The 135,862-nt window shown below is 37.6% G+C and overlaps 4 protein-coding genes across 4 annotated transcripts; all 4 read right to left on the reverse strand.

The window, feature by feature from the left end:
- Positions 1–31,904: 31,904 nt before the first annotated feature.
- On the reverse strand, positions 31,905–60,148 carry LOC111189583 (ephrin-B2a-like). The gene is made up of 5 exons (XM_049470106.1): positions 59,586–60,148; positions 47,771–48,060; positions 37,920–38,012; positions 34,774–34,872; positions 31,905–34,129 (listed from the first exon to the last, which is right to left on the reverse strand). Exons 1-5 carry the CDS (start codon positions 59,693–59,695, stop codon positions 33,735–33,737), a joined length of 987 nt encoding a protein of 328 aa, XP_049326063.1. The 5' UTR covers positions 59,696–60,148; the 3' UTR covers positions 31,905–33,734.
- Positions 60,149–64,753: 4,605 nt separating this feature from the next.
- On the reverse strand, positions 64,754–78,269 carry LOC125785899 (arginine and glutamate-rich protein 1-B). Its single transcript, XM_049470108.1, has 4 exons — positions 77,651–78,269; positions 76,458–76,683; positions 75,364–75,447; positions 64,754–68,764 (listed from the first exon to the last, which is right to left on the reverse strand). Exons 1-4 carry the CDS (start codon positions 77,983–77,985, stop codon positions 68,600–68,602), a joined length of 810 nt encoding a protein of 269 aa, XP_049326065.1. The 5' UTR covers positions 77,986–78,269; the 3' UTR covers positions 64,754–68,599.
- A 1,110-nt stretch (positions 78,270–79,379) lies between these two features.
- LOC111193461 (carboxypeptidase O) lies at positions 79,380–90,067 on the reverse strand. The gene is made up of 9 exons (XM_049470098.1): positions 89,910–90,067; positions 87,776–87,836; positions 86,243–86,344; positions 85,372–85,476; positions 83,499–83,615; positions 83,320–83,413; positions 81,478–81,680; positions 80,271–80,355; positions 79,380–80,078 (listed from the first exon to the last, which is right to left on the reverse strand). Exons 1-9 carry the CDS (start codon positions 89,963–89,965, stop codon positions 79,813–79,815), a joined length of 1,089 nt encoding a protein of 362 aa, XP_049326055.1. The 5' UTR covers positions 89,966–90,067; the 3' UTR covers positions 79,380–79,812.
- A 6,475-nt stretch (positions 90,068–96,542) lies between these two features.
- On the reverse strand, positions 96,543–106,193 carry LOC125785909 (carboxypeptidase O-like). The gene is made up of 9 exons (XM_049470120.1): positions 105,950–106,193; positions 103,406–103,466; positions 103,222–103,323; positions 102,213–102,317; positions 100,911–101,027; positions 100,329–100,422; positions 98,029–98,231; positions 96,998–97,082; positions 96,543–96,897 (listed from the first exon to the last, which is right to left on the reverse strand). The coding sequence occupies exons 1-9, from the start codon at positions 106,006–106,008 to the stop codon at positions 96,632–96,634; spliced, it is 1,092 nt and encodes a 363-aa protein (XP_049326077.1). The 5' UTR covers positions 106,009–106,193; the 3' UTR covers positions 96,543–96,631.
- Between the last annotated feature and the right edge of the window lie 29,669 nt (positions 106,194–135,862).

Consider the following 135,862-nt stretch of genomic DNA (forward strand, 5'->3'; position numbering starts at 1 on the left):
TCTTAGTCTGATTTCAGTCTGTTCTTAGTATAATCCGAGTCTGAATTTAGTTAATCTTAGTCTGATCTCAGTCTTATCTGAGCCTGGTCCAGTTTGATCCCAGTCTGATCTCAGTCTGATCCCAATCTGATCTCAGTCTGATCCCAGTTTGATCTGAAATCTGATCTGAATCTGAACTGAGTATGGTATGAGTCTTTTCTGAGTCTGATCTCAGTCTAATCTAAATCTGTTCTTAGTCTGATTTCAGTCTGATCTAAATCTGATTTTACTCTGAACTTGTTTAATTTGAGTCTTTTCTCAGTCTGATCTCAGTTTTATTCCAGTCTGATCTAAATCTGTTCTTCGTCTGAACTGAGTGTGACCCCAGTCTTATCTGAGTCTGATCTCAGTCTTACCTGAGTCTGATCCCAGTTTTATCTAAATCTGTTCCTAGTCTTATCCCAGTCTGCTCTCAGTCTTATCTAAGTCTGTTCCTAATCTAATCCAAGTCTGATTTTAGTCTTATCTAAGTCTGTTCCTTATCTAATCCAAGTCTGATTTTAGTCTTATCTGAGTCTGTTCCTATTCTGATCCCAGTCTGATCTCAGTCTTATGTGAGTCTGATCTCAGTCCAATCTCAGCCTAATCCCAGCCTGATCCCAGACTGATCTGAGTCTGTTCTTATTCTAATCCCAGTCTGATCTCAGTTTTATGTGAGTCTGATCTCAGTCCGATCCCTGCCTAATCCCAGCCTGATCCCAGACTGATCTGAGTCTGATCTGAGTCTGGTCTGAGTCTTATCTCAGTCCAATCTCAGTCTTATCTGAGTCTGACCTCAGTCTTATCTGAGTCTGATCCCAGTCTTATCTCAGTCTTATCTGAGTCTGATCTGAGTCTGTTCTCAGTCTGATCTCAGTCTTATCTAAATCTGATCTCAGTCAGATCTGTATGTATTGAGAGCATTAGCGGGGTTGTGGTTTACAGCAGTGGGTTAAAGCTCTGTTCTGTAGATCATCACGCCCTGTCGTGTCGTGTCTTGTCGTGTGATGTATTAATGTACAGTATGAATTATAGATATAGTTATATGCTGTAAATATATGATGAGTGCGGCTGAGTGAGATATTAAATATGGAGAAATTCTCTGCAGCAGATTTTAAAGCTCTAAATAGCATTACAGATATTAAACCCTAATAGAGCTTTACTGCACTCCATCCCTCCACATCTCACACAGAATAACACATCTGCAGGATTACTGATGCACCAGCAGAGTGTGTGTGTGTGTGTGTGTGTGTGTGTAATACTGGATTATTTTTTGGAGGCATGTAAAATTTGCACAGATAAAAGGTGAAACATTTATATAAAATAAACAGATCTGATAAAAACATGAATACAATTTTATTAGAATTATGTAATAGAATAGAATAAATGTCAGCATATTCTTATTTTAAAAAATATACATTATAGGGTATATACAAATGTTTTCTATGCCTTTGCATAAATGAAAAGCATATTTGAGAGTTTTATTTTTTTGTCACTAATAAATAAACATGTAAATTTAACACCAAAGCCATAAATTAAATTGTTTTGCAAAATGTATTTATGCCTAAAATGTAGAAATAGTCTTTTTAATTAGTAAATAGTATAAAAAAATAGTATATACATAAAATTACAAATTTTACACACATTTTTACACTTTTTACCATTACTTTTTATGTTTCTCACATTCTGCATTAAAACACTTTTGAATATATATTAAATTTCTTATATTATATTATATTATGTTTAATATTCTTTTTATACTTTTATATTCATGGTCTGGTCTCTAACATACTTTGAGATGCATTTATGTATGAAAACTGCTAAATAATAAAGATTATTATAATTTTTATTATTAGTAAATTTTAGTTGAGCGTCTTTGAGGTGTCTATAACGACCATCCAAGTATGTTTTTTCTTTAAAATGTATCTATTTATTCTCTTTTTCGTATTTATTTGAACTGATAATCCTCTGATAAAGGTAAACGTCAGAGTGAGAGATAATCAGGATCAGTTACGCATTAGTTTGTCTGGGCGTGGTTTACCCATTTATCCAGCACCACCCTGCCCCCCCCATCAGCCGGGCCTGTTACCCTGCAGTATTCATCAGTACTTCAACAGCCCCTCCACACCTTCCACAACCCATCTATACCCTCTACAGCCCCTCTACACCCTCCACAGCCCCACCGTACCCCATCTACAGCATCTCCACACCTTCTACAGCCCCTCCACACCCTCCACAACCCATCTACACCCTCTACATCCCCTCTACACCCTCCACAGCCCCACCATACCCCATCTACACCCTCTACCACCCCTCCATACTCCATCTACAGCCCTTCCACACCCTCCACAACCCTTCTACACCCTCTACAGCCCCTCTACACCCTCCACAGCCCCACCGTACCCTATCTACAGCATCTCCGCACCTTCTACAGCCCCTCCACCCCCTTTACAGCCTCTGTACCTCATCTACACCCTCCACCACCCCTCCATACTCCATCTACAGCCCCTCCACAATCCCTCTGCACCCTCCACAGCCCCATCGTACCCCATCTACAGCATCTCCACTCCCTCCACAACCCATCTACAGCATCTCTGCACCTTCTACAGACCCTCTACACCCTCCACAGCCCCACCGTACCCCATCTACACATTGTACAGCCCCACCATACCCCATCTACAGCATCTCCACACCTTCTACAGCCCCTCTACACTCTCTACACCCTCCACAGCCCACCATACCCCATCTACACATTCTACAGCCCCACCATACCCCATCTACAGCATCTCCGCACCTTCTACATCCCCTCTTCACCCTCCACAGCCCCACCGTACCCCATCTACAGCATCTCCGCACCTTCTACAGCCCCTCTACACCCTCCACAGCCCCACCGTACCCTATCTACACCTTCTACAACTCTTCTGGCACCTTCTACAGCCCCTCCACAGCCCATCTACAGCCCCTCTGACTGTTCCCCATCTACACTCTTTACAGCCCCTCCGCACCTTCTACAGCCCCTCTGTGCCCCATCCACAGCCTCCACAAACCCTCCACACCTTCCGCACACTCCACACCTCTGCAACCCCTTTAAAGCCCCTCCACACCTTTCACACCCTTCATAGCCCAAATACAGTCTACACAACTCCTCCCCACCTTCCGCACACTCCACAACCCATCTACAGCTCATCTACAGCTTTCACAAACCCTCCACACCTTCCACAGCCCACCTATAGCTTATCTACACCCTCCGCAACCCCTTTACAACTTCCCCACACCCTCCGCACACTCCACAACCTACCTACAGCCCAACTACAGCCTCCACAACCCCTCTACACCTTTTGCACCCTGTGCAACCCCTCCACACCTTCCTCAACCTCCACAACCCATCTAAAGCCCTCCGCAAATCCTAAACACCTTCTGCACCCTCCACAACCCATCTACACCCTCCACACCCTCCACAACCCCTCCACACCCCCTCCGCACCCTCAGCACCTCATCTACCTCCTCCATAGCCCATCTACACCCTCCTCACCCCCTCCACACTGATGCCGGCCTGCACTGATGGGCCTGATGTCAAGCAAATGTGGAGCGGATGCACTGACGCTTCCTGGAAGCCCTGACACACACACGACACACACACACACACATATACCAACACACACACACACACACACCCATACGCGAGCGCCATGCTCCACAGAGGGCCTTCATCAGGCTGCAGTGTGCGGCAGATTGGCTGAACTAATTCAGGATTAATTGCATGCTTGTTGCAACAGGGCGCCCATATGGCCTCAAGCTCACTGGAGTGTCACTTTTGTGGTAGATCTCACACGTCCACCCAAGAAGCCGGGGATGGGCGAAAGTGGTGGAAATGTGTGATTTCCTTCTCAAACGTGACCCGCCTTGAAGCTTTCGCCACGTTCTCCTGATCTAGCGGCTTCTGCTGGAGCTTCAAAAGCTGGAGAAGGTGCTGTTTGGTTGTTGTTTGAGGCCTTTTTTTGAGATGTTTGGTTTTTAACTAGGAAATAAATGAGGAAAAAGTTGGGATATTTTGTATTTTGTATTAAAAACAAAAACAACTGAAAGAAAATTATGTTTTAAAATGTTTCTCACAATTACTTTGCATTTTATTACAATTATTATTGTTTTATCATGTTTTATCTGGTCGGATTTTTTTTTTTTTTTTCATTTTTACTTTAGCAAATTTTCCATTCCTTCTTATATCACGTCTTAGCATGGAGGATATATAGATTTCAGTTTAGATGTTTTTTTTTTTTTCAAAACATACACACACAAGTAGATGGAAATAAATACATTAGTAAATATATAAATAAATAAATAAAATAAAATACAACCATAATTCTTGAATTTAAACTCATCTAATACAGACCAAAAAATATATATATATTTAAGCTATAGCTATAGCATTTTGCCTATACTATTTATCTAACTAATATATATTTTTATGTTAGTAACAATCAAAAGCAAATAAAACATCATACTTATTATAGAGTATGATCAATCAATTACATGTTTCAGGTGTTTTTTTGCCCCAATTTTTTCTGCAAACAATTCTCCACATATTCTTCTTCTATTTCTTTTTCTTCTTCCACAGCCATACTTTTTGAGATGTGCACGCAGCATGTGGTTTAGCATTGTCTTGTTGGAAAAAAAAGAATGAACATCCCTAGAAAAGGTGTGTATTTAAAGGTTTTTGGTCTTGTTTTTTGTTGCATTCTTCCTGCAAACAGGTTTCAAAGAACATGCAAAACAGAAACATGCAAAAAAATGCAATGCAAAAATCCACATATTCTCTATTATCTAGTCAGAACTTGACTTTATTTGAGTGCATACAGTGTAAAAGCAGGATATTTCATGATTTATCTTCTGAACTTCTGAACTACTGGATTTCATTTCATTAATATGCATTTATTTATTATCCAATTCAGACCTTAAGAAATGTTGGGAGAGTAAAGCATTTGTTAGTTTGTGAGAAGTAAAGTTACCATTAAAGGACAACTCTGGTGTAAAATGGTAAAACTTTTGTTGTATTAAAACATAATAAAAAGTTCTTATCTTTGATGAACAGCACACCTCCGTTCTCCCACAGCGTTCAGAGATCCAGAAATTTTAACAGTTTGTCCAAACACCCTTCAGACTAGGAGATATGGGGCACAATTTACCCTGATAAATCACTTTTTACACCGTTATTCAGCTCAAAGTAGCTCCACACCTCCTTGCTAGAATCCGGAGAGCCCTGACATTTAAAACGAGGCATTAATAACTTAAAAAGTGCACAACAAGCTTATTAAAAAACACTGTTTACATATAATGCTATACTATAATGCTAGCTTCAGCTCCGAGCGCCGCCACCACTGTACTGATAATGACATAGACATATATATACTGTACATAGATTCCTGACAGCTTGCTGCTACGCTATGCAGAGTATATGTCTATGTATATATATGTCTAAGACATTATCAGTACAGTGATGGCGGCGCTCGGAGCTGAAGCTAGCATTATTATGGGATGTAAACAGTGTTTTTTTTTAAGCTTCTTGCACACTTTTTTTAAGTCATTAATGCCTCGTTTTAAATATCAGGGCTCTCCGGATTTTAGCAAGGAGGTGTGGAGCTACTTTAATACTTTGGATGACGGTAAAAAAAAAAGTGATTTATCAATGTAAATTATGCCCCGTGTCTCCCAGTCTGAAGGGTGTTTGGAGAAACAGTTGAAATTTCTGGATTGCTAAATGCTGTGGGAGAACGGAGGTGTGCTATTCATCAAAGGTAAGAACTTTTTTATCATGTTTTACTACAACAAAAGTCCATTTTACACCAGAGTTCTCCTTTAATGGTAACATTACTTCTCACAAACCTGTGAATGCTTTGATATTGCAACATTTTAAGCTCTAAAATGCAGGAATGGATGTATAAATAATAAATAAATTAATAAATCCAGTTGTTCAGAAGCTCAGAATATCATTTTTCCAAGTCCATTTTACACTGGAGTTCTCCTTTAACGCAGAAAAGCAACCTTTTGTTCATATGTTTCTATTGTTTTGCTGTAATTCTAGTTTCTCATTCTCATTATTTGAGAATGAGATTTATTAGTTTTAGAATGTGTTGCATGTCTGACATGAAGAAAATGATGTTTGTTAATAAATCAAATGAATTCGAGCAGATAAAACATGAACATAAAATATCTTGGGTTCAAATCAATGTAAATTCTGATTCGGGCTTGTAAAATTTAACGAGAGCAGAAGGACGACAGATAAAAAAGAGGGATAACTTCAGCTTCCCTTAACTTTTTCCGAGAACAGCGAAGCAAAGTCACCGCAGGTCGGCATCGTTAATCAGGCCATTACTAAATCAAGCTCACTGGAGGGCTGATGATGATTGAGGAAAGCATGAGAGAGAGAGAGAGAGAGAGAGGGAAGGAGAAGAAGATGAGACGAGTCTGACGGAGAGGAACCCATCCATCTCGCTGTGTTTCGCTCTGACTGTGAGGGACTGTCACGCAGATGTTGGGGATAGGCCGGACGCATTGGAATCAAAGGGTCCCTGTACGCTAGTTAACCCGGGTCCAGCGCTGCGACCTGTCTGCATGTCTGGGAAAAATGTGATTAGGATCTGGAGCTCACCCAGGAGACCACTTTACTCGTTATTGAGCCCGGCGATAATCAGCGATAGCCTACAGCAAGACGCAGAGGGTTAATTTAGCTATCAACCTTCTGGACTCCTGAAGCGTAAGTTAATCCCGCACTAGATCAGATCATGGCATGGGTACGCCTGAGCCCCGGAGTTACAGTTCCTCTCAGAGCCCAAAATTTCCTTTTTCCGCTCTTTAACTCGTGAAACGTCAACTTAAGTTATAGTACAAGCACAGTAGTGACCTCTGTACACATCTACACTAATCAATCATAACATTACCACCACTTCCTGGTTTCTACACCCATTATATACTATATATAGGACACGTTGTAGTTCTGTAATTACAGACTTGTAGTCCTGTATCTGTTTCTACGCATTCATTCGACTGGATCAGATACAGCAGCAGTGCTGCTGGAGTTTTTAAACGCTGTGTTTGTTACAGGGAGCTGCCCAAACGTTGCTGCCCACTGGCGCTACCCACTTTCTACAGGATGCTGCCCACAGAATGCCTCTCACAGGACACTGCTTAAAGAATGGCACCCAAAGGATGCTGCTTTCAGGTTACTACCCACTGGAGACTTCCTAAAAGATGCTGCCCACAGGATGCTGCCCACAAGACTCTGCTCAAAGGACGCTGCACACGGGACACTACCCACAGGATGTTGCCCACAGAATTCTTCCTACAGGATGCTGCCCATAGGATACTTTCTACAGGATTCTACCCACTGAAAGCAGCTCACAGGATGTTGCCCACAGAATGCTACACACAAGTCACTGCCCACAGGACACTTCCTTCAGAATTCTGCCCACAAGACTCTGCCCACAGGGAACTTCCTACAAGATGCTGCCTACAAAATGCTCACCACAGTGCACTGCCCACAGGATGTTGCCCATAGGATACTTTTTACAGGATGCTACCCACTGAACGCATCTTACAGGGTGTTGCCCACAGAATGCTACACACAAGTCACTGCCCACAGGACACTGCCCACAGGACACTGCCCACAGGATGCTGCCCACAGAATGCTACCCACAGGATGCTACCCACAGGGTGTTGCTTACAGCACACTATCTATTGGACACTGCTTAAAAAACTCCGCTCACAAGACACTGCCCACAGGACACCCCTCGCAGGATGCTGCCCACAGAATGCTACTGAGAAGGCACTGCCCACAGGACGCCCCTCACATGATGCTGCTCATAGGATGCTGCCCACAGGACTATGCTTACAGGACACTGCTCACAAGACACTTCCTAAAGAATGCAGTTATTGGAGTGCTGAGAATCCCAGACCCACCACCCAAGTAATATATACATTAAATCTGTTCTGTGGTGTTTTTTGAAGAAAGAAAGTTATTAATAAAGTATACAGAGAAACAGATTCCAGAACTACAGATCCTGTATTCTGTATAGTCCATTTATTATAGAACTGCAGTACAAAGTGTCCTGTATGATCAGTGGAGCTGAAAACAATGGGTAATGTTTTTTTTTTATAATAATGGATGGATATATGCAAGACTCTATACAGTACAAGAACATACTGAATGTCCTGAACGTCCTGAACGTATAGACCTCTGTTCATCAGTTCCAATGCCGCCTCCAGCAAACGACTCCATTCCCTCCCAACTACCTGTCACAACAGAGCAACGTCAACTCGCCCCGATCCGTATATGAAGTGGCAAAAAAAGAAACACTTCACTGGAGAAAATGGAAAAATCTACAGCGATTATTTGCAACAGATGTCTGCATGGCTGATTCCGGCTCTCCTCCGACACCCTTCACCCAGACTTTAACAACTTGAGGCAGAACCCCGCATTACTCTCCAGCCCCAGCCCTAATTTAATTAACAAGCTCCGGTAAACAAAAGGTCCGCGGCGTTCGGGAGAGTAAATGTTTGAGGTTGTCAGCCTCTCCGCTCGTTCCCACATCACCAATTAGTGCAGCGTTTCTCAGGGTGTGAAACCTGCCGCCGAGAGAGAGCGATTTACAGTGCGAGTGACAGCAGACGACCCAGTTGGCTCAGGGGGAGGGAGGGGAGGTGGAGGAGGAAGGGAAGAATGGAGAGCTTTGAGGATGAGGGGGGGGAGGGGGTGAGCCTCAGGGCTCTCTGCTGGGTCCTCACCTGTTTCACTTCAAAACCCTGAACCACAGTCCCAGACGTCCTGCTCGTACCTTCAACCTTCGTTTCTCGGTTAAAATGATAAAACGTCAAAACGTCAAAGCCTGGCTTATCAAAAATGAACATCTGCTTCTTCTTAAGATGTTTTTTTATACTTATAGCCTTTTTTTCTGGTCTGAATCATCAGTTAATTAACAATTAATAATAAAAAATAAATAGTTAATATAACAAAATATTGTTATATTGCTCACTATATGTAGAATTTGTAAAAAAAAAAAAACTATAAGACACTGTAAAAGTCAAAACTATCATTAGTTAGTAATTAAAAGCAAAACTAAAGAGAAATAAATTGTGTCCATCTGATGAATAAATTTTATTTGTATTTAGTTTTGTTTTTGATTGTATCTAACTAAAATGGAGATTTAAGATATTTTTTAGCAGCATTAGTTTATAGATGTAACAATAACGTGGGTAATAAATCAGGTTAAACTGCACCTGAATAGCTTTTTAGGTCAAACGTGAGGAGTATATTTGATAGTTAGGTTGGATCAAGGTCCAATTATGGATGTTTTCACCACAAACTAACTGAGAGTTGGTTTTGGACTAGACGTCCTGCTTGTATCTTCAACCTTTAAAAGGTGTATGATCGACATAAGAAAATGAATCACGATACATAAAAAAAAATATTGTTATATTGCTCACCTCTACTTGTTATATTCTCACCTCTACACTGTAAACCTAAACCTTTTTTATAGTTTTCTTTTATACGAGCTGCTTTGCACAATAATTCAAAATCAGAATTTTAAGTTTTTTTTAAGTAATCAAAAAGAATACTTAAGAGAAATAATTAGTTTGTCCTTGATTGTATCTAACTAAAATGCAGATTTAATATACATTGAATTTATACTCAGAATTATCAGCATTAGTTCATAGCTGTAACGATCATATTGGTAATAAATCAGATTACACTGCACCTGAACAGCGTTTCAGCTCAAACATGAAGAGTACATTTGATTTGATTATGGATGTTTTTTTTACCAAAAACTACCGTGACTGAGACCCTTTAACCGAACTTAAAAGTACAGGTGTGAAAAATCCCTTAGGCAAACAACAACAAATGCCTCAACAAAACCGAACAAAACGACTCCTTATGTAAATTTAGAGCGTATTAAACGTGAATGAATATGCTATTAAGTACCCTCGCTTTTATACTTGCTTGCCCTTTGCTATTCTCTAGGTTTTTTCTTTTTGTTTTTTTCATCCATGTCCTTTCTCCTTCTGTGGAAATTAATCTCCTTCACTCCGGTCACTCCCGACAGAAAGCAATCAGCTGGTTGCTAATCCCGGTTTTGTTACAGGGCCCTGAAGGTTAGAGGGGTCAGGGTTCAGCCCCATGAAGCTTCGTGGGGCCGAACCCCTAATTGTTTGTCCAGAACGAGGAATAGACCCTCTTAAAAGACTGCTTTCAAACCCTCACGTTTTCAGCTCTTTTTGTGGGACACCAATGCTATGAAGGCTGCACAAAAGATTGAATTACGGAGCTGCAGATACTTTCAGCACGTGAAAAGAGGCTTCCAGACTGAGATGTCACATCATTTCAGCTTAGCAGAAGGGAAAGTCCATAGCCTGGAGCAGAAGGCTTCCCGTGCCAGGCAGACTGCAGACAACAACACATCTGGTGGGTGAAATATGCACACTTTCTAACAAAGAGCGCAGCGTGGGGTGCTGTACGCTTCCTAAAAACGATCCTTCCCTCTGACATATGGAAACATACGGGTTTGGATTTGGTCCAGATCTCAGACCTTCATTGCTTGGTTCAACCCAAAATACCAAGTGTGAAAGATACCAAGAATCATGGTTCCAAACCAAACAACCAAAATTTGGTCCAACCTAAAGAGGTGTTGACCTTTAGATAATTTGCATCCCAACCTTTTGCAACTTGTGACCCATTTAACACACCACAAATTTAATAAACCATTTAAAATCGATCTTTAGATCATTTCATTGGGAAAGATTGTGGGTAAAATATGCTATATAGAAACATATAGAAATATACAGGTCTGGAAAAAAAATAAAATTGGCACTTTGTTATATCTAGACCTTTAGACTTATTCATTGTTTGGTTCAACCCAAAATAACAAGTGTGAAAGGTGCCAAGAATCATGGTTCCTAAGCAAACAAGCAAAATTTGGTCCAACCTAAAGAGGTGTTGATCTTTACGTCATTGGTTCCCAATCTTTTGCACCCCGTGACCCACTTAACCCTCTACAAACTTAATCATCTATTTAAAATCAATCTTTAATTTTTTTTTTTTTATTGGGAAATACTTTAGGTAGTATATGCTATATAGAAACATATAGAAACATACAGGCCTGGGAAAACCTTAAAAGTTGTGACCCACTTAACCCACCACAAATATAATCAACCTTTTAAAATCAATCTTTAGATCTTTCTGTTGAGAAAGACTCTTATTGAAATATGCTCAAATTCCTTTATAATGTCAAAATGGTTCTTCTCATCAACATATAGGAACATACTGGTCTGTGAAAACCTTGAAAGTGGTACTTTGTTTGGTCCGGACCTTCAGACCTCTTCATTGTTTGGTTCAACCCAAAATAACAAGTGTGAAAGGTGAAAAGAATCATAGTTTCTGAACAAAAGCACCAACAGTTGGTTCAACCTAAAGAGATGTTGATCTTTAAATCACTGGTTCCCAACCTTTTGTAACTCATAACCCACTTAACCCGCCATAAATTTAATCAACCATTTTAAATAAAAATTCTTTTATCATTCCATTGGAAAATATTCTGGGTGATTTTGTTCACTTTCCTTTATGATTACTAAAATAGTTCTTCTCTTTAACATATAGAAACATACAGGTCTGTGAAAACCTTAAAAGTGGTTCTTTGTTAGGTCCAGACCTTCACAGTTTTTCATTGCTTGGTTCAACTCAATATAACAAGTGTGAAAGATGCCAAGAATCATGGTTTCAAACCAAACAACCAAAATTTGGTCCAACCTAAAAAGATGGTCTCTGTATGTTTGATCTTTAGATAATTGGTTCTCAACCTAAGGTTACTTGTTCCCCCTTTAACCCACCACAAATTTAATCTACCATTTAAAATGTATCTTTTGATCTTTCCATTGGGAAAGACTCCAGACCTTTAGACCTTTTCCGTTCGGTTTAAACCAGAACAGCAAGTTTTAAAGGTGCCACAATTGTCGTTCTGAACCAAAGGACCAACATTTGGTCCAAACAAAAGAGGTGGTCTTAGTTAAGATTACCTGAAGTATAGATCTTCCCTTCAACATATGGAAACATATGGGTCTGGGAAAACCTTGAAAGTGGTGCCTTCTTTGGTCCAGAACTCGTGCATCAACTGACCAATGGTCCAGTTTGTTTGTAGTGTGGAAACAATTTAAATTAGTTAGTTCCTAACCTTTTGCAACTCATGACCCACTTAACCCACCTTACGTTTAATCAACCATTTCAAATCGATCTTTTAAACTTTTAATTGTGAAAGACTCTTGGTGAAATATGCCCCTAAATGGTTCTTCTCTTCAACATATGGAAACGTGCAATGTAAAACCAGTCAAAACAAATTGAATCAAATGTATACAGTGTAACAAACATAAAACATTTTTACAAAAATGTGTCCCCCAGAACCCACCATTGGATCTTCAGGTTCTTCCCGGTTCTTCAGAAGCAGAAACTCTTATTGTAGTCTCTATGTATGTGTGAGTGTAAGAGTGTGTGTAGTGAGAGGAAACGAGCTGCATGGCACTCCTGACAGCATCAGGAAGTTCTGCTGTTTGGACTCTGCTTTCCTGAACACTCTGGCTATGGAGCTCCACCGACTCTGAAAGCCAACACTAAGAGCATAGCAACACCACAGCAACCACCTAGCCAATGACTGACAACCAACAAGCAACCACTGAGCAACACTCCAGCAATCACTTTGCCAACAGTAAACAACACTGTAGTATTCACCTAACAACCACTTAAGATCACCTTAGACACCACAGCAACCGTCTAGCCAACACTGTGCAACCACCCTGCAAAACCATAGAAATCACCATAGCAACACCTAACCACTACCTAGCAACCAACTAGCAAACAGCATTGCAACCAACAAGCAACCACCTAGCAAAACCATAGCATCCTCCAGGAGACCATAGGAAGTAATCACCCACCAACACCAATCAACCTCTTAGCCACAATTTAGCAACACTACAACAACCACCTAGCAAAACCACAGCATCCACCTGGGATACCATAGCAATCACTTAGCAACACCATAAAAAAACAAATAGCCTCCATCAAGCAACCACATTGTCAACACTTAGCAACCAACGTGCAAACAGCACTGCATCCACCTAACCCTCACTTAGCAACACCTTAGCAACCACATAACAATCACTTAGCAACATCATAACAAATATCTTGCCAACATTTTGCAACCACCTAGTAACATCAAAGTATCCACCATAGCAACTAGCACTGCAACTACCTTACCAACACTTAGCAACACCACAGAAAACACTTTACCACCATTTAGCAACACCATAGCAACCATCTAGTCAACATTTTCCAACCACCTACTAACACCATAGTATCCACCTGGTAACACCATAGCTACTTACAACCCCTTAGCGACAGCATATGAACCATCTAGCCTCTAACAATCTAACACTCTGGAACCAACAAGCAACCACCTAGCAACATCACAGCATTTGCCTTGGATAGCATATAGCAATCTGTTAGCAACATCATAGCAACCACCAAAAGGAACCACCTGAAGACTACAGGCACCACCATGCAACAACTTAACAACATCATAGCAACCAGTTAGAAACAAAAACGAGTCCATTTGGAAAACTACTGTATATCAGCCTCGAATCAACAGCTGAGCAAATTCTAGTTACTTTCCTGGAAGTTTAGCTTTATTTTTTTTGTGTCCAAAACCCACAAAACACAAAAGTCTTTAATAACCCTTACTAAACTTCAGTGAGAAACTGGACCCAAATGTAAATAATGTAACATGTAACACATGAACCTTGATTTAGACTTTTCTCGACTATTGGATCTTATGGTTCTTCTTGGTTCCTCCGGAGCAGAAACTCTTTTTGTAATCTCTGTAACCACCTAGTGACACCATAATATCCGCTTGGTATACCGTAGCAACACCATAGCAACCACCAAGCTACTTTAGCTTTGACATTTTTTGTGGCCAACACCCACAAAACACAAAAAGACTTTAACAACCCTTTATTAACCCCTTACTAAACTACAGTGTGAAACTGGACCAAATGTACATAATGCAACATGTAACACATGAACCTTGTTTTAGACTTTGGTCTAAACCTTCCACCATTGGATCTTCTGGTTGTTCTCGGTTTCTCTGGAGCAGAAACTCTTATTGTAGTCTCTCTGTATGTGTGAGTGTGAGAGTGTGGGTGGTGTGAGGAAACGAGCGGCATGGCACTCCTGACAGCATCAGGAAGTTCTGCTGTTTGGACTCTGCTTTCCTGAAGCCTCCGGCTCTGGAGCTCCGCCGGCTCTGAAAGCCGACACTATAAGCGAGCGGCGCTGCACCCATACGTCTGGAGGTGCGGCGCATAAATATGACAGCGGGGATTTAATGGAGCTTTTAACCCTGGGGCTGTGTGAGTTCACCGCGGCTGAGATCTTCTGTTTTAGATGAAGAAGCCAGAGCCATATCACTCGTGGTGTTCCCCGACACGGAGCGCTGCGCCAAGAAATAAGCCAGGCTCGTAACGACAGCGGTTCAGACGCGGAGAAAAAAGTACACAGTAAAATCTATAGTGTTAAAATCACAGTGTAAATATTTTTTTCCCTGCATACTAAGTATACTTAGTATATTCACTTGTCTGTACCTGACTTCACAGACTGCTTTGTTGTGCTGTTCACATTCTCCTCCATCCAGTTATAAAAATCATATTTATTTAGCTGCCATTCGTGATCTAATGTAGGCTGCTTTTACAAAGAACTGACTAGCTAACCTAATGCTAGCTAAGTTAGCTTAGCTTTAAGGCTTTCCATGCTCTCTGTACAATATATAGTAGGCCTGGGTGAAAGTAGCCACAGTGTTTGGTGTGTGTGTGTGTGTGTGTGTGTGTGCCCAAAAGCTTTTTCTGTGCACATCTAATAAGAGCTAGCTGGCTATCGTTAGCTAAAACATTCCCCACTGAAATAAAGTAGTTAACATTAGCTAACCTAGCTAACATTAGTTAAAAGATTCCCCACTGAAATAAAGTAGTTAACATTAGCTAACCTAGCTAACATTAGTTAAAAGATTCCCCACTGAAATAAAGTAGTTAACGTTAGCTAACCTAGGTAACGTTAGCTAAAACATTTCACACTGAAATATAGATAACATTAGCTAACCTAGTTAGTTAATCACAACATTATGCCATTTTAAACTATAGCTTGCTAGCTATCATTATCTAGTGCTTACCACTTAGTAAGTGGTGCTCACCACTTACTATCTGGTGCTCACCACTTAGTAAGTAGTGCTCACCACTTAGTAAGTATTTCTACTCCTCCCAGTGTGTTCTGTCTCACAAGCCCCGCCTCCAAATTTTGCTACACTCAAAGTTCGTCAGCTGCCATTTTCTTCATGATTCAGCAATAGCAGCAGGTTTGTCTTTTTTCCCCTCAAACTCTCGAATTTTAGTAGTGACGTTAAATATTTTGTGTATTGTTTGCCGTGTATTAAGTGTGTGTTTTTTTTTATTATGAATATTGTTTAAATGCTTTTTCATTAATCCTGTGGAATTCTTTTTGGGCTCCTTTAGTTAGTTAGTTAGCTAGCTAGCTAACTCAACTAATGCTAGCTTAGGTGAAACTGGAAATTAATCACAATAAACTGGCTAGCCGAGCTAGCTGAGGAGAAGAATTCACCTACGTCGTCTTAAACAACTAAACTTGCTCAGCTAGCTGATGTGAAATAGGTGCTTCTTAAAAGAAACAGCTAACTTAAACTAGCTGGTTAGCTAGCTGACGTGAGGCGGAAGACTTCTCACAAGTTAAACCAAAAGTGTAGCATTAGCTAGCTTTAACTTAACCTCTTGCCGGAAAAGGCTAGGTTAGCTAACCTAGCTAGCTGGCTAGCCTTAGCTCATGTGAAACGGGTAACTTATTGCAAGAAACAACCTAAAGTTAACTAGCTAACTAGCTAGCTAGCTAGTTTGCTAGCTGAGGTGAAATTGAAAAGTTCTTTCAAGAAACCAACGCTAGCTATCTAGCTAAATGGCACAGTCATTAAATTCTGCCGTTTAAAGTCCCAGCATGTAGGCTAGATAGATAACTTTTGTAGCTTCCATTTAAAGTGGATTTTTTTTCTGGTCCACCTTAAACTACACAATAGGTAAGTTTTGTGCTGTGTTTGAAATTACTCCTGTTGTACCCTACTGCAACTTAATTCATATCTATAAATGTGTTTAAATGTGATGCATTTTAAATAATAATACCAAGAACCTGAACAATAAAAAAGGATATGTTTTCGTTTTTATTTTATTTCATTTTCACTATTCAATTTCATCAATACTAAGTTTAACACTTTAATACTGTAATATTTACTTTTTGTTGTGTGGGGCCATATATTCTCCAAACCGTGTAAAAATGAACTCTTAAGATCAGTGGTGCCAAATGTTTTTTGGGGGGGCCAGAAGGAGAAATATATGCACAGTCACGGGCCACGGACTAATAAATAAAACTAATAATGAAATATACCATTTATAATAATACATTTTCTTGATCATTTACACACCATTTACTTGAGTTACTATTTTTATCTCTCTTTGACAGTATTGTGTAAACTAAGATTTTTCAAATTAATTTTCGTTTCATAATGTCTCTTAATATTATTATACTCCTTCATTACGGCAACTGATTTCTGACAAATTAAACATACACACTTCCCTCTGAACTCAGTTAAAAAATAGTCATTTTTCCAACAAGCCTGAAATTTTCTGCATTTGCTGTACATTTTTTGTTTCTTTGGAGTTGTTAGACTCTTTAGCCTGCTTTTCGCACTACAACTGAACACTCGCCACTCTTTGGTCCGTTTTCTGCACTACAACTGCGCACTCTTGCCGCTGTTAGGCTCTTTAGTCTGTTTACTGCGTTATAATTGAGCAATCCCGCTGCTTTTAGACTCTTTGGCCCATTTATCTGCGCTACAACTGAACATTCTTGCCGTTTTAAACTCTTTAGCCTGTTTACTGAGTTATAATTTAGCACTCTTGCTGCTTTTAGACTCTTTGGCCCATTTTTCTGCGCTACAACTGAACATTCTTGCCGTTTTAAACTCTTTAGCCTGTTTACTGAGTTATAATTTAGCACTCTTGCGGCTTTTAGACTCTTTGGCCCATTTTTCTGCGCTACAACTGAACATTCTTGCCATTTTAAACTCTTTAGCCTGTTTACTGCGTTATAATTGAGCAATCCCGCTGCTTTTAGACTCTTTGGCCCATTTTTCTGCGCTACAACTGAACATTCTCGCCGATTTTAGACTCTTTTGCCTATTTTCTGTGCTACAACTGACAACTCTCGCCGCTTTTAGACTCTTTGGCCCGTTTACTGCGTTATAATTGAACACTCTCACCGCTTTTAGACTCTTTGGCCCATTTTTGGCACTACAACTAAACATTCTCCACGATTTAAGACTCTTTGACCCATTTTCTGTGCTACAACTGAACACTCTCGCTGCATATAGACTCTTTGGCCGGTTTTCTGACACCTAGTGTTCAAACTTTGAATCTAACATTATAAAAAAACAGCTTAATAGCAGGCCCACTTTCATTCTATTTCTAAAATACCTCGCGCGACCGTAGTTTGGACTCCCCTGCTTTAGGTGTTGCTATAACACTAATGAAAAACACTAGCATGAGTAAAACGGTGCACTGCACAGTGTCATATTAACACTGAACATTTAACACTGCTGTCAGTGTAATTTTTACACTCTATATGATATATGATCCATAGTATAGTATAAAATTACCACTTTAGGTGTTGATCCAGCACTGCTAATTTTACTGTGTAGGGACGGTGGAAGGTGAAGACGCTGCTCCGAGGGCCATAAGTCATTTGCGTGGGAGCAGTTTGTGGGGGGAGAACTTGGAAGTCGGGGGAGTCGCTGGAGATGGAGGGTGGTGGTGGTGGTGGAGGTTGAGGTGGGGGTGGTGGAGATGGAGGAGGTGGGGTGGTGGAGATGGAGGTGGCCGGGGGGCGTTCCCCCCTTTTCCTCTTCCATTACTTTAATTGTTTCCAAACCGTTTGGCCTTGATGGTGCCGGAGCCCATACTCCACACACATGCTTAAACCACACTTAACATTCCTGGGTGCGCAAGCCCTTAATCTTTCCTCCACTTTCGCTGTCACTTCAGCGTGATCAGGGTGATATACAGCGCTGAGAGACATGCCGAACACAGCGAGACAGAAAAGAAGAGAAGAAAAAAAGAAAAGAAACGAAGGGGGGGAAGGAAGGAGGTAACTTTGAAGATCTCAGCCAAAGTCGGCTTGTGTGAACGAGTCGGAGTCGGAGAGCGTTTTTGTCTTTTGTCTTTTTTAGTTTTTTTTTTTTCCCCGTGCAAGTCATTACAGCGTCCCGTAATAAGTTCAGGATATTGCGTCTCGCGCCGCACTGTGTATATCAAACTCTCAAATATTGGATATGCCATGACGTAACCACCGAAAAAAAAAAAACTCTTGTAAAAGTGTGTTTATCTAGGCGATGACAGTCTTTTTTATACAGGACTCGGTTATTTAAATATAAGTAGGAAAGAACTATGTCATAGGCTTTTTTAACTTACAGGCTTACAGGAACTGTACCAACAACATTTTGACCAACCTGACCCAGTGCAACCAAGCTTGTTGAGCAGCATGACCGGCAAACACCTAGCCAACTACTAACCACTCGGCAACTAAAAAGCAACCAACTAACTAGCGAACAGCACTGCAACCAACAGGCAACCACCATAGCAAAGCCATAGCATCCCCCAGGATACCATAGGAAGTAATCACTAATCAACCACTTGGCAACAATTTAGCAAAACTACTTCTGTATTCATACTCGATTGGCCAAATAGGTATTTCTTATTTATCCCAAGACAACTGTTAATACATGTTGGTCTGGGACCAACTTTCCTTTGAGACTAAAACAACGACCATAATCCAACATGGAATCCAACTTTACTTCCAAACCAGATTTGTCTAATATTTTTTGTAGAATCCTACTAACCTTTAACAAAGCATCAGAACATTAATTTTAAAATTTAATTGGGAATTAAAGCATGGAAGAGACATGTAACATGTATCACACTGTATTTTTAGATGGTAATATGACATATGTGTAGTTCTACCAAAACTTACAGTTTTAGAACATTTAAAAAAACTTCTGTAGGACTTTTTATATCATTATAATTCCTTATTTATCTAAACAAAACAGCTAATGAATCTTGCTCTTGGAACAACTTACCTTTGAGACCAAAACAACCACCATAATCCAACACGGAAACTGTGTCTAACTTTTCAGTATGTTAGAAATACTTCCTAGATTTTTGTAGAGACCTAATAACTTTTAACAAAGTGATATTTTATGTTGGTATTTTAGATATTTATATGAAGTATGTGTAATTCTACCAAATTTCACAGGTTTAGAACATTTTGAAACCCTTCTGTAGGACTTTTTGTGTCATATTAGATTGGTAAATAGCATCACATCAGTTAATGAATGTTGGTCTGGGACCAGCTTTCCTTTGAAACTAAAACAACCAACTTTATTTGGTTTGTATTAGCTTTTTGTAGAAGCCTACTAACTTTTAAATTGGGAATAAATGTTTGAAAGTGATTTGTAAAAGGTTTTACTCTTTTTTAGAAGACTATCGGTTTAGAACATTTTAAACCCCTTCTGTAGGACTTTTTTTTATCATACTCAATTGGCCAAATAGGTATTTCTTATTTATCCCAAGACAACAGCTAATGAATGTTGGTCTGGGACCAGCTTTCCTTTGAAACTAAAACAACCAACTTTATTTGGTTTGTATTAGCTTTTTGTAGAAGCCTACTAACTTTTAAATTGGGAATAAATGTTTGAAAGTGATTTGTAAAAGGTTTTACTCTTTTTTAGAAGACTATCGGTTTAGAACATTTTAAACCCCTTCTGTAGGACTTTTTTTTATCATACTCAATTGGCCAAATAGGTATTTCTTATTTATCCCAAGACAACAGCTAATGGATGTTGGTCTGGGACCAACTTTCCTTTGAGACTAAAATGGCCACCATAATCCAACATGGAATCCGAGTCCAGGTTTTCCTCTGTAGGAGATTTGTCTAAGCTGTTTTTTGGAGGCCCCGTTTAGAAATGCTTGTAAAAGCTAATCCTCTGGGCTGGTCAGGAGGCAGCGCTGATCTTGGTCTTCCTCAGGTTGAGTTATGGTGGGCCTTTAAAGGAATCCTCGGCTTGGTCCTCTAGTATATTTTAACAGAGTCGTCTGTGACAGGTCTGAGATGATGTATGGCTCTCCCTCAGAATAAAAACACTTTCCAATCTCTTCCTCCCTCTGCTTTCTCCACCCTGGTTTGATAGATGGCCGAGCCCTTCCCCCCGCTGCCCCGAGAACCACCCCCCCCTCCCGTTTTCTCCCCCGATGGTCCTTTATATCAGTCCGCGAGCCAGAGCCGAGAGGAAACGTGCCTGCCACATGACGGTGATGTCTTGATTTTCACAAACGTTTCCCATTTCCTGTGAGCTCTGACTCACTCCGGCCTACAGAAGGTCCTGCTAAAGCGGCGGGTCCGGTATTAGGTTCCCCCCGCGCCGGACCCTGATTCATAACCTATAGTAAATCTGTAAGCAAGAGCCGTCTCCAGCGTAAAAGAGAAAAATGCTCCCTTGATACAATTTTCCACCCCGGTTCCTCGCATTTTACGGCTCATAAATGCATCTTTATGGCCGTGTATGTAATTGTCAGCTCTTCAGACTCAGTTTGAGTTTACAGCTCTAGAAAAACAGCAGGCCCTGATCCTCTAGGTGCCCCCGAAGATGTTTAGGCTAAGTTTACGCGGCGCTAGCAGCTAGCGGCCAGCCGTACCTGACAGTGATAAATTCAAAAATGATCAGAATTGCATGTAAACACATTTGTTTGTGTTTCTAGCTGGGCTCTCGCTTTATTTAGACAGGACACTTCAGCCCACCCGTAGATTATCTACAGATGTTCACATTGTTACCCAACCATCTGGTCAAACATCTGGAGGGTATAGAGAGGTGTAGGTGTTGAGTGGACGTTAAGGTTCGGGTAAAGTTAGAAGTTTTGAGTTAAAGGAAATTAAAAGTGAATCTAACAGATGTGCAGTTTGATGCAAAAGCCAAAATAGAAAATGTATATAAACTGTATTCATTCATTTTAATGCAATTGGGGATGTATCAGTACAAATATATGATGTATGTAATGCAGCTTTAATTCATAAAAACAGTACATTGGGATCTGAGAGCAACATACAGTGCTGCGTTCAAGTTTGAGTTGAGACCAATTAAAGTAGAAAAGGCAGATGGAACTTTTTGAGTTTTTACTTTTTTTTTTATTGGATCCCAGATGGCATAAACCCAAGACATTTCATGTTTTATCTACTGAACCTTATTTTATGTATTAATATACATCCATTCCTGCATTACAAGCAAAGTTGGGCTGTTGCCATTAATGCAGAAAAGTACATTGAGGTCTGAGAGAAACATTAATTTTCCAACAAGACAATGCAAATCCACAGGCTGCACAAACTGCAAATGCTAAAAGTAGCTGTTTAGATGTTGAATAGATAATTTAAGGTTAGGGTAAATGTAAGAGCTGAAGGAAAATAAAGAGAGTTTAACAGATGAGTAATTCAGCGTATAACCCAAAATCCAACATGTTTGTAGGGACATCTGTGCATTATTGAACAAGACAATCCAAATCCACATGCTGCACACACTGTAAAGGCTAAAAGTATCTTGTTTAATGATGTAGAGGGACTAATTAGCAAATTCCTTCCGCTCTTTGTTTGAGGAACATTGTATTTAAACATTTTAATAATTTTCTCACACCTTAATACCTAATATTTATTTCTAATTACTATCACACTTTCTCCCCAATTTACAAGGCCAATTACAAAACCCACTCATTAGGACTCCACCTATCACTAGTGATGCCCCAACACCAGGAGGGTAAAGAAGACTAGCACACGCCTCCTCTGATACATGTGAAGTCAGACTCAGTCAACTTTTTTTTGAGCTGCTGCTCAAGCTGTAGCATTGCCGAGTAGCATCACAGCGGTAACGCTTGGAAGAAAGCGCAGCGACTCGGTTCTGATACATCAGCTCACAAATGCAGCCTTGTGCTGATCCACATCACCATCTACTGTACCCACCCAGAGAGAGCAAGGACAACTGTGCTCTCTCAGGGCTCCGGCAGCTGATGGCAAGCTTCCATGACCGGGATTTGAACTGTTTTATAAAAGTTTAATCAAGTTTTAAGCAGATATGTAAAAGTTACGTAAAAGTTTCAACGTGTAAAATGTCTTTAAAACCCTCTGATGACCAGATGGTTCCTGAATAATTAAACCCCATTCTGAGGTCTTTGCGTTTGACCCGTTGGAACGAGCCGAACATGCCCAGTTTGAGAGGTCTCGCTAGCCGGTTTTCTCTTGGGTACTAGCCCACTTTCCCAGTCCAGCGAAAAAAAAATATCCCCCTCATCTCAGTGACAGCTTCCCTTCCATGAGCAATGAGGCCGACTTCAATGCGGACTCTATCAAAGGCCGTGGAAAACACAGAGGCAGTTCTGAGGGGTCTTTCAGAGTCGGACCCCGTAATCAGGACGATATCGTGAACGCTGGTGAGAAGCAGCTCGTACGGGATGTAACCTGATTCGCTGGGGCTCTGAGGGAGTTAATTCATTCCATTGTGGGGCTTCAGTGACGGGGCTGTTCCTCCGCACCATCCAGAATCAACACGACCGAGCTTCGGCCCATTCCAACCACATTCCAGCTCAGGATCAGACTGGAGGAGATGGAGAGAGGCACGGACTGCAGAATAAAGAATAAACACCAGCTGGAATTTTAACCCTTTAGACCCTTTAAACTCTCTAAACTCTTCAAACTTGTAGGGTTAGGGTTTGTTTCTTGGACAGCTCTGACTTTTAACAAACCAATTAATTAATAGAAATAGAACATTAAAATTAATTTGGTAATTATTGTATGAAAGCAGTGATTTAAAAGGTCACACTGGGTTTTTTAGATAATCATGTGGGATATGTGTAATTCTACCAAATTTCACAGTTTTAGAACAATCTGTACAAATTCTGTAGGACTTTTTGTATCACATAATTGTGGTAAATTGGAATGTATTCTATTCTATTTATTCCAACACTTTCCTTTGAGACTAAAATGAGGGAAACTGTGTCCAACTGTTCATTTAATAGAAGATTTGTCTTTGCTTTTTGTAGAGGCCTAATCACTTTTTAAGAATTTATAGAACATAAAAATTCATTTGGGAATTACTGTATGAAAGCAGTGATGTAAATAGTCCCACAGGGTATTTTCAGATGGCCATATGAAATATGTGTAATTGTACCAAATTACACAGTTTTATAACAATCTGAACAAATTCTGTAGGACTTTTTATATCATATTATTTTGTTAAATTGGAGTTTTCTATTCATCCCAACACTTGCCTTTGAGAATAAATCTGTGGAAACTGTGTCCAACTTTTCATTTTGTAGGAGATTGTAGGAGAAATGTCTTTGCCTTTTGTAGAGGCCTACTATCTATTCAAGCATTGATAGAACATAAAATTAAATTGAGAATATATGTATAAAACTAATGAGTAAAAAGTACCACAGTGTATTTTCAGATGGTCATATGAAATTGTAGCAAATTTCACAGATAATGGATGTTGGTGTGGGACCAACTTGCCTTTGAGACCACCATAATCCAACATGGATCTGTGTCCAACCTTTAATTTTGTAGAAGATACGTCTGTTCTTTTACTGTCTTCAGTAAAATTTAACTGGGAATAATTGTATAAAAAGTAATGAGTAAAAGTATCACAATGTATTTTTAAATGTTTAAATAATGTATGTGTAATTCTACCAAATGTCATAGTTTTACAACAATCTGACTAAATTCTGTAGGACATTTTATATCATGTTATTTTGGTTAAATTGGAATTTTCAAATTATCAAAACAAAACAGATATTAATGTTTGTCTGGGACCAATTTTCCTTTGAAACTAAAATGATGGAAACTGTGTCCAACAGTTTGTAGGTAATATATACCTACTAACTTTTGAAGCATTGATAGAACATTGAAATTAAATTGGGAATTGGGAAGTCCAACTTTTCTTCTGCAGGAGATTTTGGTGCTTTTTAGCTGTTTTTTGGAGGCCCAGTTTAGAAATGCTTGTAAAAGTGAACCCCCTGGGATGGTCTAGAAGCAGGGCTGAATTATGGTTGACATTTAAAGGAATGTTTATTTCTATGATAAATTGGTCAAATCTACTTACTACTGGCTTTAACAAAGCAATATAACATATACAATGCAAGAAAGTGACATTTACATTACCATCTGGGGTACACATACATTTACAGAATTTAGTAGTTTAGTATCTAAAACAAGCTCTCTAGGTCTTTCTGTGTTGTAAGAAATGGGATAACTAGGAATTTCCATTACTGATACAATACAGCTCTAAAAAAAATGAAGAGAGCACTTCAGTTTCTGAATCAGTTTCTCTGATTTTGCTATTTATAGGTGTATGTTTGAGTAAAATGAACACTGTTGTTTTATTCTATAAACTACAGACATCTCTCCCAAATTCCAAATAGAAATATTATAATTTAGAGCATTTATTTGCAGAAAATGAGAAATGGCTGAAGTAACAAAAAAGATACAGGAGCTTTTAGACCTCAAATAATGCAAAGAAAAAAACTCCTCCACCAGTCTTACACTCTGCTTTTGGATAACTTTATGCTGCTTTACTCCTGGTGCAAACAATCAAGCAGTTCAGCTTGGTTTGATGGCTTGTGATTATCCATCTTCCTCTTGATTATATTTTAGTTTTATTTAGTATATATTTAAGTTTTTATTACGTTTTTCAATTTGGTAAAAATCAAAGAAACTCTTTATTTGTAAGTGCTCTCTTTTTTTCCAGAGCTGTATAAAGGACAGTAAATGTTTAATTTCAAGTTCTAGTGTGTTAATAAGTACATTTACACTTCCATAATTCAATTACAGTAGTTATCTGATTATTTATGTAGTCATGTGAATGGCATACTCCCAATTTCGTAGATTTTTAGAGTAAAATGTAAAAATCTGCATTTGATTGGATTACTGCCATCACATTAACACTAATTTTAAAATGAATGATGAATATTTTCTTTTGTTCTCATCCTTTGTAAAGGTGGTAAAAAAAAGTATCTCTATTCATTCCTCTGTAGGTAGAATAGAGTATAGGAAAAAGTATCAATTCAAGCTTTTTACTCTTTAAGTAAAAGTGTTTAAAAAAAAGTACTGGTTTTAAAACTATTTAAAGTATAAAAGTAAAAGTAATGTAAGGAGAAAAAATAAAGCCATTAAGAACAAAAGAAAAGCTTAGGCCACGCCCACAAAGTCCTATAGTGCACTACACCCCCACCCCTCCCAAAACACATTTTTTTAAAAGCCATAATGACTCTATAATGTTAAAATATTAAAATGTTAATGTTGATAATATAATTTGGGATTTTGCACTAGGCTCCTCCCTAGTGTTTCAGCTGCATATATGCTTATTAAAAATAAATGTATTTTACATACAAAACTATATAAATAAATATATAAATATATAGTAAATATATTAAAGAAGTTTAGTTGGACTGGAGTTTGTCTGGAGTTCTCTTGAGTCTCTGCACGGATCATCTTCATACTAGACTATATATTTCTGCTATGTTCTTGCTGGAGTGGGTGGGGGGGGGGGGGCGTGTGCAGGTGTGATGGATGACAGTATAAACCAATAGGGTGTCGGAATGGTATATGTTTATACTTCTCTACATCCAATCACAATCAGAGTCACTCTATCTGGATGGAGAGATTTATCTGGATAGCGGTTTTATTGAACGATGAGAAGCCGGAATGAAAACCAGCTGAAATTAAATAGGAGTAACGAGGCTGTTTTTAAAATGTAAGGAGTAAAAAATGGAATAGATAGATAATCTACATTTCTACTTAAGTAAGTAGTTTTGTTCTTGGTTAATATGTTTTTAACTATTGGAATGCAGCATAGGAAGTGGAAAATGACGTCAGGTAAGGACACATATTAAGAAATCACTCTTCCTAGCCTATGCATTAACCCAGTTCAGACCCACCACGTACGTCACGGCAGTTTCAGCGGAGTGATCACTCTTAAGATGAATAACTCAATAATAGTGGCGGAGTGCAGGGGTTAAGGTAAACACTGGACAGGACATTGCTGGTGGTGCGGTGTCCACGGGCTCTGCAGGGACAGAAATGTTTCTCTTGGCTGCTGGGGACGGGCAGCTGGCTGGGTCTGAACATTTACCACTCCATTGTTCTGCCCTCCGTAACATAAACACTGCCTTTCCTGTCCGGAGCTGCCCACGCTCACCGCTGGCCAAGGAGCCGCATTCCCCAACAGCACCACCGCTCTACACTGACCAGCACTCCGCACGCGCTCACAAACTGTTTCCAATAATGTGGCCATATACGGTAGGTGTTTCTAATCATGTGGCCAATCAGTGAAAGTACTGTAGGGTAAGTATTTTTAATAAAGTGGCCACAAAAAGTAGAAATACAGGGTCAGTGTATTGTGAATTATCTATGTAAATGTTTATAATCGTGGCGAATGACTGTACATATTTTGGCGGTGTTTCTAATAAAGTGGCCACAGTGAGTAAAAGCACATTATAGTGGTTTAATAAAGTGGCCAGTAGAAGTACTTGGTAGGTGTTTCTAATAAAGTGGCCAGTGAGTGTAAGTAGAAGGAAGGGGGTCCTAATGAATTGGCCAATGAGTATAAAATTTGGTGTTTCTAATAAAGTGGCCAGTAGACGTACTTGGTAGGTGTTTCTAATAAAGTGGCCAGTGAGTGTATGTAGAAGGAAGCGGTCCTAATGAATTGGCCAATGAGTATAAATTGTGGTGTTTCTAATAAAGTGGCCAGTAGAAGTACTTGGTAGGTGTTTCTAATAAAGTGGCCAGTGAGTTTAAGTAGAAGGAAGGGGGTCCTAATAAATTGGCCAATGAGTATTAAATTTGGTGTTTCTAATAAAGTGGCCAGTGAGTGTAAGTAGAAGGAAGCGGTCCTAATGAATTGGCCAATGAGTATAAATTGTGGTGTTTCTAATAAAGTGGCCAGTAGAAGTACTTGGTAGGTGTTTCTAATAAAGTGGCCAGTGAGTGTAAGTAGAAGGAAGGGGGTCCTAATGAATTGGCCAATGAGCATAAAATTTGGTGTTTCTAATAAAGTGGCCAGTAGAAATACATGGAAGGTGTGGCCAGTAAAGGTCATGGTAGGTGTTTCTAATAAAGTGGCTAGTTAATGTAAGTCCAAGATAGGTGTTTCTAATAAAGTGGCCACAGTGAGTTGATGCGCATGATAGGTAGATGTTACATAAATGCTATTTCTAATAAAGTGGCCAGTAAAAAGTACATGAAAGGTGTTTCTATTAAAGTGGCCAGTAGCAGTAATTGGCAGGTGTTTCTAATAAGTGGCCAGCAAATGTAAGTTCAAAGTAAGTAGGTGTTTGTTATAAAGTGGCCAGTAGTAGTAATTGGCAGGTGTTTCTAATATAGTGGCCACTGAGTGGAAGAATTAGGTAAGTAGGTGTTTCTAATAAAGTGGCAAATTACATATTTGGGAGATGTTTCTAATAAAGTGGCCACTGAGAGTAAGTAGAAGAAAGGGGGTCCTAATGAATTGGACAATAAGAATAAAATTAGGTGTTTAATAAAGTGGCCAGCAGGCGTACAAGATAAGTAGGTGTTTCTAATAAAGCGGCCAGTAGAAGTACATGGAAGGTGTTTCTAATAAAGTGTCCAGTAAATATAAGTCCAGGGTAAGTAGGTGTTTATAATAAAATGGCCGCAGTGGGTAGAAGTGTATGATATGTAGGTGTTTCTAATAAAGTGGCCACAGTGGGTAGAAGTGCATGATAGGTAGGTGTTTCTAATAAAGTGGCCACAGTGGGTAGAAGTGCATGATAGGTAGGTGTTTCTAATAAAGTGGCCACAGTGGGAAGAAGTGCATGATAGGTAGGTGTTTCTAATAAAGTGGCCACAGTGGGTAGAAGTGCATGATAGGTAGGGTTGTTTCTAATAAAGTGGCCACAGTGGGAAGAAGTGCATGATAGGTAGGTGTTTCTAATAAAGTGGCCACAGTGGGTAGAAGTGCATGATAGGTAGGTGTTTCTAATAAAGTGGCCACAGTGGGTAGAAGTGCATGATAGGTAGGTGTTTCTAATAAAGTGGCCACAGTGGGAAGAAGTACAGGTTAGGTAGGTGTTTCTAATAAAGTGGCCACAGTGGGTAGAAGTGCATGATAGGTAGGTGTTTCTAATAAAGTGGCCAGAGTGTGTAGAAGTGCATGATAGGTAGGTGTTTCTAATAAAGTGGCCACAGTGGGTAGAAGTGCATGATAGGTAGATGTTTCTAATTAAGGGGCCACTATGAGTTCAAGCACACGATAGGTAGGTGTTTCTAATAAAGTGACCAGTAAATGAAAGTCCAAGGCAAGTGAGTGTTTATAATTAAGTGGCCAACAAATAGAAGCAAAATGTAATTGGGTGTTTCTAATAAAGTGGCCAGTAAAGGAACATGGTAGGTGTTTCTTATAAAGTTGCCAGGGTGGGTAGAAGTGCATGATAGGTGGATGTTTCTAATAAAGTGGCCGCAGTGAACAGAAGCACAGTGTGGCATGTAAATCTGTACATTATTAACACACCAGATTAACCTTTTCCAGCCTAGTCTTTAATAATTTACCCGAACCATAAACCAACCATAACTTCAGGCTGTGGAGGCTAATGGAGGCTAACTGTGTGTGTGTATTAATGTGTGTGTGTGAGCAGCGTTATCTGAACAGTGAGGACAGCGGTGAGTGTGTGGTGTATCTGTGTGTGTAAGTGTGTGTGGTGTATCAGTTGGTGAGTGTGAGGGACGGTGGAGCGTGGTGGAGGTCAGGAGGTGTGAGGGCTTTGTTCACGACACCTTGTTTTCCTGCTCTCACCCACTGCAGGACGAGGTGTTTGTAGGTCAAGACTGGAATTCCTACTCACACGTCTCGCCGTCACCTTCACCAAGTGCGGCTCTGAACCGCCAGACCAAATGGTGCCGCCTGAGATTAGTGCAAACTCTGCAATTCACTATTTATTCTAATGTTTACTGATCAACTGTTGATATAATCTACTGTATATAGTGTACACAGCACAGATTCAAGAGTTAAATTAATCCCATAGACCACTGAAGTCGTGTCATCATTTCGTAGTCGGCGCCATGTTGTATATGTTGTCCCTGGTTAGTATTGTCCCTGGTTAGCACTGTCCCTGGTTAGTATTGTATCTGGTTATCTTTGTCCCTGATTAGCACTTTCCATGATTAGCTTTGTCCCAGGTTAGCATTGTCTTTGGTTAGCACTGTCTCTGGTTAATACTGCCCCTAATTAGCATTGTCCTAAGTTAGCACTGTCCCTGTTTAGCACTGTCAATAATCCATAAAATGAGTCTTTTCTAGAATAGTTTTTTAGACGTATAGGCTAGGCAGTAACACAAAATCACAGCTTTAATTATTATTGTTTTCAGAAAAAAAGTATGTAGTGAGTATGTGGTGATTTGGAAAAGACTTCTTAAGATAATTATGCAGAATTTGTATTGATAAACGATATATATTTCTGATATTAAAGCTCTGTTTATCGTACAGTGGCTCGTGCAGTGTAGGTTTAGTGTTGAGGATCTGAGAGAAGCTACAGAGCAGAACAGAGCCGAGTGAATTTCCTGAAGGGCAGAAGGGTAAGAATGAGAAGCAGAACCAGTAGAACCTGCAGCCAAATGAAACCCAGCCAGCAGCCCACGGTGCCGAGTGCAGCAACCAGGCCAGAAACCCTCTACACTCCTACACTACAGTCTGAACTATTATATTTTACAGACTATAAGACGCAAAGGTTTTTTAAGGTGCATTTTAAGCGACAATAGTAAGGAACATGGGTGTCACCATGTTTCCCTTCTAATTCAGCAACAAAAAAAACTGTTTGTTTTATTTTTATTATAAAACTGGGTGTAATGTGTGGAGGTGTGATAGACTGGTTCACCCCTTGGCCCTAACATTTATGCTTTTGAAAATAAACTTTAAAAAAATTATAATTTATTGTATAATTTATTATAATTTTAATTTAGCATATATAACATGTTCTGACAAATATTTTTTTAAAAACCTATACCTAATAACTAGAAACTTTTACATTATTAAATAATAATAAAAAAAATCGTTCCATGCTTCTCTATAGTGAATTTTGTGCAAAAAGTTTTACACAAAAATAAATCAATCAAAATGTTAAGAATCAAAAGCAAAAATTGTGTGTTGCAAATTCAAAAGAAAAATAATATAAAATAATAGCAAATATATATTTTTGAATATACTTAGTTAATTTATTATCCTTTGCAGTTATTTGAAAATGATTTCATTTGATTTTGATTTTGCCAGTCTTTGCTTTTTGATTTTTGTGTTTTTGTGAATTTTCTTTTATTTTTTGGGATTTGGCACAGTTTTCACGGGTGGGTGGGGCTTAGAAGAAGGCGTTCCCCTCCACAGAAAATTCACAAAAACACAAAAATGAAAAGCAAAGACTGGCAAAATCCAAATTAAAATAATTTTCAAACAACTGCAAAGGATAATAAATTAACCAAGTATATTTAAAAACATATGTTTTCTATTTATTTTTTCTCTTTTGAATTTGCAACATACAATTTTTGCTTCTGATTCTTAACATTTTGATTGCGGTTTTAATTTTTTAAACTATATTTATGGGTATTTGAGTTTATTTAATAACCACAGAGTATCTAGTTTTTTTATAATTTACTGTTCCATAATTCACTATACATAGTGTGAAACTACTAAAAGAACTCATTTGTTTTAGGGTCTAGGCCTTCATCAAAAGCACCAAATAAGATTGTTTTATATTTTACCTCTAGATCAACATTTACCCCTACCCCCAGTTCTTGTTAGGCTGGAGGGGTAGATTAGGAAAATGGATAGTATGAAAATATGGTAAGTAAAAGTATGAAAATCATTGGTAAGATGGCACTGGTGGCACAAAGTAACCAAAGAAACCCACGAATGTAAAAAAAAGTATTTTCCTTGTTAAATGTGACGATTAGCACTATATTAACTATATTACCTTATTTTAATGTGTAGTTTTAATGTTTTATGTCCAAACTCATAACAAGCGTAAAAAAGATCGCTAGTAGTTTCTAGTCTCAGTAGCTAGCTAGCTTATCTAACTTTCCAGTTCCACCTTAAATGGTGCAAACATACGGCAGGGGCTGCAGAATTCAAGGCGGAATAGAAAAATGAAATAAAATAAAAGCTAATTCAAGGTTTTTAACATTTCCGCTCCCTATCACAGAGGAATTAAGTAATGGACAATAATTATTGATTTCTGCAATTTAAATAATCTCCCTCCTTTCTAAAGACATATGATAAAATACACCCTAAAATTAACTATTTAACCAGCTGCAGCAGCTAGATTACTGAAATGTTTTGCTCCTGATGACGTATCGGGTGTTTTTGAAGGGTTTCCCAATTCTTAGGGGGAGGATTTCACCCCTTACACTCAAAAAGAAGGGGTAGGGGTAAGTGGTAAAGTATTTTCTACATTGTTACTTGACACCTCTGAAGCAAATAAAAACATGAGACGCAGAGAAAACCTGCGTAAAACTTTATAAAACTGTATAAATGTAATGAAGATGAGTCAGACTCGAGTCAATCTGAATTATAAGTGTTATTATTTCAGTATAATTTCGTATTGATAAGAGAGATCAAGCCGTCTAGTAAAAATCACACAGGCCGATGCTGATTTAGTTGTAAACCAATATGCCGCCAGCTTTATTCAAACCGTACAAAACCTTACAAACGTCTGCATTTACCAAACAACACTCTCTAACGCGCAGTGCGAGCTGCCATTACGAGCCCATTCAGCCCCGAACAATCATAATCCATTCAGCGCCCACCAGCTGGAACAGCACATTCTCTGGGTGTACAATCAAACGAATCAACACTTGGACAGATCAGGCTGAGATTTGTTATTTGTTCAATCGCTGCTGCTGCTCGCGGCGTACGTGAGTAATACAAATCCGCGGCATTAGCGTCTTTTTTAGCGTTTTTTCTTTTTTTTTAATCCTCCTTTCTGGCTTGGTTCGTCTTCATCTCCAGACTTCTTGTTAACACGAGAGTATTCCAAAATGAATCCATACAAAACATAACTTAAGACATAATTTAGAAAAAAAAAAACGTAAAAATACAAACAAAGAAGTTTTAGGTAGTATTTACAGAAGTAAACAAAAAAAAAGGGGTGGGCGGGAGTGTTGGGGAAGGATAGGGTTTGTGTCGAGCCTGGCTTTTCTTTCACGACGAAGCGTTTGACAAGCCGCCAAAGCGAGCGCGAGAACCGCATGCGGCCTAAAGAAGCTGCAAAATCTCGCACCCCGACGCGGGAGCGGCATATGGAGGAGAATCAGCGGGAGTTTGGTATGTGTTGTGCATCCTTTAGACCAGCTTGGAGATGCAGGAACAGTCTTTACGTCCTTTTGTAACCTTTGTGACGCTTTGTGACACTTCCTGGCGCTTTGTAACACTTCGTAACACTTTGTGACACTTCCTGAAGCTTTGTGACACTTCGTAACACTTTGTGACACTTTGTACGGTACATACATACAAAGGTCTAGAAGCGTCCAGCTCTGAGATGCATCGAAAGTGTATTGAATATCCCAAATATGACATGAAAGTCCTAACGTCTGAAGGTTCTAGTTGTGGAAATCTCTTCGGCATCAGCAGCCAGAGCAAGAGAAAGCAAGCGCAGTTGGCGCCATTCTCTCTCCGGGTTAAAAGCATCCATCTCAGATTTGCTTCTGAGAAAAGAAAAGTTTAACCAAACTGATTGAGTCTGAGATTGAGATGCGTCAAACTGAATCGCAACTAGTCGCAAGTTTAAGGGTCATCATGCTCATTTGGCATCAGCAGCCAGAGCTCGAGAGAGTAATCAGGATTGGCACCATGCTCTCTCTCAATGGATGGTTAGGTTCTGCTCTCTCTCTCTCTCTCTCTCTCTCTCTCTCTTTCTCTCATTTTCCTCAAGAGTCCCAGGCATCCATTGGCTGGAGTATCAGAGCTGGGGATCTGGCACTTTCTCCAAAGGGTTCAATGGCTCAGCTAAATTGGGTAGAAAAATTAAATAAAAAGATTCTACACAGTCTGTGAAAAACCTGGGCGATTGTCTCCCCCCCCAGCATTGTGGTCTCACACAATCTTCGCCCTGATTAGATCTTCTTAAGTCTTTCTCATACCTAGAGAACATTGCAATGTTCTCCCCTGAGCACACAAAAAAAAACAAGTTAGCACCTCAGCCTGCCTTCTAAAGGGCAGTTCTAAAGCACTGATTTGATTTGAGAAGAGATACGTGCACCTCCACCTCCACAACGCTCTCGGTAAGTTCCCAGAGTGGAAACCTTGAAAGACCAGGTTCGCAAGACCAGGTAAAAACGTTCCTTTGAACCAGGACTCTGGAGAACCAAGCAACTGGTGCAGAAGAACAGGCTTCTCCCTCCAACAGCATCCGTTACAACGAGATGTCCATGATTTCAGGAGGCAAGTGTTTGAACCCTACAGTTCCTGAGACAACTGGTTCCTGTCAAACTTTGTAGTAGATGTTGGCAGGACTCTGTGGCGGCATCTCCTGGACGATGTAGACGGGATGTCCGTAGTCCCCGCTGACCTTCTCGTAGTGCGGGCAGTACATGCTGTCGGAGGAGCGCAGGGGGAAGATGATGTCGCTGGGCTCTGAGCCGTTGTTGTTGGCGCCGCCGCTGCCTCGTTTGGGAAGGGTATGAAGGGGAAGTGGGCCGGAGCACTGGGCGGCGTGTTTACGGTGTCGCCGCTGCCGAATCAGAACCACCAGTCCGACCACGAGCAGGAGGACGAGCACCACGACTCCAGAGGCCACGCCGGCGAACAGAACCATCTCTGAGCTGGATGGACCCGTGGACTCGCCGCTCTTTCCATCGGCGCCGCTCTCTGGAACTGGGTCTGTTTAAAAACGAAGAAAACAAGAAGTTATAAATGAAAAAGGATCAAGCTGCTTAAAGCAAATGGCGATGTTTATTGCTATCTTACACCCTGTGAACAGCCTATTTTCATGCTTTCAACCTGTCTCGTTTAAATAGCAACAGTGTTTCTGAATATGTCTAACTCAAGAATTTCCCCCCGGGGATCAATAAAGTATCTATCTATCTATCTATCTATCTATCTATCTATCTATCTATCTATCTATCTATCTATCTATCTATCTATCTGTCTACTCTAATGGGCGTGGTGGTCTGGAAATGACGAATGAATGTGTTCAGGTAAACAAACAAAAAAACACAGGTGCACCACTGACTGAATACAACCTAGACAGACCTAGTCAACAGTCAGACGTTCACTGCTATCTTAGTAACACAGAACACAGGTATGATCGAGCTGCTCAGTTTTCAAGCGTTGGACGCGTCCAGGTACCTGTGCCGTTTAAGTGTTTTGAGCTGTGCAATATGTACTTTCCCTGTCGTTACGAGAGCAAAGACACACTGACACACGCCCCCTAAATCAAGCTGCACAGTGCACATGGTTGATGGCTTGCCTATATATAGTTATTATAGTATATTATATGTACTAATTAATATTATTATACATACCAGCTTTACTGATGACTTCATCCTCCTTGCTGAAGGTGCTCTGGTTGTCGGTATCCGAGTGTTTGGGGGAATGATCTTTCGTAGGAACTGATTCAGGACCTGCAGAAAAACACATAAAAACACATTAAAAACACGTATGTTACAAACAGCTATGAGACACTTATAAACTGCAGCAGAAATGCGATGATATAAATTAAAGCAACAGTTTGTGAGTTTTAAGATTTGGGGTTTGGGAGACCTCTCTGGTGAGGATGTGTAACTGCACAATTTTAAAGTATGTGAAAGAGTACTTTTAATGTATGTTAATGTACATAATGTACATGAACATTCTGTGTTTTTGAGTATGTTGTTTATTTTTTTGATTTTGAAACACTGTCCAAGTTCAGTAAGCAATTATCATACAATCCAACAAACCTACCAGAGCACTCTGCTCATGTTTTTTTTTTTTTTTAGAATAAATATATTAGACTTTACAGGGATGGATGTACCAGGACAATGACACTTGATACTAAACTGATAATTTCAATATTTTATATATCAACTCAGAAATACTAATGATTTCAACACAACACAAAACAAAAAATGTAGGCACTGCTACTTTATTGTCAAATAAAGTACAAATAAAGTTTTATGCATTTTTAACACTGTTTTGTATATTTGTAGTTTATGCGCTACATTTGTCAGTATGTTTAATAAGTAATAATAGTCTATAAAAGTCTATACGCGTCCAGCTCTGAGATGTATCAGATGTATATCGGACAATTCAAATATGATCTGAAAGTCATAATAAAGGTTGTAATTAGGGATCTAGACACTTGGCCTGAAGGCTGCAAGTTTGAGTGTTAGTTCAATCCTAAGCCATGCTCCTTTGGCATCAGCAGCCGGAGCCCGAGAGAGAGCGAGCACAATTGGTGCCATTCTCTCTCTGGATGGTGTGAATCAAAGGTATAAAAGAGATGATTGATGACAAATATGACGTAAAACTTGGATAAATAGTTTAGATAACAGGTTTTAGTTAGAGGAGACTTGACTCTAGCCCGAAAATTGCAACTTCTACTGACTCAGGGATATTAATGCTTTCAATATAACAAAAAACTAAGAATTTAAGGACTGCTGTTTAATGTCAAATAAATATTTTTTTTAACACATTTTTGTATTGAGTAATTTCTATGCTAAATTTGTCTGTATGAAAAATTTTAAATTTAATAGAACATCAAAGGTCTAAAAGTGTCCAGCTCTGAGATGCATCAGAAGGGTATCGGACAAGCCAAGGTTCTCCTTCAGCATCAGCAGCCGGAGCCCGAGATAGAGTAAGCACAATTGGTGCCATTCTCTCTCCTGATGATCAAAGCTTTGAAAAGCATTTAGCTCTGATTTGCTTCTGTCAAATATGACGTGAAGCTTGAATAAATAGTCTTGATAACAGGTTTTAGTTTAGGAAGCTAGACTCTAGACGCTAATGCTTTTGCCTGAGGATCTTCTAGGAAGTTCTAATGCTTTCAATATAACAGAAAAAACATAGGGACTGTTGCTTTAATGTCAAATAAATGTATTATATTAAGGAATCTCTACACTAAATAATGCTAATAATACGTTTAGTACGTCCAGTCTGTAACAAATAACTAACATATGGAAAAGCGTATATATATCTTGTGTTCCTGGAAGCTCCGGAGCTAAAGTGGGACCACCTCGTGGAGCTTCCTGCCTCGCGTTTATTCTGCTCCAGGATTAGCGAGAGAAATTAATGAATTGGCGTAAAGTAGGCATTCTCTGGGCGGCGGGGGAAGAGGGGGACAGCTGGCGGAGCCGTGGGAGGCGACTGCACATGACATTTCAATTACACGCTGAGACGCCGCTAACGCGCCGCCGCTCGCCGTACAGAAGGAGACGGGCTGGAGAAGGAGTCGCTAATGACCGGGCGTGGCCCGCTAGCGCACTGATGCAGCGCTCTGTAACGACGTGGGGACGTGACTTAATTCTGGACTTTTAACTTTGACTTTTAACAGTGAACGAAGCTCCAGTGTTCACTATTGACACTTTACCTGAGGCTGATATTTGTTACACCAATGCTAATGCTAACTACAAAGCGCTAGGCTGGCTAAATTACAGTTAACATACAGTTAAACCATCACTGCATTTGATAAATATCCTTTAAAAGTAATTAAACTAAATATTAATCTAAAAATCAAAGCAGCTGTAGTATTAATAATACTTTTTTTGATACAAAAAGTCCTTCCCACTTTCTATAATGCTGCCGACTATAATATTTCCGATATTGGAAATATTATGTTTATGAGATCAATGTTTGTATTGAGTAATCTCTACACTAAATTTTTCAATGCTTAAACTTTTAATAACTTTAAAAACTTAAGCTCTAAGATGCATTAGAAATGTATCGATTTTGAGAAGTTCGGGTTTGGGATTGAATCCCAGATCATGCTCCTGCGGCATCAGCAGCCAGAGCCTGAGGTAGAGCGAGCGCAATTGATGCCATTCTCTCTCCAGATGATGTACATCAGAGGTTTGAAATGGCAGCATTACAGGGTATCAAGAGAAAGATTTGGTGGGAAACATTTTTTATGACATTGTAGCTCATAAATATGCAGTAAAAATAAAGAATGAGCAATATATTAATGTAGTGTAAATATTTAAAGAATGCACAAGTAAGATTTTTTGCATCAAAGACCGGCAAAAATCATATTGCGATATTTCAGGTTATATATATATATATATATATATATATATATATATATATGTTTTGACATGTGACTTATCCTGTACAACAGAGTAAACTCTCACTCTTCCTTTCTTTCCAGGGGCGGTCCTGATGAGTGCCAGTTTCATCATCATAATGTTTTTTGATGGTCTTTTTTGCGACTGCATTTAAGGATACTTTCAAAGCTCTTCTTTTCAGATTCTGATTTTTTTAAATATTAAAGAAATAAAGAAAAACAAACTCCAGACTAAACACACACTGTCAGAGAGAGTGACTAACTGACGTCTGGGGAAATGAATGAGAAATAATGTAAATTATTTAAATATAGTTTAACAGTTGGAACAGATAAGCAGATAAAAATAAACAGACGATGCAAATCAGCAGAAGAGCATCCGCTCAGACAGACGCCTACAAAAACACAATAACTCACTCTGTCCGACCCGCAGCACCATCTTCATAGACTTGGTCCTGCAGACTCCGCCCTCGTGGTTGTCCAGGCCTTCAAAAGTGCTGTTTGACGTAGCTGAAGAGAAAACATAAAAGAAAAAATTGTTTTAGTTCAGTTTTGCAGTTTTGTTTCTTTTCATGAGTCTCACCCATAAAAGATTCACCCATAATCCTCCAGTATTACACCAGAACCAGAGTTCTAATCCCAAACCCAAACCCATTACCGGCCGCAGCCTCCAGAGTCCATAAAAGAAGCTTTACTGCGCTTATTATAATTAACTGAACTGAGGTCTGGGTTATAATGACTTACAACTTCATTATAAATACAGACACAATTATTATACTGTAATCAAAGCCGTATCAGAACATAACTGCTGAATTTATTAGGGTAGGTGGCAAATCTTTGTTCCACAGTTCCACACTGATATATAAAAATTGTGAGCAAAATCTAATATACAATAAACAAAATGTGATACTGATTCTAAAAAAAATAAAATAAATATTAATTGTATATCAGCTAGAAATATTGGAAAGATCTAAAGATTTAGTAATTGCTGGTGTTTTTTTTATTTATTCTCATTTTGCTTTAAACCTGCTTTAAAAAAGTCAAAGCCTATATCCGTAATTTTATAAAATTGAATTATTTGAAATTTGTCATTAGCAGATATAGAAAATGTATATATAAATATATATATTGAGAGAGAGAAAATACTGGATATCAGCCATTATTACAGAATTTGTTTCTGTCTCTTTTTATAAAATATCACTGGAATTAGCAAATATTACAAATTAAACATAGAAGTGATAGAAGTGAACTGATGCCAATGGGAAAAATCATAAATATACATTTTCGAAGATATTATTAATTATTACATTTTATTCATAATTTTAATGGAATCACCCTAGTATTTTTTAACTGATTTTTCACATTTTTATATTAAATTGGATATTTTTTTAAAGATCAGGAAAATCTTGAATGAACCCTACACTAATGATGGTTTAAAGCCTGTAATTTCTATCCTGAGTTTTGGAATAAATAAATATAAATAAAAATATTTTATTGGAAATTATTATTTCCAGTATTTTCCATGTGTATCATTTTATAAAATTTAGGTTACATGTTAGGACTACAATTATTTAAATGGAAATTAAGACTGAAATTGTAGTGCTATATTTAATTGGTATCGGCATTTAAAAATAGATTATATTTATTCTATTTGTGTTTTTTAAATGCTACTCGACGTGGAAATGTGGAAATTTTCTTAAAACTGACATTTTTAGTCGTTTTTAGGGCAACTTTTGAGGGGGAAAAGGGATTTCCAAGAATTTGCGCAAATATTCGTAAATTTCAAGAAATTTCCGCAAATGTCTGGAAATTGTGTGATACTGACGGTACTGTACTTGTAATAGATCCGTTATAAGGACTTTGATAATAAATAAAAGTGTATTGTATTGTAGTCTAAAATATTAGTATATATATATTTTTATTTACTCCAGCTCTGGTTCTGTAGAGGCTGGGCTGGCCGAGCTCCAGCTTTAGGGATGAATGTTGAATGGTTGGCGAACCTTTTCAGCCCAGGCGCTCTAATGGAACACGACACGATGACGCTAATGGAATATGAGCGCTAATGGACGCGGCGGCTATAAGCTAATCCCAGGCGAGCGGTTTGTTCTGCCGCAGTGGCGTCCCAGTGGGCATCGCTTTCAGCTCCACTTCCACTCAGAGTTCAGTTCTGACCCGAGCGCCGCTGACGGACCCCGGTCTCACCAGTAAACCAGTACAGCTCCAGTCCATCCCAATAAAACCTCATAAAAACTCACAGTCCCACTAAAAACTTAAAAGTGGTCCAATACAAAATTATACAGAATTACACTGCAATATTAGCAAAAAAATGGATGTCTGGATGGCCAGTATTAATCTACAATGGAAAATATTGGAATTTGATACAAAATTTGCTGTACAATTCTGATTTCATACAGTATCAGTCGTATCAATATTGCAATCAGATTAGATTTGATCATTTCTGAATTTCTGAGCAAGTGCCTTCAGTCCCTTTAAAAATTAAAACAGTATTACAAGATTCTAAAAGCTTCTTAAAAGCCAATATTTGTTTTTTTTTTTTTTTTGGGTTATGTGCTTGTAAACTGCCATGTAAAATCTAAGAGGTTTTTTACTGACCTTATACTGGAATTCTACTAGTATTCGCAGAAAACTCCTTTAAAAAATGACTATAAAAACATTGGACTGATTCTTTTTTGTTTAACTGAACCCAATGTTTGTTGGGTTATGGGCTTGTAAAGTGCCTTCTAAAGTCTATGAGGGTCTTTACTAACTTGTACAGTTTATAAAAGTACTTTTTTTAATGAATGCTGGCAGATACGTAAATGAAAAACACTGGAATTTGTAAAAAAAAAAAAAAAAAGAAATACAAAAAAATAAAACAGAAAAAAACAGTATTACAAGGCTCTAAAACTTTTTAAAAGGCCAATGTTCATTGGGTTTCTTTGCTTATAAAATTCTTTGTAAATCTAAAATGTTATTTATTGACCTGTAAAAGTATATATATATATTTTCTTTCTATCGATATTGGCAGATATATAAAGGAAAATATTGAAGTTTGATTGTTGAAATAATAAAACAGAAAATAAAACAGTATGGCAAGCCTTTAAAAGCCTATTAAAGCCAAAGTTTGTTGCTTGCAAGGTGCCATGTAAAGTCTATGAGGTTCTTTACTAACCTGTAAAGTTTATAAAATGAATACTTTGTATTGTATTTGCAGATTAACATGGAAATTTGATTAACAAAATAAAACATAAGATAAAACAGTATTGCAAGACTCTATTAGATTATTTAAAGCCAATGTTGGGTTGTGTGTTTGTAAAGTTCCTTGTAAAGTCTAAGAGGTTCTTTAATGACCTGTAAAGTTTATAGTATTTGTTTTTTTTATATCAGTATTGTCAGATATGTAGATGGAATATATTGAAATTTGATTAAAAAAAACTGCATGACAAGGCTGTAAAAGCTTCTTAAAAAACAATGTTTGTTGGGTTTTTTTGCTTGTAAAGTTCCTTGTAAAGTTTAAGATGTTCTTTCCTGACCTGTAAAGTTTATAAAATTATTTATTTCTATCAATTATCGGCAGATATGTAGATGGAAAAACAAAATAAAACACTAAAAGGCTCTAAAAGCTTCTTAAAAGCCAATATTTGTTAAATTTGTTGGGTTTGTTTGCTTATTAAACCCCATAAAAACCAATGTATTGTATTAGTATATGGACGTAGCACCGCTAAATGCTAAAGCGCTAAAAGTCTGCTCCGGTCAAAAACCTCCAGAACCGCTGTAACCCCTATCCTCCTAATGAAAGCTGCCGTTTTTTTAGGTTCCGCTTGTCAGGGCTCAGGCCAAGCGTAGCGGCTTAGAGCACATTTTTCCAGGCTATTGTGCCGGAGCATTCATCCCGCCGCGGCGCTGCTAACCCCGCGCCCAAACATCCACTGGGAGTAATCTGCCGTCCGAGGCCGGGATTTAGCAGCAAATCAGCCGGCCCACCACAGAGAGAGAGAGAGAGAGAGAGAGAGAGAGACGTGGAGAGAGAGATGATGTGAGAGAGGGAGGGAGAGAGAGAGATGAAAACAACAAAGAGAGAGAGAGAGAGAGAGAGAGAGAGAGAGAGAGAGAGAGAGAGAGACGCTAAGCAGGAGACTAGCGGTAGGCTGGTTAGCTTAGCGGTTTGGGGATAAACTGCCTTATAAACCTCAGAGGAAATTATACTGTTTTTTAAATGATTATAATTCCAGTGGGAACTCTGAGAAAAAATAATTGCATTTGATTAACTTTAAATTTTAACTTTAAAAAGAGGTAAAAGGGTAAATACTGTCTCACAAAATACTATAGAAATTAGCTTGTTTGTTTGCTAGCTAATTTGCAAACTTGAGGAAAGCCAGAGTTTATTATCAATACTACCTATTAGTGTCCAATTAAATCTATCTATCTATCTATCTATCTATCTATCTATCTATCTATCTATCTATCTATCTATCTATCTATCTATCGGTCTGTCTGTCTGTCTGTCTGTCTGTCTGGCTGGCTGGCTGGCTGGCTGTCTGGCTGGCTGCAATAATATTAATAATGCCATCCCACAGAGACAGAGAAGAAGCGACAGATAGAGAGAGATAGAGAGACAGAGAGATACGCGGCTAAAGAAAGAGAGATAGACAGAATGTGAGAGAGAGAAATAGAGATAGAGAGATAGACAGAAAGAGAGAGATAGACAGACATAGACAGATAGCTAGAGAGATATATAAAGATAGTAAGATAAAGATAGACAGAGAGAGAGACAGATAGATAGAGAGAAATATACAGATAGAGAGACAGATAGAAAGAGAGAGAGAGACAGATAGAAAAGAAGCGTTTTTACCCAACATGCCCCATTTCGCTACAAGCCATCTCACATTTGTGAGCATGTGAGCTCACCCTTCAGCCTGAGTGAAGGCACTCAATCTCCACAATACACACACACACTATACACTCACACACACACTATATACACACAGAGCCTCAGGCTACGCAGCCGGCCACACACACATTTACACAAACACTGCACACACACTCACACACATATACACTCATACACACATATACGCACTATACTCACACTCAGTGCTGTATGCAGAAGCCGGGCCATGTTTAATTACATATACATTTATATATAAGATCTATTTTATGTCAGATCGTATATAAATATATATAAATGTTGAGGTTTTTTTTTGTTAACAACACAATAACATCCTTTTGGGGACAATGTATCATTCAAACAAAAACATTCCAATAAATATTATTATAATAAATTACAGTATCATTATAATAAATACTCTATATGTACTGTACTTTAACAGTTGCTATTGGCTATACTGTTAATACATATTATCTATACATATTATATATATATATACATATATATATATATATATATATATATATATATATATATATATATAAACTTGTCAAATGTTTGGACACATCTTATTCAATGTTTTACTTTATTTCTTTATTTAATTTACTTTCTAAAAACACAAAAATTAAAGCAACTATTTTTCAGCACCTCCAGGAACTCAAGGAACTTCACAATGCTGAGAAAACTATTCCTGAGATTAAAATGTATCTGTCCTCAAAGAGAAATCTGATACTTAGAAGAATCTAAACTATAAAACATATTCTGGTTTATTATTTACAAAAAATATTCTGCATGTGTTCCTATATAGCTTTAATACAGTCTTTAATATTACATTTACAATGTAAAAAACATACAACGAAAGAAACACATTAAATGAGTAGAGGAGTTTTCAAACTTTTGACTGGTACAGTATTTTTATGCTTCATATATTCTGAATAAAAAGCCACAGGGGTATCAAATAAAGCCTCTCGCCATGGGATAATATGTTTGATATGTGTCTGTTTTGTATTTTATCATGCTTGTATTTTATCATTCTCTCACATGTAAAAACACGTAAACTCGGTACAGAAGGTTCTGGCTGGAGGCTGCATGCGCCGTCGCAAAACATGTAATTAGCCACACACGTTCCTGCGGAGAAGCGCATTTAGACTAAACATATGCGCCCATAATTGCAGCCGCAAAACTGCAGCGCAAGAATTGCAGCGGCGGCAGCCGACTTCCTTTATACTGCGCAAACAAGCCGGGGAACACAATACGCTCCCAGACTGGCCCTCCCCCTCCCCCATAATACTACTGCTCCTACTACAGGACCCACCGACCTCGTCCCATTCACCACCACCATGACCATACACACACACATACACCTATATAACACACACACACACACACACTAAAATGCATTAGAAATAACAAAAAAAAATAATTTTAAAAAATCTTTTCCTAGTAAAAGCTAAAATTTGGCGTAAAATTAGGGCTGGACGATATGATCCATAACTTTACAATATCACAATATATTTCTTATTTTTTCTTATTTTGGCATTGTCCCATTTACCACAACCCCTCTTGTACATACAGAGCAATATAACATACACACACAGTATTCTATAGGCTATATAAAGCATTATAAATACAGAATTCATAGTAAGTGTTACCAAAAAATATATATTATCATTAATGATAGGAATAAAAGAAGGGTTAAAAAGGGCTGGAGGACATGGACCAATTTATTCTAGCAATATACACAATATATTTTTTATTTTCTGAATTGAATATGATGAAATTGCAAAATTAATGTACAATAAAAGAACAAAGTAACAGCAAAATTTACAAACATCTAAAAAAATTAATAATAATAATTCTCCAATTAATTCCCCCTACTCTATCAACCGGCCGCGTCCCGTTTACCACCATCCCTATCGTACACACATACAAACCCAAATAACACACACACACACACACACATTAACACACACAACCGGCCTTGTCCCAATTACCACCACCCCGTCATACACAAACAGGGTATTATATAGGCCGTATAGTGCATTATAAATATAAAGAAAAAATTATAACAATATATTTCTTATTTTCAAAATTAAATAAGAGAGAATACTGAAAGATTATACAATTTTAAAAAACAGAAAACATTTTTTTTTTTTTTTTTTTCAAAATTTCAAAATAGTTTTTCTGTTTCTATTTTGAAATTCTGGCTTGAAATTAGTGCTGGACCATAACTGGCCCACAACTTTGATCACAATATATTTCTTAATTTAAATACAAGAAAATTACAAAATAAATATACAAAAAGGCCCTTCCCCTCCCTCGAACTACACCATCCGGCCTTGTCCCATTTGCCCAAAAAAACAAAAATTCTGAAAAAAAGTTAAAAAGTATAAAATTCTAGAATGAAATTTAGACTGGTCGATACGATTTTTTTTAAATCACAATATATTTCTCATTTCCTAAATTAAATATGTCAGAATACCAAAGAAAGGTACACAATTTTAAAAATGCCACAGAAAACATTAATATTCCAATTAATGTAATACGCTCTGTATCCGACCAACCCTCCCCCCCCCCCCTCCCCCCTCCCCCTACTCATTTACCACCATCCGCCTCTCACATACACACAAAGCCAAATTACACACTGTCAAATAACTCAACAACCCGTGTGTGTTGACATCGTTTCTGGACAAACTTCCTTTCAGCGTGCCCACTCACACTCACACACACACACACTCACACACATTCACACTGGCCCACACACACCCCTCTTCGGGACCATTTAGGTCAGATATCTCCAGCCCCGCGGCTCCGGGCCAAGCTGCCTAACAGAATCCCGTCAGAGCGATCTGTCTCACGCTGGCGACGCAGCAGCAGCAGTGCAGGGATTTGGAGCGTGCAAATCTTAAACTCACTCGCTCGACCCGCTCAGGAATGTGCCAGCTGAGAAAAGGCCAGGGTGCACACGCACGAGCCCCCGAACGCCCGCTACCCACGACCCACATCAGATCACCATCACTGACCTCACCCGGATTACCACTGCTGCACTCAACCCACTGAGTTCAGAACCAAAACTAACATTTACACACATTCAGAGTTGGGATTGGTGTAAACGCTCCATTCTACACACTTCTAGGTGCTTTCTGGGCATGTGGCAAAAGTCACGGGACATGATACTAGATCCTGGAATCAGTTTATTAACCATCAGGCCTGTCACAGTTACTGTTTTTGTCTGGACAACATACAGCTCTGAAAAAAATAAGAGAGCACCTAAAAATGATGAGTTTCTTTGATTTTACCAAATTAAAAACCTCTGAAAGCTGAACTGCTTGAATTTTGCACCAGGAGTGCAGGCATAAAGTTATAAAGTTATCTAAAAGCAGTGTGTAAGACTGGTGGAGGAGAACATGATGCCAAGATGCATGAAAAAAACAGTGATTCGATGCTGTGCTACACCAATAAACGTTGCTCTGGATAAGAGCATCAGATTAATGCCATGAAACATTCATATATGAAGTCACCTTGCCATGAGCACACTGGCCAGTGCTTGACCTCACTCACACTAGATATCACCTTGCAACTTATACAGGTGTGGCCATTCCTACATGCAAGCTGGTAACAAATTACATAAATAACGTCCCATGCTGTCCCCTGAACATTTTGCATGTAAGTTTATCTTAAGTAAGAGTATCTTAATGCTAATAATGCTAACCCCACTAACAGTCTTTCTGGCCTTATAAAAGCAGCAGTTGGATAATAAAGTGGATTAATCTGGACTGTTCTGGTTGTCAGATCTGAAGCAGAACTGATTTAAAGTTAGCGTGCACTTCAGAGAGTGTTCTCCTGCAGGCCAAGCCCTTCCTGATTGCTCTGCAGAGCCAGAAACTTAAGGTGAAGTCGTCCTCAGAGAACTTCTGAAGACCCTGGCCTGGAACCAGGTTTTTATTTTGGCTCAGAGAGACTAGCGCAAAGGGCTAGGCCGGAGAACGCTAATCCCAAATTAGCATGGGAGGGGAGGTGTGTTTGGCTCGGAAACTGCAGATGATGTGATTGTGTTTTCCTTTGAGGAACTCAAGGCCTCACAGTTTGAGGGGAAGCACTGGATATCTTAGGTGTTTCCAATAAAAAAGCGTCCAGTGATTACTAGGTGGTTACTACGGTATGTAGCTGCAAATATGTAGCTCTTCCAAAAACTTTTAACAACATTGCATAGCAACAACCATCTGGGATATCATAGCAACCACAAAGCATATTTTTTTGGTGTTACTAATGAAGCGGCCAGTAATTGATTCGGTTACTGTAGTAATAGGTGGTTGCTGTGGTGTCCCAGGTGCTCTTTATGGTGTGGCTTGGCTTTTAGATACACTATTTTAGGCGGTTAATATGGCATCGCAGCTGCAATACTCTACCAACCATTTAGCAACCACATAGCAACCACCTGGGATATCATAGCAACCACCTGTAATATATGAGCAACCACTAAGCATCTTTATTAGGTGTTACTTATAAAGTGGCCAGTAATTGCTGAGGTTGCTGTAGTACTAGGTGGTTGTTGTGGTATCCCAGGTGGGATATCCCACTTGGGATATCATAGCAACCACCAAGCATCATTATTTGGTGTTACTAATAAAGTGGGCACTGAGTGGAAGCAGGGGGCAGCTAGGAGTTTCCAAAAAAGTGGCCAGTAATTGCTGAGGTTGCTGTACTATTAGGTGGTTTCGGTGGTATCCCAGTTGCTTCTTATGGTGTGATTTGGCTTTTAGATACACTATTTTATCACTATTTTTCACTATTAATCTCATAGCAACCACTTGGGATTTAATAGCAACCACTAAGCATCATTATTTGGTGTTACTAATAAAGTGGGCAGTGAGTGGAAGCACAGGGTTCGAGAGGAGTTTCCAACAAAGTGACCAGTAATTGCTGAGGTTGCTGTACTAGGTAGAATTAGGTGGTTGTTGTGGTATTCCATGTGCTTTTCATGGCGGTTAATTAGAGATGGCATTACAGATGCAATACTGTACCAACCACATGATATAATATAGCAACCACCTGGGATATCATACCAATTTTTTAGGTGTTTCCACAAGGCTGATAGGTGTTTCCAACGAAGTTGGCAGTTATTTGCTGCTGTTACAATGGTATTAGGTGGTTGCTGTGGTATCCCAGGTGGATTTATGGTGTCGCTGCAATACTCTACCAACTGCCTTGAATATTACAGAAACCATTTAGTCACACAATAACGACCACTTTGCAACCACATATTGACACCATGGCAAACTCCTTGGATACAAGAACAACCATATTCCAACACCATAGCAACTATACACAGGTGTTTCTAATACAGTGGCCAGTGAGAGGAAGTACAGGGGGTACTTACAGATAATGTGGTAGTCCTTTCCCTTGAGGAACTCCAGACCCCACAGGTTGGGACTAAACTCCTGGAACTTGAAGGTGAACTTGACGTCCTGGTCGGGTTTGTCGCAGTTCAGCAGCGCCATGTTGTCCTTCTCCACGCGGCACGTCTCCAGCTGCTCCTTGGTGACCAGGTAGACGCGGAAGTACTCGATGTTGGTGCGCTCGCTGGACCCCGGCCTCAGGCGAGGACACACGATGTCCATCTTGTCTCCGATCTGAGGGTACAGGACCAGGCCTCGCCCGGGTACGAACCTACGGGAGGACAATACGGAAGGTCAGAGTCTGTCAGAGCAAAGTTACGGAATGGTTTCTGACGTTCAGCTCTCCGACGCCTCGAGTGCTGGAGCAGAGCAGCATCTGTTCGGGGAATCTGCTGCTCTAACAGACCTGATTCAGCTCAGAACTCACATCAAAACCATGTTCTAAATAAAACAGATGCTGCTAAAGTGGGACACAAAGTATAACGGCCTGAAATCTGGACAGAAACAGGTTCTGGAGTAGGTGAGGTCGGTCATGTTCTTGGGGCAGTGTTGGGACAGAAGTCTCCCCAGGCTAAACCCATTGTTTGATTGTTTTTGTACCATAAAGGTATCTAAGGATGTGTCCCAATTGTTAAGTAGTTTGAGTATGTAGTATATCACAATATTATGTTCTGCAATACTGTATCGACTCTCAAAAACACAGTATTAATAATTAATAATTAGCCTACAATTTGGTTTTAAAAATCAAGTATCACAATATATCATAGTGTACTTAATCGGAACTATGTATTTTATTATGTACTGTGATGCTAACATTATGCTAACACTGTAGTAGTGATGTAGGACAAAGCCCATAGTCAGTGTGCTAAAACTGTAGTAGTGATGTGGGATGAGGCTCATAGCCAGCATGCTAACACTGTAGTAGTGATGTGGGATGAGGCTCATAGCCAGCATGCTAACACTGTAGTAGTGATGTGGGATGATACCCATAACCAGCATTGTAATACTATGGTATTTACGTGGGACAAGGCCCATAGCCAGCTTGTTAACACTATGGTAGTGATGTTAAACGAGGCCCATAGCCAGCATGCTAACACTGTAGTAGTGATGTGGGATGAGGTCTATAGCCAGCATGCTAACACTGTAGCAGTGAAGCCTGTAGTCAGTGTGCTTACACTGCAGTAGTGATGTAGGATGTGTCTTATAGCGAGAATGCTAACATTGTAGTAGTGATGTGGGATGAGGCCAATAGCCAGCATGCTAACACTGTAGTAGGCAAGTTTGTTTGGCAGGTTAGCATGATAAATTACTAACTCTGTGAATCAGGGTGGGAATGTGAGATCAGACTCATTCAACCACAGCAACTGATGCACAAATTATATTAATTCAGAATAATGCTTTAAATTTATTAATTTATGTATTATTAGAAGCTGATTTAGCAACATAGCAAATGTTAAATTAATCTGAATCCAGTTTAAAGTGTCCTAAACTCTCTATAACCTCATTTTCATTCAGAAATGTCACTTTTTGGACATTTTTATAGACCTATAAGATTAGATTAGAAACTGTACTAATACATCATGATTCACAAAGCAGTAAGTAGTAAGTAGTTCTGTAGAAACGAGGTTTTGTTAATGAGGGTAATCAGCAGCAACAGCAGCATTTCTAAAGCAACACTGAAGTTCACAAACAACCAGCATCAATCAGCAGCTCACTCCAGGAGGTCAAGAGTCAGATTACCTCCGGCAGAGGAATGCGGCCTCCCATGAGCTGGAGTCTTAAACGGACCAAATCAGAACATACACACACTAAAACACTAAAACTAGAACTTTAAAATAGAGAATAAAGCACTTCAGAGTGTTTGCTGAGCAATACCTTACATAAGCAATTGTGTAAAGTACTTTTTTCTATTAAATTTATATGAATTTTGTTCTCACTGGAACTTATATACTTTATTTTTGCCATTTAAAGTCTTCAGATCCAGTCAATAAGTTAAAGAACATACAATATACGGTATATATTCAACATTATTGTATATACATATAGTTAAAAGTTTAGACGCACCTTAAATTCAGTGTTTTTCCATTATTAAAAAAGAGCTGTATGAGCTCATTAATTTTTAACATTTTTTATTAATTTAAAGAAGAATTAATTTTAGCAGAAACCAAAAATAAATTCATAGATTTTTAGATTTAGATTTTATTCTTAAACAATAGCTCACCAAAAACCTGATTTTGTATAAATAATACTGTAACTAAATATAAAACAAAACAAAATAAAGTAATACATTAATGAGCATAGTGTATACAAACAATATACACTTCCGGTTCGAAAATTTTAGAACACCCCCCATTTTTTCCTTTATATTTTTTCCATTTAAGCTTTTCAGGTTTAGACAATATTAATATAATCCTAATCCTAAACTTTTGGAAACCGGAGAAAACTGCTATAGTACGAGTCACGTCTGGCTGACCCACATGGAAACAACAGCTTTAGCCTTTAGCCTTTAGACTAACATGATTGGATACAAGTCTCAGTTTCAGCAAAGAAAAGAAGAATTCTAAATTAACCTCCATTTATAGTTAATAATGCGTTAATAAACAGTGTAAACAGTGTAAATAGCATAAATTCTTCAGTGTTGTCTTTTCACGCCCCGTTAATACACACAATTAACAAGTTAGCATTCCAGGCTATACAGCAGAGGTCAAGCATCAGCAGCCTGTAGACTGCAGAGCTTCACTGAGGTCCTGCTTCTTTTCCCAATCAGATCAATTAATCAGGAATGTAAACAGGCAGAAGTTAGGAGAGCTTCCTAAGCAGGAGGCCCCTGCAGGCTCCGGGCTCCTCCGGGCTCCTCGGGCTCCGCGCTGATTAAAATACTTGACCTATAGCCTTTCTGAGGCGCTGACCCTCGAGTCCGCTACAAGCTAACGGTTTTAAACAATGCCCAGAGCTTTTGTTTTACGTCGGAGGGGAAGCCCAGCGGACCCCTCCTCCGGGCCGGACCCCTCCTCACGCTGTAAACCAGACCCAGCAATTTCCCTCCGCCAACTCCCAGCCCTTTGTCTCGGTCCAAATTAGAAAGTGACCATATAACAATTACACTGGATCCTTTACAAAACCCTCCATCTGCACTGCTGTTAGCTGCTGTTAGCTCCTGTTAGCTGCTGTTAGCTCTTTATTTCACCCTTTCTTTGTAATACTGCATATACTCTCAAAAACACAGCATTAATAATTAATAATTAGTCTACAATTTGGTTTTAAAAATCAAGTATCACAATATATCATAGTGCACTGGATAGCAACTCTGAATTGTGTTTTGTGTGTTGTGTATTGTGATGCTAACACTATGGTTATGATGTGGGATGAGGTATAAGCCAGCATGCTAACACTGTAGTAGTAATGGGGGGTGAGGTCTGTAGCCAGAATGCTAACACTGTAGTAGTGATGTGGGATGAGTGACATAGCCAGCATGCTAACACTTTGGTAGCGATGTGGGATGAGGCCCATTGCCAGAAGGCTAACACTGTGGTAGGCAAGTTTGTTAGTATACTCCCTTTCATATGTTAGCATGCTAACAGCAACTGTTGTTTTTAATTATTAGAATTAGAAAGTGGCCATGTAACAATTACACTGGATCTATTACAAAACCCTCATCTGCACTGCTGCTGTTAGCTGCTTTTAGCTCCTGTTAGCTGCTGTTAGCTCCTGTTAGCCGCTGTTAGCTCCTGTTAGCTGCTGTTAGCTCCTGTTAGCTTCTGTTAGCTCCTATTAGCTGCTGTTAGCCCTTTATTTCCCCCCTTTCTTACCCCCTCAAGTCATTTTATGAAAAAATATGCAAACCATTAACATTCCTCTGCTGCTGGATTAGTGTTTTATATGCCATCCATCACACCGACCCGCTCCACGTGTGTGTATTACAGCAAGGACTCTGAGAGAGGGGTCGTAAATTCTCTTTTTATGTAAAAAAAAAGGTTTACTTGCAATATTATGCTTTTATCATCAACATCAGTGCAATAACAAAGCATTAAGACTTTAAATTAAACCAACTATATTACTTCCTCACTATATATAAATATATATATATATACAGTATATGTAATAGTAAGGGTGTGCCATATCGTATTATATGCAAAAAAAACATTTAGATTATACCCGTCCAGTATCATTTATTTTACTTTAATCCTGGATATATGGAGATATTTGGAGTGCATTATTAGTATTATTAGTATCATGACATTCTGGATCATTGACTTCTGTTACAAATCTGATAAAACTGTAAAATTCTTGTATGCCATATCTTATCATATCATATCGTATGCAATAGCAAAATTTAATTTTCATTTTTTTGCAGTAGTGTATTCTAGAAATGTTTTTTTTTTGCCCACCCCTATAATATATAATACTATAGATACTGTACCATTTAAAAGTTTGGATGCACCTTTAATTCAGTGTTTGTTTGTTTTGTTTTTTTATAAAAATCTACATTTTCTGTATTGTCAATAAGGGGTGAGTGGTTTGGCCCTAAAATAATGATACAATATTGCAGGGCTGTTTTGCAATAATAACGTTGCATTTTTACAATTAATTTTAAATAAAAGTAATTTTACCAAAAACAAAACAATTTAAATCAATAAATTTGTTTGTCTATTTTTTAAAACAATCACAACAACAATTGTATTTGATTTTTTATAAATTAATAGCGGAACTAAATAGAAAATAAAACACAAAATAAATAAATGTAACAAAAAATCTACTTTAAGAAAAAAAAATTACTTTAGGATAAAATACAGGTCAGAATTGAGTAATGATAAAACTGGCACTCATCAGGACTGCACCAGGAAAGGAAGAACAGGAGTTCCCTCTGTTGCAGAGGATAAGTTAATCAGTTATAAAGAGTTCCCAGCCTCAGAAACCGCAAGTTAACATTATTGTATATTTTGGTTTGTTTAACACTTTTTTTAAGTTACTACAGGATTTCTTATATGTTCCTTCATAGTCTGATCGCTTAGATCACTTCACTATTCATTTATAATGCAGGTAAAAATAATAAAACTCTTGTCTTTTTTGCTGAAATCTAAATCTGCCAGTTGTTCTTTATGTTGAGTAGAAATCTCATGATGAATGGGCCAATAGAAATGCGTTTTATGAAAAAGTATGCAACCCATTAACATTCCTCTGCTGCTGGATTGGTGTTTTACGCCCCATCCATCACTCCTCTCTCTCTCTGCAGGTGTGTATTACAGCGAGTCCCGGGTGGGCTGGGTGGTAGGTTCTGAAGTGGGGTATTGATACAGCGGGCTGGAGTTCAGATCTGTGTTTTTGATAGCTCTATTATAAACACTGGTAATGGTTCAGGCTGCGTCCAGCGCTGGAACTAAGCCTCCCATGAGCCGACAGCATTATCAGCATTATCCCGACTCTTTAAACAAGCCTCCTAAACGCTTCTCGGGTTTAGAACCTGTACAGAAGCTACAGAGACATAAAGCAGCTCGATAAAGACTGTAGATATTCTTATAAATGCACTTTTCACTCAATACCTTCCATTAACTCAACATATAGCCGTTTATTTCTAAACCGCTATGAACAAAAGAACAAAAGGAACATAGAGTTCAATAGAGCTTCACAGTTTTCCACTAAAATCCTCTTTTACTCCTCCAAGACCTTCTGTTTGAGGATGCCCCACAGATGCTCAAATAATAGATACTGTATTATTTAATTTTTTATATTATATAGATGTATTACACACAGAGTTTTCTATTTTTTTAGTACAGCCAATGAAAACCCAAAATCAGTATCTCAGAAAATCAGAAAATTTGAATATTACATAAGATCAATTGGTACTTTTGGCAGTGTGGCCAGTGTGCCGAGTCCTGCTGAAAAATGAAATCTCCATCACCATAAAAGTTGCCTTCCACTCCTCCAGAACCCTCTGTTTGAGAATACCCAAATACCCAGACGCTCAAATAGACAAGATACTGTGTAATCCATCAATGCATAAAATCAATGGTGCCTCACTTATATGAAATACATGTAAACAATGTTAAATAGGCACCAATTATTGATGTAAAAGAATTTAAAACATTTAAAATACCCATAACATCAGGTAAAATAGCCAGTTGCAGAATGTACAATTCAATAAATAAATACAACAGTTTAAAAAGGTGATATTTGCTCCCAATGCGTACATTATTGTACGCAACTTAAATAAAACTGCTAAAAAAAAATGGAAAATCAAAAGACAAGTCCGATATAAAAAAATAAAAAATACCACATCCTCCTGAGGCCGTTTATCATAAATTAACCGTTGAAAAAAACTGCAAATTCATTTAAAATAACTGTATTACAGAAGATAAAAAACTGTCCAACTTTGTTCAAGTAAAATAGCCTGTATTGTGACGATAAAGAAGTGTCTAAATGTATTTGAAATAGAACTAATTTTAGCAGAAACAAAAAAAACTTCCTAAAAAGTTTTAAATCTATTTTAAGTGTTTATTTTATTGTGGATGATTAAGGCTTACAGCACTTCCTGCTTCTCTCTGAGAATAAATATTTTCTGAGACCCTGATTTTTGGGGTTTTCATTGGCTAATAAAAGTAATAAACACTTATAAAATAGATCACTCTGTGTGTAATACATCAATATAATATATTAGTTTCACATTTTGAACTGAATTATTAAAATAAAGTTACTTTTCAATGATATTCTAATTTTTTTTTTTGAGATGCACCTGTATGTTTCATTATCAGCTAATCATACAATACAAATAAATATATGGCCTCAATCATGTTTGCTGACCTCAGTACTGACAGAATGAATGCATAAATTAATGCAGTCTTATGTTTTATAACTACTTTTATTAGCGCTTTTATTAGGGCTTTTGTTTATTGTTTAGACGATCCAATAAACTAATAAATAAACGATTTCTTTGGACTCCTGTTGGGCCTCATAAACTCATCAGGACCAGCGTTAAGGGGGGGTATATTACTCAGAGCAGGGTTTTCCTGGGGGTCTATGAGAAGACAGGAAGCGTTTCCACCCCTCCGCTGCCCCCCTGGAGCTCCCGGACTGGCTCGAACCCTGCTAACTAAAGGGGGGCGGGGCGGATGGGGGGTGGAGTGGCAGAGTGGGGGGGTAGAGGGATTGATCTCTCAACCTGCCGAGCCTTTTGTGTTTAATCCCCGTGACAAAGATTACCCACGGAGTTACTGGAGCTCATGAAAACTGAATACAGGCCTGCAGAGGGGGGGTCTGGAAGGGTTAGGGGTGGTTTAGAGGGGTTTAGGGGGGTTCGGGGGTGGTTGACGGGGAGTTGTAATAACACAAACTTTAGCCCTGTCCAGTCTGAGCCCCTCTCTTATAAACTTATAGGTTTTATTTGACAGACTAATCACCAATAACCCCCACGCCACCATTGTGAATGAGTCTCTGAGTGATTCAGTGAGTCAGTAAATGATTCAGTGAGTCAGTGAGTGATTCAGTGAATCAGTAAATGAAGTGTGAATAATATAAGTGTGAGTTAGGCCTGTCACAATAATTACATTATCGACTTATTGTAAATAACTGAACATAACCTCAATCATTTTAATAATCGTCCATTAAGTTTCCACTTACAAAAGGCACTTACATATACTGTGACATATATTGTGGAAAAATGGGAAAATCAACACCCAAAACAAACTTAAAGAAACATAGTCACTTAACTTAAGTGTCTCTTAGCTTAGTGTTGCCTTTATGCTGGTCCAACGTGGGCCAGCTGGGACAGACCGGGGTTGCACGTCATGGTGTGGGACGGACCCACGGTTCCCCTGCCTCCGCACTTATATTATATGTTATATATGTATATATTATTTATGACTATAACCTACTTTGGTTCAAGCTGGGATTTTTTCGGGTTCCAATATTACGTCCATGGACAGAAATGGAAAAAGTTTATTGTCTTTAAAAGAGTGCAATTCCTTTGTTATGATATTATGCCCTGTCCTGCTGGAAAATGAAATCCGCAAAAGTTGAACAGTTTAGATTTTGTATGAAATAATAACAGTGTAACAAAATAAAAGTCAAATAAAACAAAACTAATGTACTGTTACAACAGATATTTAACACAAACTAAAGTGCAAACTAAATTACGACACACCCCTAGATTGCTAAGCACTTAATTACATTGTGCTTTGGGCAATGACTGTCTATCTATCTAAATAATGTATTTTTTCTTTAATATCACATTATATATCGTAGAACAATAAACCATGATTAGTTCTTAGACCATGTTCGGTTTTTCCAATAAGTTATTATTTTTTTAAATGTTGGCTTTAGTTTAGTCTAGATTTGATACTTTTTTAAAGATATTGTTTTTTTTATGATATTCCTTCTTAGATTTTTTTGAGATGCATCTGTATGTTTCATTATCAGCTAATCATACAATGTAGGTATATGGCCTCAATATTGTCAATGTTTGCTGACCTCAGTACTGGCAGAATGAATGCATAAATGAATGCAGTCTTATTATTTATGACTATAACCTTCTTTGATTCCAGTTGGGATTTTTTTGGGTTCCAAAATTAGACTCGTGGACAAGTTTATTGTCTTTAAAAGGGTGCAATTCCTCTGTTTTGATATTATGTTATCATTATATTAGTGCTTTAATGGTCTTAAAATGCCAAAAAATATAGTTTATTGCAAAAATTTCTGAGAAAACATATCGTTTGCAAAAAAATTGTATGGTGACAGGCCTAATGTAAGTGTGTATAAGCACTAGCATTGTCTTGGTGAACAGGAACGCTTGGTGTTACAGATTTAACCCAGTAAACTGCTCACTATAATCCCCGAACATTCATTTTCACTGACGTCTGAATACGGCGTGGCTTTAGCCGACCAAATGGCACGGGCCCACCGCCGCCTCCATTAGGAGGTATTTACAGTCGGGACGAGTGCTGCCAACGGGACGGGAAGGAAAGTGGGGGCGAGGGGGTAAACGAGGCGGCCCACTGAAGCCTTTATTTGGGCTCATAATGAGCCTCGTAAAACTCACACTGCTCACGGTTTGTGTTCCTGCCTGCACTTTTACTCCAGTCCAGTAAAGCAGCAGATGTTCAGCTCTCAACCAATACTTCCTAAAAACATACGGCCTAAAAACAACCCTTAAAACGCTCCTTTTACACCAGAATAAAGTGTTTTGCGTTTGGCCGCCTTCCTACAAACTAGTATAATGTACTAAAACCTCTTTAGGATCCTTTAAAACTGTAGATTAGAGCTGCATGATATTGGAAAAGCCAAGCACTGCATGATTTGTTATTCGGCGATATGTATTGCGATATATATATTTTTTTAAATACAGTCATTTTTGCAAGATTAGACTAGAAGCCAACATGTTGTAACGTTAATAGTGAACTCTGTGTATAAATAAATAAAAAGACAGACAGACAGATAGATAGATATCTATCACTCTGTTATTATTTTCACACAAAATCTTGGTAAGGGACTTTTCACGACTAAATACATGTTTATGTTCATACTGCATGTGTAAAACATATATTTGTAATAAATAATTATTTTTATTTGTTTTGTTTCTTTTTTTCTTTCTTTACTCTCGTCTCTCTCTGTCTTGTTTTACCTCTTATCCTTGTCTGTTTTTGGTGTACCCTTCTCTCAGTTAGTTCTGCTATTGCCAGGCTGTTATTGTAAGTAATAATTTGTTCTTAATGACTTGCCTGGTTAAATTAAAGGTTAAATAAAAAAAAAATCTCGTAAAAAGTTCATTTTAACATTCTTTTCAACGATCTTCAAATCACAGAGAATTTTTAGTATTGCAAAAATATTCTGAAATATTGGAATATTATTTTAGGGTCATATTGCCCATCCATACAGGTATCTTAATGGTGTTCTGACATTATAATAGACAGAAATAAAAATATATAGAAACTATAGAATAAAGATATATAGAATATGTATAGTAGCTTTATGAAATACAAATAGAAATAAAAAATACTAACCTAAAATATAGTACTGATGTATTGCACATAATATAGTAGTAGTTTTAGAATTACTGTAATAAATAGATAACATATAGATAAATATTAATGTATATACATATCATGTACATTATATAGCAGCCATTATTATTAAACAGATACAGGGCTGCTAATGTTACTAAATCACTTATGGAAAGTTCATACTTAACCATTTTTGAGAAAATATGAACTACATACAATTACGGTTCTCCAGAGGTTCTTTAGTAAAATCACTGGTTATACTATAACCATAACACCATAACAACTGTAGTTAATGAGAAAAAGAACCCTCACAGTTTAGTGTGCGATGCAACTATGAGAATATGGTGCATATGGTTCTATATATCACTGAAAAATGGGTGGGTCTCAATATATCACTTGTTTTATTGTGTTTTATTTGCTTCAGAAATCATTACATATGCTACCATATAGTACTGTAGTTAAGGGTTCCACCACTGGTAGTTACAATGGTTCTGCAGTAGCTGTAACAATCAATATTATATACGATTCTATACAGCTAGTACTGATCAATTCTGACATTTTTTAGTACCAGTGTAAAAGGATGGCTCTCCAATGGTTCTGCAAAAAAATTATTTATAGTGTACATAGCCATAACAATCAATATTATAATGTATACGGTTCTATATATATATATATATATATATAGTACTAATATAAGTGTGCAACTACTAGTCTAGACTAGAAAAGTCATAGAACCAAAATTAATGTAAAAAGAGGGTTCTCCAAAGGTTCTTGAGTAAAGGCACTAGTTGTACAAGAACTGTAAACATTGTTTTTATGTACTAAGCAGAAAGTATATAGCACTGTAATAAGGGTTCTAATAGGGACTGCTACAAGACTGAGAACATTTGTGCACGCTTTTTAGTACTACGCCTTTGTCTGAAACAGTTCTACCATAGAGTAAATGATTTTACAATTTGTTTTAACCAAAATGTAGGTACTATATAGTGCACTTTTGAGCACTTTTTACCATTTTATCACTACATAAACCCTTTAAAAAGGTATAGGATTTGTAAAAGTAGGGGTTTTTAACATAACAAGAAAATGTATGTACAATGTGGAACATATATAGCACTAATTAGGCTTCCAGTACTGATAATTGTGCCAATATCCAAGATTTAACAATCAATATTTTATACGGTTCTATATAGATAGTACTAATAAGTGTGCAACTACTAGTCAAGACTAGAAAAGTCATAGAAAGATTGTGCCACTTTTTAGGACATTACCCTTTTCCAAAGTTTAGGTAAAAAGAGGGTTCTCCAAAGGTTCTTGAGTAAAGGCGCTAGTCATACAAAGTTTTATGTATCAATCAGAAAGTATATAACACTAGTACGGGTTCTAGTAGTGATTCTAGTAATTAGAAACAGTTCTGCTATAAAGGTACTGGTTTTACAATTAGTTTTAACAAAAATGTAGGTAATACACAGTGCACTTATGAGTCTGAGAACGTTTTTGGGCACTTTTTTACCATTCTTATCACTACATGCACGATTGAAAATGGAATAGGATTGGGAAAAGTAGGGTTTTTCAAAGGTTTTTCAGTGAAGTCCTACAAAATGTTGTGTACTATTGGTACCAAAGGGTACTTATCCACAGAACCTACAACCAGCCTGACTGAAACTAATATGCAACAGCTTGAGCAGCTGGGTGGTCTGGTCCTCCAGCCCTGAGGAACTCTTGAGTAGGTAGTAAGTAGGTGGTTTGGTTGGTGGGGTGGTGGTAGTGGTGAGGTGGTTGGTAGGTGGTGGGGGTTCAAACTTACTTTGTGTTGGATGTATTCCAGTATATGGAGTCTAGGATGGTAGATCTGGAGAGCTTCAGACGACATCCAATGACCAGAAGTCCAAGCAAACATCTCCACAGTGGATCCATGGCACGGTGGAGAAACCCAACCTACACGTAGAGGTGACGGCTGGCCGGACGTGTAGCCGCGAGCTCTACAAGTGGAGCGGATGGACGGGGAGATACGAGGCCGGGTAGAGGAGACCCTCTCTTGGTCTGGAGGTTCTCGCTTGGTCTGGAGAACCTTGGAGAACCTTCAGAGACTCGTACGTGTAGAGCGACGTGTGGCGCACAGCTGGCCTCGCCCTGTAAATGCGCTAAAACCGTGTAAACCGCCGAGTAAATCCGGACTACACGGTAATCCTCCTGCAGAATAAGCGATAATCCAGTTCAACCAGAACCGCGGAACCGTCTCGCAACCCCTCCGGACCAGAACCGGTACCGCGCGTGACGGGAAGCCTTTTAAGTTGCCGACAACTTCTAAGCAACGTCTTCTTCACGCGAACGTCTTTTCGCCTTCTCGCGGATTGCGCTGGAGATGCGCTGGGAACCTACAGTGTTCACACAAGCCCCGCCCACCGTCTTCGCCTAATCCCGCCCACCACATTCATTCTCGCGTACTGGCGCGTGGAAGCCGCGCCCACATACTAGCGCAAACCCCGCCCCCCGCGTTCCTTCAGGCGCTTCTCTCTCTCTGTTCATTGTGCTCGCTTTCAAACAAACCACGCCCATTTTCCCGCACAAGCCCCGCCCACTCCTTCTTCAAACTAGATGAAGAGTCATTCACAACGTGTCCAAAAGTTTTTAGACACTTCAGTTTCTGAATCAGTTTCTCTGATTTTGCTTTTTATAGGTTTATGTTTTGCGTAAAATGAACATTGTTGTTTTATTCTATAAATTACGGACAACATTTTGTCCATATTCCAAATAAAAATATTGTCATTTAGAGCATTTATTTGAAGAAATTACAAAAAAGATTCGAAAAAAAAGTGTTCAGAAATCAATATTTGGTGGAATCACCTGGTTTTTAAATCACAGTTTTTTAATGCATCTTGGCATCATGTTCTCCTCCACCGGTCTTACACTTTTCACTCACTGCTTTTGGATAACTTTATGCTGCTTTACTCCTGGTGCAAAAAATCAAGCAGGTCAGTTTGGTTTAATGGCTTGTGATCATCCATCTTCCTCTTGATTTTATTCCAGAGGTTTCTAATTTGGAAGAATTGAAAATAACTATTTATGAATATGAACTTGTTTTCTTTGCATTTTTTGAGGTCTGAAAGCTTTGCATCCTTTTTTCCATTTCAGCCATTTCTCATTTTCTGCAAATAAATCCTCTAAATCACAATATTTTTATTTGTAATTTGGGAGAAATGTTGTCTGTAGTTTATAGAATAAAACAACAATGTTAATTTTGCTCAAACATAAACTTATAAATAGCAAAATCAGAGAAACTGATTCAAAAACTGAAGTGATCTATTATTTTTTCCCAGAGCTGTATAGTCATTATTATCAGCTACAAATATAATTTAGGACACTTTGTTGAGACACTTTGAGAAGAACCAAACTGGTATGTTCCAGAACATCAGGCAGGTCAGGTTGGGTGTTCCTGGTATACAGTGGTCAACAGGTGAACCAGCAACAGGGTGATGGGTGCCCAAGGCTTATTGACACTCATGGAGGTCCTACCACACCTCACAACAACTACAAGATCTGGTTTGAGCTGTTTTTCAAAGGTCAAGGTGGTTGAAATGCTGCTCATCCAGGCAAAAACATACAAAAAAAACCCTACACTGATTAACTAGCTTTTAACCAACATAGTGTATGGGTCATTATTAAAATAATATGCCTTTAACCCTCTCAGAACTTCACAGAAATCATATTTTTACAGCTTAATCACATTATATTTTCACTTTTATATTTCCTGTCATGCGTGCATGCATCCACCCTGTTAGATAGATAGATAGATAGATAGATAGATAGATAGATAGATAGATAGATAGATAGATAGATAGATAGATAGATAGATAGATAGATAGATAGATTGCGATATTCCTAGCGTAGCCTATTTTGTATTTGTTTGTTTTTTTGCTGCTTATATGCATGTATTAAACATGGTGCACTTTAGTTTTTTGGTTAATTTTAGTTGTTGCGCTATTTTTGTTACACTTTGTTACTTTTATTGTGTAATTATTTTATACAAAATCTTGGTAAGAGTCTCTTTAGGACTTTATTAATCCCAGGGGGAAAGTCTTTACAGGCATTATTAGCAGCACACTTACAATAAGAGCAAGGAATAATAATCAAAAAGCAAAAAAAACTAAAGAGACATAGACTATATAACAGTATAATGATATAAGATAAATAATAAACATAAAAAATAATAGCATTTTTTTTTTAGTTTTTGATTTTTTTAATTATTATTATTTAAATTAACACAACAGGGTGTACCACAACTTAAGCTGCACTTTTACCTCTTGATGCCTTGAGATGCCAATGATGATCCAATTGTTACTTTCTTAAAGGGGCGGGGTTATCTTAACCAAGGATACAGGCTGGATATGTTTAAATAGCTTGATAAAATGTTTTTTACCCAATAAAAATAATTGTTAACTTATAAACAGGGTGCGCTGTGGATATACAGGCAGAAAACTCACAACTACATTAAAGAAAACTGTATTAAAACTCAGAATAAATCTATTGAAACACACATTATATTGAGATTAACCCATAAAGGTGGTCTTAATGTTTTGGCTGATCGCCTTTTCCTCTTCCTGAAGAAACACAAATCCACATTTCTGAGACAGACACCACACCACCAAATGTTCTGTAGGGGTGTGTTGGTGGCGGTGCTGTTGGGCAGCTGTTTGTATACTGTGTTTATTGGGTGTATTTGGTGTATTGGGGGTGTTGATGGTGTTGACGGTGGATGCTGTGGTCTTCAAAGCGACACTCTGACAGGTAAGAGATAATTGGAAGACAAGCAGCGCAGAGGTGAGAGCATCTTCACACCTCCATCCAGCCTCGACCTTCAGAGCAACACCTATACCCCCCAACACACACACACCCGGCATCAATCAACACCCCCGACCGTCACCTGCGCGTGTGTATTTAGCGGAGGCGCGTGTCTGATCGCACCGCGCTGTAAAGCAAATGATTCATTAGGAGCAGAAAAGGAAGCTCTTCATTATCTCCCAGACCTTCAAAGCCCCCACAGACCCACCAGACCCAAACGCTCCCCAAACCCAATTCCACCAGACACACCAGATCTTCCAAATTCAGAACTCAGACCCTCCAAACCCTTAAAACCCCTCAAATTCAGAATCTAGAGTCTAGATTCTGAATTTGGGGGGTTTTAAGGGTTTGGATGGTCTAGATTGTAGACCATCCAAACCCTTAAAACCCCCCAAATTCAGAATCCACACCTTCCAAACTCCCCAAATGTAGAACCCAGAACCTCCATACCTCCCAAATTTAGAACCCAGATCATCCAAGCCAACCAAACAATCCAAATTCAGAACCCAGACCTTTCAAACTCCACAAATTCAGAACCCAAACCCTCCATACTCACCAAATTTAGAACCCAGACCCTCCAAACCTCCCAAAACCTCCAAATTCAAAATCCAAACCCTCCAAATTTAGAAACCAGATCATCTAAAACCCCAAAATGTAGAACCCAGACCCTTCAAACGCCACAAATTTACAACTCAGACCCCCCAAACCCAGTGTATTCCACAGGGGTGGTCCTGGGTGGACAATACTCTGAGCTGCTAAACGATGAATTTACCGATGAATGCTGCCCACTGCAGGACACACGAGGTACACTACAACCTGCTTAAAACAATCCAGCTCTAAATTTAAAATTCTGCTGGTAAATGATTTTAGATGGCAGTAAAAACTGTTTTATTGCTTTTAGCAGCACTGTCTCAATTTATGGCCAGCATAAGGGTAAATATAATTTGTAAACATTAAACTGGCTCTTGCACTGTAACTCATACTGTAACTTCACCTTCTAGAAACTTAAACCAAAAACATACAGTAAAGGTTTGTACATTTGTACATTTATTGTTAGAAATTTCTTAGTTGTAAGTAATTTTAGACCGCCTAGCTCTCTAGACCACATGGATGAACCAAAACCCACAACAGTGTGACTAGTCCAGTTTAATTAGACAAATTGCTGTATATTTAAAATAGAAATCAATATACTGAGTATGGAAGAGTATTGTAACAGTGAGGCCAGTCTATTTATTTCTGCTGTAGACTGAACATATTTAAACTTGACATTAAAAGATAGATAGAAAGTATTGGTAACATGTAACATGTGACTCTCAGATCTGTTTTGTTGGCACAATGTGCCCTGGTAGATTAATTAATCAAATAATAAATACATTACCAATGAATATCTACATTCAGATTTAGAATTAGGTTTTGCCTGTACAGAGTCAGACTGAGCATTTATAGTTATAAGAGAGAAGATTGAAAATCAATCAGAGCCATTGCTCAAGCATTAGCCATAAGACTGTATGGAACGTTCTGAAGAAGAAAGTCATCACTGGTGTAATAAGTAAGAGATGTTGAACAGCTAGACCGTGAAAACATATTTCATATTCTGATATTTTGCCGGCTGCAGAAATGACAAACCTGGCTGTCTGGCTACTTTCAGTAACTAGTGTGAGGCGCCCCCTTGAGGGGAATTCTGATAACACTGTTTTATCTTCCTTCATTGATATCCAAATAATTTAAAGGGAAGCTCACCCAGTTTGTCGTTGCATTAATTTCATTACTGGTTGTCGTCTGGGGGGTCTCAGGTCAGCTTTGTTGCAGCAGGCCTGCTTTTTGTATTAAAACATTTCATGACCTTTACTTTACCTAAGCTTTAGGGACTATAGGAGAATTAACAGGCAAAGTAAGTAGAGAATAAATCTATTGTGTAAAATGTGACCTGGTGATGTCAAACCAACACAAGGTCACATTTTGCAAAGATGCAGGAGTGCTGCGGGATTCTGACTTCTTCTCGGTCGAGTATAGTCATATAAATGTGAAATATAGCAAAATCCTGTTCTGTACAGCACTTCATAAGGAATATTTTAATAAAATGAACAAAACAATATGCTCAAAACACAGATTTTCACATGTAAATTTATTTACATTGACCTGCATTAGAAAATAAAAACATTTCACCCTTAATAAAAAAAATCACTGATTCATTGATGTGTGTTTTTTCTGTAGACAGTGTTATCTGCACTTAAATAGTAAAATAAAACCTAAACAAAGTTCTTATACTGACAAAAACAAACCACAGTATCTCTATAAATCTCCTCCATCTGCTGAAGAACTTTCCTTCACCAGGTTCTGACTGATCCCATCAGATTCAACCATCCATCCATCTTCTTTATGTTCTGGGTCGGGGAGCTGATTCACCTGCCACCTTAAACAGATTCATCCAATCTAAAGGGTGTGGAAGCCCATTTACGCCACTTAGAAAAAGTAACAGTCCTCCAGTAAGTCATAATTATAAGATAGCAAATCATTACTGAGGTACTAACTCATTATTATGAGATAAGTCAATTATGAGATACTTGGCCAGTCATAATTAAGAGACAGCAAGTCATAATTATGAGATACTAAGTCATTAATATGACATCAAGTCATTAAGATAGCAAATCATTATATGATATATTAAATCACAATTATACATAATTTAGAAAAGCCACTGTGAGAAACTAAGTCAAAATTAGGAGATACCAAGTCATAATTATGAAATAATAAGTCATCAGTATGAGATACTAACATATAAGTATGTCATTATAATGAGATAATTGGCCATTATTGTGAGATACCAGGTCAAAATTGTGTGATTTTAAGCCATTGAGATAGTAAGTCATTATCTGATCAATTAAATGACACATATGAGATACTAAGTCATTATGAGAGTAAATCATAATTATAAGAGAGATCAAAATTATGATAGTTATTGAGATACCAAGACATAATTATGAAATACATTAGTCATTAGTTTGTGATACTATATATACTATAAGTTATAAGTCATAATTATTAATTGAGCCAAAAGAGACATAATAAGGACATACTAAGTCTTTATTATGAGATACAAAATCATAATTTTGAGATTCATTATTATGAGATCTTAAGTCATTAAGATATCAGGTCATCATCATCTGATATATGAATATATAAGTCATTATGAGATAGTAAGCCATTATTATGAGATACAAAATCATAATTATGAGTCATTATTGAGAGAGTCAATATTATGAAATAGCAAGTCATAATTGTGAAATACTAAGTCATTAGTATGAGATGTCATAATTATGATACACCAAGTCTTTCTTCAAAATTGTGAGAGTCATTATTATGTGCTACTAAGTCACAATTATGAGATATTAAGCCATTATTATGAGATACAAAATCATAATTATGAGACAGTCATCTTTATGCGATAGTAAGTCATAACTTAGTATCGCATTATTACTGGAGGACCCTTATTTTATTTTTTGCTGGTGGAAGTGAGCTTTCATAGAAAGGGGACTGATCCACAATGCACATTTTAAAAGTACTCTTCTGCATGCTCTGTGCAATTACACATTCCCACTAGAGAGGCAAGTATATACCAAAATCCTCTGCTTTAATTTAAATATCGCTTTAAAAGAGGCACACATGCGTTATGGTATGCTGTGCTGCAAAAAAAAAAAAAAAAAAAAAAAAAGACATTTATTCACAGATTTACCAAAAAAACCCCTGTGGGTTTTTTACCCAGCTGGAGCACAGTATTGCCACTGCTCCCTGATAGCTTTTGTGATGTATGGGCATAAATGAAACAAAATAAAGCATTCAGCATCACTTAGCACACTTAATATCAGTTTACTACTGCCTCTACCTCTTCATAAACTAGGTTAGCTATGATGCTAAAACTGACAGCAGCCAAGCTCCGCAGGTTTTGAGGAGCACAGCTGGAAGATACGAGCTGTACAGGACTAGGATAGTAATATTAGCAGAGATATCTTTTTCTCTGTGTATATTCCATTCGCTTCTGTGATTTACTGTGGCTTTGTGTCTTTATATACAGCTCTGGAAAAAAAATAAGAGAGCACGTAAAAATGATGAGTTTCTTTGATTTTACCAAATTGAAAACTTCTGGAATGTAATCAAGAGGAAGATGGATGATCACAAACCATCAAACCAAACTGAACTGCTAGAATTTTTGCACCAGGAGTAAAGCAGCATAAAGGTATCCAAAATCAGTGTGTAAGACTGGTGGAGGAGAACATGATGCCAAGATGCATGAAAAAAAAAAAGTGATTAAAACCAGGGTTATTCCACCAAATATTTGCGGTTTCTGAACTCTTAAAACTTCATGAATATAAACTTGTTTTTTTTTTTGCATTATTTGAGGTCTGAAAGCTCTGCATCTTTTTTGTTATTTCAGCCGTTTCTCATTGTCTGCAAATAAATGCTCTAAATGACAATATTTTTATTTGGGATTTGGGAGAAATGTTGTCTGTAGTTTATAGAATAAAACAACAATGTTTATTTTACTCAAACATAAACCTATAAATAGCAAAATCAGAGAAATTGATGTCTTATTTTTTTCCAGAGCTGTATATTAAACATTAATTTAATGCAATTTCTAAGACTTTTCATAAAATTTTAAAGCAGAATACACAGTACAGGCCAAAAGTTTGGACACACCTTCTCTTTTTCAATGCGTGTTCTTTATTTTCATGACTATTTACATTGTAGATTCTCACTGAAGCATCAAAACTATAAATGAACACATGTGGAGTTTTATATACACTTAACAAAAAATGATCTGTCCTCCACAGTCACTGGTTTGGGGTGAGCTGGAGCACAGAGTGAAGAAGGCAAAGGGGCAACAAGTGCTCAATAAACATCTCTGGGAACTCCTTCCTTCCTTCAAGACTGTTGAAATAAAACCATTTCAGGTGGCCACCTCTTGAAGCTCATTGAGAGAATGATGCCAAGAGTGTGCAAAGCAGTAATCAGAGCAAAGGGGGGCTATTTGGAAGAAACTAGAATATAAAACATGTTTTCAGTTATTTCAACTTTATTTGTTAAATACATAAAACTCCCCATGTGTTCATTCATAGTTTTGATGCTTCAGTGAGAATCTACAATGTAAATAGTCATGAAAATAAAGAAAACGCATTGAAAAAGAGAAGGTGTGTCCAAACCTTTGGCCTGTACTGTACATAATAAAAACTTGGGTAAAATTAACCACAACTTCACTCCAAACCCCGACTCTGAATGGCTCTCTACATCCCAATCGCTGAATTAAGCAGAAATTAAAAACGAGACTTTAAAACCACACAGTATTTTGAGATCTAAAACGCATTAATAAAATCCTGGATGTCACTGTATTTCTTCTCACTGGAGTGTAGAACTGGTGGAGGATCATCCTGAAGAACCCGAGAGCTGAAGGTCAAGCACCGAACTCGTCCTGGTTTGTTTAATCCATGAATAAATTACAAAATAAAACAATAAAACAACAAAACAATAAAATAACACGCCGCTATCATTCGCCCCACAGTAGCTTGGAGCTCCCAGTTCAGCGCCGCTTTCTTCTTCTCCTCCATATTGTTCATATTTTATTATCCCGTGCGTTTGAGTTTCTCTCCCCACACCTCTGAGACAGGGAGACAGGGAGACGTGAGACAGGGAGACGAGAGGGAGGTAGGCGACAGATTCCTACGCAACAGTCAGTAATACAAAAACCGAGGCTGTAAAACAGGGAGGAGCTTCAACTCCACTCGCTAAAAACAAGAGATACAACCATAAAAACGTTTTATACGCGTCTCACGCTGGATCTGTGCTGAATGGCTGGTGCCTGTGGAGAGAGAGAGCCCAGGAGAGAGGGAATAAAAGAGAGAGAGAAAAAGAGAGATAAAGGGAGCGAGAGAAAGAGAGATGGACGGGCTCCAGAGTCCGTAGAGGCGGTAGACTGCCCCCTGTTGGTCATTCCGTAGCTTTCAATGAGAAGGACAGTTTGGGTCGGGACTTGCCCTTCCCCAGGATGATCCTCTGCTCCTCCTTCTGCTGCCTCTGTCTCTCCTGCTCCAGCTTCATTCTCTCCTCGTGGATCTTACGCTGCTCCTCCACGATCCGGAGCTGCTCCTCCGCCTGAGAAACACACAACACAAAACAAACAGCATCGTCAATACAAGCTAAAGGGTTAGCAGGGGTGCGAAAATCTCAGTGTCTGGCAATTTAATTCGATTCAGAAAGGATTTTCGATTCTGGAAAAATATTTTGAATCGAATAGTCTATAAATTTTGTTTAAAGGGCACACTAGGTAGGATTTCCTTGATTTTTGATCTTTTTAAAGAAGTGAAATTACAGCTTCAAACTCCCTCCAGCGCTGCATTGAGGTGTAATAGGAGGAATAGCGGTGCTCTCGTGTCTGTGCCGGAGCTCCTCTGAACTCAAACCAGACTCTGTAAGTTTTCCTAAGCGGCTGCGACCAACGCTCGCGAGAACTGCGACCTGCTTTCCAGCACTAAGACCTGCTTTCAAACCTGTATGTAGTTTTAACAGTTCTACAAGGACTAAAAAAACTGCTATTTGGAGTTGGTTAATTCTTTACAGAAGCTAACTAGTAGTGATGGGCACAGCAGCACTTTTAGATGAAATGAATCATTAGAATCCGTTCACTAAAAAGATTCGTTCAAAAGATTCGTTCATTCGAACCAATCTATTGTGTTGTTCGTCTGTGCTGTATTATTGTGAGCAGAAGCTCCGGTGAGTTCAGATAGTACCAGATAAAGACAGATTATAAGTAAATCAGTGGGTATTTCTGTTTTGTAAGGAGCTTAAAATGTTAATAAGAGAGTTAAAAGGTTATTAAAAGAACCAGAGTGTAAATATGTGAGGTATAAGTTGAGATAAAGTGTTTGTTTTAACTGCTAAAGCTGTAGGCTAGCAGACGGAAGCTAGCAGCGATTAGCATTCGCGATTAGCATTCGCGATCGGGTTAAATGTGTAAATATATCATGTTAAGTGTAAAATATGGCTGTTTGTAAGCTTAGCTTGCAGTAAATTGCCCCAAACTGAAACATACATTTTAGTCTGGGCTTGTAAAAGCTGATTTTACCGTTATTGTGTTTTAGTTTTAATATTATTTCATGCTGTGCTTGTTTGGTGGTGAGGGCTAACAGTGCTACTCTGTAAACACGCTGTTTTATCAGTTCTAGACACAGAAGAAATGTCTTGTTTCAGTCGTGATTACAATAAAGTAAACATTTCCTGCTAAAAGAGACAAATTGATGATGGTTGTAATTATTTTAATGTGCTTTTTACTTTCTGATGGAAAAAGCAGCTTACATATGCAGGTGGATTTTCCACTATTTATGTAGTACATAACAGTCTACTGTATACATGTAAAACATATAATCCACAATGTTATGTTGGTATTGTAGATTAAAAAGTGCCAGGAGACGGAGGGAAGGGTTACGACAGTGCTGTATACATTTATTACACTCTGCAACTGTAGGGGGAGCCCACGAGCACAAAATCTCAATCCTACCTAGTGGAGCTTTAAATTATGTGATGAGGAAGAATAGAACATTTATTTAAAACAATAATTTTAGGTTCCTTACCGTATCCTCAAATCTTTTTTTTCATGTATTGTACATCTTTAAAAAGTATCCTTAAATTAGGGGTGGGCAATATCCATATCGTGATAATAGAGATGTTCTGTCTTAAAAGTAGTCTATTATTTACTGTGAAGCTTTAAGTGTATTTATTGTATAATTGTTTTAGTTTGCAGTTTATATGCATGCACTAAATATTCTGAAATATTTTTTGCTGAATTATATTATTTTATGTGATATTATTTATTTTGCCACATTATGATTATTCTGTTATACTATTATACTATATTCCTGAAATTAAATATTTTTTTTTTGTTTTCCTATATCGCCAAGTATATTGATATCGCAAAAATACCCTGAAATATCGTGATATTATTTTAGAGCCATATCGCCCATCCCTAACTTAAACATTAAACATACAGAACCTTAAATAGTCCAGTGTCCAGCGTATTAACCATAAACATAAACTTCTTTGCTGCAGAGTTTGCTTGTCTGCTGCTGCTTTTGGCCGCTTTTCAGCTTCTTTTAGCTGAGGGTGATCAGGGTCGGGTAATCACTGCGGTGCTGAGAATATCCACCCACCACCCAGATAATAATAATAATAATAATAATAATAATAATAATAATAATAATAATAATAATAGCTGTTCTGTGGTGGTTTACTATCCTGTGGGTTCTGAGTACTGAAGAACAGGGTAAATCAGATAGATCTGGGATAAAAGGAAACAGTGTAAATTAAAGTTTAATATATAAAGATAAAGGCTATATAACAAGATAAAACCTGTATCTAAAGACACATCTATGAAAAGCTATATGAGCTCATTGATTTTATTTTATATCTTTTCAGCAGAAACGGCTTATAAAATAACCAGTTATTGCAGGTTAGTGACCCGTCATGAACCCCCATCTTCTGGTTTATTAAAAGGTCTTATCAGATGCACATTAAAGGGATTAGGGGTGTCACGATCTCGATATTTTATCGAAATCGAATCGAAATGAGGTCATGGTCTCGAGTATCGAAGTCAAAAAGAGGATCGACGATCCCTCCCGCGCGTGCTACGCAAATAGCGCAGCGCGCTACGCAAATGGCGCGGCACCAACACAGCGCATCCTATTCATTTAAATAGAGAGCCGCTGCATGAGCGCAGCCCCGCCCTCAGTTCTGCTGTGTGAGAGACAGCTGCCTTTCAACCACGGAGGAGAAACTGAAAACGGATTTATAGAAATATAGACAGGGCTCTCAAGTTTTGAGTGTCGGCGGGAGTGTGATCACTGTTTTTTATCTGTCCAACGGGGGAGGGGGGGCGGGTGTTGGGCGCGCAGGTTTTGTATCTGTATCTAACGGAGGGGTGGGTGCGCGCAGGTGAGAGCGTGTGAACTCGCTGAAATGCGTGTGTCAGTGTGACTTGAGAACACTGACTATAGATCACAGTGAGGTGGATTAAAAATCTTAAACTTATAATTGACTACACCTGTTGCTTTCCATTGAATTAAAAAAACATCTTTCTCTCAGATAAAGTAAACACAAGCGTGTTTCTGACTAAAATAAAAGCTTTTCAGGAGAGATATAAGTTATGTGTAAATATTTATAAGACAATACCTGACAAAATCTGTTTTAAAGACGTTAATAAACATCACTTATCTAACCAGCCTGTACTGATTTCTGCCCCCCAATAATGCTTTCAATAACCTCTAATAGCCTTTAATAGTCTTCAGTAGCCTTTAAAAGACTTACCTGGCGGCCGTGGTGTGTCCACTAAACTCCGTAGTTATAAACATCCTGAGGTTAGCAGCGCGCTAACTGACCTGTTTATAATGTAATCCGAGCAGTGACTCCGTGTCGGCTGTTCTAACCTGCTGCTGTTAGCTGCTTGGGCTGAAAGATGAACTGTAGTGAGCTGTATAATCCGGTTAGTGGGGTTAAAACCTTTATTTGTTTACAGAAACAGTAAAAACGGACTGGCTGAGCTCTGTAGCCCGTGGCTGGGCTGTACTGAAGTAGTGACTGAGTGAAGAGAGCGGGGCTTGTGCTGCTGCTGCTAGTGGTTGGATGAAGAACTGCAGCTTCATGTAATGAGCAGTTTCACCAGCCATCCACACACAGCTCTGATAAACTGCTTGTTTTAATAGTGCACACTGTTGCTACCAAAAAAAGTCACTAGATGGCATTACCATATATATCTTAATAAATAATAATAATATTTATAATATTTATAATAATAATAATAAATATATTATTTAAATGTTATGAGGCATAAAATAATAACAAGAAAAAAAAACAAGAAAATCGAGAATCGAATCGAATCGTGACCCTCAAATCGAAAATGAAATAGAATCGAGGATTTAGAGAATCGTGACACCCCTAAAAGGGATGGTCATCTTTTTGTTTTCTATTGGTGCCAGACAGCAGGATCACGGTTACATAGGTATAGAGATTTAAATACAGCTTATGAAATAAGTGCAGATATATAAAATCAAAAATGTTCTAAGATCTATTATAAGTCGTATTTATAAGTGTTTCCTCTTATGTTAGGATTTTTTAAAGGGAAAGCTGAAATACTGCAAGTTTTTATTTATTTATTTCTATTTCATTCCTATTTTATTCCTGCAGTGACTTGGTTCTGATACATCAGCTCACAGATGCAGCCTTGTGCTGATCCACATCACCCTGTACCCACCCAGAGAGAGCAAGACCAACTGTGCTCTCTCAGGACTCCGGCAGCTGATGACAAGCTGCATGATTGGGATTCGAACTAGCAATCTTCTACTCACAGTGGCAGCCATTATGTGCACCACTCAGAGCCCATAAAAACTGCATGTTTAAGTACATTTTTACATTTTCCTCTGATTAAGTAAATTATATAAGGCATTCAGCATCACACTCTCGATATCACGATCAAGATATTGACTACCTCTTTAAAAATTGTTTGTTTTTCAGGTGAAAGAAACAAACGACATAGGGTTAGGATAGAAACAATAGCAAAGAAGTAAAATAAATATTTTAGTACTTGTTTTTGGTTTGTTAACCAAAAGACTTTCTTTGTGTAATTTTCACTCAAATATGATTTATATAGCACTACTGAGATACATTTATGACTAAAATTGCACTGCTGAGACCTGCAAATGCACACATACAGCTTGTCTAGTTCCTGTAGAAGAGAAGTACTGCCAATAGAATACACAATCAAATCCTCACAGCAATGCTTCAAAACCAGGAAGAAGTAAAGAATGAGCATACCGTACAATCCTATTCAATACATGCAACCCCCTCAGACTGCTCAAAATGCCTTAAAAAAACCCAAACACAGCCAGAGAAAATAACTTATTAAAAGCCAAACAAGCCAGCATGACTAATAAAAACACTAATTTAACCAATTATTGAGTTTCTGGCTGATTAAATTTAAAATTGCTGTTGTTTTGCTGAATGTAAAACAGTGGCTTTAATATTTATCATCATGCCATTAAGGCTACACTGACATTAGCAGCATAATTGCTTAAAATCACAAACCTGGTACGAGGAATACGTTGGGATTTTAATTTAATGCCATTATAAAAGCAGCATTCATTTAAATTCCAGATAAACAGTTTTGACCTGCTGAGAGAACGTAACTTTGACTTTGTGTGTTTTTTTTAGAATTATCACCTTAATTATCCAAATTGCTTAATGCTTAAAGTGTTCCAACTTCCGGTCCTGTGTTTTACTGTTTTTCTTGCTCCCTGCGCATGTTAAAATATACAGATTCATCTGGAGGGGAAATTAAAACTGGTGTGCATTTTTTTTTACCAAAGAAGCAGATACAGCTCGCTAAACATAACAAGCCCCATTCACTGGATTAAAAGTAGCTCAGCTCTGTGGAGCCAAAAATCGCTCATCTTACTCTGTCCTGCCTGAAGAAACATGAGAACAGCATTTTATCTGAGGAGCTCCTGCTGCTGTTCCTCACTGTAGAAGCGTTTTTATCCAGGTAAAATAGAAAACACCAGCAAACAGCCATTCTTCACTCGAAAGAAGAGACAAATGGAAAAGGTTCCTCCTGTCTCTAAATGCAAAATCATTTGGACAAATGATAAAACTCTCTTAAACTCTGGATTCAAGGTGCACAAAAACTGCAAGGGCAGAAATTATAGCCCTGTTTAAATATATTAATACTGTAGCTTGAAGTATCATTTTAATGCACACTGAACTGAATTTATTTTTTAACTGTAGAAAGGAGGTAATAGTTGTAGATTTTAATACTGTAATGGCTTCAATAATAACAGCTTTAATATTAACATATTGTAACATATTATTGTAATATGTTTAGAAACTTTACTAAAGCCTGTTTAACTAAGATTGCTTTAGCTTTAGAATGTGTGCTTCATTTAATCAGATTTAGAAAGCCTCAATCACGAAGTCTGCTTAACTAAGTTTTGTTAACAAAGACTGCTCCACTAAGCATGTTTTACTAAACCTTTAAATCTGCTTTATTTTAACCAGCTTCGGAAAGCCTGCTTTAAAAAGCCTGATTTGAAATAGTCTGCTTTATTAATCCAGCTTTAGAAACCATGAATCACTAAGTCTGTTTTTCTATGCCTGCTTTAGAAACCCCACTTTACCAAGTCTGTTTGAGAAAGTCTGCTTCAATTAACCTGATTCAAAATCTGCTTCATTAAGCCAGCTTTAAAAATCTTTAATCACTAAGGTGTGCTTTAGAAACACCTTATTACGTTCATTACGTTTTGTTTACAAAGCTTGCTTTACTAAGCGTGTTTTAAAAAAATTGCTTTACAAAGTCTGTTTAGGAATTTATGCTTTGTTAATGCAGCTTTAAAAAGCCTAAATCATTAACTCTGATTCACTAAATCTGAATGAATTCAGAATGTGCTTTACAAAGTGCTTTTTGTGCCCTCGTGTTCTAAATCAAGCTGCGTGATGCACAATTCACTGACGTGCTACAGATTGCTAAAACAGAGCCCTGTTTGAAGGAGCCTTCATCACTAAAGCTGATTGTCTGGTTGAGGAAGTTTTTTTCACTAAGCTTTATTCAGAAAGTCTGTATCACCAAGCCTGCATTACTTAAACTGCTTCACAAAGTCCAAACAAGCCTGTTTCAGAAAAGTAAAGACTTGTGTAAAGACAAGAAAACGCACCAGTTTAGCCTGAGCGTCTGCGATCTTGCGGTTGTTCTCCACCAGAATCTTCTCCAGCTCCTCCCGCTTCGATTTCTCCTCCTCCTGCGAAAGACGAAGGTTTCAGTTAAAGCACAAAAACAGACATTTAACAGACAACTTCAGGGATATTTCAGTCAGATTGTGGGTTCATATAAGAATCCTTCAGCAAAATTTTACTTTTACCTCATTTTATTCCATTTTCTTCTCAATTTTTTAAAAAAAGTTTTAACCCCACCCACACTTTACAACTCCTCATCACTACCCACGTCCTCAACTCTGATACATGTGAAGTCAGACAGGAAATATGGCCCCTCCTTGTCGTGGTGGGGTTTGTAAACTTTTGCCCATTCCCTGACCCACATTTGTGGAAAAAGGTGTCTGTATATGTGCAGTGCAGTTTTTATCCTGGTAACTCCAATAAATGTATACATAACTTTACATACTATACATATCTAACTTTGTCTTTCTTTCCTGAGGTGGTCCTGATCTGTGCCAGTTCCATCATCACAAAGTTTTGAATGGTCTTTGCAGTGACTGCACTTAAGGATACTTTCAAAGTTCTTAAATTTCTTCTTTTTTTTCGGATTGACCGACCTTCATCTTTTCTTTAAGTCATTTTTTTTATTCTGTATTTAGTTAAGTAGTTGTTGCTTCTCATAATCTGGATTATAACGTTACTCAAATATTCACTATTCACTGTATACCTGTAACTCTACCTCTTCACTACTTTACTTTAACTGATGCTCTCAAACTTTACATTAAGAGACAAGAAATTCAAGTAATAACTCTTGATGAGTTCAGCACAGCTGTTAACTGAAAGCCTGAATTCCAGGTGACTCTACCTCATAAAACTGACTGAAAAAAAATCCAGCAGAGATGTTCAAAACTGATCATCTAAACAAGAGGAGCTACTTTGAAGAACAAAAAACATAAATCATATTCTGGTTTGTTTAACACTTTTTTAATGTTTGTTTTTCTTAATTTGTTTGGATGACTTTAGTACTAATCTTCAATGCAGAACATTTTTAATATAAAATCGTTTAACTGGTACTGTATGTATGTGCACGGTTTACCTCGCGGGCTTTCTGGGTCTCCAGCTCGGCCTGTCTCTGCCTTTCGAGCTCCTCCAGAAGCTGCTTCTCCATGATGCGCTTGGCCTCCTCCACCCTCCTCAGCACCTCCCGCTCGATCTCATCCTTCCTCTTCTCCAGCTCCTCCTCCACCCGCTTAGCCACCAGCTCCTCCACCCGCCGCGCCGTCTCCTCCTCAATCAGACGCTCCTCGATTTCCTGCTGCCGGCTGACAAGACAAAAACGAGAAGATCAAAAACACATTCTTTTACTAATACTGAGTCTGCTTCACAAAACATGCTTCATAGACCCTCATTCCCTGTCCTAACACTTCTGGTGCTGTAACTCCTAATCCCTGTCCTAACACTTCTAGTGATGGACCCCCAATCCCTCATTCCCTGTCCTAACACTTCTGGTGCTGGACCCCACCTCCCCCATAGCCTATCCTAACACTTCTGGTGCTGGACCCACATTTCCTGACCTAATACTTTTGGTGCTGGACCCCCGTTCCATGCCCTAACACTTCTGATGCTGGATCCTCATTCCCTGTCCTAACACTTCTAGTGCTGGACACCCATTCCTTGTCCTAACACTTCTGGTGCTGGATCCTCATTCCCTGTCCTAACACTTCTGTTGCTGGAACCCCCTTGCCTCCGTTCTCTGTCCTAACACTTCTGGCTCTGGACCCCCATTCCCTGTCCTAACACTTCTGGTGCTGGACTCTAATTCTATGTCCTAACACTTCTAGTGCTGGACCACCATTCCTTGTCCTAACACTTCTGATGCTGGATCCTCATTCCCTGTCCTAACACTTCTGATGCTGGCCCCCCATGCCTCCGTTCCCTGTCCTAATACTTCTCGTGGTGGGCCCTCATGGCCTGTCCTAACACTTCTGTCGCTGGACACCAATTCCCTGTCCTAACACTTCTGGCGCTGGACACCAATTCCCTGTCCTAACACTTCTGGTACTAGACCCCCATGCCCTGTCCTAACACTTCTGATGCTGGCCCCCCATGCCTCCGTTCCCTGTCCTAATACTTCTCGTGGTGGGCCCTCATGGCCTGTCCTAACACTTCTGTCGCTGGACACCAATTCCCTGTCCTAACACTTCTGGCGCTGGACACCAATTCCCTGTCCTAACACTTCTGGTACTAGACCCCCATGCCCTGTCCTAACACTTCTGGCGCTGGACTCACATGCTCCTCTGCCGCTCCAGCTCGGCCCGCTTCTCCTCCTCCTCCTTCTTCTGCTTCTCGTCCACGGCGCTCCTCTTGCTCAGGGTCCGCCCGAAGATGTCGATCCTGTCCGGGGGCGAGGCGGCCCTCTCCCGCTCCCTCTCCCGGCGGGATGGCGCGGTCTCTGAGCGAGATCGGGAGCGCGACTCCCGGCGGCGGTTCCTCTTGGACTCGCGGCTCTTGGAGCGGCGCTTCTTCTCTCTGGAGCGGGAGCGGCTGCGCTTCTTGCCGTGCTTCCCCCCGCCGCTCTTAGAGCGCTTAGAGTGGGAGGAGCTGCGGCTCCGGGACCGGCCCATCGCGGCTGCTGCGGCGGCGGGTCCGCGCCGTTAGCCCCGCTAGCTACTTCCCCTGCTAGCCGCGCTGTTTCGCAGCAGCACCGCTGCACGGACCGGGTGCTGGCCGGGCTGCCCGCGCTGCTACTCGGCTCCGAGCAGACCCGCGTCCCGCTGGAGCGATAAATCCGTCGCGGCTCGCTGGAGCTCCGGGAAGCGGTAAATACGCCGCGGCTCGCCGGGTTTAGAGACTTTAGTTCGGGGCTGAATTCACAATCACCACCGACCCGCTGCCCTGATCACCGACTACTCCACTGCGCATGTGCACAGGGGTACGTCACGCTTTCTTTACAAAATAAAAGTTTCTGCCTGTAACTTTTATTTTATTTTCTAATTTTATGTACTATTTTATTTATTTTATGGTTTAATTTATCGTATTATTATTTTTTTTACTTTCTGCTTGTCTACGATGTATGTCATTTAATTTACATAATGATTTAAAGGGAGTTTTCAAAAATATTTTGTGTTTTTTAGTACAAATGATAATATAATACTAACTACAAAAAATAATAATAATTACAACAACAATAACAATGTTTATTGTGTAATAATAATAATAATAATAATAATTATTATTATTATTATTATTATTGTTGTTGTTGTTGTTGTTGTTGTTGTTTGTTGTGAAGACTATTACTACTACTACTACAACTACTACCAATAATAATTATATAATAATATAATACTTATATTTAGTACAGCTATTTTAGTGTAATTACATTTTATTTTTCTTTTAAAAAAGATAACCATAAAATTACATTATTAAAATACTATTTTCATTTTTTTACATCATACTATGTCTCGTATATATCTCGTATCTCTAAAGTAAGTATTGAAAAATTAACTATAAACATATTATACTATTGTTATATATTGCATTATTAATAAATATATTTATAAATTAATACATTTTTACGTTTTATCTAAATATTTTATTAACTTTTACAGTAAATGTTCTCTGATACAAGCAAAATCAACTAGACGATCAGAGAAAGTTTCTCCTGCATTGTTGTAAATGTCCAGTAGAGGTCAGACACACACCGTGAAAGTGTGTGTGTGCGCGTGTGTGTTTAGTCCTTTACATCCGGGTCTTCATTAAACATCAAAGCACTTCTGATACATTCATCACTCTCTTCTTACACTGTAGTTTATACACATTCAAAACCACACACTCCTTACCTATTACTGTGTACTGGTATACAGTGTTGGTTGCTAAAGTGTTTCTGGGTGGTTGCTGAGGTGTTGCTATGATGTTGGTATATTGATTCGATATATTGAAGACTGTAGGGAGAGGGCAGTTCTATTTAAACAGGTGAATTAAAGCAGTAAATAATATGATTTAAGAACAACAATGCAAATGTAGGTAAAAGCAGATTTATTTTTAGTAATTTGAGCAAAAAACATTCAAATACTTTTGTTTACAAAGTCATCAGTGTCAGTCATACACTGAATTAAATTAAATAAACGAATGAAGGCCTGATCTGAGATCAAATTTGTACATTGCTTTCTTTACACCATGAATATGGAGTGTTTAACCCTTTAGCTTCAATGGAACGACTGGGTTTTAATAAATATTCATAAAACATTATTTAAAAAAAATAATAAAAAAGCTCATAATTAGCTGAGATCTTTAAGACAGGTTCATATTACACAATTTTAGAACTTTTTGTTTTTTACTTTTGTCTTTCAAATCGCAGACAAACTCCATTTTGATCGTTAGGTCAGTTCTCTCTCATATGTATTTGTGATAAAACGTGTGTCCCTCCTGGCGAAAGACCCACTGTCTACAGCTCACACCCAGGTGGCGGTAGAGAGGCAGGCGGCGGTCATCGTGGTCCACAGTGTGGCTGTTATGGTGAACGCGGCGCTGGTGAAGGTCTTGTCGTGGACGGTGGTGATGATGGACAGCGCCCCCTGGTACGCCTCCTCACAGGTGGGCTGGATCTGATCTTCAGGCAGTTTGAAGCCGAACTCGCCCTTGTCTCTGAGCTCGAAGGTGAAGGAGAACGGGATCCCGATCAGACGAGCGAAATCCCGCGAAGAACCCGAATTCGCATCTAGAAAAAAAGTTCAGAATAATATTGAGCTATAAAGATAAAAAAAAAAAGCTATAAATATAGTAACAATAGAATTATTAAAAATGTACAACTATATATAATGTACAACGATATACACAATTTTTATACATCAACAGTTAAAAACACAAGCAGCATATACAGTATTTATTTATTTAATCTATTTGTACTCACACAGCACGTCAGGCGAGGTCCCCACTACGTATTCCTTCCCATGAACGGCTTTAATGGCCTTCGCTGCAGCCAGACCCACCTCCATCTACCAACATCCAAGAAACATAAACAATGTTAATTATATTTTTATCTTCTTATTTGCATTTTAAACTGACATTGAATTTTGATGTAAATTTGAATAATATTTAAAAGTAGGCTTTAAATGTTGAATTCGCATCTTTGGGTCGATACATTTGTATTTAACTCTTTGAATTTTGAATTTGAAACACAACTGAAATTGAATTTTATTTTGAACTAAACTTGACATTTTTTTAACTGAAATGTACTTTTTTACATAAAAAATTAAATAACAATCTGAAAGTGATTTTATTCTGAAATTGATTTCTGAACTAAAACTAATTTTGATCTGAAACTGTGGTTGAACTTCATACTGAAAGTGAATTTTAGACCGAAAGAGACTTTTGAACTGAAATAGAATTTTGAACTGAAATAGAATTTTGAACTGAAATAGAATTTTGAACTGAAATAGAATTTTCGATCGAAATTTAATTTAACACTGAAATAGAATTTTGAACTGAAATAAAATTTTGTACTGGAATTAAATTTTGAACTGAAATTCAATTTTGGACTATTAATAGAATTTTGAACTACAAAATAAATATTTTTAGGTACAGCTGAAATTTCTAAAGATTGGCTTTTAAAACAGTATCTAGGTAAAAGCAAAAGCCCTCTAAAACATTTTGTATATTTTATATAGTTTATTTATGTAATGTACACCCAGTTATAACAGATAAACTGTTTGTATACTTCAGATCTGGAATCGTTAGTTATTTTCTATTAACAGTAGACTAATTGTGTTAGTGCTAATAATATATTAAGTGCTTTTAAAGCGATTTGGAATCTACACATGCTGCCAAAGAAAAAAATCCTTTTTCCTATACAAATTATAAAAATTAAAATTCAGCTAAAATGTTATTTTATTTGGTAAGGATACAAACTCACAGTTATATTTTGCAGTGTGGCAGTTGATATTCCCTTTAAGAACCAGGTAATCTCTGACTTTGGCACGTTGGTATCTTAACAGAGCAACACTTTTGTGCGTCTAAGTAGAGGGTGTGTATTGTGTGCATTAAGGATGTGTATTGTGTGTATTAAGGTTGTGTATTGTGTGTATTAAGGTTGTGTATTGTGTTTATTGAGGTCTCACCAGTTCGCTGTAGTTGGGCGCTGAGATGTTGGGGTGTCCGTAGGGGACGAGGATCAGCTGACCGTAGGAGTGGATGGTGAGGAAACAGAGCAGCTGGTCTCGGTTGGAGCTCAGGAAGTCGGTGACGGCTCTGGCCTCAGACTCGGAGAGAGCGGACTGACCGTTATACACCTCCGAACAGCAGTTACGAGAAATTCCCACCACTGAGAGCACAGAGCAGCAGCAATACGGGGTTAATATTTAGCTAATATATAATTCTGTAATTCATCTAAACCTGTCAGTGGTTCTTTACATTGTGCCAGAATTTAATGATGAATGGACTAAAATAAATTAACTTTCAGTGGAGGTCAATGTAAAGAGTTTTATTCCACTGATTCATTCACCATGAAATTCTGATGAATTGGCCATTGGATAAATTTTGTATCAGAATTTCTCAATGAATGGACCAATAGAAAGCCTGTCAGAGGCTTTTATTCCAAGCCATTTTGGAGCATTTATATGGGTCAGTTCATTGGGAAAATCAAAATTCAACCAATAGAAATTCTGTCAGAATTTCATGTTGAATGGACCAATAGAAACTTTCTAAAATGATGTTAAACGAGCCAATGGACCAACAGAAATGGATCAAGCCACAATATGATCGTCCATCTGCTAGAAGATGAAGATTATTTAAATCCTTCAGTCCTCACGTGGGTGCTGTCCCAGCTATAAATATTAATTATTAAAAAATAATTAATGTAAATAAAATAAAATAATAAAATAAAATAATGTACCAGGAACATTCAGAAAACTGAGATATAGTAATAGTTTGGCATCACACAATATTAGACCGTTTCTCACATAACATTCCCAGCTAGATGAATATTAACATTATGGAAATGTTAAAAGTAACATTCCCAAAAAGTAACAATTTTAAACGATTAAAACATTACATATAAACTTTCTTAGAACATCCAAAAAACTTGACAGATTCAACGTTCTAAGAATGTTAACTGAAACATTCAGAAAACATTGAACGCAGCTCATCAATCCAGGCGCACTGGATTATAAGGTGCTCTATCAATAAAAGTGCCAGCACTTAGCATGTTTAGTAGTAATGCTAATGCAGCTCCAGCAGTGCTAGCCAGGGTTAGCAGCAGGCTACAGGCCGATAACACTCACCTCCATCTACCAGCACACAGATACATTAGAACTTAAACTAAAGGATTTTTAACTCAAACTTGTCTGCATATTTTTTATCTTCCTATTTGTATTTTAAACTGAAACTGAATTTTGATGTCAAATTTTGATGTGAATAATATTAGATAGTAGGATTTTAATGTTGAATTTGTATCTTTGGGTCTATACATTTGTATCTAACTATTTGAATTTCAAAATGAACCCAAAACTGAATTTTAAAAATGAACTGAAATTGAATTATTTTAAAATTAAATTGAATTATTTTAAAATAAAATTGAATTTTAAGCTTAAATTGAACTTTGAACTAAACTTGAAATATTTTAAACTGAAATTGAATTTTGAACTGAAATTGAATTATTATGAACTGAAACTGAATTTTGAACTAAAATTAAATTTTAAACTGAAATTAAATAACAACCTGAAAGTGAATTTTGATTCTGAACTAAAAAACAGTTTTGAGCTGAAACTCTTCTTTTTTTTTTTAACTAAAATAGAATTTTGGACTGAAATTGAATTTTAATCTAAAATTTGATTTTAAATGTAATAAAATTTGAATGTGCAATGATGCATAAGATGTATTTAGGTCATTTAGCCACTGGCCAATCAGAAGCTTCTATTAAAAATTGGTTTTGAGTTAATATTAACAGTAAAATAAGGACTTACTTCCCCAGTTAGCGTAGAAGTTCCGGTTCAGATCAGTGCCGTAGCAGCTGCAGCCGTCAGAACCCGGAGACCGGGACTTCCTCCACAGACGAGTCTACAGGTTTACAACACACACATCCATCACTGATCATCCTGTAACCATAGCAACTTGTACCTGTAGCCCAATCCCAGGTTCTCACCGTGTTGTCCACCCAGGAGTAGATGTATCCGTCCATGTTGAGAACAGGAGTGATGTAGAAGTCCAGGTTCTTAAACATTTCATTCATCTTCGTGTCTGTTTTGTAGGAGGCCAGGATCTGATTCAGCAGAGAAGAGCTTTATTTACAGAGTGTGCTGCTTTTTAATGCAAATTCACACTGGGAGGATAAAGGCTAGCAGGACTAGCAAGCTAATGCTACATTACTTAAAGCATTACTGTGGCTCAACATGCTTGGAGGAGAACACTAATGTCTAATTCTTCTACATGAGCTACGTCAGAACTGTTAGCTAGGATTAGCCTAAATAAAAGCAACTAGAAAATGTTAGCCTGAATTAAAACATTTAGATACAGTTTACCTGAATTTAGCTCATGTTAGCCTGAAATAATCCTGTTAATCAGGGTTACCCTGAATTAAACCTGTTCGTTAGCGTTAGCCTAAATTGAAAATATTAGCGTAAGCTACCTAAATTAAACCTGTTAGCTTGAATTTTCTCAAATGAAAGCAGCTGTAGGCTAATTCGTTATTTTTAGCTTTAATAAGTCTGAGCAAAACCTGTTAATTTGAGTTAGCCTCAATTTAAGTGAGTCTGAATAAAACCTGTTATTTTCAGTTAAACCTGTTATTTTAACTTAGTCTAAATAAAAACTGTTAGTTTGAGTTAGTCTGAATATAACCTGTTAGTTTGAGTTAGCATGAATATAACCCGTTAAGTAAGTAAGTAAGTAAGTAAGTAAGTAAGCTTTATTTATAAAGCACTCTTTACACAGCTTCCACTGCCCAACGTGCTGTACACAAAATGTCTAATAACTACACATACATACAACCAAAAATTAGGTAAAAGAAATCACTTAAATAACATATTAAAATAAGAAACCCAACATAAAACAGAAATAAAATAAACAAAATAAAAATGCTAAAAATACACATAGACTAAAATGCACAACAACAATATATAAAGGATAAATCGACCTCTCAATTACCACAGTAACTCACTAATCAAAAGCAAGTTTGTATAAGTAAGTCTTTAAACCTGATTTAAAAACCGAGACAGAAGTAGCTTGGCGAATAGTTAGTGGCAGACTGTTCCGAAGTCTTGGGGCATACACTGAAAATGCACGATCACCTTTGAGTTTCAAACGAACCCTAGGAATGACCAACAAATTCTGTGCTGATGATCTCAGAGAGCGCTGTGAGACTGAGGAGGTAAGCAAATCTGCAATATAAGAGGGTGCCAGACCATTTAATGCTTTATGTTAATTTGATGTAGTCTGAATAAAATGTGTTGATTTGAGTAAGACCTGTTATTTTAAATAAAATCTGCTATTTTAAATTAGTCTTAATAAAAGCTGTTAGTTTAATTTAGTCTGAATGTAATTTGAGTTAGTCTGAATAAAAACTTTTAGTTTTTTAATAAAACCTGTTATTTAAATTAGTCTGAATAAAACCTGTTAATTTGAGTTAATCTGAATATAACCTGTTAATTAGAGTAAGTCTAAATATAGCCTAACCTGTTCATTTGTAAAACCTGTTATTTTTTTTAATAAAACCCATTATTTTAATAAAATGCGTTGATTTGAGTAAAATCTGTTATTTTGATTAACATTTGCTATTTTAAATTAGTCTTAACAAAACCTGTTAGTTTAAATTAGTCAGAATATAACCTGTTTATTTAAGTCAGTCTAAATTTAACATGTTAATTTGGGTTAGTCTAAATAAAACCATTTTTTAAGAAAGTAGAATAAAACCTGTTATGTTAAAGTAGTTAGAGTTATGCTATGTTATCCTGAGTTAAAGATGTTAGCGTTAGAAGTTAGTTAGTATCAATAGGTGGTTTATTAGCATTAGCGCTCACCTCCTTTACGAAATACTGGCAGAAAGCTGGAGCAATCCATTCTCTGGCGTGGATCCCACAGTCCATCCATATCGCCTTCTTTGGACTGGTGCTGTTCAGACCGATCTAAAACACACCGTTTTAAAAACACTGGGATTAATTGGGATTAACTGTTAACAGTGACTGGATGATAATAAACTCCCACATAATAATATAAACTATCAGTAAAATGTTTGGGATCACTTGCATATTTCCCTCTTTTCCAACGAAAAAAACATTTTAATGCACTTCATAAACAAGTTTGTCCATGACAAAGTTCATTTAAATGCACCAGATAATTGTTAAAGCCCAACATTTTCGGTTGGTTAAGTTTCTGAAGCATCAGCATCAACTTTCTTCAGATATCTATTGCTATTGCTATCTTGTCTATTGCTGTGTTAATCAAAAGGAAGGCTACTCAATGCAAGATCTTGCAAAGAAACTTAAAAAATCTTACTATGCTGTTAACTACACTCTACAGACTACAGAGAAGAGCACAAACTGGCTCTAACAAGGACAGAAAAAGGAGTGGGAGGCCCTGATGCACAACTGTGCAGGAGGATAAATATTTTAGAGTGTACTGACAGTTGCACTAATTGGAATTCATCAACTTTGAAAAAACAACTTCGTCCATATTTTACACAGGCCAACAAGAAAAGACATTGCACACTAGATGATTGAAAGGAGAAGAACATTTCTGAGGTGCAGGAACAGTGAAAAAGATGCAAGACCAATGGTAAATGCCATATGTGAAGCATGGTGGAGGCAGAATGATGGTCTGGAGTACATTTGACAGTGATCCCAAACTTTTAATTGTTAATGTATATAGTAATATTTTAAAATATCTGAATACCTTCAGCAGGCTGATGCTCCTGTTCTCGTATGTTGTTCCATATATCATACTGGACACCACCTCAGGGTGATCCGTCTCCATCTGCACCATCCAGGCTGAGATCTGCAGGAGGAGATAATCAGAGGAGTGAAGAAGATTATAGAAAACAGAGGAGATTAAAAGATTAATTCAGATCAAACACCTGCTTTGGACTAAATTAAATTAAATAACCGTATTAATATTGTTGCTAGAGTTTGGTTGCTATGGTGTTGTTATGTGATTTCTAAGGTATCTGTTTTGGTTGTCATGGTGTTCCTAAGAGGTTGCTAGATGTGCGATGTAGTGTTGCAATGTGGTTTTATTATTGTATGATAAGTGATTACAATGGTGTTGCAAGGTGGTTGCTGTGGTGTTGCAATCCCTGTTTTGGTTATGCTGTTTCCAAGTAATTAGTAGATTGGTGTTGTAGTGTCTCTATTTGATTGTTATGGTTTTTCAGGTGGTTTCTATGGTATCTCAGGTGCTGACAAAAGTTCAGAACCATGTGTGTTTGCTTATTCCAAAGTGATTAGCAAATGTAGATGGTGTTGCAGTGTGGGTACAGTGGTGTTGAGCATGGTTGCCATGGTGTCGCTAGATGCTATCTCTTTAGATTATGGTGTTGTCCATTGGGTGGTACATGTAGATGATGTTAATGTTTCTAGGTGGTTGTTATTGTATCCTAGGTGGTTACTTTGGTATTGCTAGGTGGCTTCTGTGGTATCCTTTTTGGGGTTTGGTCTTTCCCAGTGGTTACTAGATTGGTGTTGCTAGAGCGGTTTCAGTGATGTTTCTAGGTGGCTGCTATGGCATTGCTAGGTGATTTCTAAGGTATCACTTTTGCTTCTTGGTGGTTGCTGTGGTGTTGCTAGTTAATGTTTATATTATGGTGTTCCCAAATGGTTAGTGGATGTAGATCCTGTTATGGTAGTGGTTGTTATGGTGGTTACAGTGGTGTTGCGAAGTGGTTGCCATGGTATTGCCAGATTATTTCTGCGGTTTTCCTTTTGGTGCTGTAGTGTTTGGTGTTGTAGTGTTGCTAGGTGGATGTCATTTCTAAGGTATCCCTTTTGGTTGCTATGGCGTTCCTAAGATGGTGTTGCAAGGTGATTCCGATTTCTGTTGTACCCATTTTGGTTATGGTGTCCCCAGGTGCTTAGTAAATGAAGACGGTGAAAAAGTGTCCCTAAGTGGTTGTTATGGTATTCTAGGTGGTTACAGTGATGTTGCTGTGTGGTTGCTATGGTATCCCTTTTGACTATGCTGTTTTCAAGAGGCTAATAAATTGGTGCTGTAATGTTGCTAGGTGGTTACATCCAGTTAATATGGTATCCCAGATGGTTACTATGGTGTTACAGATGGTAAATGGTTGGAACCCCATAGATATTTTGAAGGTTGGGTACCCTTTATGACCAGTACTTGGTAACAACCCCTCTATTTTAGTATACTAATGCACTAAAAATACACTAAAAATACATATATTGAAAATCTAAGAAACATCAATCAGTAAATAACCTCGTCCATGGTGTGGTACTTGGTGTAGTCATAAGCTCGTAGATCCAGGCCTTCCACTGCCCTGTAATAAAGAACATTCAGTATTTAATTCATGATAACTGAATTACTGTAAAACAGAAGGATCATAAAGAACATCAGAGGAACCTGCGGTTTAATATTAACTAATACAATAACGTTTGTATACTTTGCAAAATTTGACACTTGAATTTTAAATTGAAAATTTTGAAAGTTTAAAATTTTTTAAATCTGAAAGTTTGAATTCTTTGAAGTTTAAAATGTTTGAAGTTTGAAATGTGGTCAGTCAGGGTACAATTTAAAATAGTATAATGTATTGATATAATTCTAAACTGTAATACATGCTATTTTAAAAACTTTTTTATGTTTTTGTAGCAGTATTTTTAAAACTGTTTCTATCCATGAATTTACAGTTTACATTCAATTGCATCATTATTGCATTTACACGATTTAACTTATTACATTTTGGCAATACAAATATGATATATTTTTTAAGTCAAAAAACTCAAGAATAAAGTTAAAACAATTTGAGTTGCATTGATTTCAGTTGACTTTAGATCAATTTGATTCTTGCATTAGTTCAAATAGTAAATTTCTGCATTTTTGATATATTACCATTTTATTAGTTAATTTGAGTTAAAATGTACCTGTTGTGGGTTTGCAGGATCCGTAGCAGCAGTATTATTTGAGTTGTGTTAGTTAATTTTAGTTAATTTTAGTTAAATTGAGTTAAATGAGTTAATTAACAGGAATGTTGTAGAGTGAGTGGTTCCTGTTGTGGTTTTGCAGGGTAAGTAGCAGCAGTACTATTTGAGTTGTGTTAGTTAATTTGAGTTAAATTGAGTTAAATGAGTTAATTAGCAGAAATATTGTAGTGTAAATGGTACCTGTTGTGGATTTGCAGGGTCAGTAGCAGCAGTATTTTTTGAGTTAGGTTACTTAAATTGAGTTAAACTGAGTTAAATGAGTTAATTAGCAGAAATATTGTAGTGTAAATGGTACCTGTTATGCGTTTGCAGGGTCAGTAGCAGCAGTATTATTTGAGTTGGGTTACTTAAATTGAGTTAAACTGAGTTAAATTAGTTAATTAGCAGAAATGTTGTAGTGTAAATGGTACCTGCTGTGGGTTTGCAGGGTCAGTAGCAGCAGTATTATTTGAGTTGGGTTACTTAAATTGAGTTAAACTGAGTTAAATGAGTTAATTAGCAGAAATGTTGTAGTGTAAATGTTACCTGTTGTGGGTTTGCAGGGTCAGTAGCAGCAGTATTATTTGAGTAAGGTTACTTAAATTGAGTTAAACTTAGTTAAATGAGTTAAATGAGTTAATTAGCAGGAATGCTCTAGTGTATACGGTACCTGATGTGGTTTTGCAGGGTCAGTAGCAGCAGTATTATTTGAGTTGCGTTAGTTAAATTGAGTTAAATTAAGTTAAATGAGTTAGTTAGCACAAATTATGCAGTGTAAATGGTACCTGTTGTGGGTTTGCAGGGTCAGTAGTGGCAGTATTATTTGAGTTGCGTTAGTTAATTTGAGTTAAATTAAGTTAAATGAGTTAAATGAGTTAAATGAGTTAGTTAGCACAAATATTGCAGTGTAAATGGTACCTGTTGTGGGTTTGCAGGGTCAGTAGTGGCAGTATTATTTGAGTTGCGTTAGTTAATTTGAGTTAAATTAAGTTAAATGAGTTAAATGAGTTAGTTAGCACAAATATTGCAGTGTAAATGGTACCTGTTGTGGGTTTGCAGGGTCAGTAGTGGCAGTATTATTTGAGTTGCGTTAGTTAATTTGAGTTAAATTAAGTTAAATGAGTTAAATGAGTTAAATGAGTTAGTTAGCACAAATATTGCAGTGTAAATGGTACCTGTTGTGGGTTTGCAGGGTCAGTAGTGGCAGTATTATTTGAGTTGCGTTAGTTAATTTGAGTTAAATTAAGTTAAATGAGTTAAATGAGTTAGTTAGCACAAATATTGCAGTGTAAATGGTACCTGTTGTGGGTTTGCAGGGTCAGTAGTGGCAGTATTATTTGAGTTGCGTTAGTTAATTTGAGTTAAATTGAGTTAAACTGAGTTAAATGAGTTAAATTAGTTAGTTAGCAGGAATATTGCAGTGTATACGGTACCTGTTGTGGGTTTGCAGGGTCAGTAGCAGCAGTGCGGGTAAGACTGATCTCAGCATGGTCGGTGGTTTAGATGTTCCTGTTCTGAGAGAAGCTCCTGAGAGAAGTTCCTGAGTGTCGGCTTTTATAATCAGGGTTTTTACTGCAGCCGCTGAATGATCCTCACACTGCAGGTTAATGACTGATCCTGAAGGCCATAACGCACCAAACCCACTGATTACGAAACACTGCATACATTATAATCATCAATAAAACACAATCACAAATCACCCAATCAGCTTTCAGAGGTTTAGCCCCACCCACACAGCCACCGCCCAATCCCCCGGGGCTGAGATAAGCACTATATATAAATAGAACGTATTACTATTTTTATAAATTGGCGTTTCAGTGCACTGTAATTTCAGTGTAATGTATTTCCAATGTAATTTCAGTATAATGTAACAACCTTTCAGTATAATGTAATGGCATTTTACTGTAACTGAATACAATTTAAGTGTTACTAAATGTCATTACAACATAATTTAATACCAATTCAATGTACTTTAATGACATCTTAATGTAATGTAATGTAATGTAATGTAAGTGTTGCATGTCAGTATAATGTAATAATGTTTTGCTGTAATTTAATACACTTTCATTGTAATTGAAAGCCACCATAGTGTTACTAAATGTCATTACAGTATAATGTAATACAAATTTAATGTATGTTAATGATCCATTTTGTATAGAATGTAATTTAACTGTGTTTCATTATAACATTATGGGATTAGTAATGACATTTAAGTAGAAATTGATACAATTTCAGTTTAATGTGTAACAATTTCAGAGCATTTTATTAGCATTTTAGCGTATTTTCTTTCCATTTTAATATATATCATTGATATTTTGGTGTCATTTAATGGCACTGCATCATAATGCATGGCATTTAATTTTAAAGTAATGGCATTACAGTATAATGTAATTGAATTCTACTGTAATTGAATAGTATTTTAGTGTAATGTGATAACATGTCAGTATAATGAAATATCTATTTATTGTAATGTAATAGATTTTCAGTAGACCATAATAGCATTTTAGTATAGGTATAAAATACCATCTGTATGCATTGTCATACAATACCATAGCGTGTGATGTATTGGCATTTCACTGTAATTTAATTGCATTTATAAGTAGTTTTTATTCATTATGCAATTTAGTTGTTTTTCATTGTAATTAAAGTGATTCATTTTCAGTAAATTTAATGGCATTTTAGCATAATGTAATACAATTTAAATGGAATTTAATGGCATTTTGGTATAATTTATGCTAAATAACAAAGTAATTGTACTTTAATGTAATTTAATGACATTTCTATGTAATGAAATGGTACTTAATATTATGTAAAACCAAAACCAATGTAATATATGTGTCATTTCAGTGTAATGTAATGGTATTTTCTTGTAACTGAATGGAATTGTAGTGTAATGTTATGACATTTCTATGTAACCTATGGGGGCAACACTCATTTTCAGTGTAGCTGAGCATTTATAAAAACAGGGATTGACATGAAAAGAAAATAATAACTACATTTTATCATTTTAAAATAACAGTCAATAATTAACAAAAATAGCTGAAAAAAATAGGATTGTATACAAACAATAATAATTATTATACTAAAATTTGGTTTAATTGATAAAAAAAGTGATCAAAAGAGATAAGAGGAGATAAAAAAAACAGTTAAAATTAAGCTAAAACTAACTTTTACATAATACAATAAAAATACAAATGAATAAATCAATTAAAACAAAATAAATAAAATTAAACTAAAAAAATAAACATAATAATAATAAGAAGAAAAATAATTAATAATAATAGTAATAATAAAAGGAAATCTTAATAAGTCAAAAAGCAATAGTACAAAACTATATTAAATAAATAAAAATAAAATAAAATAAGGAAATAAAGAACTAAGAGAAGTTAAGAATAAATAAGATTAAGTAAAACAGGTAGAGGCTGTCTGAAGGTGGTTAGATATGGTAGACATTAAAAGTTTAAAATTATTTAGTGACAGCAGTGAGTTTTAGAGTGCCCTGTATTGAATTCCATGCAAATTAATGAGAATTTAGTGTATTAAATTAGCATTTCAGTCTATTTTCAGTATAATACAATGCCATTAAACAGCAATATATATGACAATTTTTTGTAATTTAATGACGTTTAGTATAACTTTAGCTTATTTGTGTGTAATTGTTCTTCAGAGAATGTAACCGGGGTGGAGTTTCAGTGAGAGGAGGATAAAGGATAAAGGGTGCGGATGGTAAATATATTTAGTTTATGATGCGTCGTCACTGGTTATGATGATAAGCGCAGTGCTGTTATGCTGTTATCAGACTGTCTGATTCAGTTCAGCTTCAGGAGTGAACTCTGCACATTTATCAGGGCTGGTTATTAATATTAATATCTGCTCATTATTTTCCTCACACGGCTGTTCCTGAGGATTTATGGGTGTGAGCTGATGATAACGTACGTCCTGTTCACACTGCTCACTTTCCATGATGAGTTTTTATTAATCACCCGTCTGATAATAAAGGTCAGGGCGGCCCTTTCATCATCAACACTGAGTTTTTGTTCCAGCAGTTTATTATTATAATCAACAGAAAAACAAGAATTAAATTGTTTTAAATTGAAGTTGAACTAATTTTAGCTTTATGTTTCAAGTTATTAAAGCCTAGAATGAAGTTAAAGCATAGTAAATTTCAGTTGAGTTGTGTTGAATGGAATCCCCTTCCCTTTTATTTATTATTAATAAGTAAACAGTTATCTTATTATTTTGAGAAAGTAAGTCATCGTTTTGAGATACTTAGCCTGGTGAAGAAAATATATACTTAATTGTACTTAAAACATAAATATACTGTAAAACATAACAGCATATTTAATAAAAAATATAAAACAGATTTATATATTAAAAGTACATTAATATTATACTTTCATCAAATGTTTGAAAGTAAACTTTGATCATACTTTTTAAAATGTACAATATTGTGTATTATAAAAAAATCACCACTTTTAGTTTAATGTTATTCAATATACTTCTAAAATACATTTTCCCAAATATACTTCTGTACATTTTTAGCATTTTAGTGTGTTAAAAACAACTCTTTGTCACGGATGACCCAGGCAGGGAGACGAGGAAAGCGGACACAAGTGCAGGTAAGAACAAAAGGAAATATTTAATAAATAAATAACAAAGATAAACAAAGAAACAAGTAAACACGTAACAAAGATAATAAACCAAAATAAACGAGGGAGACTAGAGAACATAAACAAACTAGAGATAATAATAATGATAAACAAACAGGGAATATATATAAGGAGCAAAACTAGAAAATAAACACAAAGCAGGGTATATACAAGAGAATAACAAGGGAAACTAGAAATAAACAGGACTAGGAAGACTAAACTGAGCAGGGCAATAAACAGGGAAAATAACAAGGAACAGAGGCTATGAAAAACGGAGAAACTACGAAACACGGAGAGACAAAACAACAGGGGTTAGTGCAAAGACCGACGGAGACAAAGTGGTAGACGAGGGCTATTTAAAGAAACAGGAAACACTATAATTAGAAACACCTGGGGAAGGGGCGGAGCTACAAATGAGACACAGGTGGAAAAGTACTGAGACAGGAGACACAGGGGAGCACAGGTCACGTGGGGAAGACACACACGAGACCAGGATGTGACACTCTTACAGTAGTTCACTTAAAGTGCAATGTATTATGCAACTTTTAGAAAGTAAATTAAAATTACTATGTGTATAAAATTGAAAGTAAATAAATTTGCTTAAAAATTGTAGTACAGTATATTAAAATATATGTGTATGTCCATCTAAGTTATATTAGATGCTTGCTACCTACAAAAGACGGGAACAAGAAGCATATCTTTACTCTAATGTAAATATAGATCATTTAACATCAATTCTTAGTACATTTCTAATATATATTTATAACTGGTGTATAATATAATAGTGATACAGTTGTAAAACTTAAATTAAATATATTATAATTTAAATACTGTAAGCATATTTACACAAATAGGTGGTTACATACATGAAGTAGTATGTTTAAATGTTGCTTAAGTATTTTTAAAATAGTTCCATTTTAGTACAGTTAAGTACACTTAGCACAATTGAATTGTACTATTTTTATACTGTAATTAAAGTATAATAAGTACAAAAAAAAGTTGTTTCATTTTATCACTCTTTAAATATACTGATTAATAATGTGGCTACAAGAACACTTTAGTGCACTATAGCATAATAATGATTAGTATACTTTAATTTCTTTTTTTCGCTAGGGATCAGTCTTAATATCTCACAATAATGACTTAGTATCTCAAGATAATGACTTAGGATCTCTTAGTGTGTAAACAGCATGAAGCAGCAGAGAGAGTGTTTGTTTATATACATTATCTGGCTAATATATCATATTAAACTGCGACTTATCAGCAATTTAGCTCAATTAAAAAAAATCCCGGGGTGGATTTTTACTTTTAACTAGTGTACTATTAACAATTGTACTTGGCTGGTGGTGTTTTTCCTCCATAGACTAATTCTAACCATTTGTTCCTTAGCTCTGAATTACTGGGTAAAGTATATTTTTTTCAGTATTATATGTTTTAGTAATTTTCTTTGGTTCTGTGAAGAATTTCGTTTTTATTTTTTGTAATTCGTTAGATTATATTTTTGTCAACATTTTGGGTTTATTATCGTTTGTTATTTTTCTAATAATAATAGTAAATACATAATTAATTTCCTTTTTTTTTGACGGGCGAATAATAAAAGTAACGCGATAGTTACTTTTACTGGTAACTAGTTACTTTTATAGTGGAGTAACTCCGTTAGTAACTCAGTTACTTTTTTGGAGAAGTAATGAGTAACTATAACAAATTACTTTTTCAAGGTAACGTGCCCAACACTGCTGATTATAGAAAATGTGTGGGATGCTATTGGATGCTCTTACTTAATAAAGCATTAGAATCCCAAACTTCATTTCATTAAAAACTAGAATTAAAACCACGAAATTATATATAATATCACAATATACATGAATAGAAAAATGAATAGGGAGTTCTGACCGTATGTTCCTTATAGCCCCGGCTGATGATGATGATGATGATGATGATGATGATGATAATGATAATAATAATGATGTTAGCAGTATATGAGCAAAATGTCCTCAGTTGGCATTAAAGCTTCAGTTACTGAACAATGTGGGTCTGTAATTCCCCCACTTTATAAATGAAGCTCAACATCCTGAATCCATCACTACAGGAAACTACCACAGGAACAGAGCCGCCGAGGAAACCTGATGGAAATCCTCAATCCTCAAAATGTAAAGAATGTCCAGATAAAACCAGCAACATGTAAAAAACACCCTAAAGATGCCCTACTTAAAAAAGTAAATTAATGTATACTAAGCATTATTATGCTATATTTCACTAAAGTGTTCTTGTAGCCACTTTATTATTAATCAGTATATTTAACTTTTTTAACTTTAATTGTATAAAAATAATACAAAAGTCTTACTTAAATTGTGCTAAGTTGTGCTAACATAAGTTGTGCTAACATTTCAACTACTTCATGTATGTAATACCATATTTTAAATATGTTTACAGTAAAATTATAATACATTATGTAAAACTTTCATTAGCCTGCTGAATCCTAAATTCAGTGCCTAAAGTGATTGCTGTGAATACACTTGGCAATTGCTTATCAACAACTATAAACAGCCAATTAAAATCCTTGGACAGTTCACAGCAGGATTAGCCAGCAGACTTTGTCTGAGGGAGGAATCTGTATGTTTTGTTCTTCTCAGTTAACTAGCTTAGAACTAGCTTAGTTAGCAAGTTTGTGTTTTGCCATTTAGCACAAGTTAACTAAAATTAAAATTAGCATGTGATAAACACTCAGCAGAAACAGGGGGTGTGGCCAGCAACAGCTTATTTGCATAAAAAAAGAATACTGTAGAGCTGGCGAGATCTCTTTATCTTTATGTGAGAGTGATTTTGTAATGTAATGTAATGTAAAATAAAATAATAATTGTATGTATGTAAATGTAAAAAATATATTAGTTCAATTAGTATTAGTATCTTTCTGAGCTACGTTTTAAATACCGATTGAACTTCCAAAAATCAAACAATATTAATGCAAAATATGAAAAATTAAACAAATTATTCTACATAAGATTCAGATAGTTGGATGTTATTGTCTCTGTATTAATTGATTCAGCCGAAGGGGAGAGTGGCGTAAGACATAGTGAGAGTTAGTTGTGAGATTTAATCCATATTTTAATATAAATTAAAAGTAATCTACCTTCTGAAATTATTAGGAAGAGATCAAGTTAGCCTGCTCAAAAATGCAACAGAACGTGGGCAATTGCTTATTAACTACATTAGCTATTTAAAAGCCCTGTACAGTGCACAGCAGGATTAGCCAGTAGACTTTGTTTGAGGGAAGAATCTGTATGTTTTGTGCTTCTCACTTAAGCATGAACTAGCTTAGTTAGACATCAATTTAGCCTGCTAAAAACGCTAAAACATGCTACAACAATCACACCAGGATCTGTAACAAGACTTAATAAGTTGGGGCCAACCATAAAATTCAAGCAAAATTATTTATTTTACAAACAGAAAAAAAGAAAGCAAAGGAACACTGTAAATTTACAGCGCAACAGTCATTTCCCATGCAATTACACCCAGGTGGCGGTAGAGAGGCAGGCGGCGGTCAGCGTGGTCCACAGTGTGGCTGTTATGGTGAACGCGGCGCTGGTGAAGGTCTTGTCGTGGACGGTGGTGATGATGGACAGCGCCCCCTGGTAAGCCTCCTCACAGGTGGGCTGGATCTGATCTTCAGGCAGTTTGAAGCCGAACTCGCCCTTGTCTCTGAGCTCGAAGGTGAAGACGAACGGGATCCCGATCAGACGAGCGAAATCCCGCGAAGAACCCGACGTCTGATCTGGAGAAGAAGAAGATGGTGGATTCCAGTGAAACAGTCAGAATTTCACCAGACATAAAAATGCATAATAATCTCAATATATATATATAAAAGCACTCACACATCACATCCGATGCTGCGCCCACAGTGTAGTCCATTCCGTGAACGGATTTGATGGCCTTTGCTGCAGCCTGACCCACCTCCATCTACCAACAACACAATCAGATCTGTCAGAACCATCAGAAACGATCTGCAAAAACTGCGTTCTACAGATCATTAAACTAAACCCATTCCTCAATCTACCATTGAAATGTTGGCAAAGCAATTTTAAAATGGTGCAAAGCATGATCCCTCCACCCCCATGCTTAACAGTTTCCTCCAGAAACGTATTACTCGTATTACTTAATTGCCGGAGGTGGCAAATAACAAAGCAAAATCTGGTGTTATTGTACTAATGCAGGCTTTAAAGTGTCCTTTAAAGCCCCTCCTCTTTAAAGCCCCTTACTCATGAGACAGAACCAATCAGTTTGGACAAATCTGTATATCATTCGTTCATTTGATATTCAATTGAGAAAAAAAATCTGAAATTTAATAAAACAATAAATATTGTTGTTTTTCAATATAATACCAAAAAAAAACAAATAAAGGCTAGTATTTTCAGTTTTTTTATTTCATAATCCAAACAAAAATGGGAACTTGAATTTCTATATCACTCTAAATGCTTACTTCAGTAATAAACAGACAGTCATCCCTCATCAGTAAAAGGTTAACTTCCTTTATTCATGACTGGAATTGACTGTATTTATGTTCTTTTGATCACAAAAAAAAACAAACAAACTAATATGCAGCGGAAACTGACAGTGATCATAGCACCCCTGTAACAGATTTGTGCTGGTGCACCTAGGAAAAAAGTTAGGAGCGCCAGTGCAACCAGTGGAAAAAGTTAGTTAGAGCCCTGTTGTTAAGCGTTTTTAAGCATTTTATTTTGGTTTGAGGCTAAAGCAGCGCCCTCATTTGGCTGTGTATTGTACTTTTGACAAAATATTGGATTCAACTTTGCCATATGTGAACATAAACATATTTGAATTTGGGCCACTTTTATCTGCTGTTTGAACGTAGCGTTAGATTTGATTTGGATCTAAAACCACTCACCAGTTCTTCATAGTTGGGGACTGAAACACTGGAGTGTCCGTAGGGAAGTAGAATCAGCTGACCGAAAGAGTGGACGGTCAGAAATAACAGAATTCTGTTCCGATTAGACTCCAGAAATTCAGTGACGGCTCTGGACTCCAGCTCTGAGAGGACGGACGGACCGCAATACATCCCAATGCAGCACAGTTTAGACACTCCCACGGCTGTATAAACAGAATAGAGTTAGAGTGCTCAATATAAACACACTAAATCGATAAGGCTTTATAAAACAGTCTGAGTTTTAGAGGGTAGGTTTCCTTTACTTATGGTCTAACTTCTCTGGATGAAGCAGTACATTCAAAATACTTACCTACAGTCCTACAGGTACTTTAACTGTAGGCATAAATAAAGTACAACCAGGAACAAGAGCGTAACAACTAGGTAACTTTCTAAAACTTACCCTGTACTAAGGTTGAGCGATATGGACCTAAAATAATATCACGATATTTCATTGTATTTGTGCGATAATGATACTCTTGACGATATGACAAAACATTGATTTCTTTTTTTAAAGATAGATAGATAGATAGATAGATAGATAGATAGATAGATAGATAGATAGATAGATAGATAGATAGATAGATAGATAGATAGATAGATGATGGATGGATGGATGGATGGATGGATGGATGGATGGATGGATAGATGGATAGATAGATGATGGATAGATGGATGGATGGATGGATGGATGGATGGATGGATAGATAGATAGATAGATATGTAGATAGGTAGATAGGTAGATAGATAGATGATGGATGGATGGATGGATGGATAGATAGATGATAGATAGATGGATGGATGGATGGATAGATGGATAGATAGATGATGGATAGATGGATGGATAGATAGATAGATAGATAGATAGATAGATAGATAGATAGATAGATAGATAGATAGATAGATAGATAGATAGATAGATAGATTTCTTTTGCTAAAAACAGCAAAAAACTCGTACCCTGATGTGATAATTAGAGGTGAGTAACATTGCACGATATATCGGGGTTTAATATAGTTCACGATATTTAAAAATGTTGGCGATATTATCGGGTACCCAACATTTATGGTGTATCTGTTCTCTATAAATCAGAAAATACAAAATACTTATGGGGTCCTACTCATACTGAAATGTAGGTACAAATAAAGCACAGGAGATCCTGCAATTTCCCTAAACCTGTGGTGCTATTTTCATATAAAATAATAAAATAGAATAGAATAGAATTGAATTTTTCCTTTTGTTCATGGCAGTTATGACTGCTTCATTCCAGTCACACTCCAGGGAATTATTTTATTATTCTAATAATTTAATGAGTTTAAAAAGTAGATGAAAATTTGATTTATGCTTTTAAAAGTGTCGAGGGTGGAGCAGCTATAAACAGTTAGGGTGGAGTAGAGTAGAAAGAAAACATAGTTGGTAATGTCAAGACTAAAATACAGTAATATTTATCTGTTTATAATAACAGATTTTAGAGAAAATTGATTCATTAATACACAGAAACCACAAGGTTTTATATAAATGGTTAATAAACCCACACCTCCCTGATTTTTACTGTTCTTACTCTATGAGTACACAGTATTTACTCAGTAATTACTCAGAAATGTGACGCGAGCCGAGTTAAAAGTACAGACAGGTTTATTAGCAGGAAGGCTAACAGATACTGCTAACAGAATAGCCAGGCAAACAAAGATCTCACCGATACCAGAAGACGTAGTCAAAAATACAGTCCGAGTTCGAAACCGAGAAACAGTCCAACCATACAACAAATCCAGAAAGGGCAAAACAAAAGACATAAACCGATAATCCGAAAACAGGGTCGTAACGAGAAGGCAAAAACAGTACACAGGAAAATAACGCTTAGTATGCAACATGAGTCGACAATACCTCACGGTGTTTGTTTACAAACGGCCGCCTTAAATACAGGAAGCTAGAGGGGAATGAACCGGAACCAACTCAGAACACAAGCGAGTCAGAGCGTTGGAGCGTACCGTGATTGGGTGAAGGTGAGCGGGTGTTGTTGATGTCATTGTTCACGGGATTTTGGGAAATGGAATCCGGTAGTGTGGAAGGAGAACACGGCGGCGTGACAAGAAACAACAGGAAGTGTCAGGCTGTATTATGTAGTATAAAGTATTTTACTGTTCTTACTCTATAAGTACACAGTACTTACCGTTTAAAACGCGGGCTGTATTATAAAGCGTTACCACCAAATACACTATTATCTGATTTAGGAGTAAATTTTTAAGTCGTACGTTCTCACACTTACTTCCCCAGTTGACGTTAAAGTTGCGGTTGATGTCGGTGCCGTAGCATGTGCAGTTGCCGGTACCTGGGGACCTGTTCTTCCTCCACTGACGAGTCTAAAATAAGGAGAATTATTAGCTTTAGTGACATGGTCTAGCTCCTCTGCTGGCTGGTTGCAGTATGACATGTAACACACCTTCTTTTGTAACATTATTTTCATTTTTGTATCCCATTTTTTCCCAAATGTACAAGAGCAATTGCCCAAACCACTCATTAGGACTCCCCCTATCACTAGTGATGCCCCAACACCAGGAGGGTGAAGCTGATGTAGCATTGCCAAGTAGCATCACAGCGCTAACACTCAGCGACTCGGTTCTGATACATCAGCTCACAGATGCAGCCTTTTGCTGATCCACATCACCCTAAGAGTGATGAGGGGAAAGAGAGAGCGCCATCTACTCTACTGTTCCCACCCAGAGAGAGCAAGGCCTATAACTGTGCTCTCTCAGGGCTCCGGCAGCTGATGCTAAGCTGCATGATCGGAATTTGAACCAGCAATCTCCCAATCATAGTGGTAACATTTCTGATGTAGGATTAAACTCACCGTGTTATCTTTCCAGGAGTATGTGTACCCGTCCCTGTTCAAAACTGGAGTGATGTAGAAATCCAGGTTCTTAAATATCTCACCCATTTTTGGGTCAGTTTTGTAAGAGCTCAGGATCTGTAGGTTCAATTTTAGATATACAATAGTTAGTAATGAATGAAAATGTGTGTAAAACAAATTCAGTGCTTTTTTTCATCATTTTAAATGTTCTGCACTGTAGATTAATATTAAAGTCATCTAAACTATAAGGAAAAACACACAATTATATGGTAAATAAAAAACAAGAATATGTTTTATATTTTAGATTCTCTGCTGGATTTTCTCAGTCAGTTTTATGAGGTAGAGTCACCTGGAATTCAGGCTTTCAGTTAACAGCTCTGCTGAACTCATCAAGAGTTAATTACTTGAATTTCTTTTATCTTAATGAAGTGTTTGAGAGAATCAGTCAATTTCAACATAACTTTAAAAGTATCCTTAAGGGCAGTCACTGCAAGGATCGTCAAAAATGTTATAATGATGAAACTGGCACTCATCAGTACCATTATTTCTGTTGCACAGGAAGTTCCTGTTACAGGCCTTAGAAATTTCAAGCGAACCAGTTAGCAAGCCCACCAGATAAAAGCACCTAAATGCTTCACAGAGTATTTTAGTTTGTTTAACACTTTTAAATTTAAAGCATTGCATTTAAAGGTGTTTCCAAACTTTTAAATGGTACTTTTTAGTATGGGAACATATGTTTAAAATGATGCAGTTATATCTTTACCAATGAAACTTGACTATAACGTGTGTAATATGTTTTTAGTAGTATACAGTATTTATATACAGCTCTGGAAATAAAAATAAGAGAGCACTTAAAAATGATGAGTTTCTTTGATTTTACCAAATTGAAAACCTCTGGAATATAATCAAGAGGAAGATAATTGATCACAAGCCATCAAACCAAACTGAACTGCTTGAATTTTTTTTTGCACCAGGAGTAAAGCAGCATAAAGTTATCCAAAAGCAGTGTGTAAGACTGGTGGAGGAGAACATGATGCCAAGATGCATGAAAAAACTGTGATTAAAAACCACCAGGGTTATTCCACCAAATATTGATCTCTGAACTATTAAAACTTGAAAATGAATATGAACTGGTTTTCTTTGCATTATATACCTCAAATAATGCAAAGAAAACAAGTTCATATTCATTTTCAAGTTTTAATAGTTCAGAGATCAATATTTGGTGGAATAACCCTGGTATATATATATATATATACACACACATATAGTATGGGTTAAATCAGTAGTAAGGATTAGACTGACCTGTTTTATGAAATACTGACAGAAAGCAGGAGAAATCCATTCATTACCATGAATCCCACAATCCATCCAGATCCCCTTCTTCAGCTCTGTGCTGTTTAACCCGATCTGCAGCTCAGAACCACAAACATTATACACCAATTACACACAACCCAACCAATCACAACCACATCCTTTAATCTGTCATGTTTTCTTAATGTTTCTCAGAACGTTTCTAAAAATGTCGCTGAAACGTCACTTTGTGTCAATATTTTAATATTAAGTTTTGGGAATGTTACCTTTAATATTCCTGTAACATTAGTATTTGTCCAGCTGGGTAAACTATGTGAGAAATCCCGAAATGATATTTTATTATTTCTTTAATGTTACTAAAAATGTTACAAAAAATATTTGTTGGCTTTGTAAAAACATCAATTGTTAAGTTTTTTTTAAACTAAACTAAGTCGAAGCTAAATAATGACTTAGTAAATTTGAATAGGTTGAATAACAAGTTTTTTTATTTAAGTGCAACACCTGTGAAAAGTAAAAAAAAAAAAAAAATCCTTTTATTTTTATTATTTAAGCTCTTCAGGTCCAGTCAAAAAAATCGGAAATCCAGTCTGTAAAATTTTGCAGTAAACTGCCTGAACTTAAAAAAAAAAAAAAAAAAAGAGCTAAAAACTGTAAAAAAAAAAAAAAAATACAATACATTGTAAAAAAAAAAACTGAAATAATAATTTATTGATAAGTGATCTATCCCTGATCTATCAGCACTCCTATACCCCTACCCCACAATCTGCAGGAACTGTGTGCAGAGAATATTGGAGTTATTAGGGGATAGATTATCACAGAAGGAGCATAAGAAACCTTTACAACTCTACATACTGACACGTAGAGTTTATGTTGCACATGCATTACACACTACTTCTGTAGTATCTGTAGCTTCTAGTAACTTTTATCTTCCTTGTGAAGATAAATTACAATCCCACTCTTTATTTGCTGATGTTGTGTAAATGTGGGGTAACTGCTGCACCTTCAGCAGGGTGATGTTCCTCTTCTCGTACGTGGTTCCGTATATCACACTAGATACAACCTCAGGATAATCTTTCTCCATCTGCTGCATCCAGCCTGAGATCTGCAGCAGGAGATAATCAGAGGAGTGAAGGAGACTGGAGACAGATCAGATATTAAATAATTATAATAATAATATAAATAACCTCGTCCATGGTGTGGTACTTGGTGTAGTCATAAGCTCGTAGAGCCAGGCCTTCCACTGCCCTGCAATAAAGAACATTCAGTATTTAATTCCAAAAAATATCTTACTTAATTATTTTTCTGCTCATACGGTAAAGAAATATATTAAAAATGAATTTATAAATACATTATATATAAAATCATAAGTATCTATGTATCTATCTATCTTTCTGTCTGTCTGTCTGTCTGTCTATTTATCTATTTGTCTGTCTGTCTGTCCATCTAGATGCCATCTAGCAGTATATAGCACAAAATCAAAAAAGCAAATTTTAGGTAGTTGATTGACTTTATTTAAAAGGGGGGTAAAAAGTGTAAATTAAATTGATAAAAAAATTAGTCAGGTATTCCAATCTTTTGGGTTTTTTTTTTACTTTTATTCAAAAATACCCCAAAACATTACTATTGGAATAAACTAAAATTTAAACAAATGTAATATATATATATATATATATATATATATATATATATATATATATATATATATATATATATATATATATATATGTATAAATGTAAAAAAGTAAATAATTGTATTATTCTGTTAGAAAAGAATAACAGTCATAATAGGCCTTATATGCTTTGAGTTTACACTGTCAAAAACAAAAAACAAAAAAATAAATCAAAAATATATAATAATAAAAAAAATACAAACAAAAATTTCAAGATGGTTTTAAAAATAGTTGTTAAAATGTATTTTGCTACGTCATCTAAAAGGTTGACATATTGTAAAGGAAAACTGTGTTTTCCAAATGAACAAATAAAATGATAGTTTTGTTTTGGCTTTGTTCCAAGAGCAGCACTACACTATACACACACACTCTGTAATCTAAAGTGTCTACAGACTTTGGAGTGTGTATGTTGTTCTCCAGTGAGGCTGTTACGTAATTATTAGGTAAACCAGGTATGTTTCACACTATTAGAAATATATTACACCAAAAATAATATTGCAATGTCAAAAATGACAGATATTGAACTTTCAGCCAATACAGAAAAGAAATATAAAGGTGTGCATATCTTTATTCGTGACATACATTTCAAATATATTGTTTCTTATTTCGAAATGTATTTTAAATGTATTTTGCAGTGAATTAGAAATTTTCTTTTTTGGCCAATTTCATACCTTTTTTTAAATATATATTTCATAAACACATTTTACATATATTTCTTTTGTTCTGTATTTAAGTGATTGAGTTGAGTTTGGTGATTTGTCACCAATTTGTCAAGAGATTAACCAGAAATTTGTAAGAAATAAACTACTATAATCTACTGTAGAATTGAATGATTTTAAGATTTTATAATTGCAAATATTATATGTTATATGGTTTCCCATGTATAAATTTATAAAACATTACAAAAATTTCAATTGCTTAAAAGATCATTTGAGTAATGTATTTTAGCTGCTTTTTTCATATTTATTATGTATTTAATGTATACACACTAAAACATACACATATATTATTAACATTACATTTATGCACAATTTATAATACTCAAAAAGAGCCAAAAGTAACATAATATACTGTGTAGATACTGGCAAAAACAAACAACAATGATATAGGCTTATCTAAATTCAGATACATGTGAATGTCTATACATTAAATACATAATAAACATAAAAAACAGCTAAAATACATTACCCAAATGATCTTTTAAGCAATTGATTTTTTTTGTAATGTTTTATAGATTTATAAACATTGCAATGTTTTAATGTAAAACATACACATATATTATTAACATTATATTTTTGCACAATTTATAATACTTAAAAAGAGCCAAAAGTAACATAATATACTGAGTCGATACTGGCAAAAATGATATAGGCTTATCTATAGGCCTCTATATTAATATTATAACTTTATAATTTCTTAATATTCTAAAAACAAAACTATATAAGAAAAATTAATTTATTTATGGGAAAATCATATATCATACAATATTTGCAATTATAAGATCATAAAATCATTAAATTTAACAGTAGATTATAGTAGTTTATTTATTACAAATTTCTGTTTAATCTCTTGACAAAATTGGTGACAAATCACCAAACTCAACTCAATCACTCAAATACAGAAAAGAAATAAATATATGTAAAATGTGTTTATAAAATATATTTAAAAAAAAGTATGAAATTGGCCAAAAATGTATTTTTCTCTTTTCTCTCACTGCAGTTGCCTAAAATACATTTAGAAATATTAAACAATGTATTTAAAATGTATCTAACGAATTTAATGTATACACATTCACATGTATTCATATGCTTTATATGGTGTATTGAAGTTGTTTACTGACTTTTTTATGAATTTATGTTTCCTATATAGTTTTGTTTTTAGAATATTAACAATTATAAAGTTATAATACTAATATAGAGGCTTATATAGGCCTATATCATTGTTGTTCGTTTTTGCCTGTATCTGCACTGTATTATATGTTACTTTTGGCTCTTTTTGAGTATTATAAATTGTGCAAAAATATAATAATAATATATAAAAGTGATATATCTCTCTTACCTGATCTGAGGTTGCAGGTTCAGAAGTATTAATAAAGCCAATACTGAGCTAAACATCATTCTGTCTTTAATCTTCTCCTCTCAGAAGCACAAAAGCTCAGAAGTACTGGAGTTCAGGAGTTCTGAAGATCCCCACTGTGTCTCAGTGCTCTGTTGGTCTGCTGTAACCCTGACGCTACAGAGAGATGATAAAAAAGAGATAAAGATTAATATTTATGGTGTTTCAGGAGTAAACCTGCTGATCGAGGGTCAGTTTAAGGACTGATTTTAGATCCTCGCTGTTGATTGTTGCTCTTGGGCCCTCAAATCTTTGTTTCTGTATCTGAGAACTTTTACAGAGAAACTTGTGATTAAGACAATAGTTGTCTTCATCACCAGTGTAGATACTTACCTGTATTACTTACTTTTTATACCTATTGATACTTACCTGTATTACTTACCTGCTATACCTATTTGTAACACCTGTTATACTTACCTTTTTATACCTTTTTTTGTCTCTGGGGCAAGCTGAAGGGCCCTCGGCTACCTCAGGGAGGGGTAAGGGGTAGAGTAATTCCTTAAAGGTTATATATCAAAAAGTAATGTTAGCCTTGGTATATGTTTACGTCGACATTTGTAAGATCGTTCTTTTTAAGGCCTTATGTAAATAGTTATAATTTCATGTCTGTTATGTTTGGAACCTCTGAAGCCTAGCCATTTTCCCCTGCAGATTTAGAAATGGTGTGATCCATTAAATTAGGGGCGGGGCTAATTGATTAAGAGGGACTGGGTAAGCTTTGGTTGGAGAGGCTGGCTCAGTTATGACTGACCTGATGCTGAGAGGGGGCACAGGTGCGGGTCGAGCTGGGTATCGAGTTTTGAACCTATGGCCTTGCGGCCTTGGTTTATTTACCTGTACTGAAACTAGCGTTTATTTTCCGTTTTTGCACAGTTTTTGTTTTCTCACACTCACTGTAAATAATAGCTCCCCATTTGAACTACTGGATTCACTGCATTTTTTCCCCTTGGTCACTACCTACCCGCTGACTTCGTGTCCCTGAGCTCGGGGTTCGGTGAGGCAGCGTCACAAAACTACAATTTTTATTCATTCTTTCGATCAGTCTTTACATGAACAATGAACCCAACACAACAACAATGCCTTAAATTCTGTGTTTTTTATTTAATTTAAAAATGTTCTGCATTGTAGACGTGATGGGCAGTGCTCTATATAGACCTCAGTCAAACCAGGCCTCTCTGTCGCACCTTTGTAGAGGGGTGACCGGTAACAGTGGGTATAAGAAAAGAAAAGTAAAGAAAAGGTCTCAAAAGAAAGCAAGAAAAGAGAAAACTAAGCTGTGCTCAGCCTGCTTTGAGTTTGGCTGTGTTTTAGTTTGGTTTATTTGAAGCTGGGGACTGTCTTTTGTTGGTACATGCCATTTTGTGGCATTTCCTTTCCTTTTTTTTTCTCCAGTTTCTTTCATGGAGAAACAGTTGCTAAACACATTTCTTACTACACAATTATTTCAAAACTATTAATATAACTGGCTAATAAATAATACCTATATCCATATAAGTAAATAATTTATTTAAATAATATATAAACATACAGCTCTGGAAAAAAATAAGAGCCACATAAGACGACTTAAAAATTATGATTTTTTTTTTTATTTTACCAAATGTAAAACCTCTGGAATATAATCAAGAGGAAGATGCATGATCACAATCCATTAAACCAAACTGTACTGCTTGAATTTTTGTACCAGGAATAAAGCAGCATAAAGTTATCCAAAAGCAGTGTGTAAGACTGGTGGAGGAGAACCTGATGCCAAGAAAAAACAGGGTTATTCCACCAAATATTGATTTCTGAACTTTAAAAAATTATGAATATGATCCCTTATGTGTTCCTTCATAGTCTGATAGATCACTTCAGCGCATATGTCCAGACTTGTCCAGACCAAAACTGTAGATCAGTTGAACTGGAAACAAAAATAGAAAATAGGTGTAGAAACAAGGAGGTGGTCATAATGTATTGATTGATTGGTGTAGATTCATGTTATTTGCGGTTGTGAATCTTCCATTGGGCAGCAGGTGGAGCCATCTACCAGCTCCATGTAGAGGAGTGACCTGAGGACCTGAGGAGAATCAAAGGCTGGAGAATAGAAAATATTGGACTATTTATAAATATTGGATCTTTTGCAACATTCGAGTGGACACCTGGTCATAAACTGGGTTTAGAACTATTAAAAACATAAAAAAAAAAGTTTAATAATTAGTTATATGTCTTCTAGACAAACACTGCCCTGTAAACACAAACTGAGGTTTACTTATGGTCTACTACACTAAATCCTCACAGCAATGCTCCAATATCTAGTTTAAAGTCTTTCCTTAACAGTAAGAGGTAGTTACAACAACAAAAGCAGGATAACCTATTTTAATACCCCTAATTTCTGAAGAAACAATTCATGAGCAGGTGTCCCAATACTTTTTTCTATATAGCTTATTCCAGTTTGTTTTTGAGAAAAAGTGAATGATGACGTGAACAATGGAGAGAGGAGCCTTCCTTTGGTTATTGTGTTAATCAGCTGGTTGCTAGGGTATTGATAGCTGTTGCTAAGGTGTTGCCGGTAGGTTCCTAAAGGCTGGTTAGGTGGTTGCCACAGTGTTTCTATAGTAATAATTGCTATGGCAAAGCTAGGAGGTTGCTAAGCTGTTGCCATACTGTAGCTGTTGGTTACTCAGCTATTGCAAAATGGTTAATAAGATGTTGGTTGATATGGTGTTGCCAGGTAGTTGTGAAAAATTTTGCTATGATACTGGTGTTGGTTGCTAATGTTTTACTAGGTGGCTCCTAAAGACTAGCTAGGTGAATGCCAGGGTGTTTCTATAGTATTAGTTTTAGTTAGTGTTAATATTAATTGCTAAGGTGCTGCAAGGTGGCTGCTAAGGTGTTGCTTTACTTTAGCTGTTGGTTGCCCAGGTCTTGCAAAGTTAATAGGATGATGCTATAGTATTGATATTGGTTGCTATGGTGTGGCTAGGTGGTTTCTAAGATGTTTCTGTACTGTAGTTGTTGGTTGTTTAGGTATTGCAAAGTCTAGCTGTTGGTGCTGTAACTGTTGATTAATACGATGTTGCTGTAGCTGCTGCTGGCTGCGATGGTATTGCTGCTATGATATTGGTGTTGGTTGCTGAGGTGTTGCTAGTGTACTGATGCTGGTTGATATGGTGTTGCTGCTTTGATATTGGTGTTTGTTGCTAAGGTGTTGCCAGGTGGTTGGTAATTGTTGGTATGTTGCTTTAACTTTGGCTTCAGTGAGAGTGAAAGTATCAGATCTTCTTCTCTTATATTAATAAAGTCTTCTGTCTTTCTTTTCTTTCTGAAGCTGAAAGGTGATAAATAAAGCGTATTATTGCAACCTGTTCTTTACGCTCTGTTTATCTTTATTTCCTAGAAAGACTGAGGAGCAGATGTGAGTTTTTTTTTTTTTGAGGGACTGAGTTTTTCCACTGTGTGGAGAACACAGCAGATACACTGCACTGGTTTATGAAGTGAGAGAGTCTGAGAGAGAGGAGTACAGTAGGTCATGCTGTTTCTCCATCAGCAGCCGGAGTCCGAGAGAGAGAGAGAGAAAGAGAGAGAGAGAAAGAATACAGTAGGTCATGCTGTTTCTCCATCAGCAGCCGGAGTCTGAGAGAGAGTACAGTAGGTCATGCTGTTTCTCCATCAGCAGCCGGAGTCTGAGAGAGAGTACAGTAGGTCATGCTGCTTCTCCATCAGCAGCCGGAGTCCGAGAGAGAGAGAGAGTACAGTAGGTCGTGCTGCTTCTCCATCAGCAGCTGGAGTCCGAGAGAGTACAGTAGGTCATGCTCTATCCTCTCATCAATCCCATTGTGATGTTGGCCAGCACAGGCGTCTGTTAGCTGATGTATCAGAGCTGGGGATTCAACGCTTTCCTCAGAGAACATTGTAATGCTGCCTATTAATGCTGTATTGATTAGTGGAAGTTAGAAAAGAGGCGGAGTCTATCTTCACATGTATCGGAGCTTGCGTTTCTTAGCTTGCTGGTAATTTGGTTAAAAGCGATGCTATAAAGGCATGCCGACACAAGCCGACAAAAACAGCCGATCTCTGCGTGATAAAAGCTTTACGATGCCGCTCACGTTCTGCCCCACGTGCTGAGAGATAATTCAGCTCTGAGTCAGCAGTGTTTACAGCGTTCCTTCATAATCACTACTGTGAGTGTGAACCAGCTTCACACTGTGTTACTAATAATCAGATTTACCACAGCGAGAAACTCATTAATCCTATTTATAAAACTATACACTATTAATTCAATTTTGCGCTTCTCATTTCCGATGATACTGCATTTACTATGACAATGTGTGAAACCTCACACTGATTGTGTTTATTTAAAGGAACAATACAATGAGTAATAAAATAACAGCAAGCCTGTAAATGTTTGATCTGGCAACATATAATTACATTTACACAGCTCTGGAAAAAATGAAGAGAGCACTTCAGTTTCTGAATCAGTTTCTCTGATTTTGAGTAAAATGAACATTGTTGTTTTATTCTATAAACTACAATTTAAACTACATTTCTCCCAAATAAAAATAAAAATTTAGAGCATTTATTTGCGAAAAATGAAAAAAGTTCATATTCATAAAGTTTTAAGAGTTCAGAAATCAATATTTGGTGGAATAAATCTGTTTTTTAATCACAGTTTTTTTCATGCATCTTGGCATCATGTTCTCCTCCACCAGTCTTACACACTGCTTTTGGATAACTTTTTGCTGCTTTACTTCTGGTGCAAATACCTATGTAAGCAGTTCAGTTTGGTGGTTTGATGGCTTGTGATCATCCATCTTCCTCTTGATTATATTCCAGAGGTTTTTAATTTGGTAAAATCAAAGAAACTCATCATTTTTAAGTGGTTTCTCTACAAAGTATTTGGCTCTGATGCTCTCGTTTTTTGCCCCTTGTAGAAATAAATACAGGAGATGGAAAGACAGTTTTTACAAGCTGTTCTGTCAGTTAAATATATATATATATATATATATATATATATATATATATATATATATACGGAAAATGGGCGGAGCTACACATCAAACAGCATGTATTATATCTGATCTCAATTCCCCTGCTTCCGTTAATACTGTACCCACTGCACACAGGCTGCACGGCTTCAAATAGCAGCATTGTGCGCTCTGTACTGAGTCTGAGATTTTATCAGCCTATAAATGAATATAAACGGCTCTACAAACTCTACAGCAGTATAAACAGAATTCCAGCAGAGTAAACAATGGTTCCTGAACAGGTCAGGGTGAAGTGACCTTACAAAAATGCTGCTGGATCAACAGAAGGGCTTTAATTCTTTAATTCTGCTTTAATAAAGCTTAGACTGTACAAACCATCTGAGAGGATCATCTGGAGTGAAGCCAGTGACATTCCAGCTGGAAATGAATGTAATACACATACAGTTGCAAGAAAAAGTATGTGAACTCTTTGGGATTATACTTGGATTTCTGCAAAAATTAGTCATTAAATGTGTTCTGATCTTTATCTACGTCACAACAATAGACAAACACAGTCTGCTTAAACTAAAACCACACAAAAAATGTTTGGATGGTTTTACTAAACACAACATGTTAACATTCACAGTGAGGGTGGAAAAAGTATGTGAAGCTTTGGATTTAATAACGGGTTGATCTTCCTTTGGCAGCAAAAACCTCAACCAATAGTTGGAGATCCAACCAATCAACCAATGTAGTTGCAGATCAGACCTGCAGAACAGTCAGGAGGAATTTTGGATCTTTCCTTTTTACTAAACTGTTTCAGTTCAGCTATAATATTCTTGGGATATCTGGTGTGAATTGATCGCTCTCTTGAGGTCATGATGCCACAACAGCATCTCAATTGGGTTCAGGAGGTCAGGACTCTCCAAAAGGCCCAGTATTTTCTTCAGTTGAAGCCGTTCGGTTGTTGATTTACTTCTATGTTTTGGGTCGTTGTCCTGTTGCATCATCGTCCTCTGTTGAGCTTCAGTTGGCGGACAGATGGTCTTAAGTTTCATGCAAAATGTCTTGGTAAACTTGGTAATTCATGTCTAGCAGTAAACGATCTCTCACCAAGGTCTTTTCATAGGGCAGCAGGTTCATAGGGCAGCACTATTTTATACCCTCTTGTAAGTTCAGTGCCAAACTAATTGAAAAGAGTCAAACATGAAGAAAGATATACGAAAGTTTAAGGAAGTTGCAAAAACACGTGACGATCAGCAGTGGAAGAACCATCTTTAACTCATCTGTCAGCGGTATGGGTGGTACCGCCGCAGGGCACGGGTCTGGCACCAGTTCCCCCGGGTTTGGCAGAACCGCAGAGAAGAGTCTGAGGTTTGGTGTGGTTGAAGGCTATTATAGAGATAAGAAGTTACATATGAGCAAAGACATATGAGAGAGAGAGAGAAATAGAGGTAGAGAGGGGGAGGGATAGAGGTAGAAAGAGAGAAAAAGAGAGAGACAGAAGTAGAAAAAGGGAGTAAGACAGAGAGAGAAACAGAAGTAGAAAAGGGAGGGATAGATAAAGGTAGAAAGAAAGATAGACAGAGAGAGAGGGTAGACAGATAAAGAGAGAGACAGAGAGAGAGTTAGAAGTAGAGAGGGGGAGGTAAAAAGAGTTTGAGGTAAAAAGATGGAGAGATAGAGGTAGAGAGAGGTAGAGACAGAGAGAGGGGGATTGAGATAGAGGGGGAGAGAGATAAAGGTAGAGATAGGGGTAGAGAGAGAAAAAGTTAGAGAGGGAGAGACATACAGATAGAGGTAAAGAGAAAAAGGTAAAAAAAGAGAGAGAGAGAGCTAGAGGTAGAGAGAAACAGGTAGAGGGAGAAAGAGAGGGAGATAAAGGTAGAGAGAAAGAGAGGTAGAGAGAGAAATAGATAGATAGAGGCAGAGAGACAGATAGAAGTAGAAAAGTAGAAAGAAAGAGAGGGGGGAGATAGCGGTAGACAGAAACAGAGGGAGAGAGACATAGAGAGAGAGATAGAGGTAGAGAAAGGAGGGATTGAGGTAGAGAGAAAGAAAGAGAAGAATAGAGAGATAGATGGAGAGAAAAAGACAGCGGTAGAAAGAGAGTTAGAAGTAGAGAGAAAAAGAAGAGAGAGAGATAAAGGTAGATAAAAAGAAGTAGAGAGAGACAGATAGAAGTAGAGAGGTAGAAAGAAAGAAAGAAAGAAAGAAAGAAAGAGTGAGAGTTAGAGGTAGAGAGAGAGAGAGAGGGAGAGAATGTAAGGACAGAACATGAGGTCTTCAGTAACCCGAGGCTGTTTGGGTGAAGTACTCTCTTTGGGATTTAATTCCGAAACGTCCGGAAACCTATTATCAGCAAACAGCAGGGAATTCTGGGTAATGTGGATACACTTAGCTCAGCTGGGATCTTCCACAAACACCCTGATTTGCACTTCCGTCACTTACTTTAGTTATTCTTCTTATATAACAAGCGTTTACAAGCCCTGGAAAACAGATCCTGCAGTGTTACACAGTGAGAGACATCAGATTTTACTGGATTCATCAACTGCTAAATGTTCTAAAAGACACCCAGGTTGTAATCAAAGGTTATAATGATGTTGGGGGACCATCTGTTTAACGAATATAACTAGCACAACCATCCTGGATGACTAGCATGATTAAGCTTCAAAAATAGCATTACCAGTATTGCTTATTTTGGTTGATTGGCTGTATTACTAACCTAGCATTAACAGCAGGGCTAAGCTAGTTGACTAGCATGATCAGCATCACAAGAAGTTGACTAGCATACATACATTGGCCATACTAGTCATGAAACTTAAATATCTTGGTCATGTTGGTCATGCTACTCAACCATCTTAATAATGTTGGTCATGCTACTCAACCATCTTAATAATGTTAGTCATGGTATTGAACCAGCTTTTGTAATTTTGGTTATTGTAGTCCACCAGCTTGGTTATGTTAGCCATGCTAGCCATTATAGTTGACCAGCTTTGCTATGTTTGTCAAGCTAGTCATGCTAGATGGTCATTTTAGTCATGTTGGTCATGGTTGTTGACCAGCTTAGCCATTACCAAGCTGTAGCCTAGCATAACTAGCATGTCCAGCTACACCAAAATGGTAGATTACCATCACTAACATAGCCAATCTGCTCTACTATAAAAACTAGCCCGACCAAAAAGACCAAGTTGGATGACTAGCATATTCAAGTTTCTTGACAATTTAGCCTGATCATTTTAATTTGGCTTATTGAACAGATTATCCAGTTGGCCACCACAGATATTTTATCCATGACCCTTCCAGACCAACCATGATGTCCACCCACCCTCCAACAACCCTTAAACCAGGACTTAAACCATTTGGTCATTTTGGCCAATTGTCCAAGTGTCTTCCAGCTAAACCCCATGCCTTGATCCCAGACAGGCTAATTAACATATTTGTCTGGACGGCTGTGTTTAAACATTAATGGCAGATATTTGGAAAGAGGTATTTGCTGAGGAATGTAGGCGTAGCATCTGGAACTGGACACTTCCATTACCACTCAGCGAGACTATGTGGGTGTGAGGAACTCTCTGACGCTTTCCGGACGATAATTCTACTCTTGTTCGTTAAAGAAGTTGTAGGTGGTACGAGAAAAATGCGTAAGAAACAGCATTTGCTTAAAGCAACCCTGCCAAGAAGTGTTTCTCCAGCAGGCAGCTGAGAACTTCACGGATTGTTCTCTGGATTAGAATGGTACAGTTTATCTCTTTGGGGTCAATTACGCAAAACTGCACATCTGTACCATCTCTAACAGTTGTGTTCACTCTGATGTGATCAGGCCAGGGCTTTATCTTGTCTTAGTCTCGAGTGGTCTTTCAATTTCTTGGTTACAGGCACTTAAACATGATGTAAAATCAACATACTGTAATTTACTGTGTAATGTAGGGTAATTAAAGGAGAACTCCGGTGTAAAATGAACTTTTGTTGTAGTAAAACATGATAAAAATTACTTACCTTTGATGAATAGCCACCTCCACTCTCCTACAGCTTTCTGAGATTCAGTAATTTTGTGATTTTTGCCTAGCACTCTGTACACTGAAAAAAGGCTGAGTAAAATGTACTTAAAAAAAGTTTCGCAACTTTCTGCATTTGCTTTTTTAAGTAAATTTAATTTCAGATACATTTAAGTAACTTCAACTCGGTTTCAACACTTAAATGTTACACAGAGTAAATTAGTGAACTGAACTTCAGTCAATCCTTTCTTTTATTAAACTTTACTTCATTTATTTTTACTGAATCAATCCCAAAAGCACACCTCAGTGCAAAAGCACACCTCAGGCGACTCTGTTTGTGGCGTGCTTGCAGAAATGGCTTCTTTCGCATCACTCTCCCATACAGCTTCTCCTTGTGTAAAGTGCGCTGTATTGTTGACCGATGCACAGTGACACCATCTGCAGCAAGATGATGCTGCAGCTCTTTGGAGGTGGTCTGTGGATTGTCCTTGACTGTTCTCACCATTCTTCTTCTCTGCCTTTCTGATATTTTTCTTGGCCTGCCACTTCTGGGCTTAACAAGAACTGTCCCTGTGCTCTTCCATTTCCTTACTATGTTCCTCACAGTGGAAACTGACAGGTTAAATCTCTGAGACAACTTTTTGTATCCTTCCCCTGAACAACTATGTTGAACAATCTTTGTTTTTAGATCATTTGAGAGTTGTTTTGATGAGCCCATGATGCCACTCTTCAGAGGAGATTCAAATAGGAGAACAACTTGCAATTGGCCACCTTAAATACCTTTTTTTGTGCTTCAGTATGTCAGTAAAAAGTAGTTAGGAGTATTCAAATCAATAAAATGATAAGGGTGCCCATACTTTTGCACCGGTCAAATTTTGGTTTAATGCATATTGCACATTTTCTGTTAGTACAATAAACCTCATTTCAATCCTGAAATATTACTGTGTCCATCAGTTATTAGATATATCAAACTGAAATGGCTGTTGCAAACACCCAAATATTTACAACTAAAATGATTAAGATTAATAGGGGTGCCCAAACTTTTTCATATGACTGTATGTAAAAAAAATAATTTCAGGAATTATAATATATTATGTTTTATAAATTATTTAAGTAATATTGTAAAAATTAGAAGTATCCTCAAGTGCAGAAACATAATGATTATGAAACATCTACAGTAAGTACAGTTGCTCACAGCTTTTATACAGATTTAGCAGGGTTTGTGAGAAATCTCATTGTATAATTATCAGTCTGGATCAGTTAGAGTATGGCGTGGGAGTATCTTTATTCAGTATACTGTACGTTTACAGTCTATAAACAGTCTATTCTTCTTCATCTCCTCAGAACACCAAAACAAAAACAGTCTGTCTCTGAAAGCAGACGCAGCCTGGAGCTGATCTGAGGTGATGAATGAAGCAGCCGCCAGACGCTCGTCTGCACTGATCTCGTTCCAGACGCTGACCTGATGTCAGAGACCACATCAGATACGGTACGAACAAGCATAACATTATGACCATCTCATAACATTACGACCATCTTCACAGCAGTACTGCTGAAATTCTAAACACCTAAGTGTCACTGCTGCACTGAGAATAGTCCTGTAGGCAGTGTCCTGTGCAGCATACTTTAAGCAGCATATTGTGGGCAGTGTTCTGTGGGCAGCCTCCTGTGGGTGGCATCCTGTGGGCAGTGTCCTGCAGAACAGTATCCTGTGGGTTGCATTCCATGGGCGGCATCCTGTGGGCAATTCCTCTCTTCTTGAGAGTGGCAACCTGTGGGCAGCAGTGTCCTGTTGGCAGCAGTGACCTGTGAACAGCATCCTGTGGAAAGTGTCCTGCAGACCAGCGTCCTGTGGGATATGTCCTGCAGACAGGCGTCCTGTGGGCAATGTCCTGCAGAGCAGTGTTCTGCAGTGGAGCGTCCTGTGGGTAGCATCCAGTGGGCAGTGCCCTGTGGGCAATGTCCTGCACAGAGGTGTCCTGCTGGTGGAAACTTGTGTGAAGCCTTTTGTGGGCAGTGACCTGCAGCTCAGGGTCCTGTGGGCAGCCTCCTGTGGGTGGAATCCTGTGGGCAATGTCCAGCAGAGAAGTGTCCTGCAGAGCAGCGTCCTGCGGGTTGTTTCCTGTGGGCAGTGTCCTGCAGAGTGGGCAGCATCCCATGGGCAGCGTCCTGTGGGCAGCATCCAGTGGGCAGGGTCCTGTGGGCAGCAGTGTCCGGTGGGCAATGTCCTGCACAGTGGTGTCCTGGAGGGCAGCGTCTTGCGGATGGCATCTTGTTGGTAGCATTCTGTGGGAAGTGTTCCGCGGACAACGATGTGTGGACAACAGTGTCTTGTGTGCGGCATCCTGTCGGCAATGTTCTGTGGGCAGCAGTGTCCTGCAGAAAAGTATCCTGTGGGCAGATACATTTCTGGCGTATTGCTATCTTGGCAGTGGAAAACACAGGTGCTTCAGCAATCTGCCAAAGTCCGAGCGCACCTGGCTCTTGAAGGGAATAGTAATGTGATACGGTAAATGGTCTCCATGATTAATTAAGAGAATTCGTTTTGAGTGTTTAGAGCCGTGTACTTTTCCCGTCGTTATGATAGCAAAGACACACAACGTCACTGTTTCTGGAAACGTACTGAAGGTTCTGGCCTGTGGGTTTTGGGCCTACAGCCGGACGGGGAGGCGACCCACGCTGCTGCCTGTTCCCACAGTAACACAGTGGGCGTGGCCTTCTGCTCCAGGCCTGACAGCTAACAGCTAATATTATTACAGCCTGAGGCCTGACCCCAGCACACACACACACACCATACACACACACACACACACTATACACACAGAATACACACACACGCACTACTGCCAAGATACAGGACGGTGAACATACGGAAAGAATTCATACTGGTGGGGCTGAAGCTCCACATCCAGAGGGCGTGTCTGAACCCAGTCCATTCATTACCTTACATAAGAGAAAACAGCAGAATTAAACACTCAAACCCAAACAGCACTTTTATTACTTACAAAGTGATTTTATAGTATTAAACATGTTATAATGCATACTGGATCATTTACTATGGTTAATAAACGGTTCATAGTAGATACAGGATCACTCATAGTAGTTAGATAGTATACAGATACTGCATTATTTATTGCATTTCCTGCACTGCAGTGATATAAATAGATAATGAAAAATTCATAGCATATACTAAGTAATTCATAGTGGATACTAAATCATTAGTGTTACAGACTGCATTATTGTTGATTATAGATATAGATTATAATTAACTCATAGTGGATACTTCATACTAAACATTAAATCATTAATAGAACATACTGCATTGTTGATGCTAGATTATAAGTAATTCATAGTGGATAGTGAATCCTAAGTAGTATCTACTGCCCAATTAATGGTAGATAATGAATAATTCATAATGGATACTGAATAATATATGTGACAAGCATTACTGTGGTAGATAATGACTAATTCATAACACATACTGATTAATTCATAGTGCATACTGGATCAGTTACAGTGGATAGTGCATTATTGGTTTACACATTATATAATTCATAGCGCACACTAAATGCTTTACACTAAATACTGATTCATTCATAGTTCATATACTATACTATCATTCATAATATGTGAAGAATAGAAGAGGGGGTTCTGATGAAGTGGCCACAATTAGTGAAAGCACAAGGTACATTAGGTGTTTCTAATAAAGTGGCCAAATGAGTGGAAGTACAATTTTGGCCACATTATAGTAGGTGTTTCTAATAAAGTGGTCAAAATTAGTGAAAACACAAAGTGCAATTAGGGTGTTTCTAATAAAGTGGCCAAATTATTGGAAGCACAAGGTACAGTAGGGTGTTTCTAATAATGTGGCCAACATTATTGAAAACACAAGATACTCTAGGGATGTTTCTAAAAAAGTGTGCAAATTGAATTAAAGGTAGGTGTTTCTAATAAAGTGGGCAAATTGAATTAAAACAAAATATACAGTGGGTGTTTCTAATAAAGTGGCCAAAATTAGTGAAAACACATGATAACCTAGGTGTCTCTAATAAAGTGGCCAAAATAGGTTAAGTACAAGTCAAAATAGAAGGTGTTTCTGATAAAGTGGCTACAATGAGTGAAAATACATGATACAGTACGGTGTTTCTAATAAAGTGGTCAAAATGAGTGAAAACACAGTGAAAACAGTGAAAAGTGCAATTAGGGTGTTTCTAATAAAGTGGCCAAATGAGTGGAAGCACAAGGTACAGTAGGGTGTTTCTAATAAAGTGGCCAAAAATGAGTGGAAGTCATTTTAGAAGGTGTTTCTGATAAAGTGGCAAAAATGAATGAAAATACATGATACATTAGGTGTTTCTAATAAAGTGGCAAAAATAAGTGAAAACAGAGTAAAATAGGGTGTTTCTAATAAATTGGCAAAAATTAGTCAGGACAGAAGGTATTTCTGATAAAGTGGCCAAAATCAGTTGTATTCAGTACAGTGCAGTGTTTCTAATAAAGTGGCCAGAATAAGTAAAAGCAAATTGTATGTTAGAGTGTTTCTAAGTAATTGTACTTCCACTCATTTTGGCCACTTTATAGTAGGTGTTTCTAATAAATTGGACACAAATGAATAAAAGCACAAGGCACAGTAGGGTGTTTCTGATAAAGTGGCCAGCAGAAAGGCGCTGCAGGCTCAGTGCTTGTAAAGTTACAGCAGCTGGAAGGAATGGTGTAATTAGTGCAGACTGGTGGACAGACTGTGAGTCATGCTGAAGATGCTACTGAAGATTCCTCTCCAGCTCCTCGGGCTCCACCTCGCCCTGTTCTGCTGCTTCTGGAGATCCTGTGTCACTGCTGACTGGATCTGTTATCCAGCTGTGAAGCTGATGTTGGGAAAGATGGTCTGAGATTCAGCGAGTTCAGGAGTTTCTGTTCCTCAAAAGACGACAGATTCTTTACGCAAGCATGCGTTCCTAAACATCATTATTCTAAAATTAATCATATTCTTCATCATTCTGTAGTTTCACGTTTATGACAAAATTGTCAAGTCAGTGTGTTTTCAGTGTGTGATGGTTCATTATCCCAGATTCCTCCAGGTCCATTCTTTCATTTAAAAAAATTATGCGTAAAATTTACTTTAAAAAAGTTCTGCAACTTTCTGCATTTTTTTAATGTAATTTAATTTAATGTAAATTAAAGTAACTTCAACTCGGTTTCAAGACTTAAATGTTTCACAGAGTAAATAAGTGAACTGAACTTCAGTCAATCCTTTCTTTTATTAAACTTTACTTCATTTATTTTTACTGAATCAATCCTTTCTTTTATTAAACTTTACTTCATTTATTTTTGCTGAATCAATCCTTTCTTTTAGTAAACTTTACTTCATTTATTTTTACTGAATCAATCCTTTCTTTTAGTAAACTTTACTTAATTTCTGCATACAATATTACCTAATTACAATTACTTAATTTATACAATATTATTGTTTATATTTTTAGTTAAAACACACATTCAAATATTTACATAATCTCAAAGATGTTTTTTGTAAACAGACCAAGTCCCACTGTCTCAATACATGTATGGCATGTAATACATTCCTTTTAGTATACTTTTTAGTCTTGAAACTGAGTTGAAGTTACCTTTAAATTTATCTGAAATGCAGAAAGTTGCAAAACTTTTTAAAAGTAAATTTTACTCATCATTTTTTTCAGTGTACAACAGCTCTGAATCTCAGCCAGGTTAGATGAAGAGCATCTCTTAGGTCAGGACTTTGAATAACACATGAATGTCCTCTGATCTAAACCATTCCTCTGTAGCTCTGGCTGTATGTTTAGGGTCATCGTCTTGTCGGAAGGTCTCAAGTCTTTTGCAGACTCCAAAAGATTTTTTTTTCCCAGGATTGTTCTGTATGTATCTCCATCCATCTTCCCACCATCAACTCTGGCCAGCATCATTGTCCAAGATGCATGATGCTGCCACCACCATGTTTCACAGCGGGGATGGTGTGTATCTCTACAGCGTAATGAGCAGTGTTACTTTTCTTCCACACATAGATCTTTGCATTTAGGCTTAAAAGCTCCAATTTGGTTTGATCTGAGCACAGAAACTTCTTCCACATGTTTGCTGTGTTCTAACATGACAAGCCAGGTTCTGTCATGGTATCTTTGGTTCATCATGTCTGCAATCAAATAAAAGTAAAGGACATTTCCACGACCCAAGACCTTTTTAAAGTTAGCACCGGCCAGTAAGGAGGATTATGCTAACTGGTGCCCACAAGTATGGACTAACTCTGAGCCACATTAGCTACGGTTCTGAGTGAAGCTTTCCTTTACGTTTTCCCATATTTCCGTGGTCAGCTCTGTGGGAAAATCTGTCATCTTAATGGAGCATTTAGTAGCTGAGCATTTTGCCCCTGGCACCAAAGCGGGACACCAGAAGGGACCCATGCAGGCGGGACGTGGGCTAGCTCGCCCCACTCGCTCTGGCTTTGATACAGAGTGTGGTATTTCTCAGGGAAAAGAGTGTCGGGTCTTTAAAGAGCCTGAGAAATACTGAGAGACAGACTCATTTCCTCTTATTGAAGGCTGGCGCTGCCAGACGGCTTTATTATGACTGCGGGAGAGAAAGAGAGGGAGAAAAAGAAATAGAGTAAAGTGAAGTAAAAAAGGGGGATATAAAAAGAAAGAGAATGAGATCAAAAGAGTATAATCTAGTCTAATATATCTAAAATCACATAAAACAAAGGAAGGAAGCATAATAAAGGCTAGCATTGATGCTACATTCCTTTAAAATCTACAAAAAACGATAGAATATTACAAGCTAGTTTTGCTCTAGCTTGTATATTTGTGCTAAGACTCAAGATTCAGGAGTTCAGATACCTCATCATGCTACCTCGCCATCAGCAGCCGGAGTCTGAGAGAGCACAATTGGCCATGCTCTCTCTTTGGGTGGGTATCAGGCCGTTGCAACAAGGTAAGCAAACCAATTGATTGCCATAGGGCCCCAAGCTGGCCTATCCTACTAGTAGTTGCTGACAGCAACGAGTAAGAAGAGCTAAAGAGAGAGAGAGAGAGTAAAGAAAGGAGTTGGTGCTACATTCCTTTAAAATCTACTAAAAACATCACATTAGAGATTATCATTTATTTTGGCTGACATTTCTGCGCTATGATTCAAGATTCCCAAGCTCAAATCCTGCATCCAGCTACCTCGCCATCAGCAGCCGGAGTCTGAGAGAGCACGATTGGCCATGCTCTCTCTGGGTGGAAACCAGGCCTGTTGCAACAAGGCAGGCAAACCAATTATTTGCCTGTAGGGCCCCAAACTGGCCTGGGCCCCCTAGATAACGACCGAATTAAATTAAGAATTGAATCCCATGGTCATCTTTGAGCGCCCAATGCAAATACATGCAATGACACTGTTATTGGAAACCCCTATAGGATATCCCTTCCTTCTATTTGCTGACAGTAACTACTAGGAAGGGATAAAGAGAGAGAGAGTAAAGAAAGGAGTTTTAAAAAGAAAAAGAAAGTGATCGGCCAACCAATTAATTGCCTATAGGGCCCCAAGCTGACTTGTGTCCCCCAGATAGCGACTGGTTATGAATTGAATCCAATGCCCCCCAAATGCCTTAAAATGGCCCTGGTGGGTACAGTAGGTGGCGCTCTCTCCTCACATCATTGTTAGGCATAGTCTCAACTTATATTCGCAGGTGATATTTAAACAGATACTTGGTCCCAAGTCTCCCAGAAGTCTTGGAAGTCTACCGCATATCAATAAAGGGAGAGAAAGACACTCCCTTCGTGAGCATTTAGAGATGGTTCTGATTGGCCTGTTCTCTGCAAGGAGTCTGTGAGTCAATCAGTGAGCCAATCAGTTTTTAGTGTGGATGGGCAGTGTTTTTTTTCCCCTACTGGACGGATGCATTCAGGAGCATCATGGCTCCCATTAAAACTCATTTCACCTCAAACTACTCTAAAGTATATCCATGTCTGGTAAAAGTAAAAAACAAGTTCTGCCTAGATAGCATGTTGATATGGGGTTTGTATGGGTGGTCAGTGATGAAACTATAAGAAATTAAACTTTATTATAAGCATGTTAGCTTAGTTGCTACCTGTGCTTAAAACACTACGCTACGCTATAATGCTATATAATGCTATAATGTCCGGTGAAAGTAAAAAAAAATCCAAGACTAGGCTTAACATTGTCTGGAAACCTGCCCTAAAGAGCCCTTGTTACCTTTCCTTATTTAACCTCCCTTTTCCCTTCTGTTCATCAGGAGATTATCATGGATTTAGAGCAGAACTAAGTACAGAAAAGAGCTGCGTTTCCTATAGAGAATAACATTTTCGTCACTAGCATCATTTCCAGGAGAAGCTTCATCAGCTGTTTGCTCTGTGTGCAGTCTGTCTGGCCTGAGGGGATCCGGTGTCCTAGCCGTGCTGGAATGTGAGTCCGGCAGCACCTTGTATGGTACTCAAGCTCAAAAATATGTAAGATATCTCCAGATGTGGTTAAGTCTGATCGTAATACGTTCCCTCATAATCCGAGCTTCCCTTTGCTCTGTGGTATAGAGGAACATGTTCGTCATGGTTGGTGAAATTTGGGGTCAGGTATTGTCTACTCGAGGTTTGAGATTTGTTCGGTGAAGCAGGATGGCCTGGTCTGGTCTACATATCTTCAGATAAAAAAAAAAAATCTTCTCCAGGGAGGCTAAGCTGTTCGTTAGCAGTGGAGTTGGCCAAAGACAAATAAATTATCTGGGTCTGGATGATTTATTGTAAGGCTAATTTGTTATATATACTGAATATATTACGTTTAATTTTCTTAATCAACCATGAAAAGGTTTATATATAAGGCTCACTTCCAAAGAATGTCTAGTTTTTGTTTATTTTCTGGTCTTCATACATAAGGCAGATTATGAGGTGCATTTTAAGCAACAATAGTAAGGAACAGGGATGTCGCCATGTTTTAATTTTAATTCAGCAGGTCGCTGAACTATGCCGCTGAGTGGTGGGGGGGAGTTGTGTAGGGGGAGGAGCACTTAGATAAACAAAACTGTAATTTTTAATATAAAATCTATAAAATTTTCTTTTAAACAAGTGCTGGATGTTCATTTACACACATTTTTCTCCTGAAAACTGTATATTTGGGTCAGTAAAGCACCGTTTATTTACAGTAAGCTTTTGATCTCCAGATTTCCAATAAGGCTGGGTGCAGCAGCATTAGTATCTTGTAACCCGACAGCCTCTCTCTCTCCCTCTCTCTTCACCTCTGAACGGCAAAAGAGCTAGCAATTAGCATGGTTAGCAGCAAATGCTAATGCTGCTCCAGCAGTGCTAGCCAGGGCTAGCAGCAGGTTACAAGCTGATAATACTCACCTCTGAACGGCGAAAGAGCTACTGCTTAGTGCAGTTAGCCGCTAATGTTAATGCTGCTCCAGGAATGCTAGCCAGGGTTAGCAGTAGAGTTTAGGCCAATAAAACTCTCCTCTGAACAGCAAAAGAGCTAGCGCTTAGTGCGGTTAGAGCCTCTATATGCACTAAGCGCTAGCTCTTTATCTGTTCAGAGGAAAGTATTATCAGCTTGTAGTCTACTGCTAGTCCTTAGAGGCTAATGCTTATGCTAATACCGCTCCATTCTTAGTGCTGGAGAACTAAACTTGAAACTCCTGTATAACTCTGTACTTTAGTGGAGTGGATTTACCGCTCCTTAATACCTGACTGGTAGAATTTGTACGTAAGGAGCACAGGATAATTAGGCGTATTGACGATTTTTTTTAAAAATTAAGGATTTTAAGTGCACCTTATAGTGCGAAAAATATGTTAATTGCATTGTTTTCCCTAGATAGCATGTTGATATGGGGACTGTATGGGTGGTCAGTGAAGAGCTCAGAAGTTTTTAAATATAAAAGCCCTACATAGGCATATTAGCCCAGTTGCTACTGTGCTAAAAACGCTATATACCGCTATAATGCTATGCTATACTACGTGGCTCTTTGAGCCATCCCCTGTGACATAATCCAATAAACAAATTAAAGCAGGGCTCATTTATTCCTTTAATTTATTTAAGTCCTTTCTAAGTGGAAAATGAACGTGTTTCGTTCTGAACTACAAAAACAGGAGGATAAATTGGGTTGTAAAACCATGTCTGAGCACTTTTCACCTCGACCAAAGTCGTTTTCGTACTATTTATACGTTAAACAAGAACTTTAATACTCAATAAACACATTTTATAGCTCCTTTAAAGTGACAACAGCTACTGTAGCCACCCCTGTTCCCCTGACTCTGACCACGTTCCAGAGAGACGTTCCTCCAGAGGACAGCGTGTTCATTAACTGTCCTGCGGTCAGAGATGATGAGGCAGGACGTTTCAGTCGCTTGATCATTCAGACATGTCTGGTTTTGACTCACAGCTCCAGCTTTGTCTCCTGACGCTGAGCTGCTGGCGTGGTGTGGTGGTACCTGTGGTCTTGCTTAGGGACGGGGCTCTCGGCTCTCCGTCAGCAGCGTTTGAGTTCCTGAGCAGCTATGTGAGCTAAGTCAACTCTGACTGGGCACGCTGACCTGGCCAGGCCTAGCATCAGTGATGGTGAGGCTGTCTGGAAGCAGCCAAACAGAGGAGGACCAGAGCTGTCTGAATGAAGGACAAGAGAAAATCGAGTGAACATGGGTACAATTTTGGCAGGTTTGACCTGTTAGAGGTCACTAAGAGGTCCTGGTTAAGATTCCTGTCTCATTAAAGTAAATAATATGAATGAATGAATGAATGAATGAAGGTCAACTTATATAGTACCTTTCTAGAAACCCAAGGACGCTTTACAATTTACACACTTTTACATACAACCATTTATAATGAGCACTCATCCACACACCGGTAAGAAGCGGCAGCCAATAGCGCACAGCGTAGTCTCAACTGGAAACAACCATCCACCTGGAGGACTGCATCCAGCACTACAGCATTTACCCAGGACAGAGTGCCAATCCATATCTGGGCACAGTCATACATACATTCAGCAGCTCAGACATGTCCAGGTAACTGCGCCGTTAAAATAGCAATCTGCCTATAAAAAGTCAGAGCCCACCTGACTCTTAAAGGGAATAATGAGCAAGTGACACTCTGATTGGTTTATTTCACGTAACGCCCAAAATTAACCACACCAATGATGAATTACAAGAATTAGTACATGACTTTTTTGAGTTACGCAAGGTGTACTTTTTATCACAAAGGCCAGTTTATTAACAAAGGAGACAAGTATATAAGGAGAGTCTAGGGCAGGCAGGGTCAGTAGCAATAAGGCAGCTATAACAAACAACAAACCAGGAAGTGGAGGAGTAAGCAGGGTCAGTACACGGGAAATCCAGCAGAGGGGAATAGGCAAAAGAATGGTAAAATTTACAAGCAAGGTTGGTAGCTAGAAAACAAGCAGTAAACTGGGATAAACACAGGATAAACACAAATACAGAAACAGGTCAAACACAAAAAAACAATAAACAAAGAGAAACGCTTAGTGGAAGAGCTTGGGAATCTAGATTCAATACTCAGCAACAATGAGAGCAAACTGAGGGGTATTTATACTAATAGTCCAGGTGCTAACAATCAAAAGCTAGGCAAATTGGAATGCTTAGTTGTTGTAGCCCTGAGTGAGGGAATGCTGGGAAATGGAGTCTTTGAGACCTTCAGAGTTCAGAGCAGGCATATTGACAGTGCCAGGACTGATACTTTTCCCGACATTACAATAGCAAAGACACTCTGAGACAGCCTAAATCAAGCTGCACGGAGCACAGTTGATGACTTTCCTATAGAGCCCTGGGTCTTGTCCAAATTTTAGTTTTTTTCTAGCTTTCGATAATTAATGTTTCCAGTTATATAACGACAGCAGATCCAATGGTTATGTAATTGTGGAGATATGTAATTGTAGTGAACTGAGATGCTGAACTGAGATCACTGGAGTATCTATGTTACCTTCTGGCTCTTTATCTTTAATTAAGCTGTTATTATCAGATCTTCTGAAGTCCTTAGATAATCTCACTCTGATAATCTAATGATCACATTCTTTTTAACTTGAACTGCCTAACAGTTTCAGTTTACTCTAACTATTAATCTTTTTTAAGCCCTGCTACTATTATTATTTTATTACTTTCATTTTTTACTACCATTACTGCTATGGTTATAGCAGTACACGTCTGAAAAAAACTGTTTTATGTAGTAGTAGTCGTACAGATCTTATTTTCACAATAGTTTAACAAAATTACATTTAAGTGTCACCTTAGTGCCAGTGGGATCATCTAAAGAACTTCCACAGAATTTAAAGTATATATATAATTTATAACTGTTTTTTAATTTTTAATAGTTCAGATAATTCTCAAAGGTATGAGCCGCCTCAAAATACCACAAAATACCATAGAAAATAACATAAAAATAACAAAAAATCCACAGACACCAGAGCAAACACAGAAACAAGCGACCTCAGGAGATGACTGAGGACTGAGTGTGTGTGTGTGTGTGTGTGCGTGTAAAGTTTCCAGACACTGTTTAGACTTTCCTTTTCAGATGTGGAGGGAGGAGGAAACCCTGCAAACCCTCTAAAGAGACTAATGGCTTCTTTATTAAACTGTTTTCAGTCATTTCCAGTACCTGACACCATACTACTTCCTGACCCATGACTTTTGGCATGTCCAATTGACCTGTGGGAAATGTGGGCGGGGTCTCATTTATCTGCTCACATGGACAGTTCTAGCCAGAAGCCGACGGTCACCATCATTAACCTCTCAGACACACACCCTTTCCATAGTAACACCTTAACTGCCACCTTAATACACCTTAGCACCCAACAACCAACAACTCTACCATTGCGACACCTTAGCGAAATCCCTGCATACCATAGCAGCCACCTTGCATACCAAAGCAAACACCCAGCAAGACTTCCAAGCAACCATTTAGTAAAGCATAGCAACCACTGTTAATTCCATAGCAACCAGCTAGCAACTAGAATTCTGCAGCAACCAGCAAGCAACACCTTAGCAACCCCCTAGTAACCATATAGTACACCTTAGCAACCACCTAGCAACACCTAACAATGCCTTAGCAAATATCTGGAAACACCAGAGCAAAACACCTAAACAACTTGTGACCAGTAACCACTAAGCAATCACTTTGGATTCCACAGCAACCAACTAGCAACATCTTAGCAACCATTTAGTAACACCATAGCAACCACCTGGGATACCAAAGCAACCAACTAGCAACACCTTAGCAAGCACTGAAAGTTTGTTCCAGCAACACCATAGCAACCACATAGGAACACCCTAGCAACATAGAACCTCCACAACATGTAATGTATATATACTGCATTTTTTGCAGGTGCACTTAAAATCCTTTCATTTTCCCAAAAATCAACCACATAGAAACACCCTGGCAACATCATAGCAACCACATCGAAACACCCAAGCAACATCATAGCAACCACATAGGAACGCTCTAGAAACATAGAACCTTCACAAAATGTAATGTATATATATTGCATTTTTGCAGGTGCACTTAAAATCCTTTATTTTTCTCAAAAATCTGTACTGTGCCTTATAATCCGGTGCTACATCATAGCAACAACAAAGAAAGACCCTAGCAACATCATAGCAACCACGTGGGATACTAAAGCGACCTTAGGATCCACTTTAGCTGCGCAACCATCCTTGTTTCCAGTAAAAACACTTTTTTTATTTTCAGTTTTATTATATTGCATCATAAAATGCATTGGGAAAATAAAGATTTAATAATTTAATTGTCCATCACTGAAGGTTTGTTCCAGGTTTTAGATCCAGACCCTCTTACTGGAACTCACGCCCCACCTGAGGAACAGCAGACCTGCAGACCCCCGGCCCACCGTCTAGACAGGAACGCTGAGTAATACTTCCATTCAGACTGGAACCTGCAGAAACTCTCCATTCATACACATCCATTCAGATTGTGGTTTCAGAAACCCAGATAAATTAGTTCATACAGGAAAAATAAGGACTTTAATTAGTACCTTTACCCACAGAACAGCAGCTCTGGATCACATCTACTGAATGTGGGATAATTAGAGCTGTGAGACGTTTCATTTTTACATTTTTCTCGTTTGTTATTTTGGGATATGCTATGGAAATGCACCAGACCTCCTAAACAACAAAACAGTGCAGGTACAGCATGGTGCTGCGCAGTATACTGCTTCATATAATGTACTTTTCTGTGCAACAGAGGAAACTCTTGATCTTCCTTTCTTGGGGTGTTCCTGATGAGTACCAATTTTATCATTATACCATTTTTGATGGTCTTTTCAGTGACTGCACTTGAGGTTCCTTTAAAATTCTTGAAATTCTTCTTTTTGGATTGATTGACCTTCATTTCTTCTTAATATCAATTTTAGTTGAGTAGTTGTTGCTTCTCATAATCTGTATTAGAACATTACTCAAATATTCACTATTCACTGTATACCTGTAACTCTACCTCTTCACTACTTTACATTAACTGATGCTCTCAAACACTTTATTAAGAGACAAGAAATTCAAGTAATTAACTCTTGATGAGTTCAGCACAGCTGTTAACTGAAAGCCTGAATTCCAGGTGATTCTACCTCATAAAACTGACTGAAAAAAAATCCATCAGAGACGTGTAAAACTGATCATCTAAGCAAGAGGAGCTACTTTAAGAATCTAAAATATAAAACATATTCTGGTTTGTTTATCACTTTTTTACTCTTTACCTAATAATTTCATATATTTTTCTTCATATTTTGGATGACTTTAGTATTAATCTACAAAAGCAGAACATTTAAAAATAATGAAAACTACTAAATGTAAGAGGTGTCCAAATTTTTGACTGGTAATGCATGTGTGTAAAGTTTGTAAAGTAGAAACATTAGCAACATGCCAACATTAGCTACTATGTAGTTAGCATTGCTACTGAACTGTTAGCATCACTGTCCTGCTAATAAAACAACTTTCCCTGTGGCCCCGCCCCTAGAACCGACAGTTAAGGTGAGCTTTTCAGTTGGAGTTGAACAGATTGATCCTAATGAAATATAAACTCTGGTGAGTGTGTTTAACCACCAGATATAAAGGAGGATATTAATCCATCACTACTATAAACTCGAGATTGCACTGAAACAATTTTGCAGACACTAAGTATAGTTGTACACTGAAAAAAATGAATCAGTTTAGCTGATTTTGCTATTTATAGGTTTATGTTTGAGTAAAATGAACATTGTTGTTTTATTCTATAAACTACAGACAACATTTCTCCCAAATTCCAAACAAAAATATTGTCATTTAGAGCATTTATTTGCAGAAAATGAAAAATGGCTGAAATAACAAAAAAAGATGCAGAGCTTTCAGACCTCAAATAATGCAAAGAAAACATGCTTATATTTATAAAGTTTTAAGACTTAAGAAATCAATATTTGGTGGAATAACCCTGGTTGGTTTTTAATCACAATTTTCTTTTATGTATCTTGGCATCATGTTCTCCTCCACCAGTCTTACACACTGCTTTTGGATAACTTTTTGCTGCTTTACTCCTGGTGCAAAAATCAATCAGTTCAGTTTGGTTTGATGGCTTGTGATCATCCATCTTCCTCTTGATTATATTTCAGAGGTTTTCAATTAGGTAAAATCAAAGAAACTTATAATTTTTAAGTGATCTCTTAAAATGAGTATTATTCCTGTAACAGTCTCTTTATTCATTTTACTGCAAATCTCTTTGCCCTGGGAAACACGTCCCTGGGCACGTCCTTAACACCATTCAGTGATTAAAATACACGTCACAATTTTACCTTCTCTTCCCAAACACACACACACATGCTCACACACACTCAGACACTTAGCAAACACACGGTTTCCTCCAGCTCACTGTTTTCACTCCTGACTCATCACTCTTAGCCGATGCTAACAGCAGCGCGGCTAAACGTTTAGCTGGAGGTCGGTGCTGACCCGGCCCGGTTCAGTAGAACATCACCTCAGTGTGAAATACAGCACTTCATCAGCACCGCTGTACCGCGAGCTGCAGAACCTGCAGGATTATGCAGAGAGACTCTGTTCTACAGGATTAGCAACACTGACTGAAAATACTGTGAGGAAACGTCAAAACTAACACGCTAACAAAGCAGCTAACAACAACACAGCGGCGGCTAACCTTTATTCTGCAGCTTCCCCTCTGTAACAGCACTCTTACATATACAATATGTCTCTTAATAAAACAGTAATAAATAGATCTAGTGTTAGTTTATTGTTTGAGTCCATGATATCCAGCTAATTTAAGCTAAGCTAATAGATTAGCGCTTGTTCCTAGTTGATCGAGTAAAACCCCAAACACTACAACTTTCTTTCCAAAAGAAAATGTTAACCCATTTTTATCCAACTTGTTTTCATTACGGCTTCTCATTGTCACGTCCTTGCCCTTTTTCCTCGTTTCCCATTTGTTCTCGCGTTTCTCTGTGTTTTGTTCACCTTAAGCTTCTTTAATATATTTGCATTCTACTAAAATACATTCATTTACACTGGGCATATATGCAGCTGAAACAGGAAACAGCCTAGTGCAAAATCACAAATTATATTTATCAACATTTTAATATTTTAGCATTACAGTCATTATGGCTTTTAGAAAAATTAGCATTTTTTTTCTACTTACATTACTTTTACTTTTATACTTAGAGTCATTTTGAAACCAGTACGTTTACACTTTTACTTTGGCTGTGTGTAATGCTGCAACGTGCCAGATATCTCAGCATGGAGTTGTGGAGGTTCCTAATGTTCCTCCTCTTAAAATCCATCCCATACCAGAGGAAAATTTTATTGCTTAAATGTTGCTCTATGATGTCTCAGGAGACATATTTGTGATTCTCCCTTGTCTCATTTAGATATCAACTTTGTCACAGATGTTTCTCCTAAAATTGCCTAGGAGAAATAAATTTAGACAAAAATGAGACATGAGATTTTGTGAAATCAGATTTTTTATGCTAAATTGTGTAGTTCATGTTCTGCGTTGTTTAGGTATAGTCTCTTCATTTCGGAAGCTTCTTTTTTTTCATGGTCTACTTTTATTTAAGCTTTTCTGTATTTAGTAAACTATTACTGTTATTGTTTTTATGAAATCTGAGCACAATGTAAGACTGTATTGAGATCTGTAGTAAAACTCAGGAGGAGATGCATGTGAGATTATGGAAGTCTTTGTCGCAGGAGAAACATCTGAGCCGCAGGAGATTTAAAGTAAAATCTCTCTTGGGTTTCCTTCTAATCTCATATCTGTCTAGGAGAAACAACAGAGACATTAAGGAAATCTCCTTTTTAATTTTTCTTTCCTATGGGATAATATCTCCATTATTCTGTATACACAGTTCCTGCAGATTGTGCAGTAGCGGTGGAGTAGTAGTATGATGCCTCTCAGGGCAGGGCTTCAAACTGATGTTATCATTATTAGTATTTTTATTCTAATTCTATTTTTATTTGATCTATTTTTATCTTATATTTACTGTTCTTTTAACACGATTAAATGTATTTATTATTTTCTTTGTCATGTCAATCCCTGTATCTGTAAATAAATTGACTTTCAGCAGGAATACATTTTCGGAAGCGCCAAGTGGTCCAGTGGTTTAAAGTACTGCCACTATTATCAGGAGGTTGCTGGTTTGAATCCCGGTCATGCAGCATGCCTTCAGCTGCCGGAGCCCCGACAGAGCACAATAGTCCTTGCTCTCTCTGGGAGGGTACAGTAGATGGCGCTCTTTCCCCTAATCACTCCTAGGGTGATGTGGAACAGCACAAGGCTGCGTCTGTGAGCTGATGTATTAGAACCGATTCACTGCGCTTTCCTCGTTAGTGCTGTGATTCAAAAAGAGGCGGAGTCTGACTTCTCATGTATTGGAGGAGGCGTGTGCTAGTCTTCATCCTTAAGGCATGGTGTTGAGGCATCCCTAGTGATAGAGGGATATACAGCTGAGTAGCAGCCGAATGTGTGGGATAATACTATATTCTCAGGTAGTTTTGATTTATCGCCCGATTATAGTAACAGCTATATTCTCACCCGGCTGCTCTGGCTCAGGAGCTGTAGAGTTGGCGTGGTGTCAGGTGGGCAGTGAAAATCACTCACTACCTTTGGGTTCACACCTCTCTGACTGTGCCGTTACTCATGTTTGTTCACTGCTGCTCTCCAGACGCTGTGTTACCGCTGCCCGGGTCGACCCCGGGCACAGGCTCTGTTGACCCAGCTGACTCTCTGCTCGGCTGAATGGGGGGAGTTGGCGCTCGGTCAGGTGTTAAGAGGGCAAGCAAACGTAGACTTTCTGAGACCAGACCAAAGAGCTGTCAGACTGTGTAAAAATAACGTACCAAAAATAATGACCACTTAAAAAATAATGAGTTTCTTTGATTTTACCAAATTGAAAACCTCTGGAATATAATCAAGAGGAAGATGGATGATCACAAGCCATCAAATCAAGCTGAACTACTTGAATTTTTGCACCAGGAGTAAAGCAGCATAAAGTTATCCAAAAGCAGTGTGTAAGACTGGTGGAGGAGAACATGATGAAGCCAAGATGCATGAAAAAAAAACTGATACATTTATCTTTTTTTTGCAAATAAATGCTCTAAATGGCAATATTTTTATTTGGAATTTGGGAGAAAGGTTGTCTGTAGTTCATAGAATAAAACAACAATGTTCATTTTACTTAAACATAAACCTATAAATAGCAAAATCAGAGAAACTGATTCAGAAACTTCATTTTTTATAGAGCTGTATTTTCTGTTTTTTATGTTGGTCGCCCAGTACTTGCTTCTAAAATATAGGACCGTCAGCGTTAACGCATTACAGTATTAACAGTAATGTGTTAATATTTTTTTAGGCAAATATATTACGCCACCAAGTTTGACCCCAACTTCCGCTGTAATCTGCTGAGAATTTTTTTCTGGAGCGGTTTGCTTGTGGTGAGAACGTGATTCAGTCTCGATCCTAACCAGCTATCAAATATACTTTTTTTTTAATTGAGCTAAACTGCTAAAAAGGTGCAGTTTAATCTGATATATATATTTGCCATATAATATACTGCTATTAACAAACACTGTCTCTGCTGCTCCATGATTTTTATTTACACTAAGAGTGCAGTATGAGCAGAGTTCACTGCTTGTCCCATTAAAAACGCTTAACAATGTCAACAATCTGTCAAAGTTTTCTGGACGTTCTTATTTAAGACATTTTGATTTAATGTCGTTAAATGTTCTTGTAACATCGTTGTACCATGTGTGAGTGTTTTAATTTTTAGTTTTGGGAATGTTACTTTTAATGTTGGTATTAGTCTAGCCTAGTTGGAAAAAAAACATTTTTACAGGACATTCCTGGAACAATTCCTGTTTCTGTAAGGTTACAGGTTACCCTTCTTGGAACCAAGTCTGGTGGAGGAGAACATGATGCCACGATGCATTAAAACTGTGATTAAAAACAGGGTTATTCCACCAAATATTGATTTCTGAACTTAAAACTTGATGAATTTGAACTTGTTTTCTTTGCATTATTTGAGGTCTGAAAGGGAAATGCCTTATGTATAAAAATAGACCAGAAAATAGACATTCATTGCTAATGCTCCTTATAATACGATGCACTTTATACTGTGGAAAATACGGTACATATCTGCCTTGATACATAACTGAATACCAAGTTTCGCAGCAGGCCCTTGTGGTATGATGGGATGTCATTGTCACATCTACACCAACACTGTACACCCTGTACTTTGTATTGTATGTGATTCAGAGTGAAAAAATTGCCCTTTTTGCAGTTTTTCCACTGTTCAGACAGTTCTAGATCAGACCCGCCCACTGTACATATTGCCTCATGCTGGTTTGTGGTCCCAACATCTGCATGTTAAGGGAACTGGACCAGTATGACTCAACAATTAGAGTGTTTTTCTCACTTCACCATGCCAACATGTTCATGCACAAGTGTGGGTGGAGATAAGAGAGAAAGTTCTGGAAACTTGTACCATAACTGAGGTCATCAACTCTGGCCTGAGGTAAAACACCAAATGGAGGTTCCTATAGAACCCACCATAGAGCTAAAAAAGATCCCACCAGTCTATTACTAGAAAAACAGGGTTTCTCAGTGCAAGAAGACTATTAAAACCCATAAAAATACAACATCAGGGGCTCTATTTTAGTGCAGCTTGATTTAGGGTGTGTCATTGTGTCTTTGCTATCATAACAACGGGAAAAGTACACATTGCATGGCTCAAAATGCACAAAGGGCATGTACTTATTCTCTTAATTAATCATGGGTGTGTTTAATTTTGGGTGTAACCTGAAATAAACCAATCAGCATGTCCCTTGCTCATCATCCATTTAAGAGCTAGGTGCGCTCTGACTTTGGTGGATTGCTATTTTAAAGGCGCAGCTACCTGGACCTGTCCAACAACCCTTCTCAGCAGAGGAAACTGACCTGCTTGTTCACGCAAGTTGGGTTTGTGCACTGATGGCAAGATAGCAATTAATGTCTGACTGTTGACTGTTGTCAGGGTTTTAATCAGTCAGTGGAGCTCCTGTGTTTTTTGTTATCAAGATAAACAAGCAAAACTCCAGAAATCTACCTAAACACACCTCATTTCCATCAGTGTAGATATATTCAGAAACTCTGTTGCTATTTATATGAGACAGGCAGAATGTGTGAAGACTGTAGACTGTAGACTGTAGAATGTAAGACCCAATGGCGCCAATCAGTTAAATCTAAAACCTGTCCAGACCCAACACATATTTGAGAAAAGAGGACTGGACCCAGCAGGAAGAAATAAGTTAATCTTGTACTTTAAATGATAAAAAAAAAACGTCTTGACCATTTTTAATCCCACACACTGCATTCTTTTCCTCCCAGGTGGATCTCTGAAACCTCTGGCCCATGACGTCCAACCACACGTCCAAACCTCTCCA

Source organism: Astyanax mexicanus, chromosome 21 (genome assembly GCF_023375975.1).
Source record: "Astyanax mexicanus isolate ESR-SI-001 chromosome 21, AstMex3_surface, whole genome shotgun sequence".
NCBI lineage: Eukaryota > Metazoa > Chordata > Actinopteri > Characiformes > Acestrorhamphidae > Astyanax > Astyanax mexicanus.

Coding starts and splice junctions, on each gene's coding strand:
- LOC111189583 (XM_049470106.1), bottom strand. CDS start 59,695: ATGGATCCACTGTGGAGATGTTTGCTTGGACTTCTGGTCATTGGATGT. Junction 34,873..37,919: donor GGTGCTGCGGGTCGGACAGA/GTGAGTTATTGT, acceptor GTTTTTCTGCAG/GTCCTGAATCAGTTCCTACG. Junction 34,130..34,773: donor TGAAGTCATCAGTAAAGCTG/GTATGTATAATA, acceptor GTTTTTAAACAG/ACCCAGTTCCAGAGAGCGGC.
- LOC125785899 (XM_049470108.1), bottom strand. CDS start 77,985: ATGGGCCGGTCCCGGAGCCGCAGCTCCTCCCACTCTAAGCGCTCTAAG. Junction 76,684..77,650: donor CTGGAGCGGCAGAGGAGCAT/GTGAGTCCAGCG, acceptor TTGTCTTGTCAG/CCGGCAGCAGGAAATCGAGG. Junction 68,765..75,363: donor CAGACGCTCAGGCTAAACTG/GTGCGTTTTCTT, acceptor TGTGTTTCTCAG/GCGGAGGAGCAGCTCCGGAT.
- LOC111193461 (XM_049470098.1), bottom strand. CDS start 89,965: ATGCTGAGATCAGTCTTACCCGCACTGCTGCTACTGACCCTGCAAACC. Junction 86,345..87,775: donor AGTACCACACCATGGACGAG/GTTATTTACTGA, acceptor CTCCTCCTGCAG/ATCTCAGCCTGGATGGTGCA. Junction 80,356..81,477: donor CGCCCAACTACAGCGAACTG/GTGAGACCTCAA, acceptor GGATGTTGGTAG/ATGGAGGTGGGTCTGGCTGC.
- LOC125785909 (XM_049470120.1), bottom strand. CDS start 106,008: ATGATGTTTAGCTCAGTATTGGCTTTATTAATACTTCTGAACCTGCAA. Junction 102,318..103,221: donor GGAACATCACCCTGCTGAAG/GTGCAGCAGTTA, acceptor TCTGAGCTGCAG/ATCGGGTTAAACAGCACAGA. Junction 98,232..100,328: donor CTTTAACGTCAACTGGGGAA/GTAAGTGTGAGA, acceptor CTGTTTATACAG/CCGTGGGAGTGTCTAAACTG.